Genomic DNA, 138,925 nt, shown 5'->3' with positions numbered 1-138,925 from the left:
TTTTAAAATTGTTTTTGAAAGCATCATCGACCGGATCTTCTATTTTTCTTTGCATTTCTTGTTTTTTCGAACTCGAATTTGATGAAATTGGATGCAATAAGTTGTAATTATTTTCAAATGCAAATTTATTCTCAATCACCACTAAAGTTCACAACCCCATCAAAATAAATTAAATTTCAAAACTCATCTACGCCCCCCCAAGTCCCTAAAACCTCTGCCCTCAAATTATAGGGCAAAAAAAAAGGTCCTACAAATATTAATTTTTTGTACAATTTACAGGGTTTAAGGCCTAAATTTGGCTTCAAGGACACAAATTTCATTATCTAGAGAGAAAGCATTGTCATATTGTCTAACCTTTTGCAATGGGATGAGAGGGAAGTGGATGTGACCTTTGAGTTTCTACATATGTAGAAGGAATCACAGGAATACCAAGAAACATGCACTAGTTGAATATTATTAGAAGCTACATCATGTATCCAGATCAGGAAATCAATAATTTAGAGGAGGGAAAGCCGGAAAGGTTTAAATACTGGAAAAGATGTAGACCATCCAAACAGGGACTTAATTCAATCTTACATACTGTACAAGCAGGAGCTATTCTGGCGTTTGAATATGCCATACTTGGGAGAAGAAAGAAACAAAAATTAAAAAAAAAAACCTGCAAAGATTCTTGCAGATAAAGTGCGAATAATTTCGAAAAATGGTTAGGTGGTCCTCCTACATTTTCCTGGTAAAATGCTAAGCACCCCCTTCCCCCACCCCCACCCTCATTTTAATTTTCCATTCTGCACAACTCCATGCCAGGAACATGATTCTTAGAGAATATACGACATGAGATGTGTCGCCTCAACATTGGCTGACCGTCCTGGTGGATATTGTTCTCATCCCAAAAATGTATTCTATAGCCTTATTCCTTCGTGAAATTATTGGATTGTGAAGTTTGAATTCATTTGTCTTATTACGTTATGCATAAGGTGTCGGTTAGATTTTTTATTTACTTAGAGAGAAAAAAAGAAATAGGGGAAATACAAATTATAAAAAGGGGGTCGAATTCAAGACCTCGTTACCAATTTTTCTAAAAACTTAATCTTTTAGATTTCGGGTCAATATACATATGAGATATTCCTTAATATTGTTAAGTTAATCCATTGCTTGGGATCACACTCAAAACTTCACCATCTAGACTGAATTTTGGCCTTCTTGGGACTACACTACGGGTTAAAAGTGGGATCAAACTCTAAGAAGCCACCCACGGACCAAACTCAGTGACGGCATGAAGGTGACTTCTCATTGTAGTTAGGGCCAAACCCTTACAATTAAATTCAAATTGGGTGGGGATCAAATCACTGTAAAAGCTAGCTTGGGCATCTTCCAAATCTGATAGGACAAGTGTGATATAAAGGGACAAATGATCCTCCAAGTTGATTTTACCTTTCATTTTCTCTACCAGAATGACATGTCAGTGGCGGTGAATCCTGAGCTTCTGTGGTTATATTACAACAACAGAGGCGGTGGAGTACTAGTGCTAAAGGGCTCACGGGGCCAAATCTTACTACAAATTCTAGGCAGCTCGGTAAGGACCGTGACTGGACCACACAGTTCTTGAGTTCCACGTACAGGACAAGGCAAGACAGACTGTGGATAAGCCGTGTAAGAATTGAGTTCGAGAACCTGAACCTCACCCACCCCCACCCAAACTCCAATTATGATTTGAATGGTCCATTCCCAGCCCCAACTAAAACCTTGTTCTCTTGGAATCAAGATTGAATCGATGTCGTTGTGTGTGGTTTTGAACCAATTTATTTTCGTACAAAGATTATAATCCATTGTTCTTACTTGCCTTGTGGTTGTTCTCATAAGATTCAATGCAGGAACAGGAACTTTGTAAATTTCTCAAGCAAAATACCAATTTGGTTTTGGTCTTGCAGGCATGCAATAATGTCGCCTTGCCTAAATTTTGACTCTCAAAACAACTTTTAAAGGGTTTGTCATCTCTTACCGGTTTTACAATGAGGTGGACAAGTTTTACAAATACTAAAGTGGTGTTTGATTTTTTGGTTTTTTACTAAAAATAATTTGTTTTCAAAATTTAGGTTATTTATTTTTCTACTTTTTTTTTATATAATTTATTATAAATTTTTTACAAAAAAAAAAAAAAAAAACAGAATATATAACTTTTTTTAAATAAAAAAAATAACATATTGATTTTTTTTTACTTTATAATACTTAATAAAAATAAAATACTATAAAAACATACAACCTAATATTTAATACTATTAATTATTAAGGTTCTATTTAAAATTAAGTAAAAAAAATAAACACCACCTAATTATTTCTTAAAAGGAAAGTTTTAGTTGTCAATAAGTATTTCTATTGATACGTGATATGGACAACTTTCACTTTTATTCACAACTTCATTATGGAAAATCTAGCAAACATCTCCCCTAACATTTCCATTAAATACAAATAAATACGATAATAATAAGTATTTAATGGATTTTCAAATCAATAAAAATTAGGTGTATTTAATTAAAATTAAGAAAAAATTAATAAAAAATAAAAGTTGAATAAATCCATTTTTTGTGTGGTTGGTAAGTGCATTTTCGCTAAACAAGGTTTATCAAAAACACTTTTATAAAGAATCTATTAGTGTTTGAATGTAAATTTAAAAAAAAAAAATTAAAGCATTTTTTATAATTTAGTATATAATATTTTTTTTTCCAATAAGCACCTACCTAATAAATGTTAGTTAAAAAAAATCAATTGACTATCAATAACTTTTTTTTCAAGGGAAAATATTTTTAAATATTAAAATAGAATTTAAATTGACTACTTCTATTTTATCTTTTCATAACATAATTTAGAATTGTTTGAGAGTGATTTTGAGAAAGCTAAAAGGTTTTTTATAATATTTGGAATTAGATGTTGGACAAATATTTTAAAAATATAAAAAATTACGTATTAGGAGTCGTAAACAAGTGATTTTGATTAAAAAATTTATTTGTAATGCTTTTATTAGAAATATTTTTAAGTAACTTTTTATTATTTTATGTGTTCAGAGTGGAAAAAAAAACTATTTTAAAATTAATTTCTATACAATTGGGATGAGAGTGGACAAGATACAACAATATCCAAACTTATATGAATTAAAAAAAAAAATATAAGCCTTACTTTTGATCCACATTAATAATAATTATAATAATTATAATATAAACCAAACTACTTGGTTTGGCAGGTTACCCACTAATAATAATAATAATATCAACAACTTCATTTTTTTATTAAATTAAAATCATTGAAATGTACCATCTTTCATATTACAAATTCAATCATATTCTAGAAAACAACTGCCCCCGATTTGTTGCTTCTTTGTTTCTCACTAATTAAATACTTTTTAAATATTTCATTCATTTAAGAACTTTTTCAATGGTATGAAAAGTAAAACAAAATCTCGGAGAAATGAATGAAGGTTCAAGGCCCAAGATCATTTTGACGCTTATGCTGACATGGCTCAGACCAAATCCCAAAAAGAAGATAAAGCAGTTGGGCCCAGGCCCAGGCCCACTGGCCTTTAAATGGCTGTAGGGCCCTATGGCCCTTTCCAATTGTCCATGTCGGCTGAGAATCGAACTCGTGGCTGACTATCCCGCTTGCGTGTCAACCCACGTTCGTTATTTCAAATTATAGAAGTCCCAGTGACTCTGAGTCTCGTCACCTGGGCTCTCAGAGACTCAGTCTGAGCTCTGGAGATGGCGTTCGCTGCCAACGCCTTCACATTCTCTCGTTTCCGGGGGAAGAATCTCCGGCCGTTCCTCTCACCTATCGACGAGTCGCCTGAATCTCCGGCTGTTCATAATAATAATAAATATTTCCCACAATTTGTTGGCCGTTTGTTGTCAGTTATTAAACAATTTTCAAATATTCCATTCACTATAGAACTTTTTCAATTGTTTGAAAAAAATAAAAATGAATGAAAGTGCAGCTGCAGCAATGCCCAGAATCATTTAATGCTTGTGCTGACGTGGCTTAACTAAAGCACAAAAATGGACTAAAGGTAGTGGATAAGTTGGGCCCAGGCCCAGGCTCATTGGCGCTTAAATGACTCCAGGGCCCATGGGCCTTTTCAATTGTCCATTTCAGTACACGTGGCCGACTATCGTGACTTGCGTGTCAATCCATGCTAGTAATTTTCATTATTGAATTCCGAGTGACTCTGAGAGTCGTGGGACTTGGGCTCTGGAGATGGCGTTCTTAGCTTTGTTTGTATCTGCGACGAAGTTCGCCGGTGTTTTGGTTACTCTCTCCGTCGCCGCCAACGCCTTTTCATTCTCTCGTTACCGGAGGAAGAATCTCCAGCCCTTCCGGTCACCTATCGACGAATCGTCTGAGACGCTGGCCGTCTTCAATGTTGATCCCAGCACTGGTAAGCCAAATCATCAAACCCTAATTTTAATGTTTATCAAATCTATTCCGTAGATTTTTCGAATTTGAAGTGACTATAATGATTTAAGAGCATTTTTTTAAATACAAAAAGCGAGAAAGGTTCTTATACTTTTTTGAGTGGATTACTTTGAGAAGCATTCATCATTTGAAGTAGAAATTGAGACGCAGAAACAAAGAAAACATAATTTCTCAGTCCTCAAGTTTATTCAGTACAATTTTTTAAAAACTTGAAGTAATTTTGTTGTTTTTGAGAGCATTTTTTTGATGCAGAAAGCGACAAAAGGTTCTTATACTTTTCGTGCGGATAATTTGAGTAGTATTTGAGCATTTGATATAGAAATTGAGATGCAGAAATAACGAAATTCTAATTTCACAGTTCCTCCAACATATCCCGTAGATTTGGTGAATTTTTGAAGTACTTTCATTGGTTATCAGAGTTTTGGGTTTTTTTTTTTTTGATCTTTTATAGAGCAATGAAGTTCAAGAAAAATTTGAGAAGTGTTTGAGGATCTGAAGAAATTTGATTCTTATTTCGTCTCCCAATTAGACTGTTTCAAATGCTTTTGCAGAGCCAACAAATGACCTAAGAACTCCAGGAAGAAAAGTGAACTTTAGATACTCTGTTTTGTGCTGCGTTTCTTTTCCTGCATTTTCTCAGCAAACAACTGAAGCATGATCGATTGGTTAAAATCATGTGCTGGGGAAAAGCAGGAAAGTACATGTCCAAGAAGATTGGATTGGCAAAACTTTCAAAAAGAATCTGAACATCAAATTAAATTTGCACTTGCAGACTTACTAATTCATTTTATTAGTGTGGAGAAATCTCAATTGTTTTTATACTAGAATTTAGTGGTATTCATGACATAACAAATTTATAATTGTAAGCATACAATACAAGCATTAAAGATGAGTTTACTGCAAAGCAATATAATATCTGGAAATGACCACTGTATGGTAGGTGTTACATTTCTCTTTTTCCTGGTATGAACTTTAGAATACTTGCAAATCAGAAGGTCAAAAAATGCTTGGCCTTTTTTAATTTAGATGAATCTATAACCTAAGTGCTGTGTGATTTTCTGTAGACGGAGAAAAGGAGTTCTTCTTTGGATTGGCGACAGCACCAGCACATGTTGAAGATAGGCTTGATGATGCTTGGCTCCAATTTGCAGAAGAACACCCTTGTGACAAATCAGAGTCGCAGCAGGGCTCACAACCATCAGATGCACTAATTGCATCAGCTAGTGGTGATGGTGGTTCTCACCTAGCTTCATCATCTTCAATGGAAGCTGCTGAGAGAGTGAAGAAAAAGAAACCTCTTAAGATAGCTATGGAAGCCATGATTAGAGGGTTTGAAAAATACATTGAAGAAGAAGAACATGCAACAAATGATGAATGCCATCACAATGTAGCTGCTTGGCACAATGTTCCACACCCGTAAGCTCAATATTTTTAATTTATGTTTTTACAAGATGCTAGTTGGAACTTGGGTATACATGGGGATTCTATCCTACTTATTTATAGCTCTAATCTAATGGTTTACTTAATCGATTTTAAGATTTATAAACCTCATGGAATTTTGTATATAATTACTTGCTTTTTACTGCAGGACCAATAAACTGATTTGCTTTTTGAACTAATTTTAGGGAGGAGAGGCTAAGGTTTTGGTCTGATCCTGATACTGAATTGAAACTGGCTAAGGATACTGGTGTCCGTGTGTTCCGGATGGGAATAGATTGGACTAGGGTCATGCCAAAGGAGCCACTTAATGGACTAAAAGAAAGTGTAAGGCTGATGCTGACCATAATCATATTTTCGTTTATTTTGATGCATTTTGATGTTGTTTGGAAAAATCCGGATGCCCAATATAAAAATTATGCCAACCCATTGAGATTCAGTATGCTACAAGCAAATACTTGCGGCAAGAAACAATACAATGTGATGCCTGGATCCTTCAATTTCACCGAATATATGGATCAAACACTTGGACACATACTCGTATCTTACACTCATACCCAAACCCATCCAACACATACTTGAGTTTCTTATATTATATGGGGTTTTAGGGTTTACCAATATGTTTTACTATTTTGCACGTGTTTAATATTGTTTTGAATTAGTTGGGATGAATTTGAACTAAGTTTAGTCACACAATGTTCTTTTTAAAGGTTAACTATGCGGCATTGGAACGATACAAGTGGATCATCAATAGGGTTCACTCATATGGAATGAAAGTGATGCTGACCCTATTCCATCACTCATTGCCACCATGGGCTGGAGAGTACGGAGGATGGAAACTGGAAAGAACTGTTGATTATTTCATGGATTTTACCAGGTTGGTTGTTTGGCAGTTTTTCATTGTCATATTTTGGCATTTTTATAGAATGGTTTAGGTTCACCAACCTATTTCTCATCTTTCTCTGTAAGAAACCCAGGTGCATACTGGCACATCTTAATGCATATAGATTATCCTGAATTTGCTTCAGCTTTCCTTAGTATATCATGGTAAACTAATTTGGACTATCTACTGTGCCTGATTTCCAGTTTATTACTTTTATTATTTCCAAAATCTGCTTCCCTTTTCGCACTGGTGTATATTCCTAATGTACACTCAAACTTCTTAAAGGAGAAGTAGAAGCTGAGGCAACTTTTAAGATGTGATGCTTGATGCAATTAACATATATGACAATTTCTATCAAAAAGGAAAAAAATAATGTGACATAAGTTAATGATTCTTATCATGTGGGGTGACTCATTTATACTCTGTTAGTTTTATGAATCCTGAATATCGTCTTCTTTCATGCAGGCTGGTTGTTGATAGTGTATCAGATATGGTAGACTACTGGGTAACATTTAATGAGCCTCATGTCTTCTGTTTGCTAACATATTGTGCGGGTGCCTGGCCTGGTGGTCATCCTGATATGTTGGAAGTTGCCACTTCTGCTCTGCCAGCTGGTGTTTTCAAACAGGCCATGCATTGGATGGCGATTGCACACTCAAAGGCTTTTGAGTATATCCATGAGAAAAGGTTTCTCTTTTGCCCTTGTCTTTCCAGATGTTACTAAGAGGTTTGGGGATAATAATTATGTGAAAGTTTTCATGTATCTTCAACAGATTGGATACCCTGTAGTAAAAAAGATAAAAACATATAGGCATCTGTGTGCAACTGTCATTTTGGTTTACACGTCTTTTCCTGCTAGCTGTATGGGACACTCAGTGCAGTCTGGTTGACCCACAGATTTGATCCAGCACCTGCTTGACTGTGAGTCATGTCATAATGATGGTTTTAGCCATTGTTATTGATTAACTTTTTCAGAATTTTCCATCCACATGTTTCACATGTCCAGAAGAATGTGATGGATTTAATTATAAGATCACTCAATGGTTACTATTTTAACTTTGTTCTCCTAGCTCACCTAATAAACATTGGGTCTCTCTCCTCTCATTGAATATTTTATTTTCTCCGATTTAGAACTTTCTAAAGACATTTTTTTCCTTTGCAGCAGCGGCTTATCAAAGCCATTGGTTGGAGTAGCACACCATGTCTCATTTATGCGGCCGTATGGTCTTTTTGACGTTGCTGCTGTTACACTGGCCAACTCATTAACCATCTTCCCATATGTGGATAGTATTTCCAATCAGCTGGATTTCATAGGAATAAACTACTACGGACAGGTTTTCTACTTACCTAACCAAGATTATTCCAGATATCATTCTTGCACTAGCATGGTCATAATTAACTTACACATTCTTAAGAAGACATTTATCTCATTGGTCAGGAAGTTGTCTCTGGTGCTGGACTGAAGCTGGTAGAGACTGATGAATATAGTGAATCTGGAAGAGGGGTATATCCCGATGGCTTGTATCGCATGCTGCTTCAGTTCCATGAAAGATACAAACATCTAAATATACCCTTCATCATTACAGAGAATGGGGTGTCTGATGAGACAGATTTGATTCGGCGGCCATATTTGCTAGAACATTTACTTGCAGTTTATGCAGCTATGATCAAGGTTTTGAATCTGAACTGATTTCCCAATCATTTTTGGAATTATATTATCCTCCATCCATGCCAATAGTGGGTTAGACTTGTCTCGGATTGTTTACAGGGTGTCCCAGTGCTTGGTTACCTGTTTTGGACTATTTCTGATAACTGGGAGTGGGCAGATGGATATGGTCCTAAGTTTGGACTTGTAGCTGTGGATCGTGCCAATAATCTTGCCCGCATTCCCCGTCCTTCATACAATCTATTTTCCAAAGTAATAACTTTCTACATGTGCCTTTGTTTATTTATCTTTATTATCGTCATTCAGTTTTTCAGTAATACTTTAGCTGGCATCTTGATTTCAGGTGGTGGCTACTGGTAAAGTCACACGTCTAGACAGGGTGCATGCATGGAATGAACTCCAGAGAGCTGCTAAAGAGAAAAAAACACGACCATTTTATCGAGCAGTTAATAAAGATGGTTTAATGTATGCAGGTAAGCTCTGCTGCTCAACTTCTTACAGTTCCAAAACTAGTATCTACCTTTAACTTGTTTTCCTTCTAGTCGTGGTTGTTCTTCTCAACAATTGCTTTTCCCTTAGATGGAGTGGCCTGCTCTGGTCATGTTATGTTACTTTAAGAATGAACTCTTGGATACCCACTCAAAACTAGACATTTCAGTTGGTTTTCTGTAGTCCTATTATGCTATTTAGAAATTGAGCCTTAAATGACTATAACAAATCAGGTTGTGTTGTGATCAATAAGGATGTTTTCTGCTGGTTTATGTTTATCAAAGTCTATACTTTGCCGAGTGTCAGGATTTCTTTATTCTCAATGGCCTTTCTATACACTGACAATAGATTCCCCCACGCAAGCAAAATATCACTAAATTTTCTGCTTAATTCTGGTAATTATCATTTATGTACAAATTTTCCACAATTTATGTCTAAATTTTTTTTTTATATAATCTTTTTCATTGTAACAGGAGGCCTTGATGAACCTATACATCGCCCTTACATCCAACGGGATTGGCGGTTTGGACACTATGAGATGGAAGGTCTCCACGACCCGCTAAGCACATTCTCAAGATACATCCTCAGTCCTTTCTCCCTCGGAAGGAAAAGGAAGCCGCAAAGAGACGATAATGACGATTTGGTTCTTGAGCCTCTTGAATTAAGCTTCTGATTGCTCATTCATACACTTCTCAAGATATTTCCCCTGAAGCTAGGGTGCAGCATATTCAGACCACAGTAAATCCACCCCCTTCATCATGCCGATCATATTGCTGATATGCGCCTACTAGCATGATTTCATGAGTTGTACAGATGTTGCTTACTTGAAAAATAGTTATCTGCAGGTTCTCTCTTTTGCAACTAAAAAATAAAATTACAAAGAGGCACTTGATACTAAGGTTGGAAGACCGGAATATGTTCGGATGCCAGGGTAAGAATGGCATTAAGTGTATGAAGTTTATCCAGAATTTCTACATTACTGCGTGTTCTGTGTCACCTCTTCTCCCTCTTTTTCTCGGTTGTAAAATCCCAGATGATACGTGTAAGTAACTCAGAATCCAAAATTGAAAAACACTGCAGCATATCGTTTCTTACGAAGAACTGCACATTTATCATGTATTATGTGACTAATGGTATGTTTGGTGTCCGAGGAATTAAAATCTCGAAAAAAATGGGCTTTGGTTTTCATGAAAATGGATTTTGATTAACAAGAGATACAAATACGAAAAATGAAACGGGTTTCTTATTCCCAGTTTTTATTTCAAGGTTCCAAACATGCCCTAAAAGTACAGTTATAATTTATATGTGCTGTATAAATATGATAATTATTTGCCTTATTTGACCTATAAATTAGATTTAGCTCTTTCAATACTTTGGCAGATCAAAGGTGTTTGCTTCATTGCTTCTTAACTCACAAGTTTCAATTCAAGAGAAAGAAATATCCTTTGTTGTTCGAAGTCTACTGCTGCTTTGAGCCCCTAATTCTGAATTCCATCTCCTAATTACTTTTGGGCTGGTTTTGAGCAAACTTCGGTTGGCGCTATGAGTGGACTAACAGTCCTTTTGCCAGTGTCTGTAGAAAGCACTTTTTACTATAAGAAGTGCTCAAGAAAAATCAAATGTTTTAACAAAATCTAGAAAATATTTTTAAAATAATGTTTTATAAAGAAAAACATTTGATAAAAATTCTCTCACAAACATCTTCTAAAGAAAATAAATAAGGTTCATTATTCCTTAACTTTGATTTTACGTTTTACTTAGAATATATCTGGTTGTATTTTTAACAAGGTTTTACATTTTATTTAAAATGTGTTTGATAGTATTTTTATTTGAAACATTTTTAATAAAAATACTTTTTTTACTTTGTTTGGTTTAGGAGAAATTTAAAAAAAAAATATGAGAAAAATAAAAAATTATAAAAAAAAATATATTCAAAATTAATAAATTATTTTTATATATTTTTAAAATTTATTTTACTTTATTTCTTGGATTATACAAAAATTAAATAATTTTAATTATATTTAATTTTTTTTAAAAAAATTATAGTGAAACCTCATTTGAAAATTTTATTTTAAAAAATATTATTTATTTTTTAAAAAACGTTTTAAATTCATTTTTTTTAAACATTTTTTTTATTCCTAAAGCGTTTTCTAACAATGCAAATGCACCTAGAAAAAAACAATATTTTTAATCGATCTAATGTATTATAAATTACAACTTTTCTTGATACATCACTTTCATTTCAACCTCAGTCAACCCAGGCCTGCCATTGGAGAGTGCCTTGGGTGTATTCCATCACACCTAACCCTCTCTCTTAACTTCGCTGTTTGTCGGCATCCCAAATGCTGGACTAAAGCATCTAAAAATTTTGAAAAATCATAGTTTATCACCCTTAAAATTCTGGACGATGACAAAAAGCCGCCCTTAAAATTCTAGACGATGACAAAAAGTTCCATTAAGATGGGACCCTCACATGATTAGTGTAGCTCGCGAAGTACCAGAACCTTTCCTTGGTAATGCAATCACAGCACATTTCACGATAATTTGAACTTTATCTTCTCAAAGCTTCACTCTTCTGTTCAATCTCAATATCTTGAGGAGGGGAGATGATGGAGTAAATGCAAAAAAAGAAAAAAATGGCATCTGGAGCTGGTGTAATGACCCTAGTTCTATTCATTCTCTGTCTCGTATCTCATGGCTCCTTTGTTGCAGGCATTAAAGCAGAATCTTCCCAAGAGAATGATAGAATCATAAATCTACCAGGCCAGCCATCAAGTCCACCCATCACCCAGTTCTCTGGGTACATCACAGTGAATAAAGCTCATGGGAGGGCCCTCTTCTATTGGTTCTTTGAAGCTCAATCTCAACCCTCTAACAGGCCTCTCCTTCTGTGGCTTAATGGAGGTGTGTACTTCTACTCTTCTACTACTTTCTTATACTGCCTTTAATTCTAATAACAACTTGTACTGCTAATAAATAATAGACTCATAATGGCTAATTCTCTTGAAAGCATGTCTGTACTTTTGGGTATGTTTCTCATGATTTTAGTTTTTCCTTTTCGTTGACTTGGAAGGTCCTGGTTGTTCTTCAATCGGGTATGGTGCAGCTGTGGAGTTGGGTCCTCTCAGAGTGAGTAAAAATGGGGATGGCCTTCACTTCAATGACTTTGCTTGGAATAAAGGTCCACCTTTTAATTATTTATTTTTGGATATATATATATAGATCTACTTTGATTTAGAAGATAGAAGATAGAAGTTAGAACCAGTGAAGTAAATTGAAATGTGGGTTGGTTTGGTACAGAGGCCAATTTGCTGTTTGTGGAATCCCCAGTGGGAGTTGGGTTCTCTTACACTAACACATCCTCTGATCTCACCAAGTTGACTGATGGATTTGTGGGTAAGAGTCATCATCCATATTTGTTCTTTTTTTTTCTTTTTAAATTCTGATTTACCCATCATTGATGTGTTTTTATATATATATCTATATTAGCTGAGGATGCCTACAATTTCTTGGTGAATTGGCTGAAAAGATTTCCACAGTACAAAGCCCATGATTTCTTCATCTCAGGAGAGAGCTATGCAGGTGAGAATTCAAGACTAACCCTCTCTTTAAACCCTGAATCCTTCTACTCCTGTCCTTGATTATCCTCTTCTTGAATCTTGATTTGTAGGTCACTATGTGCCTCAGCTGGCAGAGCTTGTGTATGACCGCAACAAAGATAGAACTAAATATCCTCTAATTAATCTCAAAGGTTTCATAGTAAGTGTGCCCCATCTTCACCTTCTTCTTGTTAGTTACAAACTTACAACCAAATGCCATTGTGTGAAAATCTTTGTATCAACAAAATCGGTATTAATATGGTCTTGGTCCCTTATATCAAATCACTAAGTATAACAAGGTATACAACCTATGTTTAATTTTTAGAAAATTTTAAAAATATATATATAAGAAAAAAGAAAATAATAAAAAAAAAAAAAGAAAAAAAAAAAAACTTATTTTCCTTTTTTTTTTTTTAATGGGTTTAAACAATTTGAAAATATATAAATTTTTAATTAATTTTCTTAACATTTTTATTTTATTTTATTTTCCTTATGAGAACCCAAAGTCAAACCTAACCTAAAAGTTTTGGACTAAAATCTTACTATTCATTTAATCCTCATCCATTGTTAATAAAATATGTTGCATTTCCAAAATGTCTGCTCTTTGAGCTTATCAAAAGGTTCACGAGATATATCATACTCTTCTAACATCATTCTATGGGCTTGTAGGCGAAGAACAACTGTCAGCCTCGAATAAATTTACACCATGATACTCGAACACATTCTAATATCATGTTAAACTATCAATTTTCTAAAAAATCTTAATCTTTTAGGATTTGGATTCACAACATATATCATACTCTTTAACGGAATTTATTCATATATTTTGTTATCTATAATCAGGATTTGTGATTAATATTGCAGGTGGGAAATCCAGAAACAAATGACTACTACGACTATAAGGGTTTGTTGGAATATGCATGGAGCCATGCTGTAATATCAGACCAGCTCTACTACAAATCCAAACAAGTCTGTGATTTCAAGGTGGCCGACTGGTCTTCTGAATGCATCACCAACATGAATAAAGTCTTTGATGATTACAGAGAGATTGACATTTACAACATCTATGCTCCATCCTGTCTCCTCAACACCACTTCTTCCTCAGCTGAGGTTTCATTTTCATGGTTTCTTTACAAAATACCCTCATTTTTTGAATGAATTATACATCATTTCCTGCTCAGAAAGGTTGAGAAAATGGTGGGTTTGCAGTTGAATGGTAATGGGTTTAGGAGAATGAGAGTCCCTGGAGGCTACGACCCTTGTTTTTCTATCTACGCAGCAGAGTATTTCAACAGGCCTGATGTGAAGCTTGCCCTCCATGCCGCCACCCATACAAAATGGGAGGTTTGCAGGTAAGAAATGAGCTTGATTTCTAATATTATCATCCAATTCTTTGTGGGTTTTTTTTTTCTTTTTCCTTTTTTAAGGTCTGATTTCTGTTCGTGTTACTTTTTCCTCTCTCCCAGTGATTCTGTCTTCCACGCATATCATTATACTGTTTTTTCTGTTCTACCAATCTACACCAAGCTCATCAAAGCTGGCCTCAGAATTTGGGTTTACAGGTACTTCTTCTCTTTCAATCTTTTTTTTTTAGAAAAAAAAAAAAATTTAGAAAAATCTGGAGTAAAACATCGTGCATGATGATAATAAATGGTATTAATTTTAAAGTCGTACTTCTTCTAGAATATGATGATTAAATATTGAAAAATCTAAAGCTTAGGAACTTTACCTACCACACTTTTTTGACTAATTGTATAAAATAAAATAAAACTTTACCTACCACATTTTTTTGACTGATTGTAAAAATAAAAAATAAAAAAAGAGAAAAAAGGACAAAGATTCTTTTCCAATAACCTATTTATAATCTTAAAAAAAAAAAAAGTGAAAAAGAAGGAACAAGAAATCAGAGATTGGCCCTTTGGCATAGCAGGACACGTGAGTGTGGCAGTGGATCAGCACACTGGATCCATTCTCGTGATTCTTCTTCTTTTTTTTTTTTTGTTTATGTGAAAGTATTTTTGGATGTTTGTAACAGTGGAGACACAGATGGCAGAGTGCCAGCGATAGGTACCAGGTACTGCGTTGAAGCTCTTGGCCTTCCTCTCAAGGCCCCTTGGCGTTCTTGGTACCACCACCATCAGGTCTTTTCTTCTTTTTCTTTTTATCCTTTCTCCTTTTCTTTGCCTTTGGACAATCTGCAGATGGAAAATGACATATTTTTTACAATGGCATACTTTTCGAGTTCTTGCCTTGTTATCTTCGATTTTAAAGTCACAACTAAAGAAAAAGGGAACAACCTTGTTCCCATGAAAGTCTTTGTTACTTTTAACTTTAGAAAAGTGTAAGAAAAGATAAGAAATATGAAAAAATAATAATAATTTTTTAAAAAAAAGCTAAAGAAACAAATATTAAAAATTCCTTTTTTTTAAAAAAAATATTATTTTTGTTTTCCATAAATGCTAAAAAATATATATTTAAAAATTATTTTTTCATATTTCAAAAAATAATTTTTTTTTTCTCTAAAATCTTTTAGAAACCAAACTAGGTAAAAATCTAAGGGTTTGTTAGATAATCGTTTTTTAAAATAGTTTTATATCCTCCCTAACATAAAAATAGGAAACCTGTTATGTAATAAAAAATTATTTTTTATTTTTAAGAATAGAGAAAATGTATTTTCATAAAATATCTTCAAATTGTTTTTATTTATTTTTTTTAAGGATTATTTTAAAAAATAATTATACAAACATATAAAATGATTAGAAATAAAATATTAAATATAAAAATTATTTTAAAAACATATTAAAAATATTTAAAGTTTTCTATTAGATTTTTGTTTTACATAACATGTTACCTTAAAAACGGTTTTGTTTCCATAAATACTAAAAAATATATATTTAAAAATTATTTTTTCATATTTCAAAAAATAAATTATTTTTCTTTTTATTTTCTCTAAAATCTTTTAGAAACCAAACTAGATAGAAATCTAAGGGTTAGTTAGATAATCGTTTTTTAAAATAGTTTTATATTCTCCATAACATAAAAATAGGCAACGTGTTATGTAATAAAAAATTATTTTTTATTTTTAAGAATAGAAAGAATGTATTTTTATAAAATATCTTCAAATTGTTTTTATTTGTTTTTTTAAGGATTATTTTAAAAAATAATTATACAAACATATAAAATGACTAAAAATAAAGTATTAAATATAAAAATTATATTAAAAACATATTTAAAAATATTAAAAATATTTAAAGTTTTCAATTAGATTTTTGTTTTATAAAACATGTTACCTTAAAAACGGTTTTTTAAAACAATTATCAAATAAGCCTTAATTTTTTTTATGTCAATTTTTTTTTTCATTTTATTATTTTTATTTTTCTTTTCCAATCAAAACTGACCTAAATTAACTTGGCATTTGTAAAATAAAATTGCTCAAAAGAGTATTTGACCTTCTAAAAAGCCTTTTAAAGAACCACTTTAAAAAATTAATATTTTTTAAGACAGAAAAATAAAAAATTATTGATGGGTCTGATTTAAAAAATAAAAAATAAAAAATTGCAGGTGGGAGGGAGGATAGTGGAATATGAAGGATTGACATATTTGACAGTGAGAGGAGCAGGGCACTTGGTACCTCTCAACAAGCCCAGCCAAGCTTTTGCTCTCATTCATTCTTTCTTGACTGCCATTCAACTCCCCACTCGTAAATGATTCATATATCATCCATCATCATCTTCTTTCTATTTGTCTGTCTCCATGTGTGGTGCCAGCAATGGCTTTATTGGAATTTTTATTTTCTCATCCCTAAATAAATGGTGTTTCTTATTTTGTTGGTATTGGAATAAATTTTCATTTGAATATTACATTTATTATCAAAATTAAAAATATGAAGGTTTTTTTCTCAGATTATAAGAAAATTATCTTATATTTATTGAAATTATTTGGTTTTATTTACGAGAAAAGGTTGGAAGCTTTGGGAGAGGGCATATGCCCTTCCTGGCATGCATTGGCCCGGGCCTTGACGGATGAGAAGGGAGTAATTTTGTAAGGTTTTTATCACTTTTTTAAAATGATGGTATAAATTGGACATAAATGAACAAAAAGGTTGGATTTATATATATATTAAATAAAATAATGATAAATTATATTAATATTATCTAAGATTTAATATCTTTTATATTTTGAGTAGGCTATAACTCGAGCCTAACTCCAACCTGAATTAAGAAAACAACCAACTTAAGTTGAGTCAAATTCAAATTAAGAAATAATCAATCCAAATTTAACCTCTAATTTGAGTTACTCAATCCAAATCCAACTCAACCTCATTTTTTTAAACTCGGGTTGAGCTTGGGGAGTTAAATTCAAGTTGATCGGATTACACTTAACTACTTTGAATTGATTGAATTGCATGATTCAAAATCATTATATAATGGTGTTAAAAAATAAATTATATATTTATACTAAAATTAAAATAATAAATAATACAAAAGTTCAAGATAATAATAAAAAATGAAAATGAACTTATATGTCTTTTTAAAATATATATATATATATATATATATATATATATATATATATATATATATGATATAATTATAATTTGATATTTTTTTTAAAAATAAAAAATATCATATAGAATAATAAACATTATAAATATTATAAAAATATTAAATCGGATTAAGCTTTGATTATTCAAACCTTGACCGGAACCCAATCGAAATTAAGAATGAATTGAGAAAACATTAGGTTGGATCAAGTCAATCTGCCTAAGTTATACCCCTAATTTTGAAATACCACATTCACGTTTTTTAACGTCATGGTCAAACCTTATGACTCTTATTTACTTTATAAACCAACTTTTGTTAATTGTAATTTTAATTTAATTAAACATCAATTATTGGAAGGTCTTTTATCTTTTCTAGAGTTTTCAATTTTCAAATCCTTAATTTTTCATCATCTCCTCCCTTCTTTGAAAACCCTAAAGTTTGCAATGGACCATGATGTTATTATATTTGTTTTTTTTTTTCTTCCTTTTTTTGAAATCTTTAACTGTTAAGTATGTTTCATGTTATCCTCTTGAATTATATTCTTAGAAAATAAATAGGTAAATGAATTATGTTACTTATATTAGTCATAATATTAATGACTAATATATCTAAATTGAGTTTTTTTTTTTAGGAAGGTGTTTACAATAATGTGTGAAATGTTAAAAGAATTACGACAAACTCCTTCATTTTATCTAAAATAAAATAAAATAAAATATTTTGTTTAATAAATTTTCAAAGTGAAATTGATAATTGGGCTTGGGCCTTGAGCCCATCTGGCCCATGGGCCAACTTGGGTGAAACGAAATGGGTCGAGAGAGGGGGGCATATATTCAGTTCACGGCAATCTTTTTTTCTCTCCTTCTTTAATCTCTGACCCTTCTCTTACTCTCCCTCTATTTTTCAGTTTCCACCTTTTTGGAGAATTCTAATTTCTCTTTGCCCCTCAGATCCTGACAAATCCAATTTTCAGTTGTGCAAATCGCTCTTTTCTTTAAGACCCCTCATTTTGATTAGGTCAAACCAACTCCATTCAATTCCAAGAAACCGACTTTCTCGCAACACCCATCTCGAAATTTCATCCGGTAAGGCAAATCCCAAACCTTGTCATGATTTTCTGAAAAGTATTCGTAATTTTGATTGAAATTTTCGGTATGAATTCTGGGGTTTTCCCAGAAGAGGTTATTCTTCAAATACTTGCAAGATTGCCTGTGAAATCAGTCTTCAGAAGCAAATGTGTGTGCACACTTTGGTATAAATTGTGTTCTGATAAGTATTTTGTTCGACTGTACAATCAAGTGTGGGTTAAGAAGCCAGTGGTTTTGATTGAGGTAACTGACTCTTTGGAATGCAAATCTAGTTTGATATGTGTTGATAATTTGAGGGGTGTTTCTGAACTCTCTTTGGATTTCTTGAAAGATAGAGTCAAGGTTAGAGCCTCGTGTAATGGTTTGTTGTGTTGCTCTAGCATACCTGATAAGGGTGTTTACTATGTAATTAATCCTGAGACCAGAGAGTATAGGTTGCTTCCTAAGAGTAGGGAAAGGCCTGTGACTAGATTTTATCCAGATGGAGAAGCCACTCTAATTGGTTTGGCTTGTGATTTATCGGGTCAGAAGTATAATGTAGTGCTAGCGGGTAATCACCGATGTTTCGGTCAGAGGCCGGAGAAGATGTTTATATGTTTGGTATTTGATTCTGAGTCGAACAAATGGAGAAAATTTGTGTCCTTGCAGGATGAGCAATTTACACATATGAATAAGAACCAAGTTGTGTTTCTGAATGGTTCACTTCATTGGTTGACAGCGAGTTGTTCTTGTGTGCTTGCACTTGACTTGGATGGTGAGGTTTGGAAGAAGATCAAGCTGCCAGATGAAGTGGGTTATGGGTCGGGAAATAGGGTTTATTTGTTGGATTATGATGGGTGTCTGTCAGTGATTCAGATTTCGGATGCTTCGATGAATATTTGGGTGTTGAAAGATTATGAGATGGGGGAATGGAACTTGGTGGACAGGGTCAGTCTTCAGTGTATTAGAGGACTGGTGCCTGGTGTTTTCCCAATAAGTCAGACCGGTGAATATGTTTTCTTTGCAACCTATAAGCAGGTATTGGTGTATCGTCGGAATGGTGGGGTGTGGAAAGAGATGTACTCTGTCAAGGGCTCCTTTCCACTGCCATTGTGGTTCTCAGCACATGCCTTTCGGAGATCATTATTCTCTTGTCACTAAAGTTTGCAATACACTTACTGAACTCATGTACATAATTTTCTTATTGGTAGCACTGCTATGCGAAGAATAATTGGTATCTATTGAAGTTTTCATAAATTTACTTGTGTGGTATATGGGATTTTGGTTTTCATTATTGTAGCTTTGTCTGGGATCTTCTCATCTTACCATGGTTAATTAGCTGAGCAGTTTGCTACTTACTTGACCGATTAAATTTACTTGTTCCAAACTATGCAATTCTTGCAAGCTTGTATTAAACTTTAGATCTCGTTCCATGTCTACATTAATTCGTTTGAAATGATTTGGGAAGGGAAGGGAAAGTGATGATGGCCCGGGGTTAACCATTAGCATTCACAGTGGATCATTCTCATTGCTTGAGTTCATCATGGGAATTTGACAGCTGGTTTATAGCATGCAGTTGAAGTGTTCAAAAGTTGTGTTTCAAATTGAATCCTATACACCAATTCAACCCAACCCGACCCCACAAGTCTTCATCAATACAATCCTTTTCCTCCATTGTTCTTCATATAGGAGCAGATCCGCTATTATATCATATGCAATGATATTTAGAAAATGAGATTTTAAATCAGAATCCTCAATGACTCTTTTTTGGTCTCCAACTCCAGTGTGGAGAGTAGATTGCAGTTATCTTTTTCATCTCATTTTTTTTCCAGTTTTTTATTCATTCACCTTAGTATTCTAATGAATCTAATCTAAAATGGGTCTTATCAAAATTGACCTTCTCATGATCTCTTCTTTCTAGCCTTTTTTCTTAGTCTGCCATTATCTCCTTAGTGAAACTGATCGTTTCAACACTTTCAAATGGTCATTCTCACTTTAGCCACACGTTTCTTATTCTGCGGACAACATCATCCCTCTACTTTCTTTCCCCGTGGTTGTCAAGCCAAGTACTAGGTTTTTATTTAGAGGTATTTCCTGACCAGGAATCTCAATTTAGGGGTGTGAAGAACAGTGTTTACTTCAGGATGAGCTTGGCATTACTCATCTTGGTTAAGTGGTTGTTAGTGACTCAACATTCCTCTACTTTGCTTTTCAAAAATTTGAGGATTCAAATTGATTACCTAGCTGTGGAACTAATTTTGACCTCTTAAGGGCTTCTGTTTTTTCCATTCAGAAGTCAGTATCTTCACATACTCATATGATTTATATTATTTAGCTAGTTAACTTGTCCCTTGGTCTGATCTTAAGGATACTCCAATTTTCCCTCTTTTGCTACTGGAAATTTTTTCATTCATTATTTCTATTTTCATACTGGAAAAGACATGGAGTTTTTTTTGCCTTTTCTCCCCTCTGTTTTTCATATTGCAAAGTATTAATGCAGATTAGATTCATCTCAGTTTTAAGCCATTGCTGCCAAATTTGTATGATCATGTCCAACTGTAAACTGTAGTCAACTTCCTTCTGCCTCTTGTACTAGTTCTGCACATGGAAACTTAGGAATGCTGAATCATATATTTATATTTGGATAGATAGCAAAATGCCATGATTTTTAGAGGTATCTTATTAGTCTTTACATCAAAGAAATATGTAGTTGGAGCATAGGGTTGATCTTGATCACTTTGTTGTAGTGAGTTTATTTTCCTTCATCATACAACTTTGTTCCTTCTGAACTATTCGTTCTTCTTTAGGTTGCTAAGGAGTTTTACAGGATACAAGTCTTTTTGGCTGGGAATGGACCCAATCCCACATATTATGAAAAGATATATCTGAATAATTTCCTGTCAGAGATTCACTAGTTTGAAAATGGAGTTGAGCCAACCTTGGCTTTAAGTCATTCATGCTATTAACAAATACCTTTAAGCAGCATATGACTGATAAGATAGGATATGAAGATATATCACTTTTGTAATATGATCCCTTGAATATTATATCTCGAATCTCAATTTAAAATTTTCTTATCTCATATAGAACATAGTATATCACACCATTTATCGTATTTCATTCTAGAAGAAATAATGGTATAATTTATTTTATTACATCATTGATCAAATATGAGATATGAGATAGAATATGCAATCGGATGTCTTATTATATCATATGTTGTATCCCATCAATCAAATAAAGCTATCATTATGACGTGTTTGGCACTTGGTATAAGAATAGAAATGAAGGTGAATCAAAGTAGAATAAGAGAAGAATCAAAATCATAAATAGCAGAGTTTTGGGTTCCACAGAATCAATTTTTATATCTAGTTTCATTTCTAATTTTACTCGGAGCAATTGTTGTTTTTAGTATTTAAAGTTAATTTCACTCACCTCCTTGTTGGTTGAATACATCTAAACCTTGTTGATTTTGAAATTTTATCAAACACTTTATTTATTTCGAGTGAAATGGAAAATATGTGAAAATGATAAAGAAGTTGTAGACCCATTTTGTGAGGGGCTCGGGGGGAGAGTTTTCTGGACTTCTTTGCATTTCTTTTTTTTAAATAAGGAGGGGGACCCCTTTTTCTCCTAGAGGGAAGCCGGATCGGACGGGCAGCAAAGGAGCAAGGAGGCCATGCTGCTGATGGAGGAACAGGAAAACAAGTAGGGGCTTGCCAAGGAAGATAGGAACAGAGGCTTGGCTGGGGGAAGAAGAGAGCTGAGGGTGAGTGGGGGGGACACAGGGAAGAGAGGCAAGCAGGAGGAGGGATCTTTTTGCTGATTGCTTGTGAGTATTGCTCTGTTTCGGCTCCCTTTCACATTTTCTTATTCTTTTGTTGCAAAATGATTCATGTTTGGTCTCAAGGTGGTGATTGATGGTCATACATTAGTTTATTTTCCGTTCGTTCAATTGGTTTTTCAATCTGTTGATAATGCATGAAGTGAGGTTACAACGATTAAATCCTCAGACCTCTCATCCTTGCTCGGTTCCTTAGCAATCTCTTTCTTCATACCTCTCATGCTACCAACCTCCTGTTCATGCACACGTGAACTGCACATCCACTCCTACCCTCCATTTTTCCTCCTCATTTTCCTCCCGTTTTCTCACTCCTCAAAACACCAGAAGAAGACGTCTACCAAGATAGCAGCCGGAGATGCTCAAAACTCCAACTCCACTTCGAGCCTAACGCCAAAGCTCCAAAATCCTAGCAATGGAGAGCCCCGGATGCAGTTCTGGGAGCATGAGGCTCTCTTACGGCGCTCCGACGAGTCCCATGCACCTCGAATTCTACGTGACGGCGTCGCCATCAACTCTCCCCTCATCGTCGCCATCCCTTGAAGCCACTCTACACAGGCCGCCTGCTACAGGAACTCGGTGGTAGTGGCATTGTCGACGACGCACGTGGCGAACTCTCCCCCAGACGGCCAGGTTCGACCGAGGAAGCTCCTCACGCGCCTATAAAGGCCGCAGCTGCTAGCCCCACTCTCAGACACCGACACCAGGCCGCCGCTGCTGGCTCCACTTCCGGATGCCGACATTGGAACATGACGACAAACACGGCATATGCGGCAGCAATCGAGGCGGCGCGGAGGGTTGGCAGCTTGGACCAACTTCGAAGACCTCCGGCGATGCCTCTCTCACCTCCATTCCCTCCGTCGTCGTCGCCTGAGGTGAAGAAGAAGAGCATGTGATGAAAGGCCCAAAGGGAGATGAGAATCAACTTGGGCCTTAGTGGGCTGGATTAGATGAAAGGTCCAAGTTTGTCTTGAAGGTAGTGGGTGCCTTGGGCTTGCCCATTGATGTCATTGGACTTGGGCTTGAGTTGGCGTCCAGGCCCAGTTCGTGTGGATGAAGGGCCTTATGCTAATCCTTCAAAAATCCCTTGTTTTAATTTAATTCTTCAAATATTTGTTTAAATCTTATTTTCATAAATCGAATCATTATCCCATATTTATTAGTTATTCAAAGCCTAATCCATAAAAAAAAAATCACATGTCTTAATTTAATTCTTCAAATATTCGTTTAAATTTTATGTTCATCAATTAGAATTATTATCCTATATTCATTTATCTATCTAGTCTAATCCTTCAAAAATCCCATGTTTTAATTTAATTCTTCAAATACTTGTTTAAATCTTATTTTCATAAATCGAATCATTATCCCATATTTATTAGTTATTCAAAGTCTAATCCACCAAAAAAATCTCATGTCTTAATTTAATTCTTCAAATATTTGTTTAAATCTCATTTTCATCCATTAGAATTATTTATCCCACATTATCTAGCTATTTAAAGTCTAAATCTTTCAAGGAAATCATGTCTTAATTTAATTCTTCAATAATTCACTTAAATTTTATTTTCATCAATTAGAATTATTATCATATATTTACCTAATTATTCAAAGTCTAACCCTTCAAAAATCCCATGTCTTAATTCAATTTTTCAATAGTCCGTTCAAACCTTATTCGTCTAAATGTTATCTTCCTTAAGTAGAATTATTATCATATATCTATTTATTTATTTAAAATCCAATTCTTCAAAAACCCAACGTCCTAATTTAATTTTCAACTCTAAAAATTCCACTATTCATTTTTATTCATTTAAATGTTATTTTCATTAATTAGTATTATTATCCTATATTAGTTTATTTATTTAAAATTCAATCCTTCAAATATCCAATGCCCTAATTTCATTTTCCAAGTCCTAAAAAATTTCACTATTCGTCTAAATGTCATTTTCGTTAATTAGGAATTATTGTCTCATATTTATTTATTCAAAGTCTAATCTTTCAAAAATCCAATGTCATAATTTAATTTTCAATCCTAAAAATTCCACTATTTGTCTAAATGTTATTTTCGTCAGTTAGAAACTACATACTTGTTTATCTCTTTTAAAAATCTCAATCATTGAACTTAATTTTCATCCCTAAAAATTCCACTATCTTCTTTTATTCGTTTAAATGTTATTTTCATCAATTAGTATTATTACCCTATGTTAGTTTATTTTTTTAAAATATAATTCTTCAAAAACCTTATGTCTTAATTTAATTTTTCAATCCTAAAAATTCTATAATTCGTTTAAATGTTATCCCCATCAATTAGAATCATTATCCCATATATGTTTAAAGTCCAATCTTTCGAAAACCCCATGTCCTAATTTGACTTTCAATCCCAAAAATTCCATCATTCGCCTAAATGTTATTTTCAGTAATTAGAATTTTTATCCCCTCTCTATTTATTTATTTAAGGTCCAACTCTTCAAAAATTCAACGTCCTAATTTAATTTTTAATCTTAAAGATTCCACTACTCACTTTCTATTCGTTAAAATATTGTTTCCGTTAAGTAGCATTATTATTCCATATTATCTATTTAATCTAATTGTTAAAGTTTAATTCATTAGAACCCGACTTCCAAATCTAATTTCCAACCTCAAAAGCTCCACCATCCAAATATCGCCGTTTAATGATTATTCTCGTTATTAATGTTATCCCATCCACTTACTTATTCAGTTACTCATATACCAAAGATCTCATCCCTGAATAAATTCTTAAGTTCTCAAACTCTAAATTCACATCTTCAAATCTCTAAAATTCCATCTTTTGTAATTATTTACCTAATCTTTATTGTTTCACCATTGTTATTATTCCATCCCTTTACTTATTCACTCATCCACTTACCCACTCGTTTAAAATCCCGAACTCTCAAATCATTTCCAAAATTCCAATTTCTTTAAAATTTAATTTCTAAAAATTCTCATTCTTACATTTAATTCCTAAAAATCCAATTTTCAAATAATCTCCAAGACTCTAATTTTCAAATGAATTTAAAAAAAATATAGTTTTTCCCTCGAACAGTTTTAGTTTCTGTTTGGTAATGCAAGTGATATATTTTGTACTCTTTATTATACACTAACCCCATTTTTATGATAGCGCATTGCTCGATTGTGGCCCAGGTACGCATCTATTCCATTTCTGGTCATTCTATATGCATGTTTTGATTCTCATATGTGCATGATCGATTTGAGTATTCATTGATTTTTCTATTGATTGTCACGTCAGTTTCATTTTATTAGTAGAGACCCGACTTTAGGGACTTAGAGGGGTGCTACGGTTTTTACCGTACCTTCCCGATAAGTAACCTGACCCCCGAACCCGATCCGGTTTTTCGTAAATCACCTTTTCCAAAATAAGGAGTCGCACTTAGGGTTTTCTTTCTTATTTTGTTTACCTTTTTAAAATAAAAACAAAAATAAGTGGCGACTCCAAGTCATTTTTCAAATAATAAAAATCATTTTTTTAAAATAAAAAAAATTGAGCTCACCATCAAGTGGGAAATCCATGAGCCGAAATGCGGGGTTCATAGAAGTATTTGATGAAATTTCAAACCAACAAAGTCTAGCCGTATGAAACCAAAAAAACCTGAGATAATAAAATTAAGCTTGGTATTTAAGAAACTTTATTCCAGTTTGCCCTTCTCTGTATAAGAAAGGTGCCGAAGGAATAGGCTGCAACGAGTAAGTCCTGGTTGGGCCATTAGCCCATGTAAATTCAAAATTGCAAAAATCTCAGCCTAAGTCCCAGATTAAGAATGATGTGGGTTGGTCATGATAGTGATTAGGTAAACCTTTTTAGTAGGAATTAGGTATGTAACAAATTTTTGAAAATAAATTTTAATTTTTAATTTTATTATTTAATAAATAGTCAAAATAAATTTGTTATTTATATCTAAATATTGAATAATTTTCCTTAAAATGCATTTCACACTCCAAACAGGCTTTAAATGCCCTACCTATATAATCAGATGATAAGGAAATGCCAGCAATGTCTCTGAACAAAAAGCCCTACATAGGATCCAAAAATATGCCGCGAAATACCTTCTTTCTTTTTCCTTTTTTTTTTTTTCTTTATTGTCCTTCAGGTTTTCTACATATCAAATTCATCTGCCTTAAGTGATGGACAAAAAAAGAAAAAGAAAAAATGCTGTAGCATGAGCCTGAACTGAACCACCATGGTCCATGACAAGATGATGGTTGCCCACACCTTGTCACTCTGCGCGTGTCTCTCACGCTCTCTCCCATTACCACTTCACCTCCTCCCCCTTATTTTACCCTCACATTTTACCATCCCCTTCTTACAAACAAATTCTTTTATACTTCTTCTTCTTTTATTTTATTTTATTATTATTTAACTATTATATTAATTTTTGCAGGTGCAAATGTTAGTCAAATACGGATGAATATTAGAACAGTTTTGAACAAATAAAAAATAAAAAATTTCTCTAAAAATTAAATTATTAATATGTTTCTAAAAAAAACTTATATATATATATTATTTTTTTTAAGTTTAAATTTTTTTATTTAAAATAAATAAAGAATATAAATAAAAGTATTATATTTCTATTTAAAAAAAGCAAAGAATATAAACAAAACTATCAAATGCATATGATATTGATAAAATTTAATTATGTTATTTTAAAAAATAAGTGATTTTTTAAAAAAAATTTATTTCATTTTGCTAAAATCAAAGTGATATTTGATTTTTTTATTTATTAAAAAATAAAAAATAAAAGAGGAAAAAAACAGAAGGCATTTTTTAGACTAGACTCCGAAGAAGCGAGTATGAAATGCATCGTAGATGCGCGAATACAGCTGTGAATTCTCCAACATCCATAGAAGGCCATGACTGAGCCGCCAACGGGGAGAGAGAAAGAGCTCACATACACAAACTGATACTAGAACCCAAAAGCCAAGCCTCTTTTTTTCCCTTCCTTAATCGCCCCTCTCTCTCTCCCCCTTCGTCTTCTTACAGGGGAGAAGGCCCAACTGCATGTGGTGTTTCCGCAGGTATGTCCGTAAAAATGTGTAATATCTGATATCGGATTATAAAAAATTTTGGGGTTTTTTTTGGAGGATTTATGCATTTGATTAATCGGGTGCGGCTTTTTTCTTTTCCGATTTTAGTTTTTGTTGGTGAATAGTCGGTCCTCGATAAAATCGAGGTGGGTTTCTGTTTGGACTGTGGAATTATGGGGGTTTGGGTATTCAATGGTTTCTCTATCATCTATGGGTTTGCTGGGGAAATTTTGGGCTGTGCAACGAATGCCTTGTTTGGTTGCTGAGAAAATTTGGGAAAATGAAAGAAATCGGGGTTCTGGAACTTCCGTATTGCATTGTTTGGAACTTGGGAACCTGAAAGCCCTTGCTTTCGACTGAGACTGCCCAACTGTTCGGCTGAGTTAGTCTTGTTGTTTTCCTATGTTTTTATTGACAAGTAAATTAAGGGAGAGGGTTTTGTCATCATCAGCTATATGGTTTATTATGAGGTGTTATTGCATGAATTGCTTTGGTGAAATTATTTCTGGGTGAAAGGGGGTAATTTAGACTTCAAGACTGACATATTTGTATTCCATATTGGGTGTTCATCCTTTGCCATCTTGAAAATTTTGGTTTATGCTTGTCCTGTCCGTGGTCCTCTATTCACAAGGTCCAATTGCCGGTTTTCCCCTTTTGTTGTAGTTTTCAAAGCGCTTCAATGAAGTGGCATGGAGGTAAATTCTTTTGTGCATTGCCCAAATGTTCACTGTTCACCTTTTCTTTTTTTCTTTTTGTATGGGTATGTACGGTTGTTGTCCGGGGCGTATAGAACTATTAGTGTGGTAGTGATTGTTGGCTTCCATGTAGTGGTTTCAGATACTTCTCACCTTTGAACTAGCTGAACTTTGAAATCAAGAAATGAATATTACTGTAGCCCATCTTTATGTTTGTAATTTAGAAGATAATTCATAACAACGATCAATTCTAATGTGCCTTGTCTGTTGAACCATTGAAGACCAAACTTAGGAATCACTTACACTGCTTTTATTCTCATTTATCTCTTTAGGATATGGGGTTTGTTGCTGCCTAAGAAAAAACTTTGCCTCATAATGGTTTATGGGGGTGATTTCTAATTATCAGTTTGTTAAAAAGTTTCAGTGTCAAGTTATAACATAAATCATGTTGTGGATGGTTGTTAGCAACTTGCTTTAGGCTATTGTTGCCTTTTCAAATATACTAACTGTTTACATTCTTTATTGATAGGTCATACCTTCGATGTCAAATTAGCTTGCATGGGATGGCTTCATCACCTTTATAATTTAAATTGATTTCTCCTTGACTTTAAAATTACAACATTACTTGCCATGGCTCGTAAGGGAAATCAACAGAAGAATGGGTTAGATCGCCATTCATCCAACCACAAGAGAAAGGTTTCAGATTCAGGGCGTGGAGTGCCAGATACAAAAGAAAGGGTCCAAACAGGTGAGGTGAAGATCGTCGCTGGAGAGGAGCTCCCAAATGGTAACCAAGCAAGCAATCCTTTGACAGAAACTGCGAATAAAACTAGTTCGGCAGGAGATGAGAAGAAAAGCAAACAAAGATCTGGGAAATCTCTTAGAAAGGAGAAGCAAGAAATGGATACAACCCATGGTCTGGACCATTCAGTACCTCCTGGGAGTAATCCAGGAGAATGTGCTGGGAATCAATTTATGACCGAGGCTTTCAGCATAAGAGAAGAAAATGGGACGTCCCCTAGGACTAACAATGGTTCAAAACATCCAAGTGGTAGTTCAGGATGCTCGCCAAATGGATTGCCTTCAGAAAAAGCAATGAAAAATTCTGAGTTCTCTGATACTATGGTGGTTAGAAGTTTGAGGGCTTCAGCATTGTCCATCTTGAAGGCAGCTAATGAATGGTTAGAGAGGCAGAAACCATTCTTCATCAGTCTAAATATCAGGATATTAAATGCACGTGATTGTATTCGTATGAAGATTGAGCAAACATATCCTATTATTTTGAAATGGCTTATGTATTTTGGGAACATAATGCTTCTTCTGTCAATGGTTTGGTTGGACTGTACTATCAGGGGAATTGACTCCTTTTTGCGAATGGGGACAACGTCCTTTTTCTCAGTCATATGGTGCAGCATTTTCTCGGTAGTTGCAATGATCGGGATGTCTAAGTTTCTTATTATCCTGGTCAGCCCTATTTCTACCTTCGCTCTTTATGTGATTATGAATTATTAAGCTTCTGGACATTCTGTTTTGTGTAAGTTAAGAGAGCTTTTGGGCAACCCATAGAGTTTAACTACTCAACTGTATTTTGTGCATATATTCTTCTTTTAAATGCATGATTTTGAATGGATGAGTCGCAAAAAGAGAAGTCATGTCACAAAAGAATGGCCATTCCTGAAATCCTAAAGTTTATTCTATACCACCAGTTGTGGTGGTGGTTCTCATTTTCTCCTATGGCCTGGGCTGTGTGATAGATTTGTACATTAAAATGCTAGGCAGAAGTACAACACAATGGTGTGTCTAGTATTTGCTAACTATAATGGGGAATGCTGAAGCGAAATGCCCAATCCACTGTTTTAGTTTCTCTATAAGAATAGTCAGTTTACCTGAATTTCTGGAATCAGAAAATGAAATCCAAGGAAATAGCTTCCTTGCAAAATCCTCTGAAGAACTCATGTGGAGGGTATCACCACCCATGAGGATCATTAGACTTTCATGGCTGTTGGCATAGATCTATTACCTTTTGCATACCACAAAACAGACTCTTGGATTCCATTCCAGCTCTTGGTTCACTTTAGCCAATGTAAAGCATGGGCTACCTTGATTTGGGTTCTTAAGTATTTATAGCAAAGTCCACTAAATGTTGACTCAACCTTTAGATGCCTTTTGTACCTTGTAACTCGAATGCCTATCTTGAAAGTAGGAACTTTCAGAACTTATTGGGACACCGTATTAATATTATATGTATTAATTGGTATACATAAGTAACATAACATGAATTTGAGGCTAACCATATAGTCAAAGTAAGCAAGGGGCCTTTTTAACTTTACCAGTACTGAAGAAGCTTGCATTCAACCACAATCAGTTCATGCTGAAGAACTTAGCTGAACATTTATCATAAACATTGAAGAATAATATCAAATCAAATGTAAGTGTTTGTGTTTGTTTGTGCTTTTGTGCGTGCGTGTGTCTGATAGAAAGATAGAGAAGAGATGGCACTGCCAAATGAAATATGCTTGTGTGTGCATGTGTGATTGAGAGAGGTGGACAAATAGTTTGTCTTGATTAGGCTGCATCTGAAAGCTTTATTTTTTTATTATTTATATTTTATTATGTCCTTTTGGCCTTTTCATATTATATTCAACATCATCTTGTGATTATAAATTCAATAGCAAATTGCTAAATTTTATTTTACATGTACACATATTTTTCTTTTTGATAAATATTCTATGCATGTAGTTTGTGTTAAAATCATTATCCTGACCATTTATCTAGTGTTTTGAACACCAAAAATGTTGATGGAGTGCCTACCATCATATTGTCTAGGCTGTTGGTTGAGCTGCACTAAAAAATAATTAGGATGTATTGGCACCATCAATTTTATGAACCATTGCATGGACTCAGGTGCTTTCCATGTTATCAGTGTTGGGTGTGAATTCAAGTAATCTCTAAATCTTAGGACATGGAGACACAAGTGACCTATTTTTTTTTTTCTTTTCCTTTTTTTGTTCTTGTTCCATACCTTAGGCTAATCTGAAGTATCAATCTAATACAGAATGTCCAACATGTGTACTTCATTCACTTGTACCCATGCAACAAAGCAACATGTTACCATAATCTATGGCAACTTAGAATGAATTAAGAACTTGTTTTCTTTATCTTTTTTGAACACTTCTGTTGGGTACTTATGTGATCAATAGACATGTTGAAGACATATTCCATGTTCCAATGTTTTTCATAGTGGCCAACAAAGACACTTCAAGTACCTACTAACCTAGGATACTGATAAAGTATTCACTTCAAGTATCAGTTTCCTAAACATTGAATATGTCAGTATTCCAAAATGTGGGATTCTTTTATGTTTATTTTCCCATTTTATAGAAGTTAACTGCAGTCAAATAAAGTATGTAACAACATAACATCGTATTCTACGCTAAATTGATTTCATATGTTCTATCAGGTCTCCATTACTTTACATCAGTAGCTTTTTAGTAGTGCCCATATTTATATTGTATACATTTTATCATGGATCAGGTCTTAAGCTTGTAATCCTTATTTGTTGACGTCTGGTATCATGTTAAAATTGTAGTGAGTTTATTATGTTTTTGAGGTATAGAACTAATGTGATATATTTTGTTCTTCACATATCAGATAAAATGCTCAAAAAATGTGGCAAGTGTATATTTGATTTTCTGCTTTCACAATTGTATTGCAGTAGTCATGTTTAGTTTGCTTTGTCTATCCAAAATGATGATAATGACAATAACAACAGCAGCAGCAGCAGCAGCAACAACAACAACAACAATAATAATAACTCATTATCCTGAAGTGCAATAATTTGAAGCCCTTCATTTCTAATGTGCTCTCTCTCATTACTCTAATGACGTGAAATGGAAAATAAGTGTCTGTAAATGCCCTGGTCCGTTAACACTCTTTATCAATGAAGATGAACTTTTTCTTGTCTTATTTTGTTTGTTCTTTATGGATATCTGTTTGCACTTCCACATGTATTTGTCCTTCCTTCACTTTTTCCTTGAAGCAGGGTGTGTTTGAATTATCATATTATTTTGTAATTTCCTTTGAAGTCTTCTTATAAATTCCTTAGATTAGAAGTTGGTTCTTAAGGTATTGTTTGAATCTTTGTTATTTCCAGATCGTATCTGTTTTGATGGGAGTTTTTCTCGGGTTCACCCTTGCAAGTTTGGTAATTGCCATTTCTGGGGTTGTTATTTTGTGGATTTATGGAAGTTTTTGGACAACAGCCCTTATCATCTTTTGTGGAGGTAATCCTTTTGACCTTTATTTGAGTGCAAGCGACATCATGTTTCAAGGAATGCATCTTCTTACCTAATGTCATTGAGCTTTTAAATGTTCCTTAAAATGTAGGGTTGGCATTCACATTGAGCCATGAGCGTGCTGCCCTATTAATTACCACCATATATTCTGTGTACTGTGCTTGGACATACGTTGGATGGCTTGGTTTGATTGTTGCTTTGAATCTGTCCTTCATCTCAAGTGATGCTTTGATATATCTCCTGAAGAATACTACGAATGAGCATAGAAGATCCAGCAGGCCTCCCGAACAAACAGCTGGAATGCGAGGTCGGCCAGGCTTTTTCAATGGAGAGCAACCGCATGCTTCATTTTCTGAAACAGGTTCAGAGCAAGCACCCGATCGTAGTGCAGGAGTAACTTCAACCAGTGGGGCTGACTCTGAGATAACTTCTGAAGAGGAAGTTGTTCGGTTATTAAACTGTACTGATCACTATTCAGCATTGGGCTTGTCCCGTTTTGAGAACATAGACGTTTCTCTACTAAAGCGGGAATATAGGAAAAAGGTGTGGGCCATTTTTCATGTGCTAGTTTTGGCATGATTTTATAACTTCATAATGCGCCATTATTCATTCTTTTGGGAGTTTTTATGCGGGACTTAGATATAAGTATATAACATGGTCTGAACATGCCAATTGGATGAAATTTTATTGTGTTTTTATGGACTTGAATGGTATTCCTTCTAGCTTTTTATTATATTTGTGTTGAATGTGTTGTTTCTAGACTAGTTCCCATAATATATCTGTTAGGAAAGTAAGGATTTAGATTTATTTTTTGAACCTTTTGGGTTGGTGTCAGGCAATGCTTGTCCATCCTGATAAAAACATGGGCAACGAGAAGGCTGCAGAAGCTTTTAAAAAGCTTCAAAATGCATATGAGGTACATATTTCAGCTTCCGCTTGTTTTCATTATGAAAGTTTCAGCATTTCTATATTGGGTCTGTCATGTCTGACTATGATGTTGGTTCCTTCCCTCTAGGTTTTACTTGATTCTCTGAAGCGAAAGGCATATGATGATGAATTAAGGAGGGAGGAACTGCTGAACTGTTTCCGTAGATTTCAGACTGCCTCTCAAAAGGTTTGAATATCCATTTTGTATGCTTCTCTTTTATGATTGAACCCATCATTTTTTTCTAATGTTTTCTCTTTTTGAGCTTTGCATATCTATCATCTTGGCTGAAGCTTTTGAATTTAATTGATTTCCCAGAATGGAAGGCATGGTCCTTTTACCTCTGGAATCCCCCGCTCAGAAGCTGAAGTTGAGGACCCCTTTGGAGAGTCGAGACGAATAGCCTGCAAAAAGTGTGGCAACTTTCATGTTTGGGTTCACACCAAGAAAACAAAATCTCGAGCAAGATGGTGCCAGGTTTCCTTTTCCCTCTGAATACATGCATGGTCTTCAAAAAACACACAACTTGCATTTATGAAAATTGGCACTATGCATATTATCATCATATCATGGTGCAAGACATGTTCCAGCTATTTTTAAGCATTATGTTTCTTTTCCTGAAGGATCTTGTACCCTGTGTTTATGGTTTCTCCCTTGGAATTTTCATTTTGAAGGATTGCAAGGATTTTCATCAGGCCAAGGATGGAGATGGATGGGTTGAACAGTCTACCCAACCCTTCTTTTTTGGAATATTGCAAAAGGTATTTATAAATGATGCGGTACAGGTGGTAGAAAGTCTATCTTTAAGATCATACTGTATTGATATGTATTTTTATTGTACTTGATGTCCTATAGACCTGTGTCTCTGTGTGTGTTGGCGTGTAAGTTTGTGCTTAGTTGATGAATACAAGGGCAGTATTGGAATATCATTTTGCTTATGAACATGCTACTATTTCTGTAGGTGGATGCACCTTCAGCATATGTTTGTGCTGAGAGCCGGATATACGATGCAACCGAATGGTATATTTGTCAGGTGAATTCATCAGCTCATTTATTTCAATTTGAGGCTCCTCCCCCCACCCCAATGTTTCTGCTATTTTTTGTGAATCATGAATATATTCAGTGAGATAATCCGATTAGTAAGCTAAGAACACTTTGTAACCTAAATGTTGCTTTTTCTCTTTGCACCTGTTGAAAGTAAATGCATATTAGGCTTTCAATAACTGGCCCTTTTTAAGTTGGTGTCTTGTTTCTGCAATTTTACATTATCAACTAGTTTAGTGGGAACAAGTCTGCACTGCATAATGTGGTACGTAAAAGAAGGCACTGGGGAATTCCCTGGGCTATCCAAACTCCGATATCCGTTCTCAGAAAAACACAAAGATATAAAATCAATAATTTGGGTATCTTATTTACTTCTAGAGAAGATTTCTCATTTTCTTGAAATGGATCCAGATGCAAGGAATAATGCTAAATCTTCGTTACAGGGAATGAGATGTCCAGCCAACACTCACAAGCCAAGTTTTCATGTGAACACTAGCGTAACTTCCAAGCATAATGGCAGTAAGGGAACGAGCTCAGGACAAAAAGGAGGAATGCCAACACCTAACATGGAAGAGAACATGACCGAGGAGGAATTCTTCGAGTGGTTGCAGAATGCGGTCCAAGCAGGCATGTTTGATACTTGTGGTGGCAGCACCTCTGCCGAAAGTCCATCTGCCAAGGCAGGAAATTTCTCCAAGAGCGGTGGCACAAACAGTGGCAGTGGTAGTGGTAGTGGCAGCAAGAGAAAGAAAAAGGGAAAGAAACAATGGTGAGCACCTGTCTTCACAACCCTTTTACACACAAATCCGATATGAATTTCCCCGTTAAAAAGGGCTCTTAAAATTTGATTAGAAGTAGCCTATGGTCTTTTCCTTTGAAAGGAGGCATAACAGGAATCTAACTCCAACTCCAACAAGTTGTATAAGAGTAAGAATGGAACCCCCCTTTATGCCTGCATCATACACAGTTTGTATAGAATACAAACCCCTCCCCCATTTTGTACCTTTGGTTATCATCAATCTCTTAAATCGGTTTTAAATTTACTGCCATGGATGTGTGGCAGTTTTTGCCCTTTTTTTCTACCATGGCAGAGGGAGAATGTTGCACAGGCCTATAGTTTGTACTGCTATCTTTCTTTTTTCTGTTCTGTTCTGTCAAGGGGTAAAAACCGAGGACTGAATGAAGTCGCCTCGAATTGCCGTAACGGGGTTGTGATAAATCCATTTTGGTAATGGCTGATCTTCAAGATCAGGGCATTATTAAGAGCTTTAGATTGCCGATGGAAATACTTCTATCGATGGTAGCAATGACAGAAGTATACTTCTAATGGTTCCTGCATTTTCTCTTGGTTGATGGCATGTAAGTGATAATATGTTATCATATGATGTGGTTTTGATTTCAGAAACTCCCCAAGACAGTCCCCAAGCAATTTGTTCAGTGTATCCCCTCAATGATGGGTTAGAGATTTCCATTAGGCTTCTGTTTCTGAACACTGTTTGATTGAATTGCAGATCAAGGACATAAAGACACAAAAATTGCTTATGGGATTTGATGTGATGCTCATGAAATGATAGTGATGCATGTTCAAATGGATATTTTTCAGTACCATACCAAAAAGTGTTTCTGAATAATTTTAATCCAAAAAGAAAAAAAGAAAAAAGAAAGTGTAAACAAGAAATAACCTTCCCCAAACTAGGACTTGAATTCTAACCCGAAGTTCTTGTTGAATTATTCCTACGATTGAATTCTGCTTATATGGTTAGAATGCGATTAACAATGTTTATGTTCTAAGAATCCGTTTGATAATGATTTTTGAGAATGTTTTTAATATTTTTAATACTTGAAAATATTTATTATTCTAATATTAAAAATGCTAGAAACACTTTTAGAATCACTCCTAAATAAAATGAGAAATATTTATTAAGTATTTATTTTGTCTGTGATTTTTTGGATTTTTAAATTTTTTCAAATATTTAATTTTTTTTCAAAATAATTTTTAAGATAAAAATACTTCCTCTAACAATTCCAAAGAGACTCTTACTTAATACATAGGCATTTATGTGCCGTGTTTTATAAAAGTTTTCAAATATATTGATAAAATATAACATATTAAAAAAGTTATTTGATAGAAATTAACTTGAATTATAATAATATTAATAACAAAGATAGAAATGCATAGACAATATTTATCTGTCTCGTGTGTGTATTTTCTTCAGTAGAATATACTATTTAGTTGAAAAGGGATAATTATTCTTTTTATTATAAGAATAATTATAATATTGGATGGGATTATTTAATTTGCTTGATTACATGATGAGACCCAACCACAGAGCTATAATAATAAAAATACTAATTACAAATAAATTATTCTTATTATTTAATATTTTCTGAAGAATAAAAAAGTGCCTGAGATATTAAATGAAATTACCAAAGCACCCTTGAACTTCTAGATATTGTTAGGCGACCTCAATTCTCTCATTTCCCAAGCACTCTCCGGCAGCAATGGATGCACTTGTACGGACGCCACATATTACGACAAATCTCACTCCAAAGCTCATTAGACTGGTGGGCAATGGAGGGATTACATGGAACCAAACCCCTTTTTTGACATTCTCAAAAGGGTACTCTTCAATTTCTGCAAATAGGCTAAGAAAATCAGTGGTTGCTGAGGCAAAGAAGAGGAAGAAAGACAGCGTCGATGCCCACAACTTCGTCCCCAAACCAGATGAAGCCACCGGCGTTTTCCCTGAAGCTGTGCTGCTCAAAGAGGTCACACCCACTTCATCTTTTCCTTTTTCTTTTTCTTTTTTTCCCAATTTTTGTTCTTCTTCACTGCATGGGTGTGGTTCGCAGTTTGCGGAAGTATTTTCTTTTCGTTTCTTTTCTTTTTTTCAATTTGTCTTGTACCTGCTCGACTGTATTTTATTCCCGGGAGTCCTGTTATCTGCTACTGTTTTTCATGATTTTGTAGTCTAATTAAAGATGGTGACGGAAATTCCCTTTGTTTTTATTTTTTTAATATGAAAATTTTCATTGAATTTGAGCTTTTGTTTGGAAAATTTGGGAATTTAGGACTGTCCGGTGGTGGAAATGAGAAATATTTTCTATTTCAGAAACCAGTAGCAACGAATCGTGTTTGATTCCCAGTTTTTTTGAACAGTTTTGGAGAACATCTCCAGAAAGAAGGGTCAATTTTAGATAACCTAAAAAATGTTGCATTATACGTTAATGATTGAAAACAACCAAAAAAAGAAAAGAAAAATGATTTCATTGTTGTTACTTTTCAAAATGAACCTCTTTCTGAAAAAATCTTCATTTCTGCTGCTGAATAGGCCCTGTGTGGTTAGAGTTGGGCTTATCATTCTCTTGGTTTGTTAATTGAGGGTTTTGTTGAATTTGAGATGGTGGGTTTATTTCAAATTTCAGAAGAAAGCTCAGGAAGATGGTAGTTTTCTCCCAGAGTTTGCAGATGCTGAAGAAGGTAAGCTATTATGGTTTGGAGTTCTTTTGGGAGAAAAATCCTTTGATTATACGGAGGTTGCATTAATTGAATTGGTTGGTGATTTGCAGAAGAACTTTATGAATTTCTGAATCTTCAGCTGGAAAGTGATTTGAATGTGGAACGAAGTAAGCTTGTTTCGTCGTCTTCCTTGTAGTCCTTGGATCTTACTTACATAGAAAGTTTGCTTGAAATCATTTGGGTTCACTTTCAAGTTATGGCACAAAGCATTGTGACTCACTTCCGTTTGCCTTTTCATGGTCCATTTGGATGCTGGCAAGACACAAGGAAAATGGAGAGAATTTAGAATCTCACATTTGTGTTACAGCAACCAGATGGCACAAAGCATTGTGACTCACTTCCTTCTGCCTTTTCGTGGTCCATCTCGATGCTGGCAAGACACAAGGAAAATGGAGAGAATTTAGAATCCTACATTTGTGTTACAGCAACCAGATGGATCACGAAAAACCGAATTGTTGGGGGACTTGTAGATTATGTGGAAAATAGTTTCTGAATTGTCATTTTGATTTGTTGTTGCATTGATGGTACAGTGCGCCACTATGAAGTGGTTTATTTAATACATGAGAAGCATGATGAGGAGGTTGAGAATGTCAATTCCAAAGTGCAAGGTACCTGTGTCTTCCCTCTATCAGTTTTGTCTACATTTGTCTGTTTGAATATATTCATTTTTGCATGACCGTTGTTCTTATTCTTTCCTTCCATTTTTATTCGTGGAGCGTTATTGGTATCAAGAAGAAAAGGTCCAAATATTCTCAGATTCTGATATATAGATGCTTGTAAAACTATTTCCAGGGCACCCAGTGTAATTTTTGCTTTGTAAACAGACCATAGATTTGTTGATGCTTGTCCCAGTTCCAGCTTCTGATTCACTCATGCCTTATTTATACCTGCTATTTGTATCCTTCTTTCTGGTGGCCCAGGAATATTATGATCGGTTTCTTCCAGAATACCATTTATTGAGAAATTGAGGAAACTAAACTTCTTAAGTTTCTAATATTCATGTGGCATGTTGTTGCAGATTTTATAAGGGAGAAAAAGGGTAAGCTTTGGCGACTGAACGATTGGGGTCTTCGAAGACTAGCGTACAAGATACAGAAAGCAAAGAATGCCCACTACATCTTGATGAACTTCGAGCTGGAAGCCCAATGGATTAATGATTTCAAGACCATGCTAGACCAAGACGAAAGAGTCATCCGGCACCTTGTAATAAAGAGAGACGAGGCAATCACAGAGGACTGCCCCCCTCCTCCTGAGTTCCACACTCTTCGAGCAGGTACCGATGATTATGATGACGAGGAGGATGATGTAGACTATGATGATGAAGATGATTGGGATGGTGAGGGTGAGGTGGACTCAAACAGCTACAGTGATGATGTCGTAGATGTTATTGTTCCTGTCAACAGTGATGATAGAGAAGATAAGAATGTTGGAAGGAGAAACTTGAGAGCTGAGAAAGTAGGTAGGTAGTTACTTTCTGTTGTCATTTAATTTGTGTTTTGTTTTGAGAGAGATCCAGAACAGAGTCATGAATTTTGTTTTTGGGTACAGTTTTGTTTTGTATGACACTTTTAAGTACTGAAAGGAAGGTATATTTTGAATATGCATGGTGTGCTTTTAGCCTTCTACAAAATCAGGTGAAGGTTTAGAGTTTATCCTGAAACTGCATCAACTGGATATTCTGATTCTTAATTGAAAAGTTCGTCTGGTAGATGACAGTAATAATATGCCATAAAGGCACAAATTCTTTCATCTTCAAACTGAATTCATGTTCACTGAAATTTTTTGACCATTTGAAGCATTTTGTTATTGAATTTGGATTCAAGTAGACTCTATTCAACCTCAATGCTAGTTGATGAGCATACATAGGATATTCCTGGTATTACATCTAAGATCAAACTTGATCACAAGATCCATTCTGGCAAAGAGAAAAATGAAAAAAGAAAAGATGATGACTCCTGATCGGGACTTCCGGAACTTTTCTTTAGAGAGATTTGTTGATTCTAGCTTTATATATGTGCCTTTACACTTCTGGTGAAATCTGATTCATCCTCTGGCTTAAATAAGGAGCATTGACTACCCAATAACCAATTGGCTTTCAAGTATATACTGAAATTTCTCTTTTCTGCAAAATTTCCAAGCAGAAGAAACCCTGGCTCCTGATCTCCGAACTCAAATCAAAATAACCTCAAAAAAGTTGGGAAGCAATGCCGATTTGTGGTTCTCCTTACCATTATCAGCCTATCAGGAAAGAGGGAAAGTGATGGATGTCACTCTCTGAGAAATCTTGCGCGGCATTCTGATATCCTAACCACATGATGTGGAAATCTGAATATTTGCATCATGACAAATAATGATGAGCAAATGATGCTTCAAGTTCCTTAATGACGAGCAAGAAAATATTATAAATAAAAGAGAAGGAATTTATATACTAAAGTACACTATACAAATCGTGCCAAAAGGCAATGCCATAAAAGAGAACCAAAAAACACTAGTCCCTCTCATCTAGAGTCACCCAATCTACAACTTCTACCTACAAACTAACCCACGACCTAAGACCAGCTAAAGAGAATAGGATCAGCACAGAGCGCGTGGAGGAAAACACAATCCATTAATCCTCTTTGCTTTCACAAAGAACACACCTATTTGCCAGAAACCACCCTCTTTAAAGTTCCTCAGAATTGCCAAGTTGCCAACAAGGGAAAGAGAAATTGGTTCTTTGCACAGATTGCTCGCTCAACCTATTAAAAAAATAATACATTAATATCTAAACACGGGACATGAAAGTTAATGAAAATAAAAATATTTGTATGATGCACACAGACCGGTGAACCCATGGATGAAACTGAGTGAAGCTGTCCCCCTGCCTCCTTTGTGATTATAAGCACCACGAACTTGGGTTGCATTATGGAGCTCTGCCCAACAAGACAATCTCAAAAGGATTCTGGATATTACTGATGACAACCTCTCTTGCATTCTGCTGATGGTTTGGCCTACAACTCATTTGTCTGACTGTAACAGATCTTTGATGCAAACCTTCAGAATCTTGTCTCAAATCCACTACCCAATACAGCATCTAGAAATTGAACAGCTCCTGAATGACCCATGTTGCTAAATAAATGCCGCACTAGAACATTCCATGTGGCAACATTGGGTGAGATCCCTTCACTTAACATCCTCCTAAGATAAACAATGGCCTCTTCCACACCTATATGTGTACAGATCCCACTTATAAGACTAGTGTAAGCAATTATATCTGGGTGCCATTTCCCTGCACTCAATCTGTCCATAAGTTGAATAGCAATGTTAACCTTACCTTGCTTACAGTATGCATCAATTACTATATTAACTGTGATGGCATCGGGCTTCGTACCTCTAACCACCATTTTCCCTAAAAGCTCCAAAGCCTCCCCAAGCATACCAGCACAACAATAACCATATATAATAGTATTATACGTCACTAAATTCAGCTCAATCCCCCTATGTTCCATATCCTTAACAAGTCCAAAGGCTTCTCCAAACCTTCTGTCTTTCAAGAGACTGTCCAATAGCTCATTGTAGGTCGTGGTATTAGGAAAACAGCCAGAGTTTCCCATTTGATCAAACACCTTTATTGCCCAATCTACTCTTCCACTTCCACATAAACCTTTGATAAATGTATTGAATGTAACTGTATTTGGAGGACAATTTTCCACTTGCATATTCTCTATAAGACAATAAGCTTGGTTAAACATAGAATTCCTGCAAAGAACATCCACCATGCAGGTATAAGCCACAACATTAGGATGGCAACCATGAGTTATCATCCAGTTCCATACCTCAGATGCACCATCCAAGTCTCCAGCTTTTGCATAGCCATCAATAAGAGCACTATATGTCCTCACATTTGGACAGCATCCATTTATCTCCATTTGATTGAAAACAGATACAGCATCACCCAAGCTCCTCTTAGAGCATAAACCATGCATTAGTGCATTATATGCAACAACATTGGGCACAACTCCTTCCCTTATCATCCGGTCCCAAAAGTCAAGAGCTTCATGTGATCCCCCTTTCAAGAAAAAACCCTTTATCAAGGAAGTAAATGTGTGAAGATTGGGACTACATCCTCTCGCAAACATTTTGGCTAAAACAGCAAGAGACAGCTCAACATTCCCTGCATCGGAGAGGGCATTGATGATAGTTGTGTATGAAATAACATTAGGGTCAATCCCTTTGTTCATCATTTCATCTAATAACTGAAATGCCTCCTCAAATGTGTATTCCTTGCACACCCCATTTATCAAAGCATTATAAACAGGTACAGATGGAGTGAAACTCATGGCAAGCTCCCTGGCTTCCTTCACCTTACCGAGCTTACACAAAGAAGATATCAATGTTGTATAGCTCACCTCATCAGGATCACATCCCTTGCTCGACATTTCCACAAGTAATTTGTGGGCCCCATCCACCCGATTATTCTTACACAATGCTTTCAAAAGAATGTTGTATGTAAACACATTGGGCTCCATACCATCTTTCTTCATATTACTATATATAGGGTTGATCATCTGAAACCTATTCTCGTCAAGCAATGCATCCAAGATGTGATTGTAAATCTTAACAGTGGGTTTAACACGGAAATCTTGCATCCTATAAAACGTTTTCAACGCTTGCTCAGAAGAACCCGCTCGCCTATACGAACCTATCACACTAATAAATAGATCCTCAGAGCAACTAATACCCTCTAACTTCATTTGCTGCAAAAGGTACTGAACACAATCCATCTCACGTTCACTAGCGAGCTTCTCAATCATCATTTGGTAGGTCAGAGGCGTGTGTTTGAAAGATTTCGAATTTGCAATAGACTTGAAATACTCTAATGCAAGAGTGATATCATGCTCATGTTTCAACCTCTTTAGAACATCGGCCTCTTTCAGAACGGACGATTTTTCTTCATTTTCGGCTTTGAGATTCGGAACTGGATTCGTGCTGAGCACAAAAGGGATTGAAGGTTTGCGAACTTTTAAAAGTAAGGAACATCCCTCCTTCAAATGCATGATGCAAGCACGAACAAAAATGTAAAACAAAACCCCTAATTCTCTGTTTGGTTGCTGAGAGAATAATTGAAATAAATAAATAAATGAATGGTTAAATCCTATGATTTGTATCTCTCCCAGAAAAACACCTCAACTAAGTAAAATAGTTGTATTATGCAGAACCTAGTGATGGTTTCATTACTCTGTGATCTCCAATATCACAAACGCAAAGTTTTCTTTCAAGCTCTTTCCTTTTCTCCGCAAACAAACAAAGGATACAGGAGAAGAGGTTTTTTAGCAAAGAGAGTGTACCTAGTTGAATCAGATCAGAAGCCTTCGATCATAGTATTGTTCTAGGGTTTTGCTTCCGACTCTGGAACAGACCCCTCGACGGTCCCATTTAGATTTCTATTTGTTTTGGTGAAAATTTGAGGGAGAAAAAAAAAATTGAAATCAATAAAAACTAAAATTATTTGTATATGTTTTTTTAAATATAATTTATTTATTTTAACTCTTTTATATAAATATTAAATAAATTTAAAATATATATAATTTTAATTAATATTAATTATATTTAAATTTTTTTTATTTATATAATAAAATTAAAAATGAGAAATTATTTTAATTCTTTTCTTTTTTAGTATTTTTTTAATATTTTCAAAATTAGACCAGTCATTGAATCGAAAAAGTTACCAATTCACAGTTCATTGGGATCGACGGTTGAACCGGTGAATTGTAGGAAGAGTGTAAATATATTTTTATTTTATTTTATTTCATTCTATTAGTCTTATATTTTTTGGGAAGAGTCCAATAAATTATTTTTATTTTATTTTATTTTATTATATTAGTGTTATATTTTTGGGAAGAGTCTATTGAGATTGTCCTAGTAGAGTCTCATTCCTTTTATAAGTAGAATCCTCTTCCACTTTGAGTCTTGTTCCGATTACAAGTAGATTTATATTGGGACTGTGTTAGTAGCCTATAAAAACAAGTCACCCCTCACTCTCTATATATGAATACTAATTTTTCAGATAATTTTTAAAAAGAGTTTTCAAAGAGTTTTTTTTCATACATCCTTCTGGATGAATTTATTCAAAACCCGAGTTGTACACATCTCGCTTACAGAGTGCACCATATGCGAAATTTTTTCAGAGAATTTTTAAAAAGAGTTTTGAGAGAGTTTTTTTTCATACATCCTTCTAGAAGAATTTATTCAAAATCTGAGTTGTACACATCTCGCTTACAAAGTGCAACCAAGGCGAGATTTTGTTGTTGAATCTTGGAGGTAGACCATTGGTACCCTAGTGCACCGAGTCCATTTTTGAGGAGGGTGGATCTATTTCGATGACAGTTGTAGGGACCCTTGGGAAACACGTGGCACGCAGCTCATGGTGACGCGTGGCACGTGTTATCAGCCGGACCATCATCATCCGGATTCCCCTAAAGATATGCATGGTGCGGCTATCCTATCCGGAACCCCTCAAGGAAAGACAAACGACGTTTCAGCTTCTCCTATCCAAGGAAGAGCAAACGACGCTGGCAGAGCGTAGACACCCGGATAGTCTCCACAACACATCCGGATAATCAGCATGATCCATCCGGATATAAATTGTCGGGATGGTCAATTAAAGTAAAGCGAGTCTTACACGCAATCACAACAAGCAGCCATGGCCCACATCCCATCACCTGCAGAATGAGAAGACAAGAGGAAGTGACAGCAAGTCACTTCCCACGATCATTCTACATAATCGCTTCCCACGATCTCTGACAGCCGCATCACCTACCATGGTCTCTGACAACCGTTCGTAGGATGATAGTGCTCCTACTGACACCTATTATCATCATCACAACATAAAATATCTTCTCACCATTAATGAAAGGAGCAGTACCCCTGAAGCTGTATATATATGACTTCACACGAAGAAGAAAAGGCTGATCTCCCCTGGTAATCTCTGGATATCTAGTAAAAGGCCAACTGATTTATTTATCTCTCTCTCTCTCTGACCATGGCTAACATAACCATCGGAGGGTGCGTCCGGACACCCTGTCCGGATGCCTTTTGCAGGTGCAACCGCTGAATCAAGAACCCCTTGTGTGTTGAGAATCACGTGTCCATCCATCTAGCAGCAACGTGGACTACAGGATACGCGAGGTGACAACATTGGCGCCGTCTGTGGGAAGATTTTACTTTTTATTTTGATTTAGTCACTAGCAAAGATGGTCACACCTTCCCAAAGTCGATCATCTGGTAGAGAGGAAGAAGATAATCACGAATGGCGTCAAGCCATCGAAAAAAGACAGTTGGCGAGCGAAAAACAGCTAAGAGCTCTCCTCCAGGAGACGGAGAGGTTAAGGGAAGAAAACGCTGTGTTACGCATTCAAGCCTCAACATCAGGACCTCCTCGTCGTCAGCGCTCAAAAGGCCAGGTGGCAAACTCAAGGCCAGAGCCAGAATCAATATATCCTGGGTCAACAGGAGCTGTCCCAGGAACATACAACGCAAGGCCCCATGAGCCACGCACACCCATGCCTCGAGCTCCCCGTGAGGAAAGCTCAGATTCCACTCATTTTTCAGCAAAAAGACAACGTGATAGAAAATCACAGTTGTCAAGTTCTATGCGCGCAAGACTAGGCCCACAAGAGCCTGGGAGATCAAGGCCACCAGTAGCCACAACCCGGGCGCCACGCCCCGATCCTATGATTGCTCCCATGGTGCAGAACGTACCTCCGCATCGTGACCCCATGGTCACCCCAGCGATGCGGAACGTTCACTCACACCTAGCGGAACGACCAGCTGGGAGAAACCTCCCAAACGAGCCACCCATTGGCTCCATCAGCAAAAGGCTGGATGACATGCTCTCCACGCCCTTTTGCTCTCATATCACCCATTACGAGCCCCCAAGAGGATTCCTCGTACCAAAGTTTTCCACATACGATGGGACCAACGATCCCTTCGATCACATCATGCACTATCGACAGCTTATGACGCTCGATATTAGCAACGATGCATTATTATGCAAAGTATTCCCTGCCAGCCTTCAAGGGCAGGCCATCTCATGGTTTCATCGCCTACCTCCTAACTCTGTTGACAATTTCAGGGACCTCTCTGAAGCATTCGTGGGACAGTACTTATGCTCTGCTCGACACAAGCAGAATATCAGCACCCTCCAGAACATAAAAATGAGAGACAACGAATCCTTGAGGGAATTTGTGAAACGATTTGGCCAAGTCGTACTCCAAATAGAGGTTTGCAGCATGGACGCTGTCCTACAGATCTTCAAAAGAAGCATCTGTCCAGGCACCCCATTTTTCGAATCGCTGGCAAAAAAACCTCCTACAACGATGGACGATTTGTTCAGACGCGCTAACAAATATTCAATGCTCGAAGATGACGTACGTGCAGCCACTCAACAAGTTTTGGTTGCCAGACGGGCTTTTAGAGATAACGCGGACAGACATGCCAAACCTCCGGACCGGCCAAAACCAGTTGACCGGAGGCAGGACGGGCCGAGTCGTCCGGATAGGCCGCCCATCACACCCCTATCCATATCATACGAAAAACTTCTCCCAATGATCCAAGGGTTGTCCGACTTCAGGTGGCCTACACCCCTCGAAACGGACCCATCTATAAGAGACCGCAGCAAGAAATGCGCCTTCCACAAAGACCATGGTCATACAACAGAGACATGTCGGTCCCTCCAGTATCTAGTTGAAAGGCTCATCAAAGCAGGACATTTAAAACAGTACCTCCGCTCAGATACTGGAGGAAGGGACGCACCACAGCATCATAACTCTGGGGCCCCGAGGGCCCCAGTCGCCCCCAAGGCTGTCATAAACTATATCAACGGGGGCCCATCTGACGAGGAATACGATTCCAGGCGGAAAAGACAGAAATTGCTGCGAGCCGCGTCAATACGCGAACGCATTAATTCCATCCGGCCGGGTCTTACTGGGGAGGGCCCTCGCCCCATTGATGGGACAATCATTTTCCCACCAGTAGATCCCACCCGGACGCTACAGCCACATCGCGACGCCCTCATCCTCTCTCTAGAAATAGGAGATTTTGATGTAAGACGTATCTTGGTTGATCCAGGCAGTTCAGCCGATCTAGTACAAGCATCAGTCATTGGCCATATGGGACATAGTCTCGCGGGTCTCGAAAACCCCGGACGAATCTTATCCGGATTCAACGGATCATCAACAACATCCTTAGGAGACATTATACTGCCGGTTCGAGCTGGACCAGTCACTCTCAACGTGCAATTTTCGGTGATGCAAGAGTTGTCACCCTTCAATGTCATCTTGGGACGCACATGGCTTCACTACATGAAAGCCATCCCTTCCACATATCATCAAATGGTGAGTTTCCTCACCAACGAAGGGCAAACTGACTTGTATGGCAGCCAGTTAGCCGCTCGCCAGTGCTACCAAATAGCACGTGAAGCAGTCGCTAACCAGGAGGATGCATCTCCCCCTGAACCTAGCATTGCGCACGACCAATAGCAATTATTGGGTCTGGTGGACAAGGATCCCCCGGCAGCAGATCCCTTACAAACAATCCAAATCTCAGAAGAGAATGATCACCTCACAAACATCAGTTCCCTCATGACACAAGAAGAAACCTAGAGCATACAAAATATCCTTCGAAGCAACCATGACATCTTCGCATGGACACATTCGGATATGAAGGGAATTCATCCCTCTATCGCCTCTCACAAGCTTAACGTCTTTCCAGCAGCCAGACCCGTTCGACAGAAGATTAGACGCTTTCATCCGGATAGACAAAGAGTTATCCAAGATGAAATTAACAAATTGTTGGAAGCCGCATTCATCAGAGAAGTATCTTATCCGGATTGGTTGGCAAATATAGTAGTGGTACCAAAGAAAGAGGACAAATGGCGAGTCTGTGTTGATTACACCAATCTCAATAATGCATGTCCAAAAGACAGCTTTCCCTTACCGCGGATAGATCAAATTGTGGATTCCACTTCCGGGCAAGGGATGCTCTCTTTCTTGGATGCCTTCTCCGGATATCACCAAATTCCCATGTCTCCGGATGACGAAGAAAAAACAGCATTCATAACGCCACACGACCTCTATTGCTACAAAGTCATGCCATTCGGACTCAAAAACGCTGGCGCCACGTATCAAAGATTGATGACTAAAATCTTCAAACCTCTGATAGGCCGCTCGGTCGAGGTATACATTGACGATATCGTGGTTAAAAGCAAAACTCGAGAGCAACATATCCTCCATTTACAAGAAATATTTTACCTCTTGCGAAAGTATGGCATGAAGTTAAATCCTTCCAAATGTGCCTTTGGCATGAGTGCTGGCAAGTTTCTGGGATTTATGGTCAGCCAAAGAGGCATAGAAGTCAGCCCGGATCAAGTCAAAGCAGTCATGGAGACACCTCCTCCCAGGAACAAAAAGGAGTTACAACGCCTCACAGGCAAGCTCGTTGCGTTAGGGCGTTTTATAGCCCGCTTCACTGATGAGTTGCGACCCTTCTTCTTAGCGATACGAAAAGCTGGAACGCAGGGGTGGACGGACAATTGCCAAAACGCGTTGGAAAGAATTAAACATTGTCTTATGCATCCACCCATCTTGAGCAGCCCCATCCCAAAGGAGAAGCTATACATGTATCTAGCTGTCTCAGAATGGGCAATCAGCGCCGTTCTATTCCGCTGCCCTTCACCAAAGGAGCAGAAACCTATCTACTATGTCAGCAGGGCATTGGCAGATGTAGAAACCAGGTATTCAAAAATGGAGCTAACAGCCTTAGCTCTTCGAAGTGCTGCCCAAAAGCTCCGCCCCTATTTTCAAGCCCACCCAGTGATTGTACTGACCGACCAACCCCTTCGTAGCATTCTACACAAACCAGATTTAACTAGGCGAATGCTACAATGGGCCATCGAATTGAGCGAATTTGGAATCGAATTCCAACCCAGATTATCCAAAAAAGGCCAAGTAATGGCCGACTTTGTGCTCGAATATTCACGAAGACCCAACCAGCACCACGAATCAAGTGAACAGGAGTGGTGGACACTACGAGTTGACGGAGCCTCACGCTCGTCAGGCTCTGGAGTTGGACTCTTATTACAGTCCCCAACTGGGGAACATCTGGAGCAAGCCATCCGGCTGGGATTCTCCGCGTCTAACAATGAGGCAGAATACGAGGTCATCCTGTCCGGATTGGACCTCGCCCTTGCTCTATCCGTCTCCAAACTCCGGATCTACAGCGACTCGCAACTAGTGGTAAGGCACATCCAGAAAGAATATGAGGCTAAGGACTCACGCATGGCGCGATACTTGGCCAAAGTAAGAAGCACCTTACAGCAATTCACCGAGTGGACAATCGAAAAAATTAAGCGAGCTGACAATAGGCACGCTGACGCTTTGGCCGGCATAGCTGCCTCTCTACCTATCAAAGAAGCCATTCTATTGCCCATACATGTGCAAGCCAATCCCTCTGTCGCAGAAAATTCCACTTGCAACACCGTTGAGGCAACCCAAACGGATAATCAAGAATGGACGCATGATATTGCAGAATATCTCCGGACAGGCACTTTACCCAAAGATCTTAAACAAGCGCACAAAATCCGGGTGCAGGCTGCCCGCTTCACCCTGATCGGGGGGCACCTGTACAAGCGATCTTTCACAGGGCCTTATCTTCGCTGTCTTGGGCATTCAGAGGCCCAGTATGTGCTAGCTGAAGGAATATGCGGAAATCATACGGGAGGACGATCCCTAGCACATAGAGCTCATTCACAAGGGTACTATTGGCCAACAATGAAGAAAGACGCGGCAGCATATGTCCAAAAGTGTGATAAATGTCAAAGATACGCTCCCATTCCACATGTGCCATCAGCAGCATTGAAATCGGTCTCAAGCCCATGGCCTTTCGCGCAGTGGGGCATGGACATAGTGGGACCCCTCCCAGCAGCACCTGCCCAAAAGAAATTCCTTCTTGTCGCCACTGATTACTTCAGTAAATGGGTAGAAGCTGAAGCATATGCAAGCATCAAAGATAAAGATGTCACCAAATTCGTATGGAAGAACATTGTTTGCCGCTTTGGAATTCCCCAAATCATCATAGCTGACAATGGTCCACAATTTGACAGCATTGCATTCAGGAATTTCTGTTCGGAATTGAATATCCGGAATTCATACTCCACGCCACGTTATCCTCAAAGCAATGGCCAGGCGGAAGCCACAAACAAAACTTTAATCAATGCCTTAAAAAAAAGGCTGGAGCAAGCCAAAGGAAAGTGGGTGGAGGAGCTACCCGGCGTCCTGTGGGCCTATCGAACCACACCCGGACGACCAACAGGAAATACTCCTTTTGCCCTCACATATGGAATGGATGCAGTCATTCCCACTGAAATAGGTCTTCCTACTATCCGGACTGATGCAGCAAAGCAAAAAGACGCCAACACGGAACTAGGAAGAAATTTGGACTGGGCAGACGAAGTCAGAGAAAGCGCATCCATCCGGATGGCAGATTATCAACAAAGAGCATCAGCGCATTACAATCGAAAAGTCAGGCCCAGAAACTTCAAAAATGGTACGCTAGTACTTAGAAAAGTTTTTGAAAATACTGTTGAAGTAGGCGCGGGAAAGTTCCAAGCCAATTGGGAAGGACCCTACATAGTGTCTAAGGCAAACGAAAATGGAGCCTATCATTTACAAAAGCTAGATGGCACTCCGTTACTCAGACCATGGAATATATCCAATTTAAAGCAGTACTATCAGTAAAAGTATACACAAGTGCAAATGAGAAAGAAGTATGTTTTATTGATATGAATAAAGGTAATTACAAAAGAAATCTCCGGACCACAAAAAAAATACAGAAGGAAAAATTACAACAGAGAAATTGCAAAAAGAGATAAACTATCAGGGAGCGGGCTTCTTATGGAGCTTCTTTTCTTCACCCGGAGGAATTGAAGGGGTATCTCGCTTAATGCCGTTCTTCTTCATGCAGCAGCGATACCCAAAGATAAACGTATCATCCACTTGTTGCTGGTAATCCGCTGCAAGTTCCTCTCTTTCCACAGCAAACTCCCGTTCAAGTTCCTCTTTTTGCACATCTAGGCGCAGCTGCAAGTCTTCCTTCTGTTTCTTTTCATTCAAAACTTCTGTCCGGAGTTGACTCAGTTCATCCCTTAGCCGGGCTGCCTCACCCTCCGCCTCATGAAGGCGGCCCGCAGTTGATTCTTCTCGACCCTTTGCTTCAGCCAACTCCACCCGGAGGGCTTCATTTTCCTCTCGCATGGTGGATAGACTGGCCTCAGCCTCCTCCATTCTCAGACGCAGTTGATTTTCAATCTCTTGGCGCCGAGAGGAGAAGGTCCTCATATAGTCTGCAGTCTGCAGCAGCTGAGTAAAAAGATCGTGTTGTTGAGACATGCTGCGGAGGCCCCTCACCAGCTGACACACAAACAAAAAAAGCAAAGACATAAATCATACTACAACAAACACATCAGTGCAACAAAAAGTCAAAAAGCAAAAACACAAGACAACGATATACCGTTTCTATCATATCAAACATCTGAGCAGAGGGCTTGATGGCTCTCCAATCAGGTGTAATATGCTTTAACTTAACTTCCAACTCCGCGTAGCTGAAAGGGCTAGCGGGAGCGGCATTGTCAGCAGATTCCTCCTCAGGTGAGGAAGGAGAGGGTAACTCTTGTCCCGGAATCGGAACCCCCATATCTTCGTCCGGACACATAGGTCCGGATGCATCCTCAGCCGGAATTATTACCGGGGCGGCTGAGGTCTCAGTAGCCATCTCCACCTCGCCTCCATCCGGATGAGCGTCATGGGCAGAAGCGCAACTAATTTCAATCTCTTGCTGCCGCTCTTGAAGCCGCTCAAAGAGTCCGGACTGTAGATCGCGCGTCAAACGCGGCTTCTTGAGGGGAGGCTCTTTCACCAGGACTATGGCCAGGCGATCCGGGTGGTCGGAAGGCTGACTTTGGCTTTCTGCCCCCGCTTCCTCCAACGGGGCCGTTTCAGCCGCATCAGCATCCGGATTAAGGTTGCCCGGATGGTTGATAGATGCAGCTTCCTCAGCCACGTTAGCCAGACGCGCAGCCGCGACTAAGGAAGGACCTGAATGATTCAACCCCGACATGCGTCCGGGGCCGCTTGAGATAGAGTGCAGAGCAGCATTTACTGGCTCCTCTATCATTACTTCCCCCTCATAGGTAGTTTGTGGAGGAGGAAACTCCTTGGGAGGAGTGGGTTCCTTCGCATCCTTCCCATGCTTCTTCACCAGCTTCCCCCTTTTTCCCTGAAGTTTTCTTTGGAGGAGAGTCCGGACCCCGCTTCTGTCCGGGAGCCTTCCGGATAGTGCCTTCAGTCTTTTTCTGATCTCTATCCTCCAGGAGCTTTCGCCGCCTTTCAGCGTCAGCCTCTTTAGCTTCCTGATAGAGGGGGAGCTCCTTCACAGTATAATGCTCCCCAGGCACTATCTCATCCTTTGCCAGTTTCCTAGGAAGAATATTGATAACATATTCCTGGGGCTCCCGGACGACCTCTATCAAATTCCGCGCGGAAAGCAATGTTTTGTAGGCCCTCTCCTTGGGATCTATTTCGAATAATTTGCAGACGCAGGCAAAGGACGCCTTTTCCACCCAATCCACAAGGTGGCCCCTCAATTCCAAACCTGCATTGTCAGCAACAAAAGGTGAGAATTCCGTCCGGAAAAATCAGAAAAAATCAGCAAAGCAAAATCCGGACAAAAAATCGCAAAACAAGATTACCCGGAATTTTTAAGGTATAATTCGGAGAAAAAGGCCTCGACGGATGCTGCGATAGCCCCGCCCATCCACCCCAGACTGCCACCAGCCCCTTCGCCCCTCCCTTTGTCGAATCTGGCAGTTCTGTCACCATTTGAAGGGAGGGCAGGTGAGCGGACACACTGAAGATATCATTTTTTGCTTTCTTCAGGGAATAGACAAAGAACAATTCCAGTAGCGTAAGGTCGAGGCTGTACAGCATGTTGATAATGCTGCATCCCATCAGCACCCGGACAAGGTTGGGATGAATGAAGATGGGTGGAATCTGAGAGAAGTGGAGGAATTCCTTGAACAATGCCGGCAGAGGGAACCGGAGCCCCGCGTTGAATTGTTCCTTTCTGAAGAGGATAACGTTTTTTCCACCTTTCTCAGTAGGCATAGCCGCCTCCTCGTTCACCAGGTCTATCAATACGTCATGGGGGATGCGGAATCGCTCCCGGAACTCCTTCGCATTTAATTTGTCTATCGCCTTTTCGCTAGCTTCGCTAACCCGGACAGATGAAACAGCCTTTTTTGGAGCCATTTTTTACCACAAAACTAAATCAAAATCTACATACAAAAGCAATACAACGAATCAAACCAAGCAGTCTGAAAATACACAAACCCTAACCCAAAACAGTCAGAAAAACCCCTCAAAAACCCCTTCAAACAACAACAAAGTACCAACATTCAACAACAATTGCAAACGACTCGTCCAAAACAACGCCCAAGCAAGCCAGAAAACAAGTGTAAAGAACCAGCAAACGCAACCAAAGGAACGGCAGTAGCAAAGAGATACGTACCAAATACAGCACCGAAGAAGAAGAACGGGTACCGCCTTGATACAAAATCACCAGCAGCAAACCAACAAAGTCGCGATACAAAAGCACCGGTACAAAAAGAGCTTTCGAAGTTTGTCTCAGAGAAGCAAAGGACGCAGGAAAAAGCAGTAAGAAGAAAGGCTCTCAAGAGAATGCAGTAGGAAAAATTGCAAAAAGAGGTACAGTACCCTATTTATAGCAGGACAGCCCCTCGGAAAGGCAAACCAACAGCCATGTTATCATTGAAACGACATATTGCCTGGGGATACACAGGGTCGGCGGCTCGCCATAAATGCCTTTTTTGGCTTCCGCACCCCCACTCGCCACGTGGCCAAGTTAGACGAATGGACTTTTTCAATTTTCAAAAACCCAGTTATTTTTAACCCGCCCATTTTTTGGGCAAAATAGGCAAGTTAAAAAGGGGGGCAATGTAGGGACCCCTCCCCTTGGGAAACACGTGGCACGCAGCTCATGGTGACGCGTGGCACGTGTTATCAGCCGGACCATCATCATCCGGATTCCCCTAAAGATATGCATGGTGCGGCTATCCTATCCGGAACCCCTCAAGGAAAGACAAACGACGTTTCAGCTTCTCCTATCCAAGGAAGAGCAAACGACGCTGGCAGAGCGTAGACACCCGGATAGTCTCCACAACACATCCGGATAATCAGCATGATCCATCCGGATATAAATTGTCGGGATGGTCAATTAAAGTAAAGCGAGTCTTACACGCAATCACAACAAGCAGCCATGGCCCACATCCCATCACCTGCAGAATGAGAAGACAAGAGGAAGTGACAGCAAGTCACTTCCCACGATCATTCTACATAATCGCTTCCCACGATCTCTGACAGCCGCATCACCTACCATGGTCTCTGACAACCGTTCATAGGATGATAGTGCTCCTACTGACACCTATTATCATCATCACAACATAAAATATCTTCTCACCATTAATGAAAGGAGCAGTACCCCTGAAGCTGTATATATATGACTTCACACGAAGAAGAAAAGGCTGATCCCCCCTGGTAATCTCTGGATATCTAGTAAAAGGACAACTGATTTATTTATCTCTCTCTCTCTCTGACCATGGCTAACATAACCATCGGAGGGTGCGTCCGGACACCCTGTCCGGATGCCTTTTGCAGGTGCAACCGCTGAATCAAGAACCCCTTGTGTGTTGAGAATCACGTGTCCATCCATCTAGCAGCAACGTGGACTACAGGATACGCGAGGTGACAACAACAGTATTTGTCACGCCTCAGTCGATAAGTTTTTCTTCTTATTCATTCTATTATTTGTTTGTCTTTTGGGCTAGTCTTTTGTTTTTATACCCTTAAATCCAAATGGAAGCTTCCCTAGTTCACACTCGTCCTGACACCTCTAACATTGATCCCTTCAATGAGACATTCTTTAAGAGTTCTCTACAATTGATGTAGTGAACTTGGGACATATTTTGACTGACCCAAAACCAGAAGATGGTTCTCATCTGTTACCAACCTGGGAAAACTGGTAAAACTCCTGATGAGTTGTGGAAGGGTTATGCACCTAACATAGCATACCTAAAAGTGTGGGGGTGTTTAGCTAAATTTCTTCTCCATGAACTTAAAAAACGAAAATTGGGTCCTAAAACTTTTAATGCAATGTTGGTAAGTTCAGGAGCACCCTTGAACTTGTGGGAATAAGCTATCCTATCCGCATGTTATATTCAAAATAGAATACCTTACAAGAAATTCCTAGGTTCTAAGTTTGATATGAAAGACCTAAGAGAGGCAAATGTGATTCTAGGAATTAAAATAAATAGAACACCTAATGGACTTAAACTTTCTCAAGAACACTATGTTGAAAATATCCTAAGGAAGTTTGAACACTTTGATTGTAAATCAGTGCCAACTCCTTATTATCCCAGTTCACAACTGAAGAAAAATAAAGAACATAGTGTTGCCCAAATAGAGTATGCTCATATCATAGGGAGCCTAATGTACTTAATGAATTGTACCAAAACTGACATTGCTTATGTAGTAGGTAGATTGAGTCGGTACACCCAAAGTCCTAATCAGGTCCATTGGACTATTGTTCATCTCTTCCTTAAGTATTTGAGAGGCACCATTAACTATGGTTTGTGCTTTAGTGGATTTCCAAGTGTCCTTGAAGGATTTAGTGATGCAAATTGGATCTCAGATTCAGATGTGGTGAAATCCACTAGTGGATATGTTTTCATCTTTGGTAGGAGTGTAGTTTCTTGGAAGTCTGCCAAGCGAATTTGCATTACTCGATCTACTATGGAGGTTGAGTGACTTAGAAACCTCTTAGCAAATATCCCTTTATAAACGAGACCAGTCCCGTCTGTGTCTATGCGTTGTGATAGTCAAACTGCAATTGCTAAGGCTAAGAGTGAAATATTTAATGGGAAGAACAGGCATATACGCCTAAGACACAATATTGTGCGGCAGCCCCTTGAAACAGGGGTTATATCCCTAGAATTTGTAAGGTTAGAATTGAATTTGTCCAATCCTTTGACCAAACCAATAAATAAGAAACTAGTGGAAGAAACATCGAAGGAGATAAGGCTTATGCCTATTATAGAAGTCAAGAGTGGTGGTAACCCAACCTATTAGAGTGGAAATTCCATGAGGTAGGTTCATATGGGTAATAACAAATCACTTGTTGACTTGAGGTGCTTTATCAACTCTAATTGTATGATAGTCCATCCATATGGTATAGATAGAACGTATTCTACATTGATTAAGGTTGAGTGTTTACTCTTAATTAATACCATATTCCTTATGGATGGTATGTTTAAATGCAGAACATACTTGATGGATTCCCTTATATGAAAGTGGAGGTAGGGTCGCTTCCTATAAGAACTTAGACAAGTTTTCTAGAGCTCTCATGAATATCCAAGCAGGGCACATGGCCTATTTGTGCCAACCCATTTTGTACAGCTCATAGTGAAGTTGAGAAAACCAATGTGAATAAAAGTCCCTCGAGTTACATCAAGAAACACTGATTCATAGAAATTTATTTTCACCGTATTTTGTGATTCAATACTTATTTGTCCTAAGACTGGTTCATAGCCTTTGGGCACTAGAACTAATGCATTGGATTCTTTTTTCTTCAAAAAAAAAAAAAAAATTACATTTACACTTTGTAGGGGATTGTAGGAATAGTGTAAATAATTTTTATTTTTATTTTATTTTATTCTATTAGTCTTATATTTTTAAGAAGAGTCATATTGGGAATTATTTTTATTTTATTTTATTTTATTCTATTAATGTTATATTTTTGGAAAAAGTCCTATTGGGATTGTGCTAGTAGAGTCTCATTCCTTTTATAAGAAGAATTTCCTTCCACTTTGAGTCTTGTTCTGATTACAAGTAGATTCCCATTGGGATTGTGTTAGTGCCCATGTCACCCCTTACTCTCTACATATGAATAGTAATTTTTTAGAGAATTTTTAAAAAGAGTTTCAGAGAGTTTTTTTCATACATCCTTCTAGAGGAATTTATTCAAAACCCGAGTTGTACACATCTCGCTTATAAAGTGCACCCAATGCGAGATTTGGTTGTTGAATCCTGGAGGTAGACCACTGGTACCCTAGTGCACCAAGTTCGTTTTCGAGGAGGGTGGATCTATTTCAAGAACAGTGCTTGTTACGCATCAGTTGATAGGTTTTTCTTCTTATTCATTATGTTCTTTGTTTGTCTTTTGGGCTAGTCTTTTGTTTCCATACCCTTAAATCCAACAATTGATGTTATAAATATATATTTTATAAATTATTAAAATTTAAAATAATTATAAAAATAAAAATAATAATTTATATATTATTTAAAAATTAAAATTTTATTTGAAAATCAGAAAATTAGTTTCAAATTAAAATTTTAAATTAAAATCATAATTTTAATTTAAAATTTAAATTTTAAAATTTTAATATTTATTTTTAAATAAAAAACTTATTTTAAAATCAAAAAATTATTTAAAATTATAATATTTTTAATTTTTTACCATTAAATCATATCCCATGCATATAAAAGGTATTTTTTAATTTTTACTTTATCAGCTTCCAAACCCTGAGTCCCTTCCTTCCTCAAATACTCATTTTAAACGTTTCCATCCTTCTTTATTTACTTTCTAATTTATTTTTCTCAATTTTTAATTTATCTCTTATTACTCATATCCAATTTTTTTCTCTCAAGTTTACTCTTTCTTTTTCTAATATCATGTTTTTTTTAATTAAATGAAAATTAAGTTCTTGATAAATGAATTGGTATAAATAAAATTTAATTATAGTATAGTTGAAATTAAAGGAATGGTCAATTTTATATTTTGATAGAGAATTGAATGTCTAAATAACCTATTTCCTTATCAAACAAAATTTTGAACAATATAAGCGATAAGCTTGCTTATTTTCACAAAAATCACGGAACAATTTATTAGAAACGAAATCACGGTATAATGATGTAAAAAAAACAATTTAATGCGAAATTTATAATGAAAATTTTAAATAAAAAATATATTTATGTTAAAAAAACAAAGACATTAATACCATTTAAAATAATTATTTTTCATATCACATATTTCTTGCCGGGGTTCATGCCTTTGAGATTGTAAAGCATGGGAGAAAAAAAAGTGTGGATGACAAAAAAAAATTGATTCGAAGCTGCTGGATGTAGGATATGTACGGTGGGAAACTATACTCGTAATCAAATCGGACGCTGTAACATCAATCGTACTTCAGTTTGACTTTCAAGTTCCGAGATCAATCCTCCTTTGAAATTTACTACCGTGGGCTGTCTGCACAGTAGCATAACTCTTACGCACCATTACATTGGAAGTAAGTGATGATTTCCACGTGTCAATTCAAAGTTTTGACTGATGCGATTTCCTTCCGCCACGTGTCCATGTTCTTACGCACAAGTGTCCAGTTTCTGCTATTAATATGGAAGTCGACTATCGTATCTTCATCACCGCAACCCAGAGCCGGAAGCCATGGCATCGCACATTTCTCTAACCACCGCCTCCCTCATCGTCTTCCTCGTCCTCCTCCCAATCTCCTATGGAGGCTCTGTGCCGGAATCTGACATAGATCTCGTCGAGTTTCCTTTGAATTTAGAGTTTCTTGAGGCTGAATTCTTTTTGTGGGGATCTCAGGGATATGGGTTAGACACAGTAGCTGCGAATCTCAGCAAGGGAGGTCCACCACCAGTCGGTGCAAGAAAGGCTACTCTCGACCCATTCATCAGAGATGTCATCTACCAATTCGCTCTCCAAGAAATCGGACACCTGAGGTTCTTCTTCTCCTCCTCCAATCTTTCTTTCTTTTTATCTGTCGCGATTTTTAGTTCCAGTGTTTGATTTTTCTTTTTGGTTTCAGGGCGATTCAGAGCAAAGTAAAGGGGTTCCCTCGGCCATTGTTGAATCTGAGTGCAGCGTCATTTGCAGATGTCATGAACAGCGCATTTGGCAAGCCTCTGAATCCCCCCTTTGACCCTTACGCCAACGGACTCAACTTCCTTCTCGCATCGTACGTCATTCCGTACGTGGGACTCACTGGATACGTGGGCACAAATCCAAACCTCCAAGGTGCTGCTTCCAAAAGGGTATGCATCAAAATCCAAAATCCAACTTAATTCACTCACCCCATTTGCAAGCTCATGCGTATATACTTATATCTACGCCGCGTTTCAGCTAGTTGCAGGCCTGTTGGGCGTGGAGTCAGGCCAAGATGCAGTGATCCGAGCCCTGCTCTACAGGAAGGCGGCAGCAAAGGTCCACCCATATGGCATAACTGTTGCAGACTTCACGTATCGGATCTCGAACCTGAGGAATAATCTGGGAAAGTCGGGGTTGAAAGACGAAGGGCTTGTGGTGCCTCCAGTTCGCGGCGCCGAGGGAAAAAGTAGGGGGAATGTGCTAGCGGGAGACAAGTTCTCGCTTGCTTATGCTAGAAAGCCAGAGGAGATTCTGAGAATAGTGTATGGGGGAGGTAGCGAACGTAATCCAGGGGGATTCTACCCTCAAGGAGCCAACGGGAGAATTGCTAGGTCTTTTTTACAGAAGTCCAAGGCGTTGTAGGATTTGTAGCATAAGCAATCAGGAGCTGTGTGTTCCTGTCTGCCGTATCTCTGTCCGTATCAAGTTTGTGCCTTCGTCAGGTTTAAATAATATGATAATAAAAATGAGTGCTTCAGCCTTTGTGATCAAAGGAGAGGGTTTATAAAAGCCTGTGCCAATCACGTGAAACATTATCACCTAAAATAGATTATATAGTTTTTGTTATTCTCCAAATAAATCATTTTCTATTCATTAAAACAAAAAAATATATATATTTTCAAATAACTTTCTTTAATCATTTTTATTATTTTCTAAATATTTTCAGATTACTTATCTCTAACCACTAGTAATCTAAATTAGAGCTCATTCGGGTTTAGTCTATCAAGAAAAAATGATATGGGATTTTAAAATATTTGGATAAGTATATCTTATGTTAATACACGAGATTTTTAAATCACTCATATGAAGGATTAAAAATAAACTCCAAATTAGCAATCTCACCTCATTCTTATTCGGTCCCCCTATAATCCAATCAACTAAATACAAACACTGATGTATGTTGAAAATACTGCTAAGATAAAAAAAAAAATATCACTCTCTTTTAGTTTAAGGTAAGTGTGATGAAAGTATAATTAAAATAGGAAAATATATTTTATAAGATGAGAAAATTAATATAAATTATTAAATGAAAAATATATTTTATTTTTTATTTTATATAAATAAAAAATAAAATTTTTTAACTAAGCAAAAAGTTAGAGGTATGATTAAATTTTTATTTTATATTAATAAGAAAATTTAACAATAAGAAAATTTAACATTTTTAAGAGAAAATGTGTAGCTATTGTAAAAAAAATGTTTAAAGATAAAATAAAAAAATCCATGTGGGGAGCATTGGTCTAGTAACCAAAAAGGTTACCTTAAAATTATCATTAAAATCAATCTTAAAGTGCATGTGAAAAGGATTATTTTCTAAAATTGAAAACTTTAACTTCTCAAAAAATCTATTATTTCTATGGAGTCCCCATTATTATTATTATTATTATTATTACTATTGTCCCTTGTATTTAGGAAAATCACTCTTACGCCCCTACCTCTGCCTCACTTTCTATTCCCTTGTAAATATCAATTGAAGTTGAAGAAAAATTCGGGCTCAATCCAAGATAGAGAAAAGAGAGAAGAAGGGAATCGAGCATCACCTTCTTCACCAGGTAACCCTAACCCTAGCTTCTTTGTTCTTCACAGTAGCCTCCAATGTGAAATTCTGAGCACGATGAGATGCGCATCGTATGTTCGATTTTTTGTTGTTTGTTATTGTGGTGTTTTTTTTCTTTTCAATCGAATAACATTAGAGTCATAGATTTCGGATCTCTTAAAACAAATAATATTCACTTTCTATTTCTGTGAGATCTTGAATCTCACAACATTTTGTCCGGATTTATGGTTCAGCAAAATTTCGGAGTTTCGCTCATTTCGCTGCACAGTTAGGGTTTTGTGTCTGATTTATGTGCTTTTGTCGGTAGCTTCAGTTGTGCGAGTCTGATTATATCAAATATCATGCCGATGTCCATATCTGTGAATGTCAATGTATATTTCACTATATATATTTTTTATTGAAAATTTTGAATTTCTATGTTTTCCGACCAAAATTTTCCAAGTCTGACAATTGAATTCAGTATCCAACCAATCCCAATATTCTATTACTTTTTTTTCTTTAGTTCATTGCCTACTCCCTTTTTGAAGATTTAATTTGCTGTCTTAGATGATCTTTGGATCGTTATCCTACATAGCTGCTCTGTTGCATATTCTCCAATAGATCTGCTTCATGCCTCAGCATGGTTGAGTGTGGAATATGATAAGTGCCAAATAAATTAATTCCTTTAGTTTTGTTTTTGGATTTTTTTTTTTTTTGGGTGATAAATTTAGGTCAAAAGGAGAAAATGGCTGGACGCAATGATTCAGGTGCATCTGAGAAGAAATCAAATGAGGCCACAAATGATATGCCAACTTTCAATGCCGAGAATTTGCAAAGTAACATGAAAATTATTTATTACAGGTTTGTTGTTGACATCTTAACATGATAGTGATATTCTAATCTGCTCATGATTTATAAAATGATGGAATATGGGTAGAGGACCAACCTCAAGGCTGAAATTATCCTGAATAGCTCAAGTCATACCTTAACTTTTGAGGTTTACTTCATCTTACACATGCATGCTTACACACATACCAAAAATAGTGATTTTCATCCTAACTTTTTATATTTAGGGTTTCAGACAAGTGACCTAAGCTGAATTAAGTATACTGATTGAAGCTTGGGTCAGTTGAATCAGATTCAGCTTGAACTTGACCAGAGCTCAATTAGCATTTTCAAGCTTGGTGTATTTATGGTTGGCCAAGTTTATGATTGTTTGCAAGCCCAATTGAGCTTTTCAATTGGTCTAATGCAGTCCCCTTTTTTGTCCCTGAAGCTGTTATCATGCTTGTGCTAATATTTTGTTAGGGTTAAGCATGTACTCAAACATCTGACTTGATTCATTGCTGCTTCTTCTCACTGATTTTATACTATTTTGGTCCACACACACTCTAAAAGCTTACTTGACTCATTGCTGCTTCTCACTGATTTTATATTAATTTGGTCTGAGGATAAGGGAAACCAGATCATTGGTGTTTAAAAATTGTCCTCTGTGATGTTCAACTCTGTTTAATGAAACTCTGCTAAAAGTTTCCTCTTCAAGTTTTTTGCTTCATTGTGATGCCTTTTTGGTTTTGTAGGATGTGAAGCAGAAGGATGGGATAAAAATAAGTAGATTACCAATTGAACTCTTGTCTAATCAACTACCATTAATTCAAAATAGTTTAGTAGTTATGGCAATGACATGAGTATTCACAGTTGGAAAGGCAGGGCTAAGCTGTAGGATTGTGGTGCAGAATTCATTAGTTGATTTAGGTTCCATTGTCCTTCTATAGATTCACAATAGTTTTAGGTTGTGTGCATATGGATTTTGACTTGATTCATACATGCCTACATAACAAATTATTGTAACTCATGACAGACAATATTAACTGGGGTAGGTGTGTGCAGCACATGCACAATTACCAAACATTTTATGTTCTATGCATGTCCATCATATTTATATTTTTTAGAGTCTTAAGTGGTATAGATAAGGGCATCGGGTGTTTCATAAGGTGAGTAGTTCACCCCAAGGATTTTATTCCCTATCAGTTTGCTCAAAGGTTAATGATTGTCTGTGATGTCTGCTCATATCTATGAGCTAGTTGTCCTTCAAACTCTCTGTAGTTTGCTTTTGTTGAAGGCATGCAAATTATTGGCACTATGCTCATTACATGATCATGGTGAGAACATGCTAAGTCTTGTCAGATTGGCACCCAATAAGTGTTAGTTTCCTACACATGTCTGCAATCTACATGGCTCTTGTCGAGAATCAGGATAATATCTAATTTCTATATAATTGTTTGGATGGGATGGATGAAAATAATGGGTGCATCAGAGTTTCCCAATGGGCTTTGAAAGAGATGCGCTAAGTATGGGAAGACAGTTGCATTTTGATCTTTCTCCACTCTTGGATATGGTGTTATGCAATATATTGAACATTCAATATATTGATGGTAAACTTTCTAGTTAGTTTAGTTATTTGAAGATGAGGCGTCCTTGCTAAGGAGAGATGTGCTAGGAATGAAATTGTCTTGTCTGTTTACTACAAATTTCACCATTCTGTACAGCTAAATCTGGAGCTATTTAATGTGTGAAGTTTTGCTTAGATTCATTATTGTGAAACTAGGGACACTTTGTTGGCTGGGACTTGATGACTTCTAGGATTGAGTGTTTGTAGAGAGAATTTCGTTGGTCGTGGTTTGGGAAAGGAAAGAGATATCACCTTGTTGTCATGGCATAGATTTTTCATCCTTGTTGGGAATGATTTAAGTGCTACCCTGTAAGGCAGTGGAGATGATGACCATTTCTTTTTAGGATTTGGGGGTCATCCTTTAATCAAGATTCTATGAAATATTGTTAAACTCAATTTGATTTAGAAGATATGAAGGGAAAGAGATGTTAATGGATTTTAAGGATAATTGGAGGATAGTAGATACAATGTGGGACTTGTTTTACTCTTATTCCTCCCTTTGGAATTCTATTAATGAAGCCTTGATAGGCACTCACTTGAGCCTTGTATTATTATATTGACATCTTGTATGCAAGTCCAAGGGGCTGGCTGAGAAGACCTTTCATGTATGGTCAATGCCACCTAAGGGTTATAGCAAGCTAAATTTTGATGGATGATATCCTAGGGTACCTTGGAATTAGTAGAGTGCTTAGAGATTAGGGTATAACATACAAGTTTGCTCTAAACCAGCAGGTAAGGGTTTTGCTATTGAAGCTAAGATTCTAGTTCTGTTAAATGACCTAAAGCCAAAGCTTTTGGCATTTCCAATCTTGTAGTGAAGGGAAATTCTGTTGTTATCAATCTGTGGTCACTGATAAGCCAAGAATTCTACCTATCCATGAAAACAGAACTAGTAAGGCAAGAATTCAGGCAGGTTTGATGAATGGCTTAGTCAATTTTTTATATTGTTACGAAGTTTGGGCATTCTTTTGCTATGTTCCTTGCATTTGCCTAGCAGACCTTTTAATGAATCCTTTGGTGTCTTTTGTTGGAAATTTTTTGCCTCCTAGTGTTGTAATTAGTGTTTTTGTGGTTTACTCTGAAATTTTTGTGATCTTTCTCAGTTGTTTAACTTGTATAGTTCTCTTTAAAGAGTTTCTTATCTTGTTTTGGTCATGTTTGTATATTGTGGAAGGATGTCTCTATTCCATTTGGAATGGTTTTTCTGTTTTTTGCTTTAACTGGGAAGTCAAAATCAAAATCAAAACCATAATTTTCATCTACAAAAAGTTTCTTTTTTTTAACTTCCATATTAAGCTCTTTTTTGAGTCATAATATTTTTTAATAAAATTACCCAAATAGGTATGAAAGCTCTTATTGAGCTTAAAAATAGTTTTTAGCGTCTCAGAAATCAATTCATGCAGGATCTTTTACGTTGTTTCTAATATTTAAAAAAAGAAAAGAAAAAGGTAGGGACACATTGAAGAAGTCTTTGCTAAGTTTGGGATATCAGAACTCTTAATTTTATAAATTTTAGTCTCTTTGTCATCTCATTGTCACGTGTTCTATTGCACTTTCTTTTATTCTCATTGTTTTTTGTTTTTGTTTCTTCTTTCTTGATTCTAGTTTTTGAAGTTGTTTGCCTGTTTGCTGACTCTAAAATTTGAATTTTTATTTATTTGTGCAGCCGAACATTTTTGTCCATCATTGGTGGAGTCATTGCTGGAATTTTGGGATTTACTGGCTTCACTGGCTTTATATTTTACTTTCTTGTTATGGCAATTACTTCAGTAGGACTCATGGCCAAGGCAAAGTTTTCTGTGCATTCATACTTTGATTCCTGGAACCGTATCATACTTGATGGCTTCCTTGGTGGGCTTATGGTATGCAATTTTATTACTTATTAATGTTCTTGTACATTTTATTTCCATTTGAAATTTCTCACCCATTACTGTAGTATTGTTCTCGTTCATTGCATACATGATTTGCTTGTTGATCCTCTTATCTTCCTTAACATATCCACCATTGATATTTTGAAAGGTTAATGTTATGCTTTCAAAAAACGAAGGAACAAAAACTTATTTTAAACCCACTGCGAAGAATGCCGGAAAAATGCCCCACTTTCTGGTGTTCCCTTAATATTTTTCTTCATGCCTGAAAAAAGAAAAAGGAAAAAGGCTCAGCAAGATGCTTCTTCATTCGGTTATTTCCATTCATTTGGTTGTAAAGAGCTTAATTTTTTACTCCATTAGTGAAATACTTCCCTTTAAAAAGATGAGATGAAAAGGAAGAAGGGACAAAGGGGGGAAAAGGGATATGATATGGACAAGCTTAATTAATTCACGTGGAATTGTTGGTATGCCTATGAAAAAGAATTGGCATATGGTATCTACTGAAGTTTGGGTAGCTTCTTCTATTCATATCTTTCAGCAGATTAATTTAATAATTCATTATAACGCCTCATTTATGTTATATTGTGCAATTACTCTAATATATACTTTGGCATCATTACAGTCAGGATTATGGATCATGTTGCATCTACCTTACTTATGGTCTGTATTCATTTCCATCAACTAACTGACCTTTTTGTCATGTTTTTGCAGTCATTCGTGCTGTTCTGGACGTATCCTTTCCATTAAATGTGTGAAGTTAATAACAAAAACACCAATGACCTTGATCAGTGGTATAGATAAAAATCAGTTGATGAGAATCAACTTGGAGTCCATTTGGGAGTCGTTCTTAGAGGGTTTTGCTTGAAAGTATTTTTCTTACAAAAATTAGGCTTTTGGCCAAGTTTTAAAAATCATTCTTAAAGGTTTAGAGAATTATTAGAAGTGATCTTTTGAATAACACTAGCTGATGCTTCTTCCAAAAATTAATTTTATTTTGTTGAATAACCTATTACTAGAAACGTCTTTTTTTCATAAAAATATTTTGGATAAAAGTGTCATCCACAAGAGTATTAATATAAGCCAAAAGTTCAACACTCCCAAATGGAAGTCCTTAGATTTCAAGTACAAGTTCAAAATCAACCTTTACTGGACTCTATTTGTGTTCAGCTGTGGCCCATCTGCTGCTACTTAAGCAAAAAAAGATCCAGTAGAAAAATTAACTGGTTCTAAATATAGTTTGGGACCTGATTTCATTTCCCAATTGTCACAGTTGAATTGTTTCATTGGCCCAGTAGGTCGTGCAAAATATTTTCACTTGGTATTGCTTTTCTTTTAACGTAAATAGATTGGCTTATGATATTGTGCATATATTCTGAGAAACATGAACACCGCCTGCACGGAAGGAAAGGGAGCTGGTCTGAAGCTGTGCATGTGATGTCACGTTGCCTGCTGCCTTGCATTCGGTTTAATGCAAAACCGCCGTAGGAAGAAGACATGATCCAGTATAATTGATTTTAGTTATTGTTTTTTTAACACAATATATCCACCGTGCTTTTCCATTTTACTCCACTGCTATGAATATTGTTTGATCTGATAAACGCAGACACCAAGTTTAGGATCAATTGTGTAGCAGGGAGAACTAATTTTCCGTAGATTCAGTATTAAAGCTTATGTGCTTGTTGGAATTTACTGGGCAAAGAGAAGGTGATTCCACCTTATTGGGCTAATTTTTGGTCAAACAGGTAATGGCTAAGATTGGTGTCATTTTTTATAAAGCATTTGAGGTAGACAATGCAAGCATTTTTGGCTGTTGTTCAATGTTATGGATTCCGTCTGTGATACATGATTGAACTACTTTTTGCATCACTTTCTTTTCAATCGGTGGTAATAGCCACACTAAGGTCATGTTAAAAAACTCTTTTAGAAAATAGTTTTCTACCTTTTATAGAATACAAAATAGTTTTTTAACTACTAAAACATGTTGATATTTATTAAAAAAGTTATTTTGAAAACATATTATATTTAAACATAAATTTAAGATGTTTTGATGGGTATTTTTTTCAACATTTGTTGAGAAACAATGGATGATATAAAAAGCATTTAAAATTTTTTTATGTTATATATGATCATATAATAATTTTACGAAAAAAATAACTCGATATTATTTTCATTCCTGAATTTTTGAACAAAATTTTTTATTTTAAAGATTATTCTCAAAATAATTTTAAGAGAACTACTTAAGATAGAACTTTAAGTAATTGCTTAAATTAACATTTGCCATAACTTAAATTACCTCCACTCCTTGAGTTGTTGCAGATGAATATGTGTCAAACGTAATCATCCTTCAAAGCAATATATTTATTCTTAAAAAAATATTTAAAATCGATAAATGAAGAGTGGTGGTGGGGGCAATATACCCCAAGGGTACACCAGGGATGTAACCAAAGAGTGCTTTCGAGACTGTTGAATGCAACAGGGGCTATTATTATTCATCATCGAAAATCTGATAAAAACAAATTTGGCATGCTATTTTTGTGGAATAGTGAATGGCACATTGCACCTGTTACCGCTATGTAATTATAGATGTATAAAATGAATAAGACATGACAAGAATAACACCTCAACTAGAGGTCCAATCCATTGCTCACCTCTCCTATACAAATAGATGGATCCCCAGTGGTCAAGTGGCTGATAAATCCTATTTCCAATTATAGAACTGAAAACTATTTGATGTCAAGGAATTTGGAAATACTCTTTCGCGTGGTCACAGCTCATCGACATGGAAGCTTGCAGCCTTTCATATTATCTTTATATCATTCAATTCTCACACCTGTGGATTTTAAGATGAAAGTTCAATTCCAGATTAAGATAACATTTAATATTGAAATACAATTACAGGAGACTGATTGTTGCGTCCATACAAAATCTGATTGATAACTCAACTTTTTCCTCTTCCTCCTATCATAGTTTTAAAAGGTGAAAGGCGCAATACAAGAGGTGAAATGCAACCTAGGATACATATCAATTTATAAAATATAATCCAATAACAAGGTAATTAAATTATATAAATTTTCATAAACAGTTTTTTTTTTTTTTTTTTTTTTGGATAGGAAAATAAGAAAATATATAGAAGCGCCTAAATGGAGGCACCACAATGTACACCAATATACAGTTACAAATTTTAAGAATAGAAGTGTTAAGAAAAAATAAATAAATAAAGTAGAAAAGGTGTCTCTCCAACAAGGCACATACCTTGGCAAGCAAAGAGCTATAACTAAGGAGTCGTTGAGCCTTGGGCCTAGGCATATGCATTATGCACGCCTTTAGCAACTATGCCTCCTAATGTTTTGTGACATTATGATATATATCCCTTTATTTATTTTGGTTTTTTGGTGCTTTCAAGGAATGTTTTCCAGGCAACAAACAGCAAACAGAGGTATAATGGAGAGCATATGAGACAACACATGCATGAATGTTGAAAATCATGGGAGTGGTTCACAGTCACAGTTTGGAGTAAACAACTCTTACCAACAGCTGGGGGACTTGCAGGAATATGAATGACAACGTGTATAAGATGCCTGAGATCGCTATTCCTGCAATGATGTTGTGCATAAGGAGCTTGTTGTCTTTGCTGGGCACGAATGCAACTTTCAAAGTATTTGTCAGCTCAAAGAGTCTGTAAGATATCTGCACAGTAGGAGATTGGTGGGTTTGGTCAACCTAGATTTCTTTTTTTTTTTTTTTTCAAAATTTCAAAGAAAATAAAATCTGTTACTTACTGCAATATATATGGAAGTAGTGAGCATGAAATTCAATAATGGATAACTTGGAATCAGAGAAAGCAACAGTTTTGGCTGTGCATCTGGCAATCCCGATCTGCAGGGTCATATAACTTTGGTTTAAGATCATGATAAGAAAATTGTGTATGAATGTTTGTAAATGCCAAAACAACTACAGCTGCAACTTCTCTGAGACACTGAAAATAAAACTACTAAAAGACAATTTACTCATCATCATTTAACAACAATAATGTTTAACTTAAACTACTAGTTTAACGCATAAGAATGAACCAAAATGAATAGCCTTCTCCCTTGGCAAGAACTGATGCCCATCTGTATATGTTCTAGACTAATACTTAAGAAACCATGAGCTAAAAAAATTGACTATTGTGTGCAACTAAAACGACTGGATTAGCTGAATTCAATAGAATAAAAGCCATCCCTATGCATGTTCTAGGATAAAATATCCAGCAGTCTTTGAACAAAGCCATTACCTTAACCATATATGGATCTGGGAGATGTAAGTCTCCAGTGTTATCTTTCCAAGCCATCTAAGGGACCAAAGATAAAATATCACAAAAATTGGTCAAACAAGAAAAATACAATAGTTTGCAGGAAATAACATCCTCAAATCCAAGGCCACTTACGCAAAAAGGGTCAAGGAGTAGCAACGAAATTGTTGTGTGAGATTCCGCAAACATATGTAGACGCTGAAAAAAAAATTGCATAAAAAACAAGCAAAAGCTTTAAAATAATTAAAAAAGGCCAAGGCATTTCAGGACAATATGCATACCTTATTGGAATCCATGAGGTATATGGATGGTACTTATTGTATGTAAGCTTGTCCAGCTTGTATATATGCTCGAACCACAGATATCCCACCTGTGAATTTCATAAAAGGCTGTTTGCATCAGACATGGGAATTTTGAGAAAAGTTGAACGTCCTAAGGAATTTATAATACCGTTAAGGCTACTGTTGCAATAGCCATTTTGATTGCTACTCTAAGTTTCACTTCTGTTTCCTCCAGTTTCTCCATCCACCTCTCCACCTACATCAACAAATGCCCATTATTAATATCACCTCATAAGGACTGTATCTCCATGTAGATAAAAGAAATAAGTTGTACTTGAAAATATTGGAAAACAAGGCAAAAGGGCATGGAAGCTTACAGTAGGATGATAATAAGCATATATCATTCCAATTATCCATATGTAACGATCAAGACCTGAGCGGAAATGCCACTCATGCAAACGGGAAAACTTTTGTTTTGAGGGATCTGGATCAGTGTAACCTGCAAATTTTTACGTGTGGGTTTAGTAGTATCAAAGTCAAGCTAGTATAAACAAAATGCAAAGGCATATTGCTTACCTAGTATGAAAGTAAGTGGGCTCCATACAAATTCAAACACTCCAGGAATTTCCCATAACAGAACAACCACCAAAAAGCAAGCGACAATTTTCACAGCTATGACCAACCCTATCTCATTATATTTGTTTAGAATACCAAGTGCCCCATAAACCATAAGAGTGAAAAGAGTGTGCATGGGGCAAATGTAGTATAGCATATAGCTGTTATTAAGGACAACACAGCAAAACAACACCAAGAAATTAAGCCGCCACATCATCTGTTCAACAAAAAACTTACTATTAGAATCAGAATATCATGGATGGAACTCCATGAATCAAACTTAAGAGATTTAGGGGCAGTTACCTGAGCAAACCTTGCAAGGCTAAAATCTTTGCGCACATAATAGTATGAGAAATTCCCAAATCCAGTCATCCACACATATGCAGCAATAAAAAGGCGGATGGCATTATAGATTTCTGTTGCCGCAAAGTAATGATACATCAAAAATAATACCTGTAGGATAGAAGAAAGAGAGTGAGACCACCGATGATGAACATCTAGAAAGCAGAATATAAAGCTGGCAACAAAAGTGTCTAGGATAGTTCCTACATATATAGCAGTCAAACAGCTCTAAAGGTGTGTAGGAAGACCAAAAAGAATGCAGCTTGATCTTTTGGGAAAAGGCCCAGGTGTTCAATCTCATTGTAACTATCCAGGACAGGGCAAAATTCAAGGATCAAGCTGACAATAATGACAACAAATAACTAGGATAAGGCTTCTAGAGTTGCAACGCAAGGACGTTGGGCCCTTGGCAACAGCTTAATCTGAAAAAAGCTAGTGAATATGCTGTCAGACACTTTTTTTTCCTCCACTTTGTTGTGATGTTGTGTGCAAAGATGCGTGGATGTGAAAATATGTGGATTTTCGATATCTTCAGTCTTCCTCTTCTTCTTTTTTATTCCCTTATCTGGATAAAAGAGAAGAATCCTCTGCAGATCACAAAATAACTGCCCTTCTTTCAGCATAGATAAAAATCAGTTAAGACATGCCAAACAGGGGTGTAAACCAAGACATGGGAAAAAATATGCATCCACACTGACTGCTCAACAGAGGGAAGGGAGAAGAGAAGGGAAGAAGCAATTAAAGAAACTTCAGCAAAGTGCATATCACAGCCTGACAATCCAAATAATTCCTACATGATGACAAAGCCTTGAGCAGAGACATCATCTTTTGTTTTTGAGGTTATCGAATATTCTAGAATAATGAAAAGGTCAACTAACCTGCTTCTTATTAAAAAAAAAATAGTTAAAACCAAAATTATTATTATTTTTTTTAAATATATGACTAACCTGCATCCAGCCTTTCCACTCCTCAGTTTGATGCCTGTTCAGATAAAGTATTGATTTCCCAGAGAATGATGACTTATCATGATGGACCTTGAAGGAAGTCACTGCTGAAACTATGATAAGAAGGAAGTAGAGAAATATAAAGAGATCCCGGTTGTAACTCTGCAAACACACACACAATGATAATGATAAAGAGAAATTACCTAAATCAGTAGCCAAATATTATCACTAAACAAATTCATGTTTAATGGTTACACCCATGAACTTTTTTGGATTGTTTACCATGTTAAAGAAAAGCTGAGAATCATGTTCTTAGCTGGTGAATTTCATTCTCCAAAGGTTTAAAAAAATAAGACATTCATCGATATGCCAATTAGGAAAGAGACATGTAAGACAACAAGATTATCAATTGCACCTTTTTGGAGTCACCAAAGAGATTTGTACGATCACATAAGTAAAAGTAGGCCAAAAGAGCCCCAAATTCACACCTGGTGAGGGAGCAATCAGCATCTTAATCCACTGAGACAAATTTATAATTTTAATTCATTAACATGAATTTCACTTACATGGCTCTCAGTGTCAATCGGTATTCAATCAAGAAAGACTCTTCCATTAGAAGGAATCTGAACAAGCATAGAATACATAAACAAACATGTTTATGGCAGCTATTGTTTATAACAAGTAGATAATTTAAGAATCATTCGCAAACCTGAAGATGTGAGATGTGACAGATGAGCTCCGGGCTTTAGGAGAAACTGACTGGAGACCACCCCCCTCAAGTAAAACAGCTCTGTCATCTTCTTTAACTGTTTCATTTAACTCAACCAAATTGAGATCCGAATGCCTGCCAACCAAAGGAATAGAGTAAGAGAGCAAAATTAAAATAAGGAAGAAGGACCTCTGTTTAGAATCAGTATAGAAAACAAAAACTACACAAAATATATGGTTACCTGCTGGTAAAGCACACAAGCATCTAAAGTATGAAATAAGAAAGGTGACACTAACAGTGTCTAAAATCTAAAATCGTACGGAATGCACTTCAGTTGTCCAATCTGAAGCCCTCTCCTATTGGTTAGTCAGACACCATTTAATAACATGATCTGGAATGACTCCAGCAATAACAATCTTAAATTCCTGTAAATTGTCATATTTAACTTTCCCTGTTCTCTTCCATAAAAGAAAATTCTTGCAGGAAATCAGCAAGGTTTTTAGAAAAATTTTGAAACAGCTAAAAAAGCGGCTGCTGCAGCATGCATTGTGCAACATCCACCCTTTTAGTCACAATCCTTTTATGGAGCACAGAACTTCGCCCTGTCTAGACCATCCAAGGAAAAAAAAAAATCCCAAACCATGAATTTCTGTTGATTAGTCCATGTCAAATTGACTGACAGACAGCAACTTTCATATATTGTAACAATAATATTTTTCATTAAATTATTTGTTCTTTAGTAAAGTGAATTATTGTGCACGATTTAATAGAATAAGTAACTGATAGGTTGTTCTACATGCCTCCAACCTTCCTTCAATTGATTTTATTCTGATACCGTTAAACATATAAGAACTCTAACAGGACTTCTTAATCAAACTTAGATTATTAAATTGTTTTATCAGGTAAAAAGAACAACTAAAGGCACAACAATATTCTACTTCCATTAGCAACCAATACATTAATGCAAACATGCTGGCTTTCTTTTATTTCATATAATAGACATGGACCGCCCTACGACAAACCAAAGTCATTATTTGACTACGTTTTTTTATTTCGCATCATCCAATTACAAGAGAATAACCTTTCTTTTGAGATCAAAAGACTTCAGCATCACATAAGAGGTACGAATATTGCGGAATAAGCCCTAATGCTAATCCAGAAAAGAACAACAATCCATCGCGTTAAAATGTAATCAAACTCACGTTTTGGAAGGGAACGCATTCTTCTTATACTCCAAAAACTCAGCATAAATCCATGCAGCGAATACGGACACAAATCCGATGAAAAACGCCACCTACAATTACAAAATACATTATAATTTGTCCAGCACGAGCGACCAATCTCACGATGCGTCAAAGAAAAACAAAACAAAACACCACGATTCGGGGAAAAAAAAATCGTTTTCTTTCCATTTTCTCAGCAACCAAACACGCGACGTATCACAAAATTCATCAATCTAAAATCCGCCAAATCCACACATTACACAAATCACATCCACCACTCGCACACTCAAATCAGCACGAGATCTAAACAATACGAAACTCAAAACCTCAGTAACTGCCGACGCACCTGGCCTGGAGTTATCGGACCGACAATCATCATTTTGGCCAATTCAGGACGCGAATTCACTGATTTTGAATCAGCGAAACCACTAGCATTTCAAGAGCTGATCCAGATCTAATCGGAACAGCCAAACGGAAAATGAGGAACCCTAGATTTTCCAAGAATTTAGGCGGTGGAACGTCTATGGACTTATGCGTGCATAACCGTGACAATCTAAAAACCCAAAAAAGAAAGAAAGAAAATGAGTGGAAGCAACGCCAGTATTAGATGAAAATATGAGAAATACAATACATGAGAGGGGTTAGTTGAGAAATCCTGCGTTTACGACAGCGCCCACCGCACCTCCCACCTCCCCACCTCAAATCCGGTCCCACATTTTCTCCACCGCCCGATTTAATCCAACGGTGTCATCTCTTTCGGTGTATTATCATACCTACTACCTCGTTTCACCGTTAACAGAATAACCCCTTTCCCTTTTCTGTCTTTTTTTGTTTTTTTATTAACTCGACACTGACTCTTACCCTCATTTAATTATTTTCTGGCAATTTTTTCCCCCCTTTAATAATAAAATCATAGAATTTTGCCTTATTAAAGCCTACATTAATTTCATTTCAATATCGAAGGGGTGACACTCTTTTCATTCGGAGTTACCCGACACCGGATAAAATCAATTTTTGGATTAATGCTGCCAATGTAATTTTCTGAGTACAAACCAAATTTGCTTCAAATCAGTCACTCAATATTTTGAAACAAATTTTCTTCTTAATTTATGGAGTAAGTTGGAAGTAGAAATTTCGTTGCCGAAGTGTAAGCCACTAATTTTGGTATTATGAGAATGACAATGTGCGTGTCGGTGGGATTGAGATGCGTGTTGACGTCACCTCTTTGATTTGTGATCAACCTGCCCCAATTGGTCCACTTCCTTTATCTCTACCGGTTGGGTCGCATTCGACTCACTCTGCCTGGTTTTTCTCTTTCTTTCTTTCTTTTTTTAAAACTGATTTGTTATGATGTAGAAGGCTAAAAGCCCATGTGAATATTTTAGCCTGATTCCTAACTGTCTTCGAAAAATATTTTAGCGTATGTTTTTTTTATATTTTTAAACATATTTAAAAAATATTTTTATATCCAATTGTTTATTTCTAATCATTATAAATATTTATATAATTATTTTTAAAAACATTCATAAAAAAATAAATAATGAAAAATAATTTTCATATATTTCTTATTTTTTGTTTCAAAATATAAAAAATTATTTTAAAAAACACTCCCGTAACGTACGTTCATAACTTCTTTTTAATATAAAATTAATGATGCTAAGGAAACAATTAATAAGTGATTACATGAAGAAAAAAATTTTAAAATACTGACAAATGCACTGTTATTGTATTTTCAATTCAAAAAAAAGTCATCGTCATAATTTTTAATATTTTTTGTAAGATATTTTTTCGTTTTCTATATCATTTAAACGTTAAAAAAAAACCATTTTATTATTTTTGTTTTGTTTTAATCATAAATAGTCTTAATCAAAGAGAAAACATGTATTTTTTATTTTTGTAATTATAATGTTTAAGTAAATACGTTTCGTTTTGCACATAAATAAAAAAGGAAAACACTTTTTAATCGTGATAACTGACAAGCAACTAATTTGATTTTAAAATTTGAAAATTTTAAAACACATTGGATTCGTTGGGAATGTTATAATGATTCATGTCTTTCATTCCAATCTTACAAGTTACAACATTACGGAAAACGACTTAAATCTTATTTGGAGTAATTAAGTTACCATTTTAAAGACACAATTATTAATATCATAAACTTTTTAGCATAAGTCAAAAATTTAAAGACACGCAACATTTCCTTTTTTTTTTTTTCTTTTTTCTTTTTTGCAATAAGTGTTAAATATCAGCTTTTGACATTTTTTTCATAACCATTTTAAGCAAAAAAATTCCTTAGTTAGAAATTCAATAAAAATCATAATAAAAGGAATTATTTGACTTTTCGGCATAATTTATGATTTATATAGTTTAAAAGAATTCTAGCGGGTAACTTAAAACAAAATATACCCTAGAAGAAAATACTAAAATGCATCTAATTGGATTCAGCAGAGATAATGGATGCCAGTTAGGCTTTAGCATTGGGCTTGAGTTTGAATTTAGCCCAACCTTGGCCCATACTTGGGACAGTTCCCAATTGGAGGTGCAACTATTGTAAAGAATAAAGACAGAAGTTGAGACATATTGCATTTCAAGTGACGTGAAAGTCAATTATTAGGATAGGGATCAAAACGGAATATTTGGGTTTAATCTATAAATACAATCTCAGAGGTAATGGATAGAGCTAGAGGAAGATGAGGAAGAGCAGACTCTGCAGGAAGGCACTAAGCCAGACTTTAATTTCAGAACCGGCCAGCCTACTTTACTGCTGGAGGATTCGAATTTATTTGAAACATTAATTTGTGATGGTTCGTAGCTGTATCAATTTTTCATCTTGGAGTTGACATTTCAACGAGTTTATGCATGTTATTGAAAGAGGGGTAGAGCAGTTGAAGTTTTGATTTCGTATTGTACGCACATGTTGCCTTCTGACAACATATATATGCCTATCAACTCATTGTTCTTGGGACGAAGCCACTAGAACAAAATGAGATACAAATCACATCATCGTACCGGTATTAGTATTACAAGTTTGAAATTGAGGAGATTTCAAGTTGTTTGAAGCCCAGACAGAGATTTTGACAAATCGGGCGTCAGGTTGGGCCAGTTTGGGCCAATACAATACGGTAGCGTTGGTATTGGCAGGGGCATCCCAAGGGAACTTTCGAATTATAATTTAGGCCAGATGTCGATGTCGGTGTCGATGGTGAAGGCAGAGAAAAATTGGAAGCGATAGGGTTGCCCGGCTGGCAAATCTCTTTCACATCGTCATATGCTGTGGGCCAGCTTGGTCTCTTCCAAGCCCAGATGCAGGCACCGATTCTTTGTTCTTTCCAAAACCCAACCATCCTTCAATTTTCAATTCATTCTTTTTTACTTTTTCTTTCTCTGAAAGTTGGGTGGGGCCCTGGGGGCACTGGGGGGCTTTGTTGATAAAGCGTAATCATCCACCGTTCTTTTCATGAGAGAAGTGCTCTTCACCGTCCCTTATTTGATTCACGTATGCCATCTGTCAACAAGTATAAAAACAAGTAAAATCCATTAAACACACCTTCAACGAACATTAATGAATTAAAAAAAAAAAAAGTTAAAAAAAAGGCGATATAAGTGGGCCCGCCCAAACATCAGAAGGAGTCCAGGTGGAGAAACGAACAACTGGGAGCATGTGCACTTATGGGTCCCACGTTCTATTATTTATACATTACATTTTGTTGACGAATTATTAGACCTGTCCCGAAAAGGTAAACTCTTTTGGGTCACCAATGAATGTGACGGACAAGATTGAGTGCGAGACGGCATTATTTTCTTCGTCTTGGTAAGTAATTCCTTTTCCTAGTAAATTTCAAAATATCTCAATTGGTAAGACTCCCTATATTTGGTAATCACGCTCAGTGGTACGGAAATCGACTTCAAAAGATTTCAAGATAGAAATCCGGATACAAGGCCAAATGGGATTACGAGAATAGGTCAAACACGATACATGAGTGACCCACCACAATTTGGATATTTTAGGATCATCATTATTCATATGTGGCTCACATCAAGACACCATCTGGGAAAGCGAAAACTTCGTCCTTTCACCATTAGCACCGACGATTGTCCCAGTAAAACTCATTAATAGGTTAGCTCTCTTCTTCACTGAATATGCAAAACCACTTAACCACCACACATATTGTTATTCTAATAATAAGAACATAAAAATAGAGAAGGTCCCACCAATATATAAAACAAGAAATCCGTGGACCATTTAATAGGCTAGAGAAATAGAGAACACGAACCCTAGCTGAATATCCTAAAGATGGAATGATCAAACTTATCTGAAGTTCATAACATACACAGCCCTAAACCAGTTGTTTCATCAGTTTTATAGCTATGCATTTCCAAGATAAACCTTTTAACCCCTAACAACACAGCACCATGATAATACAGGAAAGGCAAAAGAAAAAACACAATCCAAGAAGCATCCTATCCTTCTTTCTACAAAGAGGGAGATGGTTTTAAGAGAAAGAGAGAGTGAGAGAGAGAGATTGACCTACACGTCAATGGTCTGTCCTCAACCCCTGGGGCCAGACCCTATCGCTTGGATGGTCTCTCATCATCCTCTCCACCATCATCATCGCCAGAATCATCCTTATCCGACCTCTTCCTCTTTGCTGGAGCCTCAACCTTCCCACTGCCTTCATCATCATCCTCGTCATCATCCTCAAAATCTTCTTCCTCGCCATTCTCTTCTGGTTCGAAATCACTTGCATCTTCCTCATCTTCAGCACGACCTACTGGTCGGACTAGGTATTCAGTTCCCATGTCCTCCTAAATGATTCGTTATGAGGGGAAAAAAAACAGCCACAGTTTAGACAAGAGGTTAAAGCAGAATATATAGAAAGTAACTACTATCAAATCAAATCAACCACAGAACATAAGTATTATCAGTAAGCATCAGAGCCATCCCTATCAATCCACAAACAGCACCATTAATCCTCTATTTGGTTGTCAAGACTGGAAAGAAAAGAAAACTGTCTTTGATTCATATTTTATTGCGGCTGTTTCTCTTTTTAAATGATGAATGCACCTCAATTGAGGACTCGATCAAAGATTAAATATTTCATTTTTTGTTCTCATTTTCTCAAATATCAAATGAGGTATATGAGCAGAATTTGGGAAATCAGAAACTGAAGTTAAACTTGCAAACTTGCGGTTGATATTTGAGTTTCTGTGTGGGGAGGGTAATGACCATAATTGCAACCAAATTAATTGGGAGGGCAAAAAAGGTTATTAGAATATGCTAAACCTTGAACGTGAAGTTGGTGGCAGGAAATACCATATAGGTTATTTGGAGTAACTAATGACACTAAGAAATGATAACCTTGAACTTAACAAATCATAAATAACTATATTACAGTCCAGCAGGACGATGTCAAAGCTATGGGCCCCAATAGAAATAGTTACACCTTGATTTTAACCAATCCTGTAGCAACATGTTGATCCTACAAAAGATGGTAAACTAAAAGAAATTACCCTCTCCCACATATTCCACTGGGAAGCACAAAAAAGGTGTGAAAAAAAAGGTTGAAATGTAGAAATACATGTTGCAATAAATCTGAAACAAAGAAGAAAAATGAAAGAAAAATTCTCCAGACAAAAAAGAGAGAATAAATTATTTTACTTTAAAAAGAGGATAAAAATTGTTGACCTGGTGAGGGAAAACTTGGGTACACCCTAAACGCTGGTACTCCTCAGTTTTGAGATCATGACTTCCATGGATAATTCAGAGGCCAGTTTGGTAACTCCACAATCTAATGAAAGGACCATTTTGATCCAGTGTTTAACCGATCTTTTGTAGTTTAGACCTATGAAAATAGGTGATCCAGACTGGAAGGAAGAACCCAAATCAAAACTTGCTATCTATGATTGTTTTAACACCTAAATTTTGAACTTTTACAGAGCAAATAAATATTTGCTTCAGTGGATGCCAATATTCCCCATAACACGAGGGAAATCTTCACTCAAAAAGAGACCAGAGAACATGCATAAGAAACAAAAATCAGCCTAATTTACCTGCATAATCATTTTTCTCTTATGATAAGAACCAAATCTACTGAAATTAAAATAAAAATTATTAAAAACGGTAATAGGGTTGTTCCAAGACCGCATGGAATTTCATTCATCCATAAAGAACAATAAGTTAGCAGGAGGAAAAGATTTGTCAAACACAAAGTAGAAAATACAGGTACTACCGTATAAGGTTACTACAATTTCAACAAACCCTTTTTCCAACTCCAACCTGCTCAAATCCGGTGGATTTGACACGAGGGATATATAATGTTTTGAAGAATGAAACATCCCAAACCCCCAATAATTTCAATAGCACAAAGAGATGGCGGAGCCATCAAGAACAGTGGATTATGCAATTCGTGATGGAACAAGAACAATAAAACAGATGATTGTAATAATACGAGTAGATCTGTAGATGTAGTCAGTTCAGTACTAACATTACAGCATCTAATTTCCTAAAATAAACCTAAAAATTCAAGAGTGACTTTACTAAGAGAACATAACACCTAGAAAATGACAAAATTCTAGTGTAAAAGATATTAGATCTATAATAGAAAATCTGAAATATCATATAGATCTATGAAGTTTCTGCCAGACTTCTTCATCCAGAACAACAAATATTGAAAATTCATGAAATAAAACTACAGCATCATAGAAGTGAAAAATTACAACAGATCAGAAACTTAAAGCCTTTTTTAGATAGTTTCTAAAACATCTTTCCCTCTCTGAACACAAATGATACTGATAGATTAAAGGCAATAACTACAAATACAAGGTAACAGTAATCCAATTCTCATATATGCACAAACAGATCTGAAATAGAAATTGCAAATCCATGAAAATATGCAAGGAAAAGATAGATCAACAGCAAATATATAGCATGCTGAACACGCAAAAAAAGCATCAATCTTAGCACGAAATTAGTATCGAAGAAAAAGAGGCAGACATCAATTTTTCTCCAACAAAAAGAACGTATAACAATAAAAAAACACCGGATCTGATGATTTTCACCAATGAATAAGCCTAAAACTTCGTTACAATATATTAACAAGAAAAATACGCTTAATTTTGAGATAATTACCTCTTCTTCGTTTTCCTCGTCTTCTTCATCGTCGTCGTCGTCGTCGTCATCACCATCACCCTCGCCATCTTCATCTTCCTCCTCATCGCCCTCGTCCTCATCTTCGTCGTCGTCTACCGATTGAACCGGAGGACCACCGGACGACTGAAGAACCTCCTGCACATCATCATCATCATCCTCATCGTCGTCGTCGTCGTCGTCGTCGTCGTCATCATCGTCATCGTCCTCATCACCATCTTCCTCCTCGCCGTCTTCCACGACGTTGTTTTTCTCAGCCTCCTCCCCGCCGTCGTCTTCGTCGTCTACCCCATCTCCATTCATCTTCCCATTCGAAACCCTAATTTCCTTCTCCTCCTCGAATTCCCTCTCTTCATCCATGATCTTCATGTCAAAATTTTCTCGGGAAATTTTTTCACCCAAAATTGGCGAAAAAAATTAAAATCAAAATTCGAAAAAAAACAGGGGAGGTGAGAGACCAGTAGACAGGAGCTTCTTCGCTCGTTCTACCAGGTAACTCTGCAACCTAATCTCAGCCGTTGAAAGACGAACTGACACGGATTGATGACGTGTCAGTCAATCGGACGGTTTCAGTGAGAGCACTCGTATGTTTGTGTTAGTAGGCCTTTGCGGCGCTCTAAATTTCCATCTCAAGTTGAAGTCACGTGCCAGGCATGGTGGTATCTAGGGTTAGGGTTTTCCTCTTTTAGATATTTGTCTTCTGGAATATTCCACGGAACCGGTTCTCCACTAGGGCCGGCTGGGATAAAACCGTAAAAGTAAAATGCTTTCCGGAGAAAGTATATAAAGTGATTTTGACTTTTTTTTATCTAATCTTTTTTTTTATATACTAATTCTAAATTTCTTAATTATTACCTATTTAATTTCCTTTCATATTATTTCTGTGTAATGGGTGAAGATCTTTCATTTTCTATTGTCTAATTATAATTTTTTATTTTTTATTTTTACTCTTTGACTAAATGATAGAAATTAATTTCAAATATATTTAATTTATGTATGTTATAGATATTCAGTTTATTAATTCCTTTTTTATTGATTTATTTTTTTTCAATTTCTATTTATTTTTCTTTAAATTTCAATTATAAATCCTTTCATTTTTAGCCATTAGTGAATGTTTTATCCTTTTTATTTTGTGTTCTAGAAGTTTCCAATAGTAAGATGTGCTTGGAAATATGACAAAGAAACCACATTGATATAAAAGTAAATATAAAGGTTTGAATAATTCACTCAATTAGAAAAATTCTAAATAATCATAATAAAATATTAATTTCAATTGTTGAGATTGTGGTTAATCAGGTTTGACACTTCAAATATAATAACAAGCTGTTTTTGAAAAAAGAAGGGGTTTGGTCTCATGTGTTTTTTAAACCGATTTTTAAAAACTATTATTTATGTTTTAATTTAAAAATAGTTTTTAAAAATAAATTTTAGACTATATGGACTTATGTTTTTTTAAAATTATTTTTAAAAAACATAGTAAAATAGTATTTAAAATTTTTTAAAAATAGAAAACTATTTTTAAATTGCTTGATCAAATCAGTTTTAAGTTTTGAGAGTATTTTTTAAAAACACTTCTATTATGTTAAAAATCTATGTAGAGACTTAAAATATTATTAAATAGTTTTTTTAAATTTTTAAATATTTAAAAATATATTTTTAATAATTTTTCATATTTATATATCTATATTTTTAAATAATCCTTAAAAATAAAAATAAAAATAATTAAAATATATTTTTAGAAAACACGCTATTTACAAACAACAAATTCTCAAACAAAATATTTGTGTCAAAAAAACTACTAAACATATTTTGAAAAACAGATCCCCATACGTGATTTACTTTTTCAACGCCACTCCACATCGCATATGACACGTGGTAGGGCCATAGGGAGGGTGGCTCAGTTTAAAGCCCATGCTGGTTTTCCTGACCTGGCTTCAGATACAGGGTCGGGCTGGCCCAATTTTGGACCCCAGTAATTGTTTAGACTCAGCCCACGACCAAGATTTCGGCCAATGGTGAACACGAAGTACATTGGAAATTTTCAAACCATTTTAAGATATGTTCCAATCACAAAAAGAAATAATGGAAAAAAAAAATCTATCCCTTTTATTTGATTTTCTATTTAAAAATTATATAACTTTAAAATTTCATATTGCATATGAAAATAAAGAAATAAAGTAAATTTGAATAAGCAAATAGTAAAACTAAATTCATTATTTATTTATTTATATTTTGTCTATTTTCCTCAAGTTTTTATTTAAATTTAATAATTTTAAAATAATTTTAAATTATTTGGTTAAATTTAAAATTTATTATTTAATGACTTCAAATAATTACAAAATTAACACTTGATAGGTGATTCCTTCGTTTTTTTCCATTTAATGTAAAATCCATTTAAAGTATTTTTTTAAGTATTGGTAATCTTTTTTAAATACTTAAAAGCACTTTCCCTACAAAAACTAGGCATTTGATAATATTTTAAATATCATTTTAAGATTTTAGAAAATAACTTGAATTGGTTATTATTTCTTCCAAAAATGACTTTTTTTGCCATATCTTATTATCAAAATCACTTTTAAACATCAAATATTAAAGTGCTTTTACACCCATTTTAAAAATGGTTTTTAGACTTTCTAGCATTAAAATGGCTATAAACATTGATCTTTAACCCATTAAAAGTACTATCACGAATTAATATATGACAGATATTTGAATGCTTATTGGTGTTAGTAGGGATCTATTAGATAGATATTATTGAATAAAACCTTTTGATGATAAATATGAACAAATGCTTGTTGGTGTTAGTAAGGGTCTACTAAATATACATTATTGAATAACACCTTTTGATGATAAATATGTATAAGAGGCTTCGAAAAAATTAGTATTTTCTGAATTATATAAAGCTGCTAAACAAACAATAAAACAATAGGTATTTGAATCAAAGTATTAAAAAAAACAAAATATTTAAAGGAAAAATGGGAGATCCTTTTAAACAACTTGTTATAATAATAATAAAAAAACATTATATCTTGAAATTAATTCATCAAGTTGATTATAAAATTCATGCACGTAAACATGAAAAATATTAGAACTGTTTTTTTAAATCTACTTTTTAAATTAATTGTCAAACAAACTCTTAATCATTCGTTATTTTTAGTAGCTTTCAGTAAGTCACTCCACAAATTTACTTACTAACATAAAAAGGTTTATAAAAAATGATATAAAAATCAAAAGGTAAGGACTAAAAATAAAAATAAAAGAATGGACGGGAATATGAAGAAAGGGAAAACTTTTTATCTCTTGAGGTGTTTCCGTTGTCAAATCAGAAGAATCTATCGTCTTCATGTTTAAGACGAAGAAATTGAAAACCTTAATTTGATGAACCTTATTTTAATACTTATGTTCAAGATGAGCAAATGGGAAACCTTAACGTGGTGGTCATGCGTTTCTCTAGTCAACATTTACGATATTCCCTCTTATATATTAATTATATTTAAGAGAATATGTCTTGTTCAAACCCTACCAAAAAAAAAAAAACCATTGTAATTATTCAAAATGATCCCGCTAAGATTGCTTGAGAAGGAAATCCAATGCAATGGAACAAAACCTTGACTGGTAAAATTCTTTGATTAAAAGATAAATTTAAATATAAAAAAGGGTCAAAGCGCGTAATAATAATTAAATTTTACGATATGCCTTTTAAAATATGGATAATTGTTTGGGAATAGGAAGAGTCACCCTTCCACCAATTATGCTAATACGCATAGTACAAACAAGGGAGGGGGAAAGTAGTGGGTTTGTGGGGATTTGTCTTCTTTTTTAAAGCTAATGACTAGTAAATGGAAAATGATAAAAGATGGTCATTCACGTCTTATCTACTATGCTTATCTAATTAAGAAATATTTGATTAAAAAATCTAATTGTCTATATATATATATATATATTAAAATATATTCACACGTAAATAAATAGTATTTGTTTTTTTGACTTTTTATTAAAAGTAATTTATTTTTAGAATTTAAGTTATTTGTTTTTCTATTTTTTCATGACTTATTATAATTTTTTTACTAAATAAAAAAAGTCAATATATATATATATATATATATATATATATATTTCTAAATAAAAAATATATTTATTTTTTATTTTTTAATATTTAATAGAAATAAAATACTATAAAAACAAACAAATTAATATTTAACACTGTCAAACATTAAAGTTTGATTTAAAATTAAGTAAAAAAACAAACATCGTAGTTTTTCCATTATTTTTACTTTTTGTAAAAAAAAAAAAAAACATTTATTAAATTTTAAATTTTAGGTTTTAATTGATTTTTTAATCAAATTACTTTTTAATTAATGGATTAATCAATTAAAATGATGAAAATATCTCAAATTTATAAAATTAATATTTCTTATTTTTGAACTTAAAAGGGTTAAGAATTTTTGACATAAATACGCTTTAATATTTTTATTATTTATATATGCATTTTAGAAACATATAAGAGTATTTTTTATTTAAAATATGTATTTTTTTTTTAGGTTGAAAAAAAGGGTGAGAGGTTACTTTTTCAAAGTGGGATGATTAATGATTTACTTACTGTTAACCGGTTGTCCCTTGATTAATTATTAAGGGGGTTGATTTATCAAACCCTCCTCGGTGCCATTTAATAAACTTGTCTTGCATCCCTAATTTTATCGGCTACCTTTTCAGAACAACAACTAGTCAAAGTTGGACCCAAAATCAGATCACCAAACAGCGAAACACTGAATTAATCTCCCACTAATCAATTCCAAACAGTCCTTTTACTCTTTTCTATTTTTTTATTTTTTTCCTTATCCAGCCGTGTGCCCCGGTATCCATTGATTCCCACCTAAATCCTAGACTCATACGAATATCTCCAGTTTTTAATTCCCCCTTCTCCATCCATCCAGAACCCATTTCTTTAGGAATTAAGATTTTCCATTTTTGGGAAATATTCAAGAAAAATCTGGACACGCGAAAATGACAGGCTGAGGCCTTGTGGTAGATGCATATTACAAATACCGACACGACACCACCTCATGCGTTTAGATTAATAATACATTTACTCAAATTAAAGAATCAAGAGTCGATTCCACGGTCTTCGTGGTAGGCTTAGTAAGATAAGACAAAAAAAAACCATAGCAAAGGTCCAGGTGGCTCGTGTATGACCGTTGAACGATAGACAGATATTAGATAGGATTGAAAGGGTGAGGAGACAGAATAATTATAATTTTTTTAGATGGGAAGTTAAAAAAATAAATAAATAAATTTCATAAATCTAGACAATATCTTCGTTATGCAACCTACCATTCTGTCATCAATACAATAGAAAATTAATATTTAATTTAATATTTCCATCAGTAGCTAATCCCAAACCTTTAATTTGATTTTAAAATTTAAAATTATTAGAAATTTAATGAACGGTACACATCCCATTAAAAATTAATCACTTTAAACTTGCTATCATTGCTAACAATTTGTCACGCATGTTTCACGTGCGTATATCTTGATTTCTTAGATATTCGTGTTTTCAAGATTATCAGAAGCGATTGGGGTCTACCGTTCATACCTGTGGGCCTCGCTGTAACTAATCACTTCCTGTACGGCCAGATCAATCTATGCTGGAGAGGTTGTACTTGATAACTGTGGGTCGTCAGTAGATTAAAATTGGTGCGCCAGACATCTCCCGGATAGATAAATAATACTGCCAAATTCCAGTTCCAACTTTACCGTATGAGAGACGAGCCTGAGAGAGATGTGTGGGAGGTGGTCAGCATCAACTTTCCGGTGGCCGGAATTCGATTTCTCGATATCCTTCTCAATATTCCGGTGGCCGGAATTCGACTTCTCCTACTTCACGGCGGGGTGGTCCACGCAGAGCTTCAGGTGGTTAGATTTCTCGATCTTGGATAGCGTCTTGTGGACCTTCGTGTATGTGCTGGAATCGTTGGCTTTGGTCGCGATGCTTTGCTTCTTTTTCGTTTTCTGCGGCTGCACTCTCTGATAGCTTAACTTCCGAGAGTTCTCTTGCTATAGACATGGCTCTGTGTGAATCAACGGAAACCAGACGCTTCCGTCTCCGGAACTCCCATCTTAATAGGTGAATTGCAGATTGTGAAGGCAAGGTGCTCCATTGAATTCATGTTTCCTACCGTGTTTGTCAGATTTGCAGAGCTTGATTGTTGTTTATACTGATACAGTGTACAGTTAGTTCTTTATGTTTTATGATTTTTGTTTGGACGGTGTGGAATTCGTAATTATGCAATTTTCTCATGACTTTTTGGGGGTGATTGGGCTGTCGAATCTCCTCCTCTGCTCTGGGAAATTAATTTGGCCGTAACTGCCAAAACGGCGTCGTTTTTGTCTATAACGATCCGTTTTGAGGACTGAGCGGTGCTTCTAGAAACAAACAGTCAAGTTTTGAAGATTGCAGGGTACAATGGAGCACTATCCTGAGAGTCTGAGACCTCGCTATAAAACGATGCCGTTTTGTAGGATGAGTAGTTGGGAGAGAATGGAAGCGAAGCGGTGATGTACTGTTGCTCCTCCTTTATTAAAGGGGAATGATTCCGTGAAGTGATGTTAAACTTTATCAATAGGAAACCTTGTGAAGGAAGCGAGTGGAAAGGAAAAATCTCACGATTATTTGATAACTTAATCGTAATCTTGTACAATTAACTTAATTCGCGGACGACGTAAAAAAGACGTCAAATCGAGTTGAGCGTAGGAGACCTTAGATCAATTGACATATCCGAAGTAGGTAACTCCTCCATATTATGTAAGTCTCATGGGAAAATGATTATTTTATTGACCAAGAACTAGGTATTACCACAAATATGTACGGATTTGATTTATTATCATATTCCCAGTAAAACTCGTAAAGAATAATTTGTAGAAGAGATGGAGGGTTTTCTTTTGGAAGCAACTAGGAGGAAATTATCTATGAAATTAGTATGCTATCCTTATTTTCTTTATTAATTATCTCATTAAAAATGTACAGAAAATAGGTGATGTTAATGATACTATCAAACTAGGAATTTAATCTTAGGATTATTTAGGTCAAGTTTTTTAAATTAAAAATAAAAAAATCTATAATTAAACAAGATTCTAATTTTGTGGTTTCACAAAGTTTTATAATGTGTGACCATACAATTAATTTTTAGTCAATTGGATGTCACATCAAATAATTTGAATTTGGATATCAAATGGTCAAAACAATTTGATGAATTGATAGGTCATGTTTTTTTTTAACTTGTTTTTATAAACTGTTTTTAAGTTAAATAATAAAAAACAACTTTTAAAAGCAAGTTTGGTTCATGTTTTTCTTTCGTTTTTTTAAAATTGTGAAAACGACTTTTACTTGTTATCACTTCACTTTGTTTTTAAAATTGTTTTCAGGAGCCGATGGTTGGGTAATGTTATAAATTTTAAAAAATAGTTTTTTATTTTTTTTTAAATAAAATAAATTGTTTTTAAATTAGACGGCCAAATGAATTTTTATTCTCTACAAAAAAAAATTATTTTAAAATTAGTCACAATGACAAACATATTATATTAACTAAAATTATTAATATAAATAAATATGAGCGTATTAAATACCATCCCAACCATTTTCTTAGCATTTTAAAAACTACTAACTTTAAAAAAAGTTACAAAAATTTAAGGATTTGTTTGGTAATTGTTTTCGATAATATAACAAAAAAAATTAGAAAACACATTTGACAACCATGTACTGTTTTCTATTTTTTTGTTATAAAAAACATAAAACAATATGTTTTCATATAACATTTTTAATTGTTTTTTAAGAGATGTTTAAAAAAAATAAGTATATGCACATGTATAATGATTAAAAAAAAATTATAAATATAAGAAATATTTTTAAAAATATTAAAAACAAGTTAAAAAATATTTTGAGTTTCAAACAAACTTTTGTTCTACAATATTTTAAAAAATAATTTTTAAAAATTGTTCTTATAAAATATTTTCCAGAATTGCTTAAAAAAAACATTTACTAAACATTTAAAAATAATTTTCAAAAACGGTTTTTTTTTTTTATAACAAAAAATCTAAAAAACGCGTTTAACAATCATAAACTGTTCTATGTTTTCTTTTTATTTTTTACTATTAGAAAATAGAAAGCATAATGTTTTTATATAATATCTTTTAATTACTTTTAGTTGTTTTTTTGAGAACTGTTTAAAAAAATAATTATACAAACATATATAATGGTTAAAAATAAAGCTATAGATGTAAAAATTATTTTTAAAAACATTAACAACATGTTAAAAACGATTTTAGGTTCTAAAGACTTTTGTTTTACAAAACATTAAAAACAATTTTCAAAAACTATTCTTAAAACCTATTTTTTCAAAACTGTTTTAAAAAACAATTACCAAACAAAACCTAAGTGACTATTTTTAAAAACACAAAACATGGATATTTTGGGAATGTATTTTAATTATTTTAATTTATTTTAAAAAAATTTCAAAAAAACAATGCTCCAAATATAAAGAATAATTGGAAATAGTGTACTGAATATAAATGTTATTTAAAAAATATGTATTTAGAAATGTGAAAAATAAATTGAAAATATTCCAAATCTCAAACAAACTTTCTATAAAAATAAAAAATAAAAATCAAATAACAGTTTTAAAATTGTTTTCCTAATAGAACCTAATTGATTCTTGAAAAATATATTATCTCTTGAGTTGATGAATGGATTCTTCTAATGAATGTAAAATTTTAACTAAATTTTGATAGATCCAAAGCAGACAATAAAAGTGTTTGTATGGCATGATTGTTAATGTGGGTTTTGGTATATTGTTTTTTATAGTGATTACGTCTAGTTTCAAGTTTTAAATTATTTTAAAAAATTATGAAATTTATTAATAAATTTAATATAATTTTAAAAATAATAAAATCATAGTGGATCAATTTTTACCCATAAAATTACGATTAAATAAATCAATATTTGAATTTCAAATTATTTTAAAATTTTATTACACTGGTTAATAAATATAAGACATTAAACATTACTTTAATTTGGTGTTTATTTTTATGGTGAAAAATAAAAATTCACAAAATCATGGATCCATGCCTAAAAACAATAGAATAACTCAATACCAATTTTTATCCCTAATTTATGGTATTGGTTATATTACTATTTGAGTTTCAAGTTATTCTTAAAATTCTTAATTCCATTAATAAATTCAATACACTATATTTTATTTGTTTTGATATTTATCAGTCTAATGAAAATTTTGTAAAAATATGGTTATATATAGAGAATAAATCAGCAAGTCATTCCAAATGAGTGTTAGTTTATAACTTTCTAATACTAATTAAATTGATTTTTTTTTCAAATTATATTTTAAAAATTAATAAATTATGTATATCAGTATATTTTATTTTGAAATTTATTTCCTTATTGAAAAATTTTAGATTTTTTTAAAATTTAGAAAAATACCAAGGCTATTTGACCATATTTTCGGAAACTTATTTTTAAAAACCATTTTTTATTATTTAACTTAAAAACATTTAAAAAAAATTTCAAAAAACATGGCCAAAAGGCCCGTGTTTTAAAACCGGTAAAAACAAATTTTACTTGTTATTTGAAAATTATTTTCTATTTTACTTTGTTTTTAAAATTATTTTCATAAAATGACAATCAAACAATGTTATAAAATTTTAAGATAAGTTTTTTGTTTTTAAAAATATAAAGGCAATATACAAGGGGTGATGAGCAGTAGTAATAATTTTATAGGGTATAAAGTTTCGCGGTTCGCTAATAAGGTAGGATCGAAAGGAAGAAAAATAGGAAAGAAAAGGATCGAGAGAAAGAGTAAGCAGCGACGGAAGAAGACTTTGCCGGCAGTCGTTCCGAAGTCAAGGAACTTCTTGCATTGCACATGGGTAAGTCCAGTAGAAATTCCCTTTTGCATGTCCATCCATCTGAGATCAGAAAAGGATTTCGAACTCTCTTGGAAATTATACGGTCAAACAAACTTTTATATTTGAAGTTTTTTTATATCGATTTTAAATTGTGAAGATGGAAGAATAATGCTGTCATGCTTAATAATAAATTTATATATATATATTAAATAGATGAAAATAACATGCTCTTTTAAAACAATTCTCTTTTATTTTTCAAAATTAGAAACATGACGAACCATTTAAATATTTACAATGTCATCGTATTTATGGAAAAAAAAACATAAAATAACATATTATTTAATTAAGAAAGATATATGCTATATACAGAGTTTCTTAGAATTTAAAATATAATATTTAATAATTTTTAATTTAATATATGCTATATATAGGTTGGGTAAAATTTAATGTATAATAATTTGAAATAATTTTAAATTAATTTATACATAATTTAATGTAATTAAAATGACTTATCAAAAATATTTTAAATTTTAAGTTATAATTTAATATTATTTTTTAAAATGTTTTGAACATGTTTCATAACTTAAATTAAATCATTATAATGATTTATCAAACAACTACAAAAACTTAAAAAAGGACAAAATGAATGGGAAGAGAAAGATGGTGGATGCATTACCAAAAACATTCTTGGTAATTCATTAAAAGACGAATATACCCTTCCATGTACCAATGACATACGTCCACGTCACAAGGTTGGAGGGATAGGCCAAGTTGGCCAACCGCGTAAAATTATTAAACAACTCTGGACATGTAAAAAACTAACGCCGCCCTTCTTGGAAGGTCCGAAGTCAGGCAAATCGGAGAGACACTTGGCAACGCGACGAGACGCCACGTTTAATATTACATATTAGGGGCAACCACGCCACCTAGCTCAGTGTCTCCCTCTCGATTCTTGGCACCCGTTATGAGTTCAAAAAGCAAAGCCACTGGAACATTCGATCGAATGAAATAGTTAAACCTCTCTCCGTTTCGATTAGGGTTTTGTCTCCTCTCTGCCGCCGCGCGAATCCGATCCGGAGCTCTTCTATTCCGGTACGCTCGAGAGCTCTTCGATTCGGTTAATGAAACCTCGATTCTGTCTGGCTTCAATCCATCCGAGATTTTGAGTGGTGTGCATGGCACATGCTCACCGGAGTCAGAACAGTGTTGCTCTGGTTCATTCACAGCCGTTGATACATCCTCAACCTCCAGTCGTGAACGCTCCGGTCGGCTTTGTTCCGAGACCGGTCGGCGTGATAAACCCTAGCTTCGGTCCTGTGCCGCCTTTTGATCCCGCGAGTTTACCGCAACCTGGATTTGTTTTGAATCCGGCGGTGTTGGTCCGAATGGAACATCGCAGGTCAATCTCGCTGCTTCAGGTTGGTCGAGACTCGAGCCATTTTTTTTGCTTCATTTTAGTTTTCTACTCAATTTAAGTTTTGATCTTTCTTTGTAGTTTATGTCAAACGAAGGGCTCATTCCGTCCCCAGAGGAGGAGTTGAAGAGGAAAAATGTAATTGAGAAGCTCAAAGAGGTTTGTTGACTCTGATATTCAAGTCGATATTTTTGGGCCTCGATCATGCTTAGTTAAGGTTTGATCGTGAAATTGTTAGTTTTGATGATAGCAATGCTAAAGAATTACGAAAGGATCAGTGGCTTTGTGTGAAAGTTTGTATCTTCTATGTAGTAGTTCTGTTCAGGCTGTTTTTCCCCGAGGTTTGGAGTCATCTATCTTTCTTCTAGTTTCTGGAATATCTTTGTTTCTTATTTTTGTTTTGTATTTTCCTTTTAAACTTTGTTGTTTTTTTATTCTAATAATGTTAGGGAATCAATTGAACTTATGCAAACTATGCAGTTCCAATTTTTCCTTTAGATGAAAATGATTCATAATTTGATTTTCACCTGCAAGGGACTTCTCATCTATAAAATTATAGTCTATTTGGCGGTCATGTTAATGATGATATTTTCTTTATTTATGATATGCGGTGAAATGCATTCTCCTGTTTTTTCATGTTTATCCATTTAGTTTGCTGATTTCAGTGGTTATTTATCTTTGATGTGGTTGCTTGCATGCTGAATTGTATTCTTTATATTGTTACATTGATTTTGCCAGTATTGTTCTCTCTGACCACTTACTTAACAACTTCACATGGCATTCATTGTCTTTAAATCTCTATGTTTCATATTGTTTTGCAGATAGTGTTGACATGGGTTAAGAGGGTTGCTTGGCAACGTCAACGCCCAAAACAACAAATTGCAGTTACTTCTGCAACGATTTTAACTTATGGCTCGTATGGCCTTGGAGTGAGTATTTTTCCTTCTTTGGGTATTTGAGGCTACTGTTCTTAACCGTATTTTAATGCCATGAATGCTTATAGCTTTTGTAATTTTTGATGATGTTATAATAGAATTATGGAACTGTGGAGTTATTGTCATTCCAAGTTGCTCACAATCCCATAACATTGCTACCAGCATCAGTTTTCTATTTATATTCAGGATAAACTTACTTCTTTCCCTTTTTTTTTCATTTTTTTTAAAGTTACTTTAAAATGTATTTACTGATTGTTGATGACAAATCGATGGCTCCCTATGACTTAACCCTAGTTTTAGGAGGTGTCCTAAAGATTGAAACTACAGTTTCATCATTTGGTTATGTTTGTTAGTTAAGCAGCTATTTATCAATTTTCTACACCTTCTTGTACCTTGTTCAACGAAAGAATATTTGCATTGTTGTACTGGTATAGGTATGAGTGTCGGAATCTAACATGGATGCCAATTGTTGATTCACCAACTTTATTAAAATTATGATTCAGGGACCCATCAATATATTTAAAGAATATTTGAGATGTTTTGGTTTTTAACCACATTTCACATATCTTATATGTATGAACAAAGGTTTAATGGGTATTTATGAAGTATGCCATTCTACTTATGAACTTCTAGATAAAGACAAAGTTAGTTCCTAATGATGGATGTTAATTATAATGTGCACAATAGAAGTGATTCAAGAGTGTACCGAAATCTTTAGGGTCTTGTCATTGTATATGGTTGGTTTGTTGTAATCTACTCAAGTTGGGCTCACTTTTCTTTTTAGCTTCACTTGTTGTCAACCTGCTAACATTTGTTATGTTTATTGTCCAAAAAATAACCAATAGTGCTCATTCCATCAAGTTCTTCTCAATATTACTTTGGAAAGGAATAAATTTGGGGAAATTTTTTCTTTCCACTTGTTCTTGAAATATGATTCTTTGCTTTTCTCCTGTTGTGTCCCTCTCACATTGGAATTGGATGATGAGTCAGGAAGTTCTCTTTTATAGGATGTAAGCTATTTGATTGATTTCAAAATCTACCATGCATCATGGTCTAATGACCTCCTTGTTTTGACGCTGATTGTATATTTATTAACATGTGATTGCAAGAACCTTTTCTAATGTTATGGGTTGCATGCCAATGTGTTAATTCTGGATAATAGCTTTATGCTGTGAAGAGCAAAAAATATATCCACTGGATTGGACTCAACCTTATTGTTCATATTTGGTTTGAATATTTTTTATTTGTCCTGGACCCCAACAAGTACTGTATATCATGTTTGATATTATAATTGATAATTAATATGTTGTTATTCAGAAAGAATACAAGTTTAGAAGAGATCTTACAATGTACAGTTGCAAGCAATCTGCACATGGTTGATAAAAATTTGTTCGTGGATCATTTCTGATATGGAATGTTGAAGGTTGAGCAATCTGTTTGTTTGGTGCATCATTTGGAAAACAATTGTTTTACAAAACCTTTTGACATTGGATATGGGCCTATTTTGTTGGCTGTTAAGAACAATAGGGATTTGTGGTGCCTTAGCTCTGTCAATATGTAATAGATCTGGAAAATTTCTTCTTGTCAACCATTCTTCCATTTTTATAATCCGTTCAAAGTGCATGCATGGTGCACATGTGGGTGGATGCCTTATGAATTATGGCATTATAGGTAGAGACGGTCTTCTTTTATGTGTATGTAGGATCCTAGTAAGTCTATCATTAATGTATTTCAAACTTCGGTAAAATTTTTGGCATTAATAGACGTGGGATCTCTACAAACAATAAAAGAAATGGTGTAGGATATGATACACTGGTGCTTCATTATCATTGATAGGGTGGTTCTCTACTATTGGTTCTTTCTACCACTATTTGCACTAATTTTAAGATTCCAACATTTATTCTTAAGTTTCTTTTGCCTTTTATTTGGAGATAAATATAAAATTATGTTAGAGATGGTGTTTTTCCTTTGGACTTCTATTTTCCACTACAAAAACTCATTTGAATTTTTTTTTTTTTACTGAATTATTTTCTATTTTGGATAGGTGGTTTTCTAATCCTCATAAGGGTTGCTCTTAAGTCATTATCTGGTTTGACGTGATTATAAATCACGTAATTTTGCAATACATGTGTTTGTCCATGGGCCCACTGAAATTTATAGTTTGCATGGCATGGTAGTTTTTCTGTTAGTTTTGTATTTAATGAATATCCAGTTCCTTCCGGGGATGGATATATAAAAATTCATCCATCCTAATATGGCATGATAGGTCATAATTATTATGGAGAATCCAAATAGGCCTATGATCTTTTATATATTTTTCAAGTAGCACTTCTATGTCCTATTGCATGCAATGTAGGTGAGCCAGCAGGATCCATTTGCTACTCCTTTGGGAATATTAACTGAATGGTATTTCTTTTGCAGATTTCAGTTACTTTGTACAATAGCTAATAAGTTATTGAAAAGTAACTCTAGGTTTTCACCACCAAACAAATCCTTGTTCTATCTGCTCAATTAGGGAAAATGAAACATCTCATCTGTTAGAAACTTGCTTTTCAATAGGATAGTTTGAATTAATCCATCCCAGTGAACTGCGTCTGAGGATAAATGGAGTTTTATGGATCATTGCAATTCTGTAAGTTTGAGGTGTCAAAAACAATTTTTTTATTAGAACTGTATTGTATTTGTTTCTTCATGGAACTGCATTGAGCCTTCCTGTGAAAGAGAATTGCACTTGCACAATGATCTCCAATGTTGTCAATTACCATAACTAATTGCAGGATAACCAATATTTGAAGCCTTCTACCTTCTATAAGATTGTTCTATAGTATTGACTGAATTCATTAGTTATTTTCATACAAATAAATGAGAAATTTATGCTCTTAAAAAGGAGTTTGATCCTTCTTCTGTTTGGCATTCCCCTGTTACAGCCTTTTTGTTGCATCATGTTTTTATTATTGATTTATTTATCCAGGTTCATGGGCCAGAATCAGACATTGATGCTCTATGTGTTGGCCCTTTCTTTGCTTCCATGGCTGTAAGTTTCTTAATTACCTCTTTATTTATTTCATAATTTGAATTGTAAGTATTTTCTCTCAACTTAAAGTTCCATAATTCATGCAGGATGATTTTTTTATTGTTCTGCGCAACATGCTTGAAAGTAGACCAGAAGTCTCAGAGATCCATTGTGTCAAAGATGCCAAAGTTCCTCTAATGCGGTTCAAATTTGATGGAATATCCGTTGATCTTCCATATGCTCAGCTTAAACTATTATATGTTCCTGAAGTAAGTGTGAAAACTATGAAATAAAGCCTACGTGAAACAACTTTATCAGTTAATGCTTGCATATATTTATTTGTATACAAATTATGCGGACATGTGGTATTTTAAAGTATTCTCCACCATTATGAGTGCTTCCTTGTATATTTTTTTTAAATACGAAAGTTGGCTGGTTCTACATATTAGGTATTGTTTCACTATTAACTATTTTGTTTTCTTTTCTCTAAATGGTTTAGAGATTTTGACGTGCTGAGTTGTGAATTACAGAATTTGAATGTACTCAACCCATATTTTCTAAGGAATATCGACGAAACAAGTTGGAAAAGCTTGTCCGGAGTACGAGCCAATGAATGCATTCTTCAGCTTGTTCCAAATGTGGAGGTAATTTGTATAAGCATTTTGCTCATAACTGACGATTTTGGTCTTTGTTTCAATGTGGGCTTATTTCTTATGATGTATTGCTTAGGCAATGGCACATTCCCCCTTTTTTGTTAGGTGCCTAGTTATATATATAATCTTATTCTGGATGTAAGAAAATGTATTGCATAGACAATGGTCTTGATTATTTCTAGTCTTTAATTGCTATAGACAATGTATTTTGGATTGTGTATGTATTACAATATGTTGGGTATTCAGAGGTTTGATTATATAGCTGTAATTTTCATTTGAAGTCTCTGTTAAGATTCCAAAATAAGTTGATTTACCTTTTCTACCTTTAATAGTTTCGTTATAGGAAGGAGACCTTAGAAGAGTCCAACGGTTTGCAGGGTGTCAAGTGCCAAATATTGAAGATTCTCTGCCCTATATAATCATTTTTTTCAACTGGTTTTTCTTTAGTCCTCTTACTAATTAGTTTTACATCAGGAAATTAATTTAATGTTCTCATAATGACTATGAGAATTATATTTGTTTCAAATTGTTGCATTCTTCTAATGATTGAGCAAATGCTGTGTTGTCCTGGGGGTGGTGTTGATGGCTCACCTATGTATTTGGAAACTTGGTTCATATTTAGGATTTTCCCTTTTTTAAAATTTGAAGAAAGCATATAATGTGATAATTTTATCACCTGGTTTACTCCCTTGACAGGTGGAAATTTCTGTAAGAGGTCCATGTGAAGGAACTGCATGGAATACTTGGTACTAAGTAATGAAAAGATGTGGAATAATGAATGGTTTTGTGAGAATGGAAATAATGGTATTAATTGGTTATCAGCCATAATTTAGCTCATATTTAGTGTGGCTGATAATAGGTGTGTGCACAAAGGTATATGAAGATAATAAAGAAGGAAGATGTAGAAAAAAATAATACAATAGCAAACAAGTTTGTGTCACAACTCATGAGAGTTTTTATCTCCAGATAGTTACTGGTCCTCTCCTTCCACAGATTGGCCTCCCAGGAATAAGACATCAGTTCTAGTGGGTTGAGGTCATGAGGAAAGCTGGTCTTACCATAATTCAGACCTTTATGATTTGAGAGGACGTGTGTGCTAATATGTATGCATGGCCTTTTCTTGTTTCTTCTACTACACTTTTGAATATGTTTGGCTGTTATAAGCTGGAAGTGGGGTTGATCAGTTTATTGTGGGGTTATTTTCAAATTGCTATGTTATGTGATATAATCCATGCAGGAGGTTTCAGAAACATTTTATTTTTCTGCATACATTCTTGTCACCCTAACTTGTGCATTTTGCATTTTTATAACTGTAGTAAATCTTATATATTCTTGGATTTTCCTTTCCAGAATTTTCAATCAATACTTCGATGTATTAAATTATGGGCGAAAAGGCGAGGGGTGTATGGTAACGTAAGGGCATATGTTTCTCTCTCATTTTGTGTTCAGGGTTTGCTTTTTGCCATTTTGGGCTATTTGGGTTTTGACTATTTATGAACTTTTGATCCCAGTATTCTCTATTTATTGCAGTTATTTGGGTATTTTGGTGGAGTCCATTTGGCCATTCTTGCTGCTTTTGTTTGTCAAAAGAATCCACATGCCAACTTAAATGTTCTAATGTCAAGCTTTTTTAAGACTTTCTCCGGCTGGCCTTGGCCTACACCAGTAGCATTGGAAGATGGAAGACTACCAACTGGAGGCACCAGAGAAACACGTGCATTAATGCCCATTCAATTACCATGTAGCCCTTATGGATATTGCCATTCAAACATCACGAAAAGCACATTTTACAGGATCACGACAGAGCTTACCCTAGGGCATGCTCTGACTCGGGTATTACTGTTTGCCTAACAAACATAATCTTTGCTATAAATGTTAATTTATCTGTTTTAACCTCTTGCAGTTTTCATTAGTTTCATTGATCTTTTCAAATCTTAGTATGTGCTTTGTATAATAATAGTACTTCTGTGTATTTGTTCAGACATAGTAAAAAATGATCTTGTTATAAAGAGAGTCCAAAGGGACACTTATTTTTTTAATTTATTTTTTTGTGACAGGATCTCCTAAGGCTAGACTTTGACTGGAATGACATATTTGAGCCTTTTTGTTACTCCAAGAAATATTCGCGATTTATAAAAATTTACCTGTCGTCTTCTAATCAAGATGAATTAGGGGATTGGGTGGGTTGGGTAAAGTCACGCTTTCGCTTCCTTCTTGCAAAGGTTAGTGTTTGACTTTGTTCATTTATTATCATTTTAATTTTATTGAATGTATGTGTGTATGTATATATATATAATTTCATAATTCCATGTTGACAGTAAGCACAAAGAATCTTTCATTTTTAACATTCTAGCTTCTTGTGTAAGGAAAGTAGGGCCTAAATCATCATATGTAAAGGAAAATAGGAAATTGTCTGATGTGCTCACTAAAAGCTATGTTGGGACAGCTATATTGCAGGGTTATGGTACATTGCGGTTATTTGTGTTGTGGGCCCCAAATAGTTGGGAGATTGGAACAGTGATTAAGAGGGGCTGAGGTGTGCAATTTGTGACATAGTTGCTATTATTGGGGAGTGGATACTAGTCAAGGGAGGGCTTGGGAGAAAATTGGGAAATCTGACTGAAAGATAAAATTGCTACTAGTCAAGTGGAAGGTTATTTAGAATTCTATAGACAAACTACAGAAGCAAATTATTTAGAATCCCTGTGAATAATTGGTTATGAAACATGTGAATATAAATTATCCCTAAATGATAAAAAAAATTCATTCATTTCTATTCTGAAATGTTCATGCAGTAAGGTTTGAATTAACTGAGTAATCTACTTTCTTAGAGTCACGTCTAGGGAAGGAACTGGGTTTTAGATGTATATATAGGGAAAGCCATGTGCAATAAAAAAAGCAAACATTTAATAAACCCCAAAATTTGATTGCACTGGTATAAGAACTATGGTTTGGCAGTGGGATTCTTGAATTTCCATTAATGCTGTCTGGATGTTTCTGAAGCAGATATATGGGGAATAGGATTCACTCTAGGTGATAGTATCCAACTAACTGTGGAAGCGATGCTCCTAATCAATTTAATGCTCCCACCAGGCTAAATTTGAAAGCGTATATCACTTAACATCCAACTTGTTGGATGATCTCAATGTTATAGAAAATGTCATATCATTTCAGCTTTTCAATTTCTTCTTTTGAGTTCTCCAAATATTTTATTCTGTGTTAAATTTTTAGTTGATCTAAGGTCTTTCAATATATTATATAGATATAGAAAATATGGCACCTAGAGGTTTTATGGACCTAAGTGACACAGGAAGATATGACATTAGGGATTTTGATCCCCTCACTTACACTACTCTTGATCGAGAAACATAAGAGGAAAAGATAAGATTTGAGACGAGAATTGATTGTTAACTGGTTAATAGAGTTGAACTGCAGGGCTTTTGAATTATGGACGGAGAAGTAAAAGAGGGGGATTTTGGGGGCACTCACCAGGACACTCCTTCATTGTACAATCTTGAGTTAAGTTGATAATGAAGTGACATACGAAGCTCTTATGGTCATGGTAGCTGACGAGTAGACAATAACATGTGACAAGTGAAACACCACATTATATTGGCAGTTCTGCTCCACAAAACTCGGGTGGGGGCCTCATGATAGATAGCCTGTTGACTCCTTTTTAGGGGGCAAATGCTGGGGTGTGAACACACTCACCATAATATCTTTTTATGTTAAAATACTAGTAGTTTTATGACTGTCTCTGCATATATGCATACATACATACATATATATATATATACACAATTACACATATACATATTCCTTCTTGTTCACACTTCATGAGGCCTTATTTGCATTATTGCTGCAGGTGGAGGAGGTACAGGGTCTGTGTGACCCCAACCCAACAGAGTTCATTGATCCTGATGCAGGAGGGCCAAATGTTGTGTTTTTCTGGGGCGTACAACCTGGTAGGATAAATTTTTCGGACATAGATGTTGTGGAGGATGACTTCATGCAAAACATTAATAACGGTGGCTATCAAGGCCCTCCTGGAAAGATGAATTTGTCTGTCATTCCTACTTCTCAGCTGCCTGGTTATGCTCAGCTGGATACTGGAAGTAGGAACAGGACAAAAGCATGCTGGAGGATGTTTAATTATCATCAACCAAGGGTCCCGGTGTTCTCGCAGCATCTGCCTCTGTACTTTGTAGGGTATGCAGCAACCGATAAGGATGCTAAGCGCCTGGATGCTTGGAGCTAGGCTTCTCTTAAGATGATCACCTCTGTTTTCTGGTAACGGTCCTTTTTTTGTTTCTTTTTTCCTTTCTTATTTTCTGGTTGGCCCGGCACTGAATTTTGATTTTCTTGGGTACACAGTTTTTTTTTTATATGATTTATCTTTACTGGAAGAAGGTATACGATGATATGGAATGGGGTAAAGTTTTTTATTCAACAGTAAAAGGGTGAGACTGTACAAATTAAAGATAGAGGTGGTGGTGTATAGGACTTGTAAATTTCTCTGTATACCTCTCATAAATATCTTTTGTAACTCTATACCTTGGGAAAGAATTTTATATTTAATCATACATTTTTGTTTGTGGAATGCCTTTAGTGATCATTTCCAGGTGTTATAATTTTTGTGGTTACTTCACCCTTTGATTGAGGGTCCAAGTGCTTTGGAAGTCCCAAATGATTAAAGGAGCAATACATGATCATTAGACCTCCAATTCAATAATAAAATATTTCAAATTTCAAATTTAAAGTTCTCTTTACCCTAATCATATCAATGACAAAGCCAAAAGTCTGTTCCAATCACATAACTGTAGTCCAATCACAAATTTCAACAAACCACCGTACCTAAAAATTTCAATCTACAGACCTCACAATGGAAACAAAAATTCAGTCAATCAACCCAATAACTCAACAATATTTGATGCCACAACCGACAGTCCATGCACCACCGCATTCTCATCAGACATGGGTGATTTCTCAGGAACGAATTGCTGCTCGCACGTATCTGCACTGGTGGCAGCAGAGCCCGCCTCTTGTTTGGACGTTTCGTAGTTGTTAGACTCCAAAGCACTGATGGCTCCCGGCAGATGCCTCGTCACAGTTCCCTGATATTCATCAATGCATGTGCCATAGTATCTGTACAGCACAGGGTCGGTGGTGTTCTTGAACAGCTCTCCAACGTGCACTAGAGTTTCGTTAGCCTTCGCCAAGGCCAGCTCAAGGGCAGAGTGGGCTAGATCTTTGACATCTGTATTGGAGTCTTTGGAAATTGGAGGGTTCTGCATAGCAGCAGAGGACTGGGGGATTGTGGGGAGGAGAAAAAGAAGAAGAAGAAAGGGCCATGAAAGAGAGATCATTAGTATCTTCATGGTTGAAGGATATATGGAAGGAGAATTGGCACAGCTGAATTGGCACAGCTGTTTGTTTTATGATGCTTGAGGTTTTGGGGTGTTGGCTAGGATTTGATTTATAGGGGGTTGAGATAACCATACGAAGTCTCATTTGGTAACTAAAGGGGATTTGCTTTTCTTGGAGAATGAATGCACAGAAGGTAATCTCACCTTGTTACTTTACAAGAATTTAGTATAATTGCCCTTTCTTTTTTCGATGAATGCGAGCGAAGTTGGTGGCTAGGATTTGATTTATAGGGGGTTGAGATTCAAGCATACGAAGTCTCATTTGGTAACTAAAGGGGATTTGCCTTTCTTGGAGAATGAATGCAGAAGGTAATCTCACCTTGTTACTTTACAAGAATTTAGTATAATTGCCGTTTCTTTTTTCTATGAATGCAGTGAAGTTGGTGGTAAACTGGTTACGGATAAAAATACGGGAAATCACGGTATTTTGATTTTACGGATATATTAAAGATATATCAGCGAAAAAAAAAATATCGACAACACAAAATTTATAAAAATATAAGAAAATTTTCATAAAAATGTAACTAAAAGTATAATAGATATTTTAAAGTTGTTTTATTAAAAAATTCGATATATGTATAATATGATTTATCATATTTGATAATAATATCGTATACATTAATAAAAATATGAATTTTGTAAGTATATATTTATTATTAAATTAAATCAAATATTATTTTATAATAATATTATGATATTTGATTATAATATGTCTAATTTTAAAATATATATTAATATTAAAATTATGATCCATTTAATTTAATTGTATCAAATGATATAAAATAAATTATGATATATGTATAATTTTTTAATATTTAATTAATTTATTAATGATATTTAAAATATTATGAAAAAAATTATTATGATAATTTTTATATTTTTGATACTCAATTAAAAGAAACTTTTATATTTAATTATAAAATAATTATAATTAATTTGCTCTCTAAAATATTTTTTTAATATGTTTTTTATAGGATGACTTTGAATATATATTTTTAGTACATTAGATTTAACAAGGACAAACTTGTTCTAGTGGTAAAATTAGTTGAACCCCAACCTTTGGTTCGAATCCTTCAAAGGCATCAAGAGACATTTTTTTGTAGTCTAGTTTATTTTATTTAGAAAATATTTTTTATTTTCATTATATAAAGAAAATATTTCATCATCATTTTTATTTTATTTATCATAATGATTTAAAGAAATACAATTCTAATTTAATTTTTTTTATTAACCCTTTAATAAAAATTAATTAAATCTTATAAATAAATTAAGTATAGTTTATTTAGAATTCTAATATTATTATGTTAAACATTTATTTTAAAATAAATTGAACTTCAAGATAAATCAATTGAAAATAAACTTTGATTTATCATCTAATAAATCAACTTAAATAGTCCTTTTTTTTTAGAATTTTAATTTTTTTATAGAATGGAACTAATAATAAAAATTTGACTTAAAAAATCACATTTTAGTATAAAATCATTTAAAAATCTTTATTTTATAGAAAGGATAAAAATATAAAATTTAAAATTCACTTACCATATTTAGTGATTAGTCAAGTCTCTTTTAATAAATAAATTCAATGATTTTTAATGAATTTTAGTTAAATGGGTTTATAAAAAGAAAGTATCCTCGATAGGAAGGTAAGAAAAAATGAGTACAGAAATCAACGACTAACTTGACCGTCGAAGTCCCAATGGTTGAGATAGCTAAGGGGTTCTGACACTCATACTATTTTCATCTAAAGACAATAGATAGAATCTTAGACTGAGAAAAAAACGTCATCTATGAAAATTGAAAGAAAGGCTAAATGGGTGAATTAAGGATGATCTTCGAATGGGAGAATCTTGACAAAAATTCATCACAACTATGACACCGTGATAGAGCAAGAAATTATTAGACTTAATAGTAGATGGTAAAACTCACCAACAAGGGGATTGGAGGAGTACTAAAAATAAGCATGACTAGTATTCACTCACAGGCAAGGATTGAAATATCGGTAAACACGGATATATCGGTACTTGGATTTTACGGATATATCGGAAATATCGGAGAAATATCGGTGGATATTTTTCATCAAATATCGGTGAGACAAAAATTATCCAAAATTGATGGGAATGCTTAAAAAAAGCCAAAGAATGATAAAATAAGCAAGAATATGCATGTTAAAGTTATTTTATAAGTGTAATTGACATAAATATGGTCAAAGAAAAAAATATCGGTAAATAGTTTACGATACTTGGATTTGAAGAATAAAAAATATGAAATTTGGAATTGTACACTTAGAAAGTTAGAATTGAGTTAAGAAATATTTGATTTCATTAAATGAAAACAATTTACACATAAACATAATACATATGACATTGCAATGGTCCTTAATACCAAAATGAAGATCGATGTGGTTCCATCATATTGTTATTGTTAGATGAAGGGAGCCCATCTTGTTGAAGACAATATTCATACCAGGACATGGAGTTTCGATAGTATTGATTGTATGTACGAACATGCCATGCATAAATTTCTTGAGTCCTACCAACAACTTGTCCATGGATAGGAAATCCAGGGTTTTCCCATGTGCTCGTTTGAAATCCTTGTTGTTGCAGCTGATGTGGAAGGTAGTATGGCATTTGTGTGGAAGAAGGATAGTTATACCTTTCATACTCTTCATCAGTGGAACTTGAAAGATTTTGAGGAGGCTGACCATAACTCATTGCATAAGGGGCATAAATGTTGGCTTCGTTTGATGAATCACTGAATTGAGTCTCTACACTCATCGACTCAAAACTGGCCGACAATGAGTCCTCGTTGTATGGCATCATCCTTCGTTGTCTTCCTCTATATGGCTTTCCAATGGCTCCAACACCTGGACCGGCTCTTCTAGAGCCGTGGTCTTCATCTTGAGTACAATGTGTGAAATCATCTTCACAAGTAAATGCCAATGGTTGTCCACTTTGTTGTTGTTGTCTAACATCCCCTTCATCATTTCCAGGGTCGCTACCATCATTGGTCCCCTCTCCTCTTGAACCATCATAACCGGAAGCAGAAGTACCAGTAGCACTAGGTCTACTACTATGTTCAACACTCGTGGAGTCAAAAGAAGGTCGAGAAGTGACTGCCGGCTGAGAAATTCCTTGTTGAAATGAATCTCTCGTGTCTTGGCTGAAACTATCAGTATGAACTTCTTCGGATAACACTCGATCAACATCAACACCTGCTTCTCGGACATGTGCGGCAATTCGTGGGTCGGGATTTCCATCTTCATCATCTAGATGAAGAGGTCTAACCCATTGAAACAATTGGTTATCTTCTTCTTCACCAACCTCAGTTGCAATGTCAAGTAAATCGAGGTAATCTTTCTCTGCAACTTTGTCTTGTTCTGCTTCCATGTCACGTATCTTTAGTTTCATGTTATAATAACAGAAAACTAATTGTTGGAGCATCGGGTAAGCAAGCCGATTTCTTTGTTTTGTATGAATTAAGGCAAACGTGCTCCAATTTCTCTCACAAGCTGAAGATGATGCAGTTTGCGATAAAACCTTGATGGCCAACCTTCTTAATGTAGGAGCGTGATGTCCATACATGAACCACCATTCAGCTACAACCAAATAAATGATATCAATACTTATATTGGAAAGTTACAATAATATGCTAATGAAATGAATTATTATTTCACAAATAATACTCACCGGGAACCATTTCTGACCTCGAAGCAATCGCTGCTCGATCACCGAATCCTCTTTTTGCATCTCGGAATAGTATAATCTACATATTAAATAATTGAAAGTGAAAAAGTTGAGTAAATGAAATTCAATTATTTAATTTATATTATAACTCTAATAATTTACCTCATTTCCAAATTGACTAAGACCTTCTGATGTAGGATCTAATTTCGCAAAGACTTCATGAACAGCTTGAAGTAGATCAGGATCAGTACCAACTCCACGTTTATATTGAAATCTTGGATTAAGAAAGAATGCTACAATAGTAAAGTAGAAATGTAAAATTAGAATTTTATGAAAGAAACATATTAAATACCAATAAATTTCAAAGATGAATAATACTTACCTGCTGCATGAAGAGGATGTTTAAGAGTTCTATCCCAACGATCTGCAATTATTTCTAACACCCATTCTTTAGCATTAAGTCGAATGAGGTTCTCTTTCATAACTCGAATCAATTCGTACACAAATGGCATTGTAGGAACAACTTCTGAATCGACAATGCGAAGAACTGTGTATAGCGCCTCATATATTGACACTAACTTTCCCACTCTTTCCCAGTACGCATGGTCAAACATAAGTGATTCAACCTCTTTGCCGATTAATGTGCGACTTAAGTTGTGTTGTGCCCATTCATCACTGATAAACACTTTCTTCAAGTTTGCTTTCTTTTTCAAAAGACTGTCAAGGGCTATATAATTGGTTGCAAATCTTGTTGCTCCAGGACGAACTATGTCTCCACCACACACCTTCCGCATCTGTGCAAGCAACCAACTATGGTTATAAATGAAGTTGGTTATCTTTCGAGCCTTTGTAATCAGATCTGCAACACTCGTCCTTTTACCGATGTCTTCGAACATTAAGTCGATGCAATGTGCTGCACACGGAGTCCAATAAAGATTGTATTTCTTCATTAACAACTTCCCCGCCTTCACGAATGCCGACCCATTATCTGTAACTATTTGGACCACATTTTGTTTGCCAACTTCCTTGATCACATCCTTCAACAAACCATATATGTATTTGTTGTCCTTTATATTATTTGATGCATCAACGGATTTGAGGAAGATTGTGCTACCTTTTGAATATACCATGAAATTAATTATGCTTAATTTCGTGGGCCCAGTCCATCCGTCAGACATAATCGTGCATCCATAAGTCTTCCACTTTTCTCTTTGAATATTGACATAAGCTTCCATGTCTTTGTACTCCATATCCAAATACTTGTGTTTGATTTCATAAGGAGACGGCGGTTCTATACCCATACCTACCATCCATATATAATTAAAACATATAAGAACATTTGTGTCAATCATACTATATAAATAGTAATGATATTGTTCAAATAAATACAACTTTTAAAATTATAGTAATTACCTGCTTGTTGTGCACCAACAATCATGTTCTTGAAGTGGTGAGAGTCTGCTTTACTTGGCGGAACACTCTCATATATGAAGAACTTACTGATCAAACGTCCCATGGTTTCCTTGATGGCACCACCTTTGAAAAGATTTTTTACAGTTTTCTGTCTTGCTGCTGAAGATTTGTACAATGAGGGTGCATCAGGCAGTGATGCATCTGAATATCGAACACTTTGCGATTTTCGCATTTGCCTTGTTGTTGGATTGGTTGGATGTGAAGACTCGCCTATTATAATTATTAAAATTAAACATATATGTTAATTTAATATTATTGATAAAGTTGATAAGAAACAGTAATAATTCAAATTAATATTATACCTGTTTTTCTTTTGCCTTTTATAAAATGTTCTTGTTGTTGTCGATTCCATTCAGCAGCTTTTGATGCTCGAACTGCCTCTCTATAAGCATGTCGCTCATCAGGGTGCATGTCAGCCGGATACATATACACATCATCATCTCCATCATCATCATCATCACCACCACCACCACCACCACCATCATCACCACCACCATCACCACCAAGGTTCTCCTCATCGTCCTCATCAATTAAATGCCTATGTCTTCTTCCCATTGTGTCTCGCAGTTCTGCTCGAATCTCTTCTATATCAACAGCTTTCTTCGCTTTTGCCTTATTTCTTTGCTCTATAAGTCGTCTTATTTCTTGTTTCACTTCTGGAGGCACGTTAGGACACTTTTTTGTATTTGAATTAGGGTCTGTATGTGATAGGTGAAATTTAAAACGAGTAATCCCACCACTCTTTATTGCCAACCCACAGTAATTGCATATTGTTCCATTTTTGTTCCCTTCCATAGGTGTACAATATTTCCAACAAGGATCTCGACCCATGGTACCGCTTTCACTAGCCATTTTCTAAAATTGAATTATGAAACTAATATCAAATTTAAAATTATTAAAGATAAAACATGTAAGAAATTTAATATGCATGAAATTGATAAGAACTAATAAAAATTGAAATTAAAATTGAATTATGCATATATGAAATAGATAAACATTACAATAAAATTTTGATAAGAATTAAAATAAATTAAATTTGCATATTCATGAAATTGATAAGAATCACTACTAATAAAAATTAAAATTAAAAATGAATTATGCATATATGAAATAGATAAACATTACAATAAAATTTTGATAAGAATTAAATTAAATTAAAATAAATTAAATTTGCATATTCATGAAATTGATAAGAATCATTACTAATAAAAATTAAAATTGAATTATGCATATATGAAATAGATAAACATTACAATTACATTTCCATATGAATTAGAAAATATCAATTAAACTATATATAACAAATAAAATTTAATTATGCATAATAAAATAAATTTTATAAAAGGTAAGACATACCTTAATTAGCCTTTGACTTGGAGTTAATCCCCTTCACCACCAAATTTTCAAAATAAAAAATTTTTGCTAGATCATATAAGAATTTTGATGTATGAAATGAAATGGAATGTGGGTATTTATAGGAATTTTTTTGGTCAAACTAGCCGTTGGATGGTCAAACTAGCCGTTATAAATTAATTTTAACCGTTGGATCAAAATTTGGTTCAAATTTCACCATTAGATCTTCATATAACCGTTGGAAACACTCCATAGCCCTTGGATAAAGTCAAGATTGATTTTCCACCATTGGATCACAAATCTGACCGTTGGAGGCCTTTACATACACGGGTGAAATCTGGGCCATCAGATCCTCAAAAATTCAAAATTGGCCGTCAGATCAAAAGCAGGGAATCTTCAAAAAAATCGCCGATTTTTTCAAAAAATCGCCGATTTATCGCGATTTTATCGGCAAAAAATCGCCGATTTTTTGAAAAAATCGGCGATTTATCGCCGATTTTACCGATTAATCGCCGATTTTTTGCTGTCCTCTGCCGTCTTCGCCGCGCGTGGCTCCACTCGCCGATGTTTCGCCGATTTTTCGGTCCTCCACCGATATTTCGCCGATATATCGGCGATTTTGCCGATTTTTGGCCGATTTTTCCGTCAATCGATAATCGGTGCCGATTATCGTTTCGATGCCGCCCGATAACCGATATTTCTCCGAAATATCGGCGACATTTTCCGATTTTTCAATCCATGCTCACAGGAGACAAGGAAATAATAGACAAACAGTAAGAGTCATTGCTTTTAAAGCGACTATATGATAAATTCCAAAAGATACATGATATGGTAGGCTTAGTTTACAAAAGATTGTGTCAACAGACTCAACACCTTACTTGAAGTATACATGCAAGTTTTAAAAAGACTATCCACAAGAGTAAGGTGAATATAAAAGTGGTAGGGGTGGACTATGGCATGGGGCTTTAGCATAAGTGTAGGCTTGTATGATATATAAAGCTCAACCGACTCCACCTCTATCTACAAAGATTAAGAGATCCATTCTTCTTCTTACTCTTCTTCTCCAATTGACCTATTGCTCCATCTTAGCCCACAACTATGGGTCCGAATAGCACCCCAATCCATGTGGATTTTTTTTTATAAGTAATAGACTATTATAATGCACCATTAGCCTAAGACTTCTCTACCAAATCTTAGGGCTTGGTGCATGCAACATGTATAATGTGCATCAAGTGATCTACCTTACAATGAGGAAACTAGACCATTCCACCATACTTAATTTCATTGATGCTTGCCCGTGTGTATTTACATGAATTATTTTATTTTTATGTTCTTAAATCGACATGTTTATATTGAACCTTCCATCACTCCTTCCCACAGAAATGTCAAGCGATCTCTCTCGTGTGGTTTCTGCCATTATTAGGTGGTTGTTGTGACTTGTGAGTTAAGAGTCGTCCGTTGAACTTTGAATGAGACATCATTGAAGCTATGATGCTTGCCTACTTCTATCTTTACTGAAGACCCCAAAAGAAATTTTTTTAAATCGTCATCAACCCAAAGGGCCTTGAGGACTTTATTCAGATCAAGAAACCCAGCCATCAAAGTAAGCTTTTCCCTATTAGGTATGGATCATCTCAAGTCGTGTTAATCCAACTAGGAACTAAATTATATAGACTTTTTCCTTTGGCCAGGAGGTTCTAGACGATAACACCTGAATGGCGTACAAGCAGCCCCACTGTCCCTTCTGTCGTTATGGGCAAAAAATGCAGCGTCTTTGAGTATGTGACCAACAACTCAGCTCATCATTAACACTCGCTATAAAAGCTTCTACCAATTCTCCTTCATCACTCAGCCAAAGATGAAGACTTCCATCTCTCTACCAATATTCATCTTTCTTCTTTATACCCTTCTTCTCTCATTCACCCACTGCTCCGTCTTGGCTCACAAGAACACCCCCTTCGTAGACAAAATCTGCAAGCAGACCCCTTATCATGCTCTCTGCCTCAAGACTCTCCTCTCAGACCCTCGCAGTGCCGGAGCTGATGTGAGAGGCCTCGCCATTATTATGGTGGATGTGATAAAGAGGGACACGGTCAGCATCCTGAGCCGCATCAATGAGCTGCTGAAGAAGGGCGGCACAGACCCGCATACACGCGGCGCCTTGCTTGATTGTATTGATAAGTATAACGCAGTGCTGAAGGGTGACGTCCCGGAAGCCATGGAAGCTTTGGAGAAAGGTGATTACAAGTTTGCAGAGCAAGGTGCAACAGACGCTTCATTAGAGGCCAGGGTATGTGAAGAGAATTTTGAGACTTCGCCCATAACTAATATGAACAAACTGGTCCACCATGTTTCTCTTGTGGCTGCCTCCATTGTCAGGATGTTGTTATAACTTATAAGCTCGGTTGCCTCTTCTTCTTCAATGAATTGGATCTCATCACTTAAAAGAATTGCAATGTTTTGTTGAATAGGTGAAGAAGGGTCGATTTAGACATCTTTGGGTTTGGATGATCTCAGCAATCGCTTTCTTTCCATGCAAACACTTCTGATTTTTTAATCTAATGTTAGATTAAGGATGTAGCATGTGGCACACAAGCTTAACAGAAATTAGAGTAATCAATAAAAATCATGTCCTAAACCATCTCCATAAACCTTGACTATCCATTCGTATTTGAACAAGAAATAAGGCAATTTGATTGGATTTATAAAATTTGTATTTATCTTCAAACTTCCTCTTTATCATTCAATCTTGATAAGGCCTAAAAAGGGCATCAATCATTATCTACCTTTAAACTTTCTCTTTATCATCCAGTATCGATTAGACATAAAGAGGTAATCAATCAGTCTAAGATTTTAACTTTTAGAAATGCTAGGCACCTGGCTTGGCCACTCCTACTAATAAGGTCTCTCTCTCTCAATCACATGTAAAAGGAGGGGCTTATGTTACACTTGGGTTCATCAACCAAAGGGTCTAAGTGTAAATCATTTACCTCAAGATTGTTGGTGTAATTTTTCTTAAAATATAAATACAGCAACAAAAATTATTATTACCAATGATGCATTAATTCAAAAGCGGGTGGCCAAATCCACTATAAAAACCGCAAAGGCTGTGGGTCAATCCAATCGATCACGATCTTCACATCATCTACCTCTGATCTCCTCCTGAAACCTTCTTCAAGAATGAGATCATCTGTGTTTCTCCTGTGTGTAATGGGTCTTTCTCTGACCCAAATCGAATTCTCCACTTCAGATTTGGTAAAGCAAACATGCAAGCATACACCCAACTACGATCTCTGTGTGAAGACTCTGCTCTCAGACCCACGAAGCTCTCACGCAGACGTCGCAGGTTTGGCCATGGTGATGGTGGACGTGATCAAGGCCAAAACAATCGCCACCCTCCACAGAATCAGCGAATTGCTGGGCACAACCCGATACCCAAAAACGAAGGCTGCCTTGAGGCGTTGTGTAGAGTTGTATGATAATGCAGTTTTGAAGGCTGATCTTCCATCAGCGATGCAAGCTCTCAAGACTGGTGTTCCCAAATTTGCAGAAGAAGGTACTAATGATGCTGCTAACGAGGCCGACTCCTGCGAGAGAACCTTCAGTGGGGCATCCCCCATTACCTCTTTCAATAGGTATGTCAGTGACCTCTGTCGTGTGGCTTCTGCCATTATCAGGCTCTTGTTGTGAGCTGGAGTCCTTCCTTGGTAAGACTCCATGAATGGGCTGTAGATGACTGCTTCCTCACCTTTAATAAAAGAGCAGATTCTCAAATAAGAACCACTGTTTTTCATCATTTGATGTACAGGGAAATATAATGATTAAAAGATTAAAAAGGAGAATGGGTTGTTAAATCAATGTTCAAAAGAACAAAATTTCTCGATTTTATCAACATTTTGTACCAACTCAAATGGGCTGAAAAACTTCGTTCAAACTTGAAAACAGCAGATTCAACCAGGGATATAGCTCACCCATCACTGACTTAGTTATATTATCTTAAAATTGAGTGGAATACTTGATCAATAAATGGAACTTGCTAGTTTGAGAGAACAGATTAGGACTTTGGATCTCTATATATCTTAGGGTTTTCACCCATTTCCGTTTAACAAGGAGGCCCGAATTCATTGAACTGAAAAATCGAGTCAAGAGGCGGAAGGAACTCATATGAGCTAACATCATGACATTATTTCACACTGTAAGAACTAAGAAGTGTACTTGACAAACATCTCACACATATTTGAAACAAAATAAAGGTCCAAAATGAAATTATGGTTGACCCATTAATGACACTAAATTAACGAGATTTGATTTTGTGGACTCTCAACAATACAAACTACTTGAATGTTTCTAACATCTTTCTTATCTAACTTTTAGGGTTGATATAGGGAATTGTCATCAGCCGTATCAGACGTAAGAGGGAATTACAGATTTTAATTCAAAATAGAAAAGGAATGAAATCAATCTATGATTTCTTAATGAGTGGATTTTACTTTGAAATAACCAGTCATTGAAGGACATCAATTTTTGGGTTAATCAAACAAAATAAAAGTTTCCATCATTAATCATATGCCAATCAGCTATCAATAGCAAGTAACTCAAAAGTCATGTACGCATAATTTTCGCCAAAAATGGTTATAGCCAGTGGCCAGACACACTATAAAATCCGGCAAATGTTATCAATCCAATCACCATGTCCATCTCATCTCCTCCTGAATCTTCTTTAAGAATGAGATCGTCTGTGTTTCTTCTCTGTGTCGTGAGTCTTTCTCTGACACAAATCCAATTCTCCAGAGCAGATTTGGTGGACCAAACGTGCAAGCAGACACCCAACTACGATCTCTGTGTGAAGACTCTCCGCGCAGACCCACGAAGCTCTACGGCTGACGTCACAGGCTTGGCCCTGGTGACGGTGGATGCAATCAAGGCCAAAGCGACCGCCACCCTCGATAGAATCAATGGATTATTGGGCACGACCCCAGACCCGAAAACGAAGGCGGCCTTGAGCCATTGTGGGGAGTTGTATGATAATGCAGTTCTGAAGGCTGATATTCCATCAGCCATAGAAGCTCTCAAGAAGGGTAATCCCAAATTTGCAGAACAAGGAGTTAATGATGCTGCTAACGAGGCCGACTCCTGCGAGAGAGCCTTTGGCGGGGCTTCCCCCATTACCTCTTTCAATAGGAGTGTCAGTGACCTCTCTCGTGTGGCTTCTGCCATTATCGGGCTCTTGTCGTGATCCATGGTCAGACCCCATGAATGGGTTCTAGATGACTGCTTCCACAATTTGAATAAAAACGGCGGATTCTCTAAATAAGAGCCATTATTGTTACAGTATTATTCATCATCTTTGTTTGATATACAGATGGAAATATAAAAGAAAATGGGGTTATTAAATAAAAAACAATGCAAATGTAATGACAAATTATTCAATCTTTTCCAAACTTTCTTTTCTTCTCTACAAAGTTTTTCACAAACCCTTTATGTTTTCGTAATGATCCGTTCTCAACTACATAAAGTTATTTATAAAATTAGAAAGAGTTTGTACTTATATAACGCTAAAAACTTTTTTTTATATCTGATATAAGATATCATAAACATCTCTAGTATAATAACAACATCTTTGTTATGTCCTATAGAATTATAGTATCAAACAAAAAAACATTTTTTACATGACCAAACAAACTCTTATATCAAGATCAAAATCAAATTAATTTCATTTGAAACGACTCACACCAAATCAATTAAATATTATTAGCTTTGGGTTCAAAATGGCTTCACGAGTTTGAAACTATACAAGATAAATAATTAGTACTCTTTAGTCAAATATAGCTTGAATTAGATCCCATCACATAAAAAAATATAAAAAAAAAAATTGCAATGTTTTGTTGAATAGGAGAAGAAAGTCTCGATGGAGATGTTTTTGGGTCTGGTTAATTTTAGTAATAGATTTCTTCCCATGAAGACACTTGGGATTTTTATCAAGTGATAAAAGACATTTTTGGGTTTTTATCTTAAAAAAGAAAAAAGAAAAGAATTTGAATGAGTACGTCACTAACCATGTAGCAATAAGTAGCGGCCGTCAACGGTTAAAAAGAGGGTGATTATGTTCCATTCTGGTCCATCAACAAATGGGTGTAAGTGTAATTCACTTAACTCAAAGAGTAATTTTCCTTAAAATAAAAATACAGCAGCTAAAGGCCAAAAATCATCATAATTACCCATGGTGCATTAATTCTAAAGCGGGTGGCCAAACTCACTATAAAAACCGCCCAAGGCTGTGGATCAATCCAATCACGATCTTCAAAACCATCTGGTTCTAATCTCCTCCAGAATCTTTTTCAAGAATGAGATCATCCGTGTTTCTTCTCTGCGTTGTGGGTCTTTCTCTGACACAAATCCAATTCTCCAGCGCAGATTTGGTAAAGCAAACATGCAGGCAGACACCCAACTATGATCTGTGTGTGCAGACTCTGCGCTCAGACCCACGAAGCTCTCACGCAGACGTCGCAGGCTTGGCCATGGTGATGGTGGATATGATCAAGGCCAAATCAATCGCCACCCTCCACAGAATCAGTGAATTGTTAGGTACAGCACCACACCCAAAAACGAAGGCCACTTTGAGGCGTTGTGCAGAGTTGTATGATAATGCAGTTTTGAAGGCTGATATTCCATCAGCCATGGAAGCTCTCAAGACAGGTAATCCCAAATTTGCAGAACAAGGTGCCAATGATGCTGCTAACGAGGCCGACTCCTGCGAGAGAGCCTTCAGTGGGGCTTCCCCCATTACTTCTTTCAATAGGAGTGTTAGTGACCTCTCTCGTGTGGCTTCTGCCATTATCAGGCTCTTGTTGTGAGCTGGAGTCCTTCCTTGGTAAGACTCCATGAATGGGTTGTGATGACTGCTTCCTCACTTCTAATAAAAGACTAAATTCTCGGATAAGAACCATTATTATTCAACATCATTGTTTGATGTAAGGATGGAAATATAATGATTAAAAAGAAAAAAAAAGAAAAGGGTTTCTTAAATCAATGTTCAAAAGAACAAAAATTTTCGATTTCATCAGCTTTTTGTACCAACTCGGAATGGGATATAAAGCCTGAAAACAGCAGATTCAACCAGGAAGTTCATCCTTTATTGACTTAATTATATTGCCTTAGAAATAAGAGAATATAAGTATGCTAAATCATTCTTGAAAGCTTTAAACAACAAAAAAGTATTTGTTAAAAAAAAAACATGTGAATGAAACTTTGTTCTTTAGCTGGGAGGCTGTAGATGAGGGAGCAGCTGATGGGTGACAAAGCAGGCCCACCTAATTCTTGCGTCGTTAACCTTATGGGCTAAATACAGTGGGTGTGAGTAATGAGTGCGTCTCAGCACTGAGCACCGAGCAGTCATGTCATAGTGGAAACTGCTTTTGTACTTTTCCGCGACCTCTCAGTTCTAGACTTTTCCAAATTCCAAATCGGTTTTTCAAGATTTGTTGACCAGCATTTCACTTCAAAAAAATTAAACTCAAACCAAATAAATACATTGAAAATTTATTAAAAAATAGTTTTAATCATATCAATTTTTTTATTTTTTATTTTTGTATTAAAACCACAATTTGAGACGAAAATTGATAATTAAAAAAAATAAAAAATAAAAATCCGTTTGATAACCATTCTAAAAAGTATTTATAATATTTAAAAATTATTATTATTTAAGTGTTAAAAAAATTTTAAAAATTTCTAGAATCCCATCCAACACACTCTAATTTTACTGTAGACTCACAAATAAGATTGTAATAAACCCAACTGTTTTCTTCCCATCCATTAGTAAAGTCAGTAATATTTCAGACTCACAAATGACCAAAAGCCGGGTTTTGAGATTTTGTACCAATTTTATGGCAGCTATAGCACTTGGCCTGTTAAGAGCCAAGAATGCTTTACATATGTCTATCTCCTTTTATCTTCTTTTTCTTTTTCTAAAAACTTTTTATTCTTAAATTTTTAATAGAATATTATAATTGCATTAGGTTTTTTTTTATAAGAAGCTTGTTTTAAATATTTTTTAAGTCATTGAATTTTGGATCATATTCTATAAACCACCTAACATTCATTTGTGGCTATCATCATCTTTATGCCCACAAGACTCTGGAGAACATCAACAATTTGTTTCTAAACACTTCCAACAACCATAGAAGAAAAAAAGATTTGTATATATTATTTCCAAGGCAGTGGATGAAAAACTTATTCAACAGTCACAACTCAGTCCCAAGTTACAGAAAAAACCTACATCTAACACCATTTGTCCAGGCTAGTTGCCAAGGAGGCAGCTGTAAGAACCAACACCACCTATAAAAAAAACACACGCTACTAAACCTGGTGTAGTTAATAACTTAATCCCAGATGTATTTAATGTACAAAAGATTGATTACCCCTAATGCTTCCGGTTCCGAGGTAGGTGATCCAGCACACAAAAACCACAACTCAGCATGGACAACCTTGAAGTTATGCTCTTCAATATAGACTAGAGCTATATTTCCTTCTTCTCAGTTAGGTTGCATTTCATCCTGGAGCCTTGCCCGCTTTTTCCTTGGCTTCTAGACCAGGAAGCTGCTCTACTAAGCTGGAAAATTCATTCATAATGGTAGATTCATTTCAATAATCCATCACTGGGTTGCTAACCTTAACTGTTGAAAATTTTTATCAGTTAGCTAATAACAAGAAGGGTAACATACCTGGGAGATTCAGAACCGTGCTCCTTGACATCACTTGGCGAGATACTGTGGTAGTACTGCACAGAAATCAAGCCACCCTCTGTTGGGGCCGCTGACTCGGGAGATCCATGGAAGGTTATAGCTGAATTTCTTCTAGAGGACAATCCTGTATATATGATGGCATGATCATGAATGGTCAACCCATGAGTCTTATTAACCATCAAAAGTTTCAAGCAACAGGAGCATAAGATCTTAAATTTGAAATAAACATGGAAGACAACTAAATAAACTCTGCTTGGACAACTTTCAGGTAACATCTAGAGGTCTACCAAATGAAGTTGTACAAAAACTAAAAGCATAATGTTCAATGATGCTCATTTTCCAGAAAATATTTTGAGATTTCTGAGGAAAAACCAAATGAGAAGGAATTGGCACTCCAATGCCCAGTTGGCTGATAACATGATAGGAGAAAATAGAAAGACAAACGGTGTCTAAGAACAACCATGGGACCCATGGCAAAATACCAATCTAAATTCCCTAAGAAGATTATGGTGTCTTTAAACAAAAACAGGAAGCATGAAACAAAAGTTTTAACATAAAAACAAAGAGAAGGAAAAAATAATGTAGCAGAACAAAGAGCAGACTGAAAGAGTAATCAAGAGGCAATTCCTAAGGAGCTAAATGAAGGTTTAAGCATAAGAAGCTACAGTAACAAGCAAGTGCCAAAATAAGTAATGAATGGTGATAAATTCATATCAATATGACTAAAACCATGCTCAATTTATTTTGTTAATCCATTGATATCCACATACAAGGAAATTGGTACCCTATGATATCAGAAACATCCTAAGTCAATAAAAGAACATGCACATAGAATGGATGATCACCAAAGATTTCATATTTCAAAGGCCACAAAACCAAACAGGTTATATACAAGGAAAAAAAAATTACAATCAAAGTGTCGAAAGAGAATTCCCATGTCCATAGTTCACTGTTAGATGGTTTTACACAACTAAAGGTAGTTTCTGCATAGCTAATGACCTAATTTTTAGCCAAGGCCAAGGGGAAAAGGATCTGTTTTGACAAGCTAAGCTATCCTTGTGTAGAACACAAAAGGTAAACCGTAATACCACAACAGAATCCAAGATAAGTCCAAATCACATTCAGATAAGTGATATTACCTTGAAAGAGTATCACAAGGCAGAAGAAAACGGTGAACACCATAGCAAACAAGCTGCTGTTTGATGAAGCCTTGGCAACTTTCATCTTCCTCAATGCCTTCCTTCGCTCCACCCTTGCACGCTTCAACATGGCAAGTTCAGCAATCTCTCTGACCAACTTCTGGTCTGCAGCATCCAGTGATGGGCCTTTGGGAGGTCTAGGAGGTTTAGATGATTTTTTATTACTCAGCTTTTTACGCTTCTCCTTCACTGCTTTCTTATCCACAGAGTCCATAGCTTCTTTCTCCACCAAATTCTTATCAATAAACACCTTCACATTCTCCTTCGGAATCATGCCTGAATTTGACCCATTTGAACACAAACTCACACCATCTTCACCTTTGACCGATCCATCTTCACCTCTAGCAGTTCCACCAATCTCAAGATCAACTATGAGATCTCTATCTTTCGGAGCTATTTGATCCATTACAAACCAATCTGTTTTGCTTCCACTTTCACCCTCCAAACACCAAACCCACAATTTTTCCCCACTGATTTAAATCTTTGAGATCAACCCATAACACAGGTTATGCCTCTCTACAAAAATAAATCATATAATGAGGAAAAAGGCAACACTAGAAAGCTCTAACTTAATGAAGCCAACCACCCCTTCCATTTAGCTCGCAATTAATACTGATACTCCAATAACTGCATCTCCTCTCAACCTTTTTCACTCACCTCCCACTAACAAGTAATCATTAAAAGGATGAAATCAATTATCCCCTTTTCTCTCTTCCTAATCAAATTTCCTTCCAAAAAATCTTTAAAACATGAACAAAACCCTGCAATTACCAAGCACACAGAAAGAAAATCAATCAATTATAATTAAAAAAACAGTGAAAAATCATATAATCCTTCAAATGCAATAATGTGCCCCGACCCTTCACAATTCACCAAAACCAAAGCTAACAAGGGGCTAAAAAACAAACCCAAATGCCCAAATCACATGCAGAAGAATCTGAAAACACTTCAGAGCCAAGAAAGATAAAGAAACAAAGGCATTAAGAAGCCAATGAGCAAATGGTAAAAAGGGAAAACAAAGAACCACAAAATATTAAAAAATAAAATAAAAATAATCAAACCCTTGAAAAAGTCCCAGATCACACAACCGCACCACCCATTAGAATATGATTCTAAACTTCATAAATATCAAACCACAAATGAATAAACTACACATACTGACGTTGATACCGAAACCCAAAAAAAATTTATATATAAACACAGATAAGAATTAATAAAAAAAACAACAACAAAATGCAAATACCTTTCGACGAAAGCGAAGGAAGCCCAGATCCAATGCCGACAAGGGCTCGCGAGAGAGCGAGAGAAAAGGCTGAACACACGAGGGTTTAATGGATTTCACAACTGTATCTTATCATTCTTCATATTCTATATATAATCTCATTTATAGGAAAGAGGAAATTGATATTGCCAAGGCATTCCCCACCGACACAAGGCCACTTCCATTTTTTAATCTCACCATTTATTGTTCTCCCTCGTTGTCCTACTTGTCACAACGACACGTTAATTTAATGTATAATCTCATGTTTCTACATATATACATAATTATTAATAATATTTTTTATCCTTTTTTGTCCAAATAGCAATAATTATTTCCAATATTTTACCGTGGTAAAAATAATAATTTCTTATAGTTTACCGTATATTTTTTTACAAGGGTACAATGATCGAAAAGCTCACGCATTAAACACGTGCCTATCTAAATTCATATGATATCTCCTAGACCTAATAATGTACCATTTATTGAAATCAAAAGGTTTCAATCATTTATCATATTTATTGTGGTAAATTTTTATAATATTAATGGGGTGTTTGATAAAATTTAAATATTATTATTTAATTATTTAAATAAATTTTAAATTAAACTATATTTAAATCATTAACTTAAAATTTATTATTTAATTTTTATTTTAAATAATAAATTTATTTAATAAAATTAATTTAAAATTTATTATAAATCATTAAATTGATATATTTATACTCATGACTTATAATTAAAATAAAAAAGTCAAATAAAAAAAATAAAATAATAATATAAAATTAAAAATAAGTTATTTATTTTTATTTATTATTTAAAATTATTTTTTATTTTAAATTATATTATTAAATTATTTTGTTAAATATATTTAATTTATTTGATGATTTAAATTAAATTATTAAATATTCACCAAATATCACGGATAGATGCTCAATGTGAACCTACCTGGCTATCCGGATAAAAAGCACATAATTTTTTTTTTACGTTTTTTTATTTTTGCCACAAATCCTTGACAAGATCAATTTTGGGCTGAAAACAAAAACAATATGATAATTGATAACAGTGTCCAAACTTGGAAAAAACAAACTAGTGCGAAAAGTCAATTATAGCCCCCGCAGAAGAGAAAACAGACGTCTAATTCATGGGCCTAGAAAAATTAAGTGCTGGCTACCAGGATGGGCCCAGTTCCTAAAATGGGCCCGGCCAAAAAAAATATTGAAGATTTGGAGATGATGACGTGATTTAAGGGGGTGTTTTTGATGCCTCGTAGGTGGGGGGCTTCATTGGGCCCACCCACATCTTTGAATCTGAATTTGGCTACAAATAATTGGGCTCATTATTTTGATGTTATCCAAATTAATGTTTATATAATAATTTTATATTTGGGTAAGGTCGCATTATTAGTTCTCAACATTATGAGTAGAAAAGTACACAAAAAAAAAAAAATACAAATTTTGTCACGTTATGTTAAGTTTATGAGCACTTGTTTGAGAGTGATTTTGGCAAGTGATTAAAAGTGTGTTTGGGAGTAATTTTAAAAAACGTTTTTAATATTTCTAATACTTAAATAATAAAAAATTTCAAGTGTTAAAAAGATTAAAAGCGTTTTCTAGAATCACTGTCAAATATATTCTAAAATATTTTTTAATACTTAAAAACGTTTTCTAACAAAAATTATATATTTAATAAATTTTTTAAAATTTGAAATTTTATTTGAAATAATTCCTAAACAATCACCTAACGAATAATTATTCCAAAAATCGTTTTTTATTATATAATACATTACAAAAAGTACTATTAAGATATTTTTCAAAATTCTGTCCAAATATCAAGTGATGCTTTTTAAATGTGTTTCTAATATAAACACTATAAATAAAGGTGCTTTAGCTAAAATTGCTTTTACACAAAGTTAAAATAAATTAATCTTGTATCAATTACTTTCTTAGGATGGATTTTAGCTTTAGAATAAGTGTGTATTTCACAGTATTTTAAAAATATTCACCCATTATTTAATATTACAGGGTGATTTTTTAAAATTTTAAAAGTATTTTTTTATTTTTTTACTAAACATCTATTTTTTGTTTTTTCAAAAACACTTTTTAAGTTAACAATGATTAAATTAGAACTTAATATTATATTTTAAAAGTGACTTTATAAACAAAGGGCAATTTAATATTTAAAAAAAAATTAAAACACAAAAATTATAAATTATGTTGGCAAGTATGTGAATCAAAATTATATTTAAAAATTATATCCAAAATCAAAATTTTAATCTCACATGACTCATGTCAATAAATATGATCCTCTCTTAAAGAGCATATAATTTAAATGATTTAGAGTGCATTTAATAGTAATTTTAGTATTTTTAACATATGAAAACTTTTATATTTCAAGTATTAGACATGTTAAAAACACTTTTTAGAATCATTGTCAAACGAATTCTTAAAGTTTGTGATTTTACAAAGCATTTTTAACCCAAAAAGTGTGTGTGTGTGTTTTTTTTTAATTGGATGTTTTGTAAAATTTATGAAATATTTTTTAAAATCTGAAAAATTAGTTATAGTGTTGAAAAATTACTTATAGTTTTTTCTTGAAAAACACTTTAAGTGATCCCATGTTCGATTCCTATAAAATTTGAGAGAAAATATAAGAGAAAGAAAATAGAGAGAAAATGTAAAAGAAAAAAAAAATACATAAATAAATCAAATTCATAAATTATTTTTATTTGCTATTTTAAACTCATTTTATTTATTTCAACTCAATTTAAAAATAAATAAATTTCTAATTAATTTTAATTATATTTAATTTTCTTTGAAATTTTTCATAAAATAATCAAACTTGAGAAAATTATTTTTCTTAATATTTTTTTAATACTTTCTAAAAATCAAACATAACCTAAAAATACTTTAAATAAAAATACTACCAAACATATTAGAAAACATATAAATAACAAGCATTTCAATAAAACCGGTGTACAAACAATTATTATTATTGAGAATGTGTCATTAATAGTTTGTTGAATAGATGGAAAATTATTATTAAATCGGATACAAAGTAATGAAACTAAAATATATCTATCATGATGTGATTGGTTCCATTTTAAAATGTCATTATTATTGCTGGAAAAAAAAATTTGAAAAATAAAAAAATAAAAAGGAAGAAAAAAAGGAGGAAGGAAGAAGAAGAAGTGGTTCATGCATTTGGATGGGAGTAAAGAGTGGGGAAGAGATAAGCTTAGAAAGGATACTGAGTGGGCACTAACCTCAAAGGAAGCAGTGGGAGTCATGGGTAACAATTATTGCAATCCGCCAAGATGGGACTTCACTAGAAACTTCCTTTCAAGACTTAAATGGTGTTTCAAGGACATTCATGTTTTCTAATTTCATTTTTTTAAATAAAAAAGAAAAAAAAATTAAAAACTATTTATAAAAATACAACTATCAAACTTTTGTATAGCACTAGATTTTTATTTTATTTTTATTTAATTATTTTACCATTGTCCAAGAAAAGTCATTTTCAATATATATTTTTAAAACAGATTTTTTTAATCAACTGAAAAAGAAATAAATAGTTTTTGGAAGTAGTGGAGAGTGGTCTTTTTTTTTTTTCCGGTTTCTTGGAAGTGAGGGTCCTGAGGGCGTATTGAAGGGGCCAAGATCAAGTCATCAGCCTTATTCTCATGTGGGACCACGTGGGCTTGGGATATTTTTCAAAAATGAGAAGGGCCCGTCAAGATGAGAATCTATATAGGGTGGTGGGCCAGTCCCAATAACGAAAAGCGATCCAATAGCCCATTACCACACACACAGCTGAGGTCATTAAAGCCGGTCAAGTAGTGAGTCAACCTGCCTCGTGGGTTGCTTCGCTGCTGCCTTCCAATAACATCCTTGGCTTATGCTTATCTCGAAGGATCAGCCTTCGGCACCCATAGTGGCGGTATTTATACTTGGTAGCTACCTGAATGGCCTTCAGTACACGTCCCATAGCTGTCCTCTCCTCTCCTCAACATCACTCAAATGTAAAAATAAAAATTTTAAGAAATATTTAAAAATTAAATTTATCTTAACAAATTTAAAAATATTTAAAATTTTATATATTATATTTTTTTTAGAATACGCTTTTTAGACTGATCTTTTCAATTGGGTGACGGCAAATAGACTACAGGTAACCTAATCCTCTCTTTTATTTCATTCTCCACTCATAAAAAAGCTTCATTTGCAAAATCTCTCTCTTGTCGATTCACATTGATTAAGAGAAAGAAACTGGAATTTTCAGTTAATTGTGTGGAGTGGATATATTTTCAAACATAATAGAATCAAATTTTATTTAAATCAGACTCGGAAGGTCACATGGATCATCAAAGCTGAAGTTGAAGTAAATAGTGTTTTTCCCCTATTTCGCCATCCACAGCCAGAAGGAAGAGGGTAAACAAGTGGGGAAAAGACTAAAGATTATGAAAATAGCAGCATCACTGGGCGAGAGAGGTAAACAATGGGAGAGGGAGGGGCTAAAACTTGAAGATGGCAGCACCACTAGATGGCTTTGAAGCGAATATATACAGGCCAAGGTCATTCTTGTTGATCACGCCCTTCTCAATCCTTGATTGGTAGAATTGATCCTGATAAAAGCATGGAATCATGATGTCTAATGTCAAAAACTTGCTTTTGTAAGAGAGAGAGTGGAATTCCAGCTTTGGGAGTAGGAAACAGACCTTCAAATTTAGAATGAATTGTGGGACAATGCTCTCTTTCACCAAGGCAACTGCACAACCACCCCATCCAGCTCCAGTAAGCCTTGCTCCAAGCGCTCCATTATCCCGGCAAATCTTTACAAGCTCTTCCAACTCTGGGCAGCTAATCACAGGAAAACCAGGAAAGCCTTTATGAGTAATATGATCAACACAATTGGTAGGGGCAAAGGATTTTTGTTCAGAGAGTAATTTTATCACGTACTAGACACAAATTGCAATCACAATATAACCTTCTTGTTTTCTTCTACTTTTATTTTCAAATTATTAAGTTCCTATACTTAGGCTCTAAGGACAAAAAGAGCTAGCAGTATAAGCAAAAGTTGTGTTGGTTACCAAGTTGTTGCATTCAGGAGGATTGAATTTTACCTGCACTCGTATAAAACACTGCAGCTGTCGTGGCTCTTGTTCATAAGGTCACCGAGCTTCTTTAGCATGTCTTCCTCACTGCAATAATAGTACTTCGGAAATTAGAATTCAAGAAAGTTGAATTGGTCAACCACTTCTCTATAACACACACAACAATAAACCCTTTTGATTGAAATCAACTTGTCATGATAGGATGGCAATTCCCAAACACTGCAGTCCATTCCAATAATACATCAAAGGTTCAAAGGTATACTAGGATAGCCCCCATTTAACAAATATGAACATCAACAGAATGGAGGTCCTAGACGACTTAAATTTTTGGTAGTATGTTGTGTCAATAGATGGACTATAATGTGGTGCCCAGATCTTTCTCAATGCAAAAAGAAAAAGAGACAAAGTAGAATTACAACCAAGTTCAGTTTTGGTATGATCAGTTCCCAGACAACTTAGTTTTAGCTCACATGATAAATTCACTGCAACAGCACAGTATATGTAGAATATGCATGGAATGATAATTGGTGTCTTGGAAGATGACTCACCTTAACCCTGACAACACAGTGTCCCTGAAAGCATGAACACGCCTGGCCTCAGAGTATACATGGGAGGCTCTCTGGAAGATGAGAGTCAGTACAAAATTAGTAGAAAACAAGGACATGAGCATAACTATAACCTTTCGAAAGAAAAAGTTCAGATTATAATGTCAAAAAAATGCCACAAAAAAAAAAAAAAAACCTTGAGGCAATTCCAAATGGGCATTGGGCATGCAGTAACTAATTTTGAAGATTTGGGTTATTTCCTATTCAATAGTTCGGAAGAAAAACGAAACTAGAACTCAAAGTAGGACGTAGAAAATTTGAGAAGTTAACAACTTGACCATAAGTTATTGAGATGAACTCCACAAAGAGGAAACTATTTTTCAGGTGGTTGATACAAAACTAACTCAAAATGCATTGGATCTGACATTCTGTAACATTTCCTCAGGACCTATGGCACTAGTTTTCAACAGAGAAAAGATAACCATATAGAGTGAAGTTCAACTCAGAAATGCAGTAACAAAAATTTCGTATTGGACAAAGCTAGCTAATTTCAGAGTCGAAAGTAACTAGCGCAAAATTTTAATAAATAAATAAATATATATACATATATATATATCGTAATAATAAAAACGATGTAAGGATTACAGCAAGAAAAATTCATAAATTCAGATCATAATCCAATTATGTCACAGAGTAAAAACAAGGCTATCTGGACTAGTCTTAAAAATGAGCTACCTGAAATAATTTAAAATGCTTGGCAGCTTTTAACACATCCAAAGAGGTTGGCGAATTGCCAAAGACTGATGGCAGACTTTCCTCAATGATTTTCTCAATTTCTTCAGCTGTATATGGTTCTTCCTTCAAAAATTCCTAGGGTAAAGAGAGAAGAAACGTTAATAATCTGATATGGAATGAGAAAGTGAAACCATTATGTTTGACTCAAACCAAACCATAAAATCCTGAGGTATAGAAGGTAATACAAAGTCCTTGATCATAGCCAATCCTCAACTTGTATTGACAAAGTGGTGAGAAGAAAGTATTCAAGTTTCACAATTATGAATTCTTAAATACCTTGACAGCTACGACAGGATCGGAAGAGCCATGATCACTTGCAAATGATACACACAATCCCTCAACATCAGAAAGAGTTTTCACCTCTGCAATTGCTTGTTGTGGTTTCATTCCAAGCTTTATACCAAGAACAATCTGCAGAAGTGTGCCACAGTTAGTTTTCAAGTTTAAACTGGCAAAGCTAGTCCACTTTCTAATGAACAATGAAGAAAAATTTTGGAAGGAAGGGGAGAAAAAGAATCCAGTTTATTTTTCTTCATTAGTTTTTTTCTAATGAGGATAAATGAGGAAAATTTAAGTGTACTGATACCCAGTGTATGGTCTCTAGCTATATGTTCCCTTTCGAGTTTCTTCATCCATGATTAGTTTGTGTTTCCAAATCACCATAACAAACCCAGAGAAGGGCTCAATTAGGGAGACTGTTCAAATTCATTTCTCTAAAATATCACAAAAGTGGGGGAAAAAGTGTATCTTGTAGTTCGTGGGGTCCCCTAACATCCCATTTCCCATCAAATTTATTGACATGTGATATAGTTTGTGTTTTCAAATCACAAATTGAAACTGAACAAAGGCTCAAATATAATAAAACTAATAAGCATCTGAGTGCCACTGCTTGTCAAGTAATTAGATCATTTAAACTATATCATTTTCCACTCAAGGAAAAGTTCAAACTTACAGCAGCTAGCCGACATTCAACAACCCGGTTATTATAATTTGTAGCAGCAGTTACTGCCTTTTGGGACTCTGCCAAAGAATGAGCTATTACAAAAGATCCACCAGCAGGAAGTTGCACATCGGTCGCACGGACAGGGTTGAAATCAATCAGTTCTGCAAACCCAGATTTCGCCATGATAGAGATAGCCTGTCAAGTAAAATAGAAGGCAAGTGATATTGGCTATAGCCTTTTATCTTTAAAAAGTAAAGATCAAATTAAGTGATATCATCATGTCAACGTAGTTCACACATCCAATTGTATCATCAAGAATATAAACACCAGAGAGCAATTTAAAAAGTTTGTCCGAATGCCATCTGAATGAAAACAAATCAACAATTGAAAAATTTAGCAAGCTACTAGCAGATTCCTTGAGGGAAAAAAAAAAAAAACCAACAACTACTACTCATATTAAGAGTCTGCCAACTTCCTACTGAAGTTCATTCCATAAAAGCATGTTTCTGAAACTTACACTAATTTTCAACATTAAATTGCAAAAATTTGAATATTGAAAATCTGTGATTTTAACAGATTCAATATCTGTGTACAACAAGTACCATTACGCACGCTTTTGATAGTTCTGGAAAACCCTATATTTAGGTACCTCCATATTCAAAACCTTGAAAATTTAGAATGCATACAATTATTCTTTTCCATAGGCAAACGAAATTTTGCACCTTAATAGACAGGAAGGAATGAAGCATGTGAAGCACTCCATTAGCAAGAAATTAATAAATATCCAACAAAAAAAAAAAAGAGATGATATCAATAATCCGCCAAAGACATTCTCTACATCAACTCTGGACCAATACAGACAGTGTCGTTATTGTAACCAAGGTAATGAACCCCAATGTAGCAATCAGCAGATGTATGATACTGTATAATCTAACCAGTGGGAGAGATAACAATATGATTCAGCACTTGACACAAAAAAAAAAGAAAAAAAAAAGGCATTGAAAAGACAATTATCAGTCTTTTTTATCTTTACATGCATCAGTTTAGTGTGCATCCATGGGCAAGTATGCACCATTTTCCTTAGGTGGTGTTTGAAATGAATATCATCAGGCCCTACAGGATTACTACTGCAACAGATAAGTTGATTTAAGCATAGGTAACAAAAGTGTTCACCCAGCCCATATAGCCTATAAATGCAAGCGTGATCACAACATTTAAAAAACAAGGATTAAACTGATACTCTATAATGCTAAAGGAACAACTAGCCACTAATTCAACAAGATCATTCTTAAATGTTAAATCCAGAGATAAGGCAACTCAATCCATCACAAACATAAGTTCCAGAAGAATCAAAGAGGAAACAAAGCGTAAGACGATTTATTTTACAAGGAAATGCAAAATGCTTGATAATGTTCCTTGTTAGAGAGTTCTACACCAATGATTCAAGAAAATCAGCATGAAATCATGAGTGCAAAGCACAAGGTTTATAACCTGGTCCATACCACCAGATTGTGTTCCAATGTGTCGCTCACATTCACATGTTAGTTGGGCAACGTCTTTCTGAAAAACAAGGAACAAATATTAGAATAAACAAATAGGATTTGCTATTGTATGGTCAAGCTAATAAATGAAGCCAATTTAGCTTAGGCCATTCCCTGTATTCATTAGTTATTTACTTTCCATCTATTAGTGTGTAAATCATTCCCATTATTGAGAGTACCCCTAAAAATATGTACATGGAATACCATTAAAACAAAATATTAAGCACCAATATCCATCTCAACCAAGAATAAGATTTGTGACAATCCATGAGGCAATTAAATTTTTAATTTCTTGTGTTAAAAACAGGAACAAAAAAAAGGAACATAAACAAATAGATGTAGAATATGCATAAACAGGGAAAATGGGACAAAGCTACATCTAAAGACAGAAATAACACCAATAAATTTAGATGATATTAGCTTAATGTAACCAAGTACACAGCTTTAATGAGGCAAAGTGCACTGTATATACTACTGCCTCTACCATGGAGATCATTCATGATCCATATAAAGAAATTAAACTTCTGAATATAAAATTTTGTGAATTTTTATTGAGTACTATTTGCAGGGTGCAGATTACATGATGAAAGCTTCCTTGAAACCCAGCTTGTCCTTTGGATTCCAATGCTAAGTTTCCAGTTTCCCACCCATGAACAAATGTAAGCATTCATAAAACGGCCATTTATGAATAAAAATTCCTTGAAAACATTATGTAAAAATGCCAGACATTAGACTGCATTCAACTCAGCCATCCTAGGATCCTGTGTACACAGGATCAGCACAGGGCAATGGCATCTCATTAAGACAAGTATGCAACAAAATAAAGTACTTCTTTGCAGATCAGAAAAATGCGTAAAACACCTTTGGGAAGCTGACATCATAAGCAGCCATTATAGCAATCATAGATGAGCAAACAAATGCCGCAGAGCTTGATAGTCCAGATCCTGTAGGAAAATAATGTGACTCAAACTTCATACTATAAGGAAGAGAGTTACCCCAAAATAACAGTGACATTGTCCTTATACATGAAAATGATAGGAAACTAAACCTGTAGGAACCGTGCCATCAATAAGGACATCAAGTCCAACTGGTACACCAACATCAACTCCTTTTAATTTAGCATATTCATAATAACCTTTGTACCTGTAGAGTGTAGAAGATGAACCATTAATTTCCGGTGACAAGCAACATTAACAAAATTCGAGTCCAACCTATTAAAGTAATGGAGAGGTAAACTAATTATTATGTCCAAGGTGACAAAATACAAAACAATTTTTTCTCACTAATTGACTAGAATAAGCTTCCCATGGATCGTTCTTTTCTTACCCATGTATATCTATAGAAACAAACAGACAAAACAAAATAACCAGAAGTGTGTCATACCCGCAAATGAAATAATGACCCCATTTGTGATTCTTTAAATCAATTTCCTGCATAGCAACAATGCCAAATGATTTAACATTTTACACTGCCTTGTCATAAATAGAAATGAAAATTACAAAGAGCACATTAAGTCCCTGAGCCTAAGTTGATTCATAATGTAAAGAAGAAATAAGCACATAGAAAAAGGCCATGCCCCTGATGAAAAGTACCCTGCATCAGAGCCCCTGAATTTTTTATAAAAAGTACTTATTTACAGAATGTTTATACAAAAGCCAAATATCCACGAACAAACAAAAAAGAACCAAATGTGAATCACGTTGATAAACGTTTTATAACCTCGAATCAATAATAGCTTTACGCCACAAAACAAAATCATATCAAAAGCAGAACATTTCAGATTTTACAGAAATAAAATTACAAATCAACCCAATTCGCCGCAACAAATGGTAAAGCTCTGAAAAACTTAGACATAAGACATAATGTGCTCTACTCGTTAAAAGAGTCCCAATTAGCATAAAACAAACAACAAAAAAAAGTCACAGACAAGCATAATTAAAGAAAATTCATCAACATACCTGCTCGGGATCAGCAGGATAAGTACACATAGTATACTTATCACTAACATTAGCAATTCGAAGAAGTTTCGGACTCTCTCCGGCGTCATGCTTCCGAATCGCCACGATCGTGTCCTGCCGTATTGCCATCGGCAACACCGAATAGCCTTCATAATCAATGTGCTCTCCTATCAAATTCACCCTCCCTGCACCCAAAAATAAAAAATAAAACCATCAAAAACCTCCCGATACTCCATCAATCAATCATCCAAACCCACCACAATCCCCACCACACACCCACTCACAAAAACTCCAAAAATCTCCTCCTTTTCCTCGTCATACAATACACGACCAACAGAAAAACTATGAACACGCGTGTTACCGACCTGGAGATCGAGCGAAAATATCAGGAGCCTGGCCGAACACTTCGACGAACTTGGATTTCAATCCGTCGAATCGCAGTTGAGCTTCTTCGAGTTGAGATCCGCCTCCGTACACTGGCTCGAGAGCCGAGAAAACAGGAACCGGAAGGTCTTCGTGTTTCGCCATTGATTCCGAGCCGAACAAATCTCCGGGTTTCGGACGCCTCTGAAACTCAGAAAGGACTGTATGGTGAAAATCGGTTGTTTCCGGGATTATGGAAAACGATATAAGAAAATGCTCAACCTTTTCGGAATTCGATAACTGCCAGATCAGCATATATGAAGATTAAAAAAAGATTCGGATAAGTTTTAATCGTTTGGGAAAAGATAGCTCAACAAGTGTTTCACTTTGGCTAATTTGACGTGTCAAAATTCAATTGGTTATTGCTAGCTGTATTAGTGTATTTTAACTTAAAAGAGAAAACCCGTGGCTGTGGGCCAAACAGGGTCAAGCCATTCATTTCTAACAAAAGTTGGTGTCTTCTCTTGTAAGGAAGTTATGGTTTTTTTTAGTTTCCTCCCATATTTTTAAATTTTAATTTCCGTTCATCAATTTCTTTTTCCAAATTTGCGTTAGATATTTCCGAAGAAAAGAAAAATAAAAAAGGGATGTTTAGAAATTTCAAATTTCACAATCACGGGCGAGAGAGCGGCGGTTTGTCATCTTCTAGCTGTGAAGACATTAGTTCCCATTAGTTTTGTGGAGCGTTATCCTGTCCTAATTAAAATGGGTTATTTAGTCATTTTCAAAGCATCGTCATGTTTTATGCAGCGCTTTCCCTTTACCCCAAAGTGTCTTTGGGCGGAAGGGCATTCCATCATTTGTTGTCTGTTCCGAGTAGAAATCAGTTAGAGATAATCACCATTTGCAATCAAATCAACATCATAATCCTATTCACTTTTTGTTGTTAAAATGGTTGTTTTCATCCCTAAATGACCTAATCACTTTTTGTCATTAAAATGGTTGCTTTCATCCCTAAATGACTTGAGCTCTGACCCAGACAGCTAGGTTTCTTTATTCTTACAAAATTTAAAATTAATTATTTTTGTATAAACCAACATGTTTAGCTTTTAAAAGGTTAGAAACATTTTTTATTTAATTTTTTTTTCAAAAAAAGAAGAAGTTATTTTCTAACATTTGACAATTTTCTTATAAAAAATATTTTTTTTTAAACTTATTCTTGAAACATGAAATTATTTTAAAACATATTTCAATTGTATTAAATGATTTATTTTAAAAAATTATCCTACAAATATGAAAATTATTAAAAATAAAACATATAAAAGTCATTTTAAAAAAACATTTCAAAACACAAAAAAGGAAAAAGTTGAAAACTTTCTAAATTTCCAAAACTTTTTCTTTCAAAAAATGTCAGAAAATCGTTGTTAAAAACATTTATAAAAAATGTTCTTAAAATCTGTTTTTAAAAACACTTGATGACTATTGTTTAAAACAGGTTTTGGAAAACATTTTGGCCATAGGCTCTTCACTCTCGGCACAAGCATCCAAGGTTAAATCGATCAATTTTGTCACTTGGGGATTCAAAGGTCTAGATCCATCAGCCATGATTTGGTAACTACCAACTACAACGGGTAAACCAACCATCACAAACTATCAAAATCATCACTACAGGAAATCTAGACACATGAATCCTAGAAACTCTATCAACATAAATAGTTCAGAAGGCTATATAATCCATCAAACAATGACAAAAGGCCCACGTCAAATATAGGCATATCTAACCCACCAGGCCAGATTTTGAAAAAGTTTTACATATACCTCTCTAGACCTGCTCAAACAGATCCCATGAGGCCTACATTGTGGACCCAAATGACCATCATATCTGGTCTTGAATGGCAATGCCAGTTCCAACTGGGAAGGTCCTATACAAAGTCCGACTTCAGTAAACTTCCAGAAAAAAAAAAGCGGTTAAAGTGAAAATCGGCCAACCTCTTCATCCTCATCTTCGTCTATAACATCCTCCTCCTCACTGGACCTCACATAATCGTCTTCATCTTCCTCTTCCTCTTCCTCTCCTTCATCCTCCTCATCCATTGTGGTCTTGCCGCCAGCATTTTTGTCCTTCAAACCAGTGCTCAAAACCATGGTTTCTCCCCCAGACTTCTCCATGTCCTTCCTTAGTCTATCCATGTTCTCCCGCATTCGTTCTTCCTCCAGTCGCTGTTTCTCTGCCCGTCTCTTATCAAGGTCAGCTCTACAAAACAAGCATAGGTGATTCAGAAATTAATATTGATTGCTCATTCTGGTAACCGACAGCTACAAGTTCAAAATCCATAGCATGCCTATCCTAATTCAGCAAAAAAGTGTGGTAAGGTTTGGGCCATACTTATAACTTGTCATGTACTCCTCAGCACTTGCTTCAATGGCCTTAAAGAATTCTTCCATTCCAGCACCAGAAACTGCAGATACTCCAACTGATTGTAGATTCTTATAGAATTCATCCAGCACAAGGGAGAGGCTCCGAGTCAGAGTAGATGTGTATGAGTGATCTGAGTCTAGGGCTGCATGAAAAACCTCAAAATCTTCCATCCACTGCACCCATAGCAGTAGCAAACATACATTTTTGAGGAACAAAATAATGAAATAAGAGTCGAAACATTAGGTAAAAACAAAACAAGAACAAAAAAGCACAGAGCTGAACCTTATTTTAATTTTTTCCTTTGTTTTTTTTTTTTGATAGGCAGATAAATAAATTAAGTTTAAAAAGTGAAACTGCAAAAATATATACAAGTCAAAAAGGGGAAGTCTGGAACTTAAGAAAGTCAGGAGCCCTCCAAAAAAAATGGAGAAATTACTTTCAACGTATTTTGCATCTTATCCCAGCCCTGATAGAAATACTGTTCAGGATGTTTTATATCCATATTTATCATCTTAAAATACTTTATTTTAAAGCATCTCACACTGGTCTCACAAAAGAGTTTACCTCTCTTCAGTTTCTTCAACCAAAACTTTCACCACCAAACAACAAAAACAGTGGGTGTTTAATGCCAATACCATTGCATGGTCTGTGGTGGTACCCAGAATGGCAGAACCAGAAGACAATATGGTGGGAAAAAATTTCAGTCTACTTTCTAGAAAAGCCACATAGGATGCAATTAACTAGATTGGTACTCGAAGATAGGGTGGCATCAGTCCTTTAGGTCAGAAATTTTATTATGCTTCTATGCATTGTGTCATATACTTTGCTTAACAAAAATGAAAAATAGAATAATTTTTGCAAACACTTGGCATTTTTGTGGAAAAAAATTCCACATTTCTGATGGAGCAATCTTGATAGTAACCCATTAGAATGAGATCCTAGCAAAAATGTCATATTAAAGTAACCATGGTTCAAACTTGATAAAATCTCTTGCACCTGAAAATTTACTTGTTTCTCCACCAATATCTCTGCCTTGAGTTATTGCTCGTTCATACATAACCTTGTTCATATCAATATATCCATTTAATGCTCCTATAAGGACCTCATGACATTCCTTTGAGAAGATGATAAGAAGGGATTCTTTTTCTTCTCTATGCCTTCCCATCCCTCTCCCAACTAAGAAAATAACTCCCATCAACTGCTTAGCCATTGTATGCATAAAGAACTTGCAAACTGAAAGAAATTATGATAAAGCAACAGCCCCCTATCACCTACAACCCCTCATCACCTAGACTGAATCTTCAGCCAGCGACCTCATAATGGAGCTATCAGAATAGATTAACAATTATATTGAATTTAACATTGGATCCTTTAATAATTTACAGTGAGGGCATAATAGGAAAAGGCAACAGGTTTGATGGTTCCTTTATAAAAATAGAAAAATTAACAAGAATCTTTTCTTCACCATTTACAGTACCCGAAAAGGGTCAGTGCCAACAAAAAAATACAATAACTAAATGATTGACACTTTACCATTTTAAAAGAAAAATTAAGTTAAAACATCAATAATTTGGCATCATTCAACTCATGACTTGGGATGTTGTATTTGTTGTAGTTTTGGAGACTAGGCAGAATGTTATCTTGAGGAGAAGATGGACAGCAGGAATTTTGTATTGTGAGACATGTCCCAATAAAATTGATTTATGAATTGGATGTCATCAGAGAGTTGCTTCATATTATATGAAGCCACTAGATTCTCCTTCCAAGTTCTCAATCCGTCAACATTTGTATATTCTAATAGTATGGATTTTAATCAGAGTGCATAAATTCTTATAAAAGGAAAAAAAAAATGACGTCATGATGCTCCAAAGCCACAAACAAAATCTAAGCCAAATTATGTTATCTTACTGTACTTTCAGTTTACAAGCAAAAAATCATAATTATCTTTCATTGCCAATCAATATGAACAACAAATTAAAACAGCCCAAAACAAAGTCCTCTAACCCAGATATGCCAAAAACTAATGCATGATTGAACATCCCATGAAAATTAGTTCTCCATTTATGTTGTATAACTTCTTTATCAATCCTTCATCTTAGACAGACCATTGCAAGAAATTGCAGTCATCACACCTATAATAGTGCAAACCTGAGACCACATTATTCCATGAAACTCTCAAGCTGATTATATACTATTATTCATTACTCTGCTTTCCATTTCTTAGACTGTTTGCGATAATCATCAACACCTTCAAAAAGTGTAAACGACGATGGAGCACTGAATTTCCATGGGATATGATATCCTACCGGAACCTTAATGAACAAAGTGAAGTATCATAAAAAACATATATATATATATATATAAGGAATAAATTATACCTCCAAAGCAAACTGATGTTGAGCAACGTCGACTTTGTTGAATGCCAACACCAAAGGCAACCGTGTCTTGTACAGAATGCTACAAGCATAAAGCATATTGCTCATAAAAGTAACTGGGCTTGCTGAGCGAGGTGTGTCAACTACATAAGTAATTACGGTAGGAAAGGTTGAAGCAAAAGCTTCAGTTATTATTGCTCCAGAGGCAGACCAAGTGAATATCTCAATTTGACCAGGTGTGTCTACCAGAACATAATCAAGCTGATCCGCTCGCTTCTCAATCATTGAAACAACCTACAAGTGGAAATTATCAAGATTTATTTAATATAAAACAATAAATGAACAAATATACACTAGAAAATAATGTAAGCAAAAGTAGAAATAGATGGAGAAATTTACATAGTTTGCCCTAGTTCATGTTCAAGAGTGTAATATGCACGCAAAGACAATGATGATTTTGACCTCAAACCAATAAAAGTATGTGCAAAATCTAGATGAACTCTTAGGTCAGGCACAACACCTCCACACATGCACATTATCTGGAGCAGAGATTAAGCCAGAAACAGCAAAATAGATATCCAGAAGCAGTGAAATAAAGATTTCAAGACAGCAGAATTGACATTAAACTTTCACTCTACCTCGTCAAACTTTGTAGCAAACAAGTTAAGTGATGTCAGTATTCCTCCATTGGGACCAAGATTGAACTGCTTCATTACTTCTTTGTATCGAACAGTGTCCCTTATATCAATATTAGCGCCGAATGGGAGGGTCAGAACAGCAGGATCAAGATTAATAACATAACCCCGAATATTTGAAGCTTGTGTATGGCAAACCAACCGGTGAAGAAACGTTGTCTTCCCACTCCCTAATGAAATTTATATAATTCTCAATTTGCATTCAAACAAAAAAAAAAAAAATAGGACGATGTTCTGGAAATTTGAGATACAAATGCCTTATGCTCCATTTGGATGCTTAAAAAAGGTGGTAGAAGTAAAAGGAATTTAACTTTTCAGTCTAATGTTGTTTTTTTCTTAAATTATTTGGAACCCTAAAATAAAAACTGCCCCACCAAATAGCCCAACAAATTTATCCATCTTAGGTGAGGAAAGTTTTTAGTTTTCCAATAAACTAAAACATCAACACAATGTTTGGTTCCCATCAAAGGAAAAATAGAAAGGAAGAAAAAGTAAATAACAATAAAAATTAGGTTTAAAATTAATAAATCATTTATATTTGCTACTTCATACTCGTGACATTTATTTTAACTTTTCTATATAAATATTAAATAATTTTAAAACTAATTTTAATTATATTTTATTTCCTTTCATATTTTTATGACAGAATAAAAATGAGAAAATCATTTTGCTTAGCGTTATTTTTCTTTCCTTTGGTACTTTTTGGAACAAAACATAGACTAAACATAAGAATCAAAGTTTTACTTGTGATACTTTCCCCAGTTTGCTATCAACCAAACAAAGGGTTCAGAATAAAGAAAATATCACTCGAGAAAAAATCATAATATTTTAACATACAATACCTGCCATCCCTACAACGATAATAATAACTGGCTTTCTTTTGAAACTAATTGATGAAGACCCTGCTGACCCAGATGAGGATTCCTCGATATGTAGCTTCTCCAGTGACTCGGAAATATCTTCTTTCTCTTTGCCCTTCGAGTTGAAAATAACACCAAACAATGAGGAATCACCAACACAGTCAAGGTCACTCAATAGAACCAATTCAATAAACAAATGAATATCAGACAATTGACAAAATTCAAGGTGGGTTTGTACTTTGATGTGGGCAGATTCTGCAGCATCCATTTGCATAGGCGCATCGTCCTCTGGTGATTTCAAATTTAAATTCCGGAAATCCGAATCAATGTCCATCTTTCAGCCAACTGCCAGAATGGGCTGCAATTTCAGCAGTCCCTTCCTACCCAACCAAGAAAGCGTGTTTAAAATCCCGATTTCCTCCATTTGATTGCCGAGGAAATGTAGGAAAGTAAATAAAACTTGAAAACATAAAAGGGTTAGGGTTGAGGTGGCTACTGTAAGATTCTAAATCCCTCTATAGCAATGTTTGCCGAGAAATGAAGCAAGCTCGGCCTACCTTCCCTGCTTAACCAAGGAAGCAAGCTCATAAATTCTCATCTCCTCCGTTTGATTGCCGAGAAAGCGTGGGAAATATAAAAAGCTTAGGGTCCAGTGTGGCTGTTGTTGAATTCCGAATTTTCATTCTTTTCCCAACCATTCCTCAGGAATCAAACGGAACTTTGCACCAACGTTTTAAGAAACATCGAAGATTTTGAGAGAGAAGTTTGACTTACTGTATTGATTTTGTGTTTGAAGAAGACAGTAGACCGAGCACCAACTTCCGTCTCGGGCCGAAGAGGGTTTTACCAGGGTTTGCTGGGTTTCCTTTCGCGTCTCACTTCTCACGTATATACCTCCAAAGTCAGTTAAAATCACTATAATACCCTTCATTTTTTTTATAATTCCTATTCTCCCCCCAAACCTGAAGGATCCCCTTAAAAATGACAATTTGATTTTCCCTCCCCCAAGCTTTTCTAATTCGATTTTAAGCGCCTAGTTTTCCGTACGTTAGAAGCAGAGAGGAAGAAGAGAAACAAAAACTTGTCCATCAATTTAACCAGTGAATTTAAAATTTGATTAATTTTTAAATTTTAATATATAAATATATTAGCTTTTTATTTATTTAAATTAAATTATTTATCTTATATTAAATTATTACATTAAAGTGACAAACATATGGACAAAATTAAATTATTTTAATTTTGATTTGAGTGATCCTAAATTTACTTAAGCGGAATCTAATCTCACTTTAATGAATTTGGACAACTTGTATTATAAATTAGGTTTCATGTAGTTGTTATTAATTTTTAAGCCGAGTTTAATCAAATTAAATATTTGATTTGAGTGATCCTAAATTTACTTAAGCGGAATCTAATCTCACTTTAATGAATTTGGACAACTTGTATTATAAATTAGGTTTCATGTAGTTGTTATTAATTTTTAAGTCGAGTTTGAGTTAATTATCAAATAAATGAATCGATTTTCAAATCGATAAGTTCATCCATCAATTTGATCAATAAATAGACAGGCTTAATATCAAACCCACATCTAATAAAATCAAACTTTAATATGGTTTGCAATTCCATAAAACATAAAAATTATACACCTAATTAACATTTTAATAAACAAATTAGTATAAGTTTCATACAAAGGTTATCACGGTTTATAATATCAGCCAAAGTATTGATTACACGACCTTATTCACATGTATAATTTTCATTCAATTCAACTAATTATTAAATTTTCAAATTTCAAAAGCCATGGATCGAAACTAATCAAATTTGACTTTATATTTTTAAAATTTTAAATTATTAAAAAAACATTTAACAATTTATTGGTCCAACGAATTTGGTTTCATCAAATTTATTGGTTCAATTTATATTTTGCACATCCCTACCATGAAGTTAATTAAAAAAAAAAATCAAAACAACAAAATATGGATAGTCATTACCCAAGATAATGCT

At 35.1% G+C, this 138,925-nt stretch overlaps 19 protein-coding genes and 2 long non-coding RNA genes across 34 annotated transcripts; 12 read left to right on the top strand and 9 right to left on the bottom strand.

Annotated features, from left to right (window-relative positions):
* The first annotated feature begins 4,145 nt into the window (after window positions 1–4,145).
* On the top strand, window positions 4,146–10,051 carry LOC100241487 (beta-glucosidase-like SFR2, chloroplastic). 6 transcript variants are annotated; one of them, XR_009465619.1, is made up of 11 exons: window positions 4,173–4,423; window positions 5,526–5,877; window positions 6,087–6,225; window positions 6,609–6,775; window positions 7,247–7,468; window positions 7,947–8,115; window positions 8,220–8,453; window positions 8,550–8,699; window positions 8,791–8,920; window positions 9,410–9,674; window positions 9,782–10,051. XR_009465619.1 is itself a non-coding variant. In XM_002280232.5 (10 exons), the coding sequence occupies exons 1-10, from the start codon at window positions 4,243–4,245 to the stop codon at window positions 9,607–9,609; spliced, it is 1,947 nt and encodes a 648-aa protein (XP_002280268.1). In that variant the 5' UTR covers window positions 4,146–4,242; the 3' UTR covers window positions 9,610–10,051. The 6 variants fall into 6 exon arrangements, 2 of the variants coding, with proteins under 2 accessions (XP_002280268.1, XP_010649491.1); XR_009465618.1 differs by having other exon boundaries at window positions 9,772–10,051; XR_009465617.1 differs by having other exon boundaries at window positions 7,944–8,115.
* A 1,421-nt stretch (window positions 10,052–11,472) lies between these two features.
* Window positions 11,473–16,357, top strand: LOC100263750 (serine carboxypeptidase-like 26). The gene is made up of 10 exons (XM_002280275.4): window positions 11,473–11,840; window positions 12,010–12,117; window positions 12,237–12,332; window positions 12,426–12,518; window positions 12,607–12,695; window positions 13,400–13,645; window positions 13,745–13,887; window positions 14,002–14,097; window positions 14,571–14,676; window positions 16,097–16,357. The coding sequence occupies exons 1-10, from the start codon at window positions 11,555–11,557 to the stop codon at window positions 16,241–16,243; spliced, it is 1,410 nt and encodes a 469-aa protein (XP_002280311.1). The 5' UTR covers window positions 11,473–11,554; the 3' UTR covers window positions 16,244–16,357.
* Window positions 16,358–17,785: 1,428 nt separating this feature from the next.
* LOC132253756 (uncharacterized) lies at window positions 17,786–23,150 on the top strand. 2 transcript variants are annotated; one of them, XR_009465615.1, is made up of 2 exons: window positions 17,786–18,161; window positions 21,781–23,150. It is a non-coding gene; the product is annotated as an uncharacterized LOC132253756 (long non-coding RNA). The 2 variants fall into 2 exon arrangements; XR_009465614.1 differs by having other exon boundaries at window positions 20,951–23,150.
* LOC100249860 (F-box protein At5g49610) lies at window positions 18,159–19,415 on the top strand. The gene has a single exon (XM_002273812.5). The coding sequence runs from the start codon at window positions 18,231–18,233 to the stop codon at window positions 19,302–19,304; it is 1,074 nt and encodes a 357-aa protein (XP_002273848.1). The 5' UTR covers window positions 18,159–18,230; the 3' UTR covers window positions 19,305–19,415.
* A 3,653-nt stretch (window positions 23,151–26,803) lies between the features above and the next one.
* LOC100246610 (uncharacterized) lies at window positions 26,804–35,403 on the top strand. 2 transcript variants are annotated; one of them, XM_019220025.2, is made up of 11 exons: window positions 26,804–27,030; window positions 27,703–27,734; window positions 28,264–29,198; window positions 31,888–32,017; window positions 32,121–32,572; window positions 32,865–32,945; window positions 33,045–33,143; window positions 33,273–33,431; window positions 33,629–33,715; window positions 33,916–33,987; window positions 34,442–35,403. In XM_019220025.2, exons 3-11 carry the CDS (start codon window positions 28,365–28,367, stop codon window positions 34,769–34,771), a joined length of 2,244 nt encoding a protein of 747 aa, XP_019075570.1. In that variant the 5' UTR covers window positions 26,804–27,030; window positions 27,703–27,734; window positions 28,264–28,364; the 3' UTR covers window positions 34,772–35,403. The 2 variants fall into 2 exon arrangements, with proteins under 2 accessions (XP_019075570.1, XP_002280185.2); XM_002280149.5 differs by lacking the exon at window positions 27,703–27,734.
* A 1,004-nt stretch (window positions 35,404–36,407) lies between these two features.
* LOC100243195 (protein REGULATOR OF FATTY ACID COMPOSITION 3, chloroplastic) lies at window positions 36,408–39,118 on the top strand. Its single transcript, XM_002273688.4, has 5 exons — window positions 36,408–36,767; window positions 37,425–37,479; window positions 37,569–37,625; window positions 38,049–38,126; window positions 38,537–39,118. The coding sequence occupies exons 1-5, from the start codon at window positions 36,501–36,503 to the stop codon at window positions 38,983–38,985; spliced, it is 906 nt and encodes a 301-aa protein (XP_002273724.1). The 5' UTR covers window positions 36,408–36,500; the 3' UTR covers window positions 38,986–39,118.
* A 211-nt stretch (window positions 39,119–39,329) lies between these two features.
* LOC109122659 (uncharacterized) lies at window positions 39,330–42,958 on the bottom strand. The gene is made up of 2 exons (XR_002030103.2): window positions 42,846–42,958; window positions 39,330–39,843 (listed from the first exon to the last, which is right to left on the bottom strand). It is a non-coding gene; the product is annotated as an uncharacterized LOC109122659 (long non-coding RNA).
* Window positions 39,897–42,852, bottom strand: LOC100248321 (pentatricopeptide repeat-containing protein At3g48810). Its single transcript, XM_002273658.4, has 2 exons — window positions 40,341–42,852; window positions 39,897–40,256 (listed from the first exon to the last, which is right to left on the bottom strand). Exon 1 carries the CDS (start codon window positions 42,552–42,554, stop codon window positions 40,554–40,556), a length of 2,001 nt encoding a protein of 666 aa, XP_002273694.1. The 5' UTR covers window positions 42,555–42,852; the 3' UTR covers window positions 39,897–40,256; window positions 40,341–40,553.
* A 15,120-nt stretch (window positions 42,959–58,078) lies between the features above and the next one.
* LOC100253439 (ferritin-like catalase Nec2) lies at window positions 58,079–59,341 on the top strand. The gene is made up of 3 exons (XM_002273623.5): window positions 58,079–58,424; window positions 58,511–58,736; window positions 58,825–59,341. The coding sequence occupies exons 1-3, from the start codon at window positions 58,126–58,128 to the stop codon at window positions 59,209–59,211; spliced, it is 912 nt and encodes a 303-aa protein (XP_002273659.2). The 5' UTR covers window positions 58,079–58,125; the 3' UTR covers window positions 59,212–59,341.
* Window positions 59,342–60,253: 912 nt separating this feature from the next.
* LOC100251751 (uncharacterized) lies at window positions 60,254–66,390 on the top strand. The gene is made up of 5 exons (XM_002280049.5): window positions 60,254–60,398; window positions 61,114–61,243; window positions 64,501–64,696; window positions 65,417–65,436; window positions 66,051–66,390. The coding sequence occupies exons 2-5, from the start codon at window positions 61,128–61,130 to the stop codon at window positions 66,079–66,081; spliced, it is 363 nt and encodes a 120-aa protein (XP_002280085.1). The 5' UTR covers window positions 60,254–60,398; window positions 61,114–61,127; the 3' UTR covers window positions 66,082–66,390.
* A 778-nt stretch (window positions 66,391–67,168) lies between these two features.
* LOC100256882 (protein REDUCED WALL ACETYLATION 2) lies at window positions 67,169–73,738 on the bottom strand. Of its 2 annotated transcripts, XM_003631890.4 has the most exons (16): window positions 73,457–73,738; window positions 73,090–73,181; window positions 71,888–72,022; window positions 71,745–71,801; window positions 71,594–71,666; window positions 71,182–71,340; window positions 70,196–70,345; window positions 69,854–70,109; window positions 69,655–69,776; window positions 69,447–69,533; window positions 69,278–69,366; window positions 69,132–69,194; window positions 68,979–69,035; window positions 68,485–68,581; window positions 68,234–68,392; window positions 67,169–67,535 (listed from the first exon to the last, which is right to left on the bottom strand). In XM_003631890.4, the coding sequence occupies exons 1-16, from the start codon at window positions 73,487–73,489 to the stop codon at window positions 67,530–67,532; spliced, it is 1,635 nt and encodes a 544-aa protein (XP_003631938.1). In that variant the 5' UTR covers window positions 73,490–73,738; the 3' UTR covers window positions 67,169–67,529. The 2 variants fall into 2 exon arrangements, with proteins under 2 accessions (XP_003631938.1, XP_059592699.1); XM_059736716.1 differs by lacking the exon at window positions 67,169–67,535 and having other exon boundaries at window positions 68,051–68,392.
* Window positions 73,739–75,987: 2,249 nt separating this feature from the next.
* Window positions 75,988–80,972, bottom strand: LOC100261976 (uncharacterized). 3 transcript variants are annotated; one of them, XM_010651194.2, is made up of 3 exons: window positions 80,240–80,972; window positions 77,643–77,916; window positions 75,988–76,615 (listed from the first exon to the last, which is right to left on the bottom strand). In XM_010651194.2, the coding sequence occupies exons 1-2, from the start codon at window positions 80,624–80,626 to the stop codon at window positions 77,680–77,682; spliced, it is 624 nt and encodes a 207-aa protein (XP_010649496.1). In that variant the 5' UTR covers window positions 80,627–80,972; the 3' UTR covers window positions 75,988–76,615; window positions 77,643–77,679. The 3 variants fall into 3 exon arrangements, with proteins under 3 accessions (XP_010649496.1, XP_010649495.1, XP_002279902.1); XM_010651193.2 differs by having other exon boundaries at window positions 77,639–77,916; window positions 80,240–80,964; XM_002279866.5 differs by lacking the exon at window positions 75,988–76,615 and having other exon boundaries at window positions 77,308–77,916; window positions 80,240–80,964.
* Window positions 80,973–90,984: 10,012 nt separating this feature from the next.
* LOC100267147 (nuclear poly(A) polymerase 3) lies at window positions 90,985–100,787 on the top strand. Its single transcript, XM_002279808.4, has 10 exons — window positions 90,985–91,590; window positions 91,668–91,745; window positions 92,408–92,515; window positions 95,493–95,555; window positions 95,642–95,803; window positions 96,065–96,178; window positions 97,538–97,600; window positions 97,718–98,020; window positions 98,245–98,409; window positions 100,053–100,787. Exons 1-10 carry the CDS (start codon window positions 91,348–91,350, stop codon window positions 100,443–100,445), a joined length of 1,692 nt encoding a protein of 563 aa, XP_002279844.1. The 5' UTR covers window positions 90,985–91,347; the 3' UTR covers window positions 100,446–100,787.
* Window positions 100,788–101,091: 304 nt separating this feature from the next.
* Window positions 101,092–101,565, bottom strand: LOC132253725 (uncharacterized). Its single transcript, XM_059736649.1, has one exon. The coding sequence runs from the start codon at window positions 101,563–101,565 to the stop codon at window positions 101,092–101,094; it is 474 nt and encodes a 157-aa protein (XP_059592632.1).
* Window positions 101,566–103,922: 2,357 nt separating this feature from the next.
* Window positions 103,923–108,554, bottom strand: LOC132252652 (uncharacterized). 2 transcript variants are annotated; one of them, XM_059736715.1, is made up of 7 exons: window positions 108,126–108,554; window positions 107,072–107,624; window positions 106,710–106,979; window positions 105,679–106,599; window positions 105,459–105,589; window positions 105,300–105,375; window positions 103,923–105,208 (listed from the first exon to the last, which is right to left on the bottom strand). In XM_059736715.1, the coding sequence occupies exons 2-7, from the start codon at window positions 107,619–107,621 to the stop codon at window positions 103,989–103,991; spliced, it is 3,168 nt and encodes a 1,055-aa protein (XP_059592698.1). In that variant the 5' UTR covers window positions 107,622–107,624; window positions 108,126–108,554; the 3' UTR covers window positions 103,923–103,988. The 2 variants fall into 2 exon arrangements, with proteins under 2 accessions (XP_059592698.1, XP_059592697.1); XM_059736714.1 differs by lacking the exon at window positions 108,126–108,554 and having other exon boundaries at window positions 107,072–107,891.
* A 1,426-nt stretch (window positions 108,555–109,980) lies between these two features.
* On the top strand, window positions 109,981–110,514 carry LOC100246590 (cell wall / vacuolar inhibitor of fructosidase 1). Its single transcript, XM_019219805.1, has one exon. It carries the CDS (start codon window positions 109,981–109,983, stop codon window positions 110,512–110,514), a length of 534 nt encoding a protein of 177 aa, XP_019075350.1.
* A 651-nt stretch (window positions 110,515–111,165) lies between these two features.
* Window positions 111,166–113,455, top strand: LOC100256859 (cell wall / vacuolar inhibitor of fructosidase 1). The gene is made up of 2 exons (XM_002273448.4): window positions 111,166–111,757; window positions 112,914–113,455. The coding sequence occupies exons 1-2, from the start codon at window positions 111,303–111,305 to the stop codon at window positions 113,356–113,358; spliced, it is 900 nt and encodes a 299-aa protein (XP_002273484.3). The 5' UTR covers window positions 111,166–111,302; the 3' UTR covers window positions 113,359–113,455.
* A 912-nt stretch (window positions 113,456–114,367) lies between these two features.
* LOC100261956 (cell wall / vacuolar inhibitor of fructosidase 1) lies at window positions 114,368–115,079 on the top strand. The gene has a single exon (XM_002279720.4). It carries the CDS (start codon window positions 114,467–114,469, stop codon window positions 114,974–114,976), a length of 510 nt encoding a protein of 169 aa, XP_002279756.1. The 5' UTR covers window positions 114,368–114,466; the 3' UTR covers window positions 114,977–115,079.
* A 1,222-nt stretch (window positions 115,080–116,301) lies between these two features.
* Window positions 116,302–119,530, bottom strand: LOC100267130 (uncharacterized). The gene is made up of 4 exons (XM_002273382.5): window positions 119,306–119,530; window positions 118,003–118,823; window positions 116,843–116,987; window positions 116,302–116,730 (listed from the first exon to the last, which is right to left on the bottom strand). The coding sequence occupies exons 2-4, from the start codon at window positions 118,466–118,468 to the stop codon at window positions 116,670–116,672; spliced, it is 672 nt and encodes a 223-aa protein (XP_002273418.1). The 5' UTR covers window positions 118,469–118,823; window positions 119,306–119,530; the 3' UTR covers window positions 116,302–116,669.
* Window positions 119,531–123,615: 4,085 nt separating this feature from the next.
* Window positions 123,616–131,212, bottom strand: LOC100244839 (galactokinase). 2 transcript variants are annotated; one of them, XM_002279611.4, is made up of 13 exons: window positions 130,575–131,212; window positions 130,210–130,394; window positions 129,635–129,681; window positions 129,300–129,394; window positions 129,113–129,195; window positions 128,202–128,270; window positions 126,720–126,905; window positions 126,044–126,178; window positions 125,708–125,842; window positions 124,976–125,046; window positions 124,437–124,514; window positions 124,032–124,173; window positions 123,616–123,938 (listed from the first exon to the last, which is right to left on the bottom strand). In XM_002279611.4, exons 1-13 carry the CDS (start codon window positions 130,885–130,887, stop codon window positions 123,828–123,830), a joined length of 1,650 nt encoding a protein of 549 aa, XP_002279647.2. In that variant the 5' UTR covers window positions 130,888–131,212; the 3' UTR covers window positions 123,616–123,827. The 2 variants fall into 2 exon arrangements, with proteins under 2 accessions (XP_002279647.2, XP_059592695.1); XM_059736712.1 differs by having other exon boundaries at window positions 123,616–124,173; window positions 130,575–130,893.
* A 1,037-nt stretch (window positions 131,213–132,249) lies between these two features.
* On the bottom strand, window positions 132,250–137,811 carry LOC100249973 (GPN-loop GTPase QQT2). Of its 2 annotated transcripts, XM_019219984.2 has the most exons (8): window positions 137,696–137,782; window positions 137,418–137,483; window positions 137,160–137,301; window positions 136,904–137,036; window positions 136,005–136,231; window positions 135,370–135,660; window positions 132,959–133,164; window positions 132,250–132,826 (listed from the first exon to the last, which is right to left on the bottom strand). In XM_019219984.2, the coding sequence occupies exons 3-8, from the start codon at window positions 137,253–137,255 to the stop codon at window positions 132,541–132,543; spliced, it is 1,239 nt and encodes a 412-aa protein (XP_019075529.1). In that variant the 5' UTR covers window positions 137,256–137,301; window positions 137,418–137,483; window positions 137,696–137,782; the 3' UTR covers window positions 132,250–132,540. The 2 variants fall into 2 exon arrangements, with proteins under 2 accessions (XP_019075529.1, XP_010649500.1); XM_010651198.3 differs by lacking the exon at window positions 137,418–137,483 and having other exon boundaries at window positions 137,696–137,811.
* Window positions 137,812–138,925: the final 1,114 nt, after the last annotated feature.

The sequence above is a fragment of the Vitis vinifera genome, chromosome 5 (assembly GCF_030704535.1).
Source record: "Vitis vinifera cultivar Pinot Noir 40024 chromosome 5, ASM3070453v1".
In the NCBI taxonomy this organism is placed as follows: domain Eukaryota; kingdom Viridiplantae; phylum Streptophyta; class Magnoliopsida; order Vitales; family Vitaceae; genus Vitis; species Vitis vinifera.
The sequence above is the reverse complement of the archived record's forward strand: the minus strand, read 5'-3'. Positions and strand labels throughout refer to the sequence as shown.

Coding starts and splice junctions, on each gene's coding strand:
- LOC100241487 (XM_002280232.5), top strand. CDS start 4,243: ATGGCGTTCTTAGCTTTGTTTGTATCTGCGACGAAGTTCGCCGGTGTT. Junction 4,424..5,525: donor CAATGTTGATCCCAGCACTG/GTAAGCCAAATC, acceptor GATTTTCTGTAG/ACGGAGAAAAGGAGTTCTTC. Junction 8,700..8,790: donor CATACAATCTATTTTCCAAA/GTAATAACTTTC, acceptor TCTTGATTTCAG/GTGGTGGCTACTGGTAAAGT.
- LOC100263750 (XM_002280275.4), top strand. CDS start 11,555: ATGCAAAAAAAGAAAAAAATGGCATCTGGAGCTGGTGTAATGACCCTA. Junction 12,118..12,236: donor TGACTTTGCTTGGAATAAAG/GTCCACCTTTTA, acceptor GGTTTGGTACAG/AGGCCAATTTGCTGTTTGTG. Junction 13,888..14,001: donor ACAAAATGGGAGGTTTGCAG/GTAAGAAATGAG, acceptor CCTCTCTCCCAG/TGATTCTGTCTTCCACGCAT.
- LOC100249860 (XM_002273812.5), top strand. CDS start 18,231: ATGAATTCTGGGGTTTTCCCAGAAGAGGTTATTCTTCAAATACTTGCA.
- LOC100246610 (XM_002280149.5), top strand. CDS start 28,365: ATGGCTCGTAAGGGAAATCAACAGAAGAATGGGTTAGATCGCCATTCA. Junction 32,946..33,044: donor AGCTTCAAAATGCATATGAG/GTACATATTTCA, acceptor CCTTCCCTCTAG/GTTTTACTTGATTCTCTGAA. Junction 33,716..33,915: donor TTTTTGGAATATTGCAAAAG/GTATTTATAAAT, acceptor CTATTTCTGTAG/GTGGATGCACCTTCAGCATA.
- LOC100243195 (XM_002273688.4), top strand. CDS start 36,501: ATGGATGCACTTGTACGGACGCCACATATTACGACAAATCTCACTCCA. Junction 36,768..37,424: donor AAGCTGTGCTGCTCAAAGAG/GTCACACCCACT, acceptor TTCAAATTTCAG/AAGAAAGCTCAGGAAGATGG. Junction 37,626..38,048: donor TGATTTGAATGTGGAACGAA/GTAAGCTTGTTT, acceptor TTGATGGTACAG/TGCGCCACTATGAAGTGGTT.
- LOC100248321 (XM_002273658.4), bottom strand. CDS start 42,554: ATGCATTTGAAGGAGGGATGTTCCTTACTTTTAAAAGTTCGCAAACCT.
- LOC100253439 (XM_002273623.5), top strand. CDS start 58,126: ATGGCATCGCACATTTCTCTAACCACCGCCTCCCTCATCGTCTTCCTC. Junction 58,425..58,510: donor CAAGAAATCGGACACCTGAG/GTTCTTCTTCTC, acceptor TTTTGGTTTCAG/GGCGATTCAGAGCAAAGTAA. Junction 58,737..58,824: donor AAGGTGCTGCTTCCAAAAGG/GTATGCATCAAA, acceptor GCCGCGTTTCAG/CTAGTTGCAGGCCTGTTGGG.
- LOC100251751 (XM_002280049.5), top strand. CDS start 61,128: ATGGCTGGACGCAATGATTCAGGTGCATCTGAGAAGAAATCAAATGAG. Junction 61,244..64,500: donor ATGAAAATTATTTATTACAG/GTTTGTTGTTGA, acceptor TTATTTGTGCAG/CCGAACATTTTTGTCCATCA. Junction 64,697..65,416: donor GCTTCCTTGGTGGGCTTATG/GTATGCAATTTT, acceptor ATGTTTTTGCAG/TCATTCGTGCTGTTCTGGAC.
- LOC100256882 (XM_059736716.1), bottom strand. CDS start 73,489: ATGATGATTGTCGGTCCGATAACTCCAGGCCAG. Junction 69,367..69,446: donor TTGCAACAGTAGCCTTAACG/GTATTATAAATT, acceptor TGAAATTCACAG/GTGGGATATCTGTGGTTCGA. Junction 69,036..69,131: donor TACTCCTTGACCCTTTTTGC/GTAAGTGGCCTT, acceptor TTGGTCCCTTAG/ATGGCTTGGAAAGATAACAC.
- LOC100261976 (XM_010651194.2), bottom strand. CDS start 80,626: ATGAAGATCATGGATGAAGAGAGGGAATTCGAGGAGGAGAAGGAAATT. Junction 77,917..80,239: donor ACGAGGAAAACGAAGAAGAG/GTAATTATCTCA, acceptor CGAATCATTTAG/GAGGACATGGGAACTGAATA.
- LOC100267147 (XM_002279808.4), top strand. CDS start 91,348: ATGGCACATGCTCACCGGAGTCAGAACAGTGTTGCTCTGGTTCATTCA. Junction 95,556..95,641: donor CTTTCTTTGCTTCCATGGCT/GTAAGTTTCTTA, acceptor TAATTCATGCAG/GATGATTTTTTTATTGTTCT. Junction 96,179..97,537: donor AGCTTGTTCCAAATGTGGAG/GTAATTTGTATA, acceptor TTTCCTTTCCAG/AATTTTCAATCAATACTTCG.
- LOC132253725 (XM_059736649.1), bottom strand. CDS start 101,565: ATGAAGATACTAATGATCTCTCTTTCATGGCCCTTTCTTCTTCTTCTT.
- LOC132252652 (XM_059736715.1), bottom strand. CDS start 107,621: ATGGCTAGTGAAAGCGGTACCATGGGTCGAGATCCTTGTTGGAAATAT. Junction 106,600..106,709: donor TGTTGGTGCACAACAAGCAG/GTAATTACTATA, acceptor TATGGATGGTAG/GTATGGGTATAGAACCGCCG. Junction 105,376..105,458: donor TTAGTCAATTTGGAAATGAG/GTAAATTATTAG, acceptor TTTAATATGTAG/ATTATACTATTCCGAGATGC.
- LOC100246590 (XM_019219805.1), top strand. CDS start 109,981: ATGAAGACTTCCATCTCTCTACCAATATTCATCTTTCTTCTTTATACC.
- LOC100256859 (XM_002273448.4), top strand. CDS start 111,303: ATGAGATCATCTGTGTTTCTCCTGTGTGTAATGGGTCTTTCTCTGACC. Junction 111,758..112,913: donor CCCATTACCTCTTTCAATAG/GTATGTCAGTGA, acceptor CCAATTCTCCAG/AGCAGATTTGGTGGACCAAA.
- LOC100261956 (XM_002279720.4), top strand. CDS start 114,467: ATGAGATCATCCGTGTTTCTTCTCTGCGTTGTGGGTCTTTCTCTGACA.
- LOC100267130 (XM_002273382.5), bottom strand. CDS start 118,468: ATGGATCAAATAGCTCCGAAAGATAGAGATCTCATAGTTGATCTTGAG. Junction 116,988..118,002: donor CCTTGTGATACTCTTTCAAG/GTAATATCACTT, acceptor TCATATATACAG/GATTGTCCTCTAGAAGAAAT. Junction 116,731..116,842: donor CACGGTTCTGAATCTCCCAG/GTATGTTACCCT, acceptor TGAATTTTCCAG/CTTAGTAGAGCAGCTTCCTG.
- LOC100244839 (XM_059736712.1), bottom strand. CDS start 130,887: ATGCTGATCTGGCAGTTATCGAATTCCGAAAAGGTTGAGCATTTTCTT. Junction 126,906..128,201: donor AATCTGGTGGTATGGACCAG/GTTATAAACCTT, acceptor TTTACTTGACAG/GCTATCTCTATCATGGCGAA. Junction 124,174..124,436: donor AGTGTTTTATACGAGTGCAG/GTAAAATTCAAT, acceptor TCCTGTGATTAG/CTGCCCAGAGTTGGAAGAGC.
- LOC100249973 (XM_010651198.3), bottom strand. CDS start 137,255: ATGGACATTGATTCGGATTTCCGGAATTTAAATTTGAAATCACCAGAG. Junction 137,037..137,159: donor CAGAATCTGCCCACATCAAA/GTACAAACCCAC, acceptor TTCAACTCGAAG/GGCAAAGAGAAAGAAGATAT. Junction 136,232..136,903: donor TATCGTTGTAGGGATGGCAG/GTATTGTATGTT, acceptor AAATTTCATTAG/GGAGTGGGAAGACAACGTTT.